This window comes from Cryptomeria japonica, chromosome 1 (assembly GCF_030272615.1).
Source record: "Cryptomeria japonica chromosome 1, Sugi_1.0, whole genome shotgun sequence".
NCBI classification, from domain to species: domain Eukaryota; kingdom Viridiplantae; phylum Streptophyta; class Pinopsida; order Cupressales; family Cupressaceae; genus Cryptomeria; species Cryptomeria japonica.
Window position 1 is genome coordinate 157,342,194 of NC_081405.1, and position 144,179 is coordinate 157,486,372.

Sequence of the window (144,179 nt, forward strand, 5' to 3'; positions counted from 1 at the left end):
TTAGGTATATCTCTAACTACCTTAGTTGAATTGATCTTTACCATGCAACCAAAATTCACATGACATAGCCTTTTATGCCAAAGCCAACTCTCATCAATTTGTGCAATCAAACATGTCTTCTCACTAGAATTCAAATGAAATATATTACCTTTTGTCTGAGTACCGGTTGCAATCTCCAATCTAGATCTATTAATGATTTTGCATTTTTCATCCTTGAATTGTAATTAAAATCCCTTATCCACCAATTGTCCTACACTCAAAAGATTATTCCTTAAACCTTCAACATAATAAACATTACTAGTATTGTGCTTACCATCTAATGATATAGTTCATTTTCCTTTGATCATGCATGCTTTATCATCTCCAAATCTAACCAGACCGCCATCAAATTCTTCCAAAGACAAAAACTTCCTTTTATCTCCAGACATATGACGTGAACATCCACTGTCAATTACCCATTCATCCTTATCTTCAATTTTAGCAGCAAGGGCCTTTTCTTCAAGTACATTCTCTTCCAGTGTTGGATCATCTTCCTTGATAGCCAAGAACACCCATTCTTTTCCATTGTCGAAACCACTAGCAAAGTCTTGTGTCGATTCATCATCAAAATCAGTCACACCTTCCTCATTCGCAAAGTAACATGATTTATCTATGTTTTTCTTGTACTTATGCTTGTTTTGATATCCAAGGTTAGGCTTAAAATGTCTTCTAGCTCTTTCTTCAAAACTTAAATTCCTTTCGAGACATCTAGATGCAAAACAACCTATCTTATTACATGCAAAACATTTAAAAGTTGATTTTCCTTCATACTTACTTCCTACCGGTCCTTTAGGTACTCTTCTAGCAAACAGGGCTTCAAGTTTCTCAAATTATTCATCTTCTCTTTTCATATCATCAAATTCCTTTGCATAAAAAGCTTTCCAATCTTGCTTGTTGGTTGATGATGTAACTGCATGAAAGCAGGTTCAGACTTCACAGCTCTAGAAGGTCCAAATTCTTCAAGCTCAAGAGTAGGTAATTTCCCAACCAAGGTATCCCTATTGACAGAAGTATTCGCCATTGTACTCAATTCATTAATTGCAGTAGCCTTCATCTTATAAGCCAGTGGTAAAGCTCTCGGGACTTTAGAAACTATTTCATCTTCACTAAGAGTTCCACCACAACATTGAATTCCCATCATAATCTCATTTACCCTTTCCATGAATGCAGTAATCCTTTCATCTTCTTTCATCTTCAAGTTTTCATATATCATCCGGTAACCATCAAGTTTAGCAATCTTAACAGTAGGGTCACCTTCATTAAGAGTCTCCAACTTATCCCATATAGCCTTTGCTAATGATTTGTTAGTTAATCCCATTATTTGTTGATCAGAAAGTGCACACAAGAGGGCTTCTCTAGCTCTACAATCATTCTCAAGCTCCTTGCCCAAGTTTGTCGGAGGAGGATTTCCAAATGCCAGATTAAAAGGGGTAACTCCATTCTCTGTGATTTCCCAAATATCCTTACCAAGACATCTCAGATGAGTCTCCATCTAAATCTTCCAAACTCTGTAATTTGTTCCATCAAGCCTAGGAATATCTCTCTGAAAGATAGCTACAGTTGAATTAGATGAACTTGAACTGTTAGTTGCCATAGGATCTTCCTCAAGTGGTTAAGCTTATGCAGAGAGGACCAGAGCTCTGATACCAATTGTTAGATAGTTCAAATAATTGAAAAACAACTTAGAGGGGGGGGGGGGGGGGTGTGAATCAGTTATCACCAGATTACCAGAACCTTAAGCAATTAAAATATTGTTACCGAAACACATAAGATCAATACCAGAATGCATAAACCAATTATCAAAATAGCAGATATATCAATTAAGCACAACCAACAATTAGAGAATAAATACCATCCACATGACACCAATATTTGTACGTGGAAAACCCAATAAAGGGAAAAACCACGGTGGGAAGCCTACCCACAGTCAGATTATACTTCTATAGTAAGTATGTGAATACAAATTGAGGGGCCTGCACTTGCAGGAAGGCCAACAGACTGGAACACACTGCTCATTACAAAAGGAGTCTCACTAACTACATAAAAATCCAGACTACAATCCAGAAGGAAGAATGAATTGCAATGATAACATCTCCTATGCCTGAGTATAGTTTTGGTTAAGCTCAATACCAGAGGACTTAATCCTCTTACATAAACCCAACTCGATCACCAATGATCGACCAAATCCTCTGCATGAATGATTAATACATTATTTGCTCACATACATCCTTTCTATATCCCTTACATATGATCTACAATGAGATCTTACACACACACACACACACACACACACACACACACACACACACACACACACACACACACACACACATATAAACCCTCAACCAAACAATAAGTTTGGCCACCAAACAATAAAACATATTACATAATTACAAAACATGTCAGCCTGAGACCAAACAAATAATATCCAACCCATAAGACATCCCGGAAACACATCGAGAAGACCAATCAACACGTTACATTAAGCCAATCCAAAACCTAGATAGTATCAAACCCAATTTAGGTCCACACACGCTAAAACAATGATCCCAATCAGCCAAGTCTCGAACACAATCACCATCAGCATCCTGAATCTCTACTCGAGTAACATGAATAGTAGATCTAAGCCAATTCTAAATACCAAAGCATATCAGAGAATACTGGATCATCATGATCTAATCCAACCAGAAACCAAACATCCTATCGGGACCAAAAGGATACCGGTAAACAACCAAAACAGCTAGTGTTGACATCAATGACAAAACATCAATGCAACACATAATCAATTCCTTCAAATGGCTAATAAAGATTGTTTCAAAAAGGGGAGGAGAATGAGAAAATGATAGTGATCAAGATTTTGGAACCCGATTTCTGGTCAAATGGGCATGTCCATGATGGGCAAGTGTATGAGAGTCAGTTTGATCCCATAGTTCAAATTTTGGGATATGCTCTATACACTTATGGAATTGTCAACCATATAGTTAGATAGGAAAATTTTGAGGACATCAAGGTGGCCTTGCAAACTTTAGAAACTGTCCCTAAATTGGGTGTAATGGTGGGATATTTTGATCTCAATGCCGAAGGGAAAAAAACAAAAATGTCAAAGGCTTGGAAACTATTAAAAAATGGAGTGGGCAAAAAGTACTGTTTGGATGAGTTTGATGCTTTAATGGATGCAAACAAGGACACACTCCCTGAAGAAATGGCCGATAGGTTGAAAGAAATAGGGGAGGGTATTAAATACCTCTATCACTAAAATCCCCATATGTTCAGGTTAATCGTATGTTATCTATGAATTCTGAACTTTGAAGTGTATGGTTTTGTAAACTATTAGACTATATGATAGTTATATGTTTATGCTTGCAATATTTTAAGTTTATGTAGGCCCTTAAACCCTTACCACATTGCTCAATACATTGTCATTGTAATGTATAATTTGTTGAAGTAATTTTTATGGCTTAATGTTAAAGTAAAATGTTTATGGCTTTATGGCTTAATGTACAATTTGTTCAAGTAAAATGTTTATGGCTTAATGTTAAACTAGGATTATGGTTTACTGTTATAGTAATTTTCATATTAATATGACAGTTAACCATAATAGTTAACTATTATAATTGGGTTCATGTAGTCATTTTCATATAATAGTTTACCGTAACAATTAACTTTTATAATTGGGTTCATATAACAGTTAACCGTAATAGTTAAATTTTATAATAAGGTTCATATAATAGTTAACTGTAACAATTAATTGTTATAATTGAGTTCATATAATAGTTTATCGTAACAATTAATTGTTATAATTGGGTTCATATAGTCATATAGTTCATATTGGGTTCATATAACAATTTACTGTAACAGTCAACTATTATAATTGGGTTAATATAGCCATATGGTTCATATTGGGTTCATATAGTCATATAGTTCATATTGGGTTCACTATAACCGACAAAGTAAATTGTTATAGTATCTTGTCATCCATGATGCCAAAATACTATAATAGTTTAATTTGTTCTAATATGTTATAATGTTTAACAAAAAATTAAATTGTACACATAAATTTCATAATTCTTTGAACATAAATTTCCCACAACCTATAAAATATATGGTTTGTTGTTGTATTCGATCGTTGGAAAATTATGCCAGACACATACAACAAATGTAAAAAATATTTTTTGAAAAGATATTAAAATGAAACCCCTGTGGAGAGTGAAAGGATAATACCAATTTTATACATTTATACATTTATTCACAATTTGATACATTTGCGTAATACCAGTGAAGCTTGAACCAAAGACTACATTTCCCTTATTGAGATATTTGTGTTCATGAACACATATTTTAGTGTTAAAAAACACAAACCCTAAAAAGAAAATCGACCAAGATCGAACCATGACAAAGGAAACAAGAAAACGTTAAAGATTATGCAATATTATTATTTACAAAGGAATAACCCACAAATATAGACGTCATTACAACTCAACCAATTTTTTTAAATATTTTTGGCTACAAATTAAACCTTGTGAATTGAATAACAACTAATGGAAGGTCGTAGTGAGGATTAATCATCACTATGGTTGAATACAACAACAAACCACAGATTGTACAACAAAGAAACACATATTTCACAATAAGAAACCACAAAATTAGCAACATTTCTCGAAATCTAAATAAACTAAAAAATAAAAGCACTAAATGGTTAATGGAAGGTCTTAGTGAGGATTAATCCTCACCTAGGTCGAAGACCAAGACCCTATATCAACCACTATGAGTGCCACAACTACGTTCAAACCCTTATGCAACTACCTACAAGGAGGGAAGCGAAGGAAGCAACCACTCTCAAATAATAGCAATATTTACAAAATAAAACCCTTCAAGAATCATTTAAACAAAATCACTTGTGCTTGGTTACCTTTAAACTTCCAAGCACGAGGAAACAAACGCCAAAGACATGTTCCATTCCCTTTGCCAGACATGCAGGGAGAGCAGTAGCCAATGCCGAGGAAGAGAGAAAAGTCATAGCCCAGGCGAGAATGTTTTGATACACCATGTGAACACGTTTTAGTCTATAATGTCTTAAAGACTCAAGAAGAATCAGGAGAAAACTGAAGGAAAGTTGGCATCGAAAGGCATCAAAATAGGTGCATTCAATGACTTTGTGATCGGGAAAGCCATGGCAGTAAGGAGAAGCGATGCAAAGTTAATGCGAGTGGGAGAAGGAATGTAGGGTGGCGGTGGGTAGTAAATGTAGGCAAGTTGGTGAATAAGGTGGCCATGCAATCGATTGCCACACAACCACCTTGTTAGCTACAAGAGATTTTAGGGGCAAGTTGTCAAGGCGAGGGCCTCCGATGTTTTGGTCAACGCACAATTTTGGAATTTTTTTTACACGTTAGATGAATCAGGTCGAAACATGTGGCAAATGTGTCTGATTTTGGAAAAAAAAATAACACATGGCAGATGCGTTTGATTTCAGAAAAAAAAAACTATGTTTCTAGTTTGTCTAGTCACATGTCGAGGTGGACGGTAAAAAACATAAGGTTTAGGGTCCGCGTGGCAAGCTACATGCACTTACCAAGTTAGGGTGCACACGTATTGGCACCTCTCCCCTAAATTCTTCTAGAAAGACACCAGGGAAAACTTTAAGAACCCCCCACCCCCCCTCAGACAAGGTGTAAAAACCTGGTGAAAGGTGTATAATTGTTGAGGAAAATTTTAATTTTACTGGTGAAATTTTACGGTTTACAGAGAAAAAATAATAATCTCCATTGGCGAATCATTCATGATCGCTCAAAGTCTGTGAAAAATCCTATCAAATTGTAATGTTTTTAAAACCAAAAAATTATTTGCATGGGCGAATTGTAATGTTTTTAAAACCAAAAAAAATATTTGCATTGGCAATTTCAACCTATTGTCAAACCATTTAAACATAATATTGGCGATTTCAACCAATTTTCAAACATAAAAAAATATATTGCGATTTCAACCTATTTCCAAACAATAAAAAAATATATTGGTGATTTCAACCTATTTCCAAACCATAAAAAATATATATTGGCAATTTCAACCTTTTTCCAAAACATAAAAAAAATATATTAGCACCTAAGCAGTCCCCGTCAAGTCATTAAAACACATGGCACACAGTCGTCAACCTTCTGCCTGAAAGACTGGCCATTAGAAAATCTCACAACCTAGCAACAAGCCCTTACGATGCTATCTCTAGCTCACAAACTGAAAATGCTAAGCCTTCATAACCTCGAGATCTAGCGACTGAGGGCAACTGAACCGTCCCTCGCCAATTCTCGACCACAAAATGTTAAGTCCTCGTCACTGCAGCGACTTGGAGATAGTGATAACTTTAACCCTTGTCGCGTACTCGCCAACATAAAATTGTTTATCTCTTAACCACTAGCACTTCACTCGCAAGCTCGCGGCTTGATCAGGTCTTCAGACATTTAACTTCGCGAGCTGGCGATAACCATAAAACTTAACCACAAACTGTCTAGTCGCTAGCTCGCGACCTAAAAATACTAACATTAAACAAACATGAGAGATAGTGACAACTATATGAAATGAGTTACTCACTAACTCTCGCGACTATAATGTATGACATCAGATCAACTCGAGACCTCGCGACCAAAGCAATTTCATTAACAATCTCTAGCTCGCTAACATAAAACGCTAACACCCAAAAAGCTAGAGACCTCGCGATGTAAACCCAAACCAACTTGTCTCCAGCTTGTGGCTTGATCACGTCTTCAGACATTTTAACCTCGCGAGCTGGTGATAACCATAAAACTTAACCACAAACTATCTAGTTGCTAGCTCGTGACCTAAAAATGCTAACATTAAACAAACATGAGAGCTAGTGACAACTGTGGTGGCAGGCTAATATGTACGAGGAATTTTTAAGGCTTGGATGTCGACTCATTCCTAAGGGACTGGTTTGAAGGTTTCTCTTGACTCGAGGTTGATTAGACAAGTGAGGATGACAGTTTCAAAGGCATAAAAGGATTGGATAGCTTCTGAGTTAGAGATGGGAGATCACGAATTTCTCTAAGAAATCAGAGGTTGCTTGTTGTCAAGGATTCTGAAGCAGAATTTGTACAATCAAGGAGGAATAAAATCAGAACAAAATCATTCACATGAGATGAGCCTTAGCAGGATGCAGTAGATTTGATAGGCATGACTTCTAGAGTCTAGAGTCATGAGTCACGTTGAAAAGCTCTAAAATGATGATTTTTCACATGAATGAGCATCACTAGATGAAGTGTTAAAAAGTTATAAATACAATGGAGTGGTGACTTAATTGGTAGAAGAGAAAAGAAATATTTTTCATTTTATGAGAGTGGTTTTTTCCTCAAAAAGGAAGATGATGTTTGAGCAGGATCGTGCATGGAGTTGTTGTGTGCTCTGTGATACCAAATGGGTGTTTTTTTTTCTCTTGTGTGAGTTTGTTTATTGTTGGAGGGGTTGTGAAAGTGAGAAGGATTATCAAAGGGGGTGTGAAAGCATTTTCTTATCAAGAAAGGCCACTCATGGCACATCTTCTGCTTCTACTCTGCCACAGGATGGTAGGGAGTTTGAAGAAGGAGCCCACAAAGGAATGAAAGAAGGATTTGTTTGGGTGGGGAGTGGCAATCAGTCATCTTTGTGATGACATGGAAGCTATGACCCCTCTCTAACATATTATATTTACTTTAAAGCTCCTCTTTCCACTTTCTCTAATCCTAGACATGAAGGCTCGAGCTCCTCTTTCCATTTTCTCTGTTCTTGGGCATGAAGGCTGAATCTCCTCCTCTATTTTAAGGGTGACTTTACTTCTTGCCAGGTCCCAGTATCCCTTCTAAGAAGGGAAACGATTCGTTGGACATAACGTAACATCTCACACTCCATTTGAAGGCATCAGGGTGATAATGGCATGACTCAAGCAGTTTTGCAGGTTCCTTAAAAGGGTTCCTTTTAGGGGGGTCTCTTGAGGGTTCCTAAATTCTAGTGTCGTTCCAGTAGTGAGTCTAGGTAAAGGGAGCAAGTTGTACAATCATTTATAGAGAAAATGAAAAGCATTTAGTGTCAAGCTTTGTGCAGGTTCTTGAAGGAGTTATATGTAAACTTATTTTGTGATAGAAGTAGTAATTTTATTCAATATAAATTAAATTGTGATCTATTTCTCTCCAGTGTATAATTCTATCTTCTTTCAAATGAACATAATCAAGAGTTTTTTAATTTGTTGCATTGTTATGGTGTATGTAATTTTTCATTTAATGCTTCCTATTATGCCCAGGAATGCATAATTTTTGTTAGTCTAGAATCATATTAAGGATGCACCTGATTGTAATTGGTGGGTGGATTACTTAAGGGAAGAGGGTTTTGAGGTCCCAGAAAACTTGTCGAACATACCGATGGATACGATACAGGAAATCTTTAATGTTCACAAAGGAATATATATATATATATATATATATATATATATATATATATATATATATATATATATATATATATATATATATATATATATATATATATATATATATATATATATATATATATATATAATGGTAGGGATACAAAGGTCGAGATACATGTTAATTATAGGTATGAGGAAATGCCAACTTTATGGAGGGAAAACATGTACATGATAGAACACCTCCATATATATTACATTAACATCCATAGCATATAAAATCATAAGAGTGTTAAGAATGAAAAGATCTGGATCAAACACCACAATAGATAGGAATACAACATAATTAGTAAAACATGCATGCAACTCAATTAAAGGGAAAATCTTTTGAGGATCCAATTCCATGATAGATGTTATAGACAAAGAAGTAAGAATACAGTCTAAGGTTGGGTAGGTGAGATCAAATATATACAACAAAATGAAAACTCAAACCCTAAACAAGATGTAATAATGAAACACAAATGAGGGTAGATCCAAAATATAATAAAATCTAATATAAAAAGAATGCAATCATTAAATCAGATCTCCAAACAATCACACTTTCATAATCAAAAGCAAACAAGAAAACATATTCACCCACAATGAATCAACTATTATAATTGGAAGGTCACTTCATCAAGACAACAGACTAGTGCCTTATCCTAGGGCATAGAGTCACTTACAATTCAAAGACAACTTGATAATAAACTTCAATAAGATTCATTTGCAAATAAACATGAATGAATATGCCATTACATACACAACCCAGATTCATACAAATGATATAATCATCATATTTGTATTAAAAAAAATGATTTCACTGAAACTGACCCAAGAACTTTAGTTCTTTCCTTGAAAGAAATCCTAGAACAATTCCATAATCTACCTTGCAGATACGTAAATTGAAAAACCCTTGACCATTCAATTCATAGTGAAAACATAAATTCAACACAAAGACAATTATGTGAAGATCTCAAACTGCAAATAATATTGATATTATATTCATAATGATATCAGAAAGTAAATTCAAAATGTGATTCAACTATACACTTATCAAATTCTTGAACAGTTGAACTATTATAACTGTATCAGTTTTCAACGTCAATAAAAGTGGCCAACTAGCCATCCCTTTCTACTGATAAAAAAAAAAGTGGCCATCCCTCTCCAATTAATCTTGGAACCCTTTTATAAGATGAGGATGCAACAAGCTTAGGATTACTTTGAGGAATCTTGGGTAGTAGTAGCACTAGCAACCTAAGATGTCTTCTTTTGCTTTAGCATGGCTTGCCACCTGTCCACCTCTTTGTCTGTTGGCCAACTGAATGCCTTTACCTCTTCCAGCTTTGCAACTGACTCTGTCCATCTGGCATCTCTAATTTCCCTGGCCTCAACAATAAACTTCGTATGGTCAACCTCAACCTTGAATAGTGAATCAAGCATACCGTTAAGAAAATCAACATCAACCTGCTCATCTATATGCTTGATTATTTCTTCTCCCCCCATAATCAAATCAAATTCACTGGTCCAATCAGAAACTGATTTCAATTCTCCATTACTACCATAAATTGAAGGCACCAATGTACTATAACCTTCCCCAAATGTTTGTAATTTTTCATTTATAAGCACATCCTTCACTATGAAAAATGCATAAGTTGCATTGATTACCTCCACCATATCTTTGGTGTCATTGATCTTGGGAGGGAACTCATCACTATACAACATTGCACTATCCAGCTTATCCATTAATCTGCTTCTTCCTGACCAAACATTGAACAAAGGTCGAAGAAAAGAGATAGTTTCAGAGGATTTATTACTTGCCTCTTTCAAATAAATGTGCACATCATGCACTACCATCAATTTTCCTTTCAATACATTAATCCCGTGTTTCAAAATTTTTGACACAACAGAGATAGCCTTGACATTTTGTTCCTTTTCAAGCTTTTCAATTTTCTCTATGTATTCCTCCATTTTTGTTGTCACATTAGCTGGTATTTCTTGTACTTGTTATATAATCTGTATTGGAGAGGCTCATTTGCAATTTTTTCTTTCAACTCCACTAACTCTTCCTCCAGAGCAACCTTCTTCATCAATATCTCTTCATATTTTTTAGCTAGTGCAATCAATTGGTTATATGTTTCTGTGTATCTTCTTAACGAATCCTCTGTTTTTGATAAATTCATAAAAAAAACTTGAGTAAAAAATGAGGCAATCTCCATGTCACTTGTGTTCTACAAATTCCAGATCAATATGTCAACTTCTTTTCTACTTGGATATTTAGAAGGTGGGGCTTTTGAGTGGAAGGGGCCAAAGACCAAGCAACAACTGTCTTTGACTTAGGATTAAATCCCGACACTCTTATTACATCTCCAATTTCAAATTCAATTTTAAACAATGGGTCATCTTGCTTCCTAATCTGATCAATAATAAAAATAGACTGGATATCCCAGTCAGGAATCACAATCATACCGGTACTCTTAGTCAATTGTCTTGCCTGATCCACAGTTATTTGCTCCTTGTCAGGATCATATTCCTGCAGTGCCTTGACAATCTCCTCATTCTTTTCTACATTTCCTTCCTCTATGATCAAAATTTGTCTTAATTGATTTTGTTTCAACCTTCTTAGAAAACTTTTAAATTCATTTGACTTAATAAAGTCATCATCTTTCATGAACTCATTTGACAACATCACACACTCATCAAAGCCTTGAGCAAGGGCTTCATTTGTTTCTCCATGTTCTTCATGCTGCCCTGTTTCTCTGAGATGTGTCCTTATTTGATGAAAGTAGTGTCCTTGTTCTATAACAATTGCTCTAGCAGAGTCTCTACTCACAATTGCACCCACCTCTTTGGATTTTTGTTTCTTTGCAAGTGGCACTCGGGCAGATTGAACTTCATCCCCACTCTCTACATCATCAACAGACACAATAAGTGGCCTCTTGACATGTGAAGATTGTCCATCTTGGGGGTCTTGCTGTTGAGCAACCACTTCTGGAATTTGAGACATTTGTTTCATCATAGTTTCATATAAACTCAACATTCTGTTAATCCTCTCCAGGTACGGGTTATTAGGGCAAAAACCTAAGAAACTAGGGTCACCATCTTTCAATTCTGCTTCAACTCTCATCAAATTTTTCCATTTTCTTTTCCTTTCTTGTACTTCCTATTTTCTCAGCAAAAACCACATCTTCATCATCCAATAGTTCATGGTCCTTTATTGTGGCCCAAGATGTCATTTTTGGCAATGCACGTTTACTAAATTGTTCAGAATCACAGAATCTAAACACAACATTAACCAACCTATACTGTTTAAGGAAATTGTTTACTTCATCAAAGGAATTCATACCAATAGTAAAATCAAACACAACCCAAAGCCTAGGAAGTAAAGAACCCTTCTTGTGTTTCTCAAGATCTTCTTTTTCAACTAGGGTCAATTGCCAAATAAACTCCATAAAAACAATCCTAATTGGAATAAATTTTGGTAAAATATGGGGAGGCTGAGGACACCCATAGACTCTGGTCACAATAAAGTTATCAAAAAAGAAAAAGTCCCCCCAGTTATGTGAAATAGGCCAGTTTGGAACATACTGGTAAGGTCTCAAAACTCTCCTAACATTAATTGACAATCTTTTCCTATTTATTCCTAGCATTTCCATAATTGGCAAAACAATCCAATTTTCAAAGTAAAGGAAAGAAGAATGGGGAGAACTACTGTCCCAAACCCGGGTCCATCTTTGTATTGGCATTAAGACACCAAATTCTTCTTTGAACAACTCCAATTCTTTATTCATGAACTCAACATTATAGAACAAGATTAAATGCATCAACAATGAATAATGCTTAAATGTAGGGCTGGGTGCACCACTCTGAATTTTAATTAGAACATTATGAATGTGTTCAACCACATAGCCCACATAATCATAATCTTTGTTAACATCTGGGTGTTGAATGTCCATAGCCATCATCAATAATTTAGCTGACACAATTGAATCTCCATCAAAACCCAACACTCTACATAATCCATAGATTATACAATGCATATAATGGTGGAAAGGTGTGATGTCAAATGGTGGCTCTATACTATCTAGAATTCTAACTGGTTTCCCATCCACCCTAAGCATGCATCTAGGCATTGCATGCTTCTTGATAACACCTTTGTATTTGTCATAATCCTCTACAATCCGCTCCAAATCTATATCTGTACATGCAACACCAGTAATCTGGAAAGTTGCAACGAAGCTAGCTCTATTAATTGAAACTAGGGCAGATTGGTTCTTTCTTCTAATTACCCTAGATACTAGGCAACAACGCTTGGCCAACTCTTTGATCAAATCCACATCAACATACACATCTGACATGATTAACTTTGCCATATTTAAATCCCAAGGGTTTGACATCGGCACATCCTTACCCCTATTATTCCAGAACTAATGAAACAGAGCAGTACCAGACATATAAAGCGTGGTCGGGTTTCTGCATTGGCTCCATAAATCTTTCCATGCCATTTCATTTGTATTCAAAGCAATGGAAGTCCCTGGCAACAAATCTACAAATTCTTATTTGCATTTCTTATCCTTTTTTTCCTCAGTGGCCTTGGGCTTGGAACCTCCACTTGTCGTTGCCTTGCTCATAATAGTTGCAGAAGAAAAACTTAACCATTTTTCTGAAATTTTCCCACACCCAACACTCTGAATTCTCCAACATTGCTGCAGAGATCTATTCGCTAGATTACCTCTAAGATAGAATGCAATTATACAAAATCTTGGCTCGATCATGCAATTTATGGTATTTGGGTGCTGTCACTTCTCTCATTAATTGTCACACTTGCATGAACTAGTTACTGTGGCATTAATTCAAAGCTGAAGTACTGGAGCGAAATTTGAATTCATGCCCTTCTATTTGATTGGCGATTGCCATTCAAAACTTTTACAAAACCCAACAAACAAGTCCACGTGTCAATCCCTGATTACTTAGCACCCCTTTTTCTCTTTTCTATCTCAGTTAATTTTCAGAGTGTCACTCATGCACATGGCAACAACTCACAATATCACATGATGAACTGCACTTCCTTCAATCTCCTTCGCGAGCTAGCAAATAAGCCATTCCCCATTTGTAATCACACACTTGCAATCGGTTATAACAATTTGGAAAGTAACCGACGAGTTAGTGACAATGCTATCAAATCCTCTTAATCACAAGCTCACAACCCCTTTTACAAATAGTCGTTGATCTTCATCAAGCCCTTCAATCGCAATCTCGCAACAACATTTGTAATATTCTTTCTTTACCTGCAAGCTGGCGACCACTGCAAATCTTAGAAAACAACTTACTTCATCGCAAGCTCGCAACTCAAAACTTAACTTGACTTAAACCCTTGCGAGCCCACGACGAGAAGACACTTAACCACCATCGCATGCTCGCAACACTTTTTGACTTAAGACTTACAAACCCGTGAGCATGCGATGACCACAAAATCCAACCAAAACTTACCTATCGCCAGGTCACAACATAAAATGCTAAACAACTTCAAAACCTACGAGCAAGCGACCAAAATAACTAAGTTGCGATACCAACCACATCGCATGATCGCAAATTAAAATGACTTAACCACAAACACCTTGTGACCTTGCGATAACATAAAATCACACCCAGTCGCAACCTTGCAACATAAAATGGTCAAGTGCAAAACATCTTGTGAGGTAGCGACAACTAAAATCTCCCAATACTCGCAAGCTCACGACTTAAACTAACTTTATGACAAAGGACCTGCGAACTAGCGATAACCATAAAATCTCAAACTATTTATCTCTTAATCGCAACGACCCAGCAAGTACCAACAAAAATCGATAGTCGCTCACTCTCCAATGTTTTATGTTACCTTCATAAACAGGCGCGAGCAATGGCACAACATGTCCATTAATGACTTAATCACTAACTCTCACGGCTATAATGCATGACATCAGACCAACTCGAGACCTCATGACCAAAGCAATTTCATTAACAATCTCCACATCGCTAACATAAAATTCTAACACCCAAAAAGCTAAAGACCTCGTGATTTAAACCCAAACCAACACTCGCTAGCTCGCCACTTAAATTGTTAAACATGAAATTTATCTACGAGTTAGAGATGAAACATTAAACATGTCTCATTATCTGACCAACTGTTTGACCACACTTGACATTGACATGGAGAAATAAAGAGAGGACAACTCAGATTTTCAACGCACGACAACTTCGGTTTACTAGTCAACTAAGACAAAAAACAAACACAAAATCCTAATCGCCATGAACATGACCAAAAATCATGAAAAGATACTTCCATAAAACCAGAGGATAAACCCACGACATGAATCGAAGCTCGACACGACTTAGCCAAAAATTTTGCAATCCTAAAAGAGTTGGCACTTTGGAAAAATGGAAAAAATGTTGTTCTAACATCATGTTAAGCATTTAATGTAGAACAATAGAAAGGTTCTAACCGTTATGCAATATAAATAATTTTATGGATCTTGTGACACAAATTGTTGCATTTCATGTTCAACATAATGTGGAACCAATTTACTAATAATTCTGAAACTAAATTCTAATTGTTTACTAATAATTCAAATTCACAATTAAAAATATGAAATAAGTATCCATTTTGAATCTCTGATTGACAAATTCAAGGAATACAATATCAAAAATCATCAATGAAAACCATAGTATTACAAATTATAATATGACTCAAGAACTGTAGTATAAATACCTATAAACTTATTGCTAATTCACTTTAGTGACTCAGTCTGAGGCTTCTATATCCCAAATGGACTCAAGATCCGGAAACTGACTAGTACTAACAGGTTCATCTTCATTCTGAGTCGGGTATTAAAAAATTTCTTCATCTTCATGTTGACTCCGAGTTTGTGATCCATCATTTGTCTCAACACTAGTAGTAGCACCACCAACTTTTAAAGTGTTGCACAACCCTCATCTTTCACGCATGGAATTCCAGATTGCCAGTGCCCTATCATATGGAAAATCTCTAACATTATACCGAGTCACAAACAACCTCAAGCAAGTTTCCAAATTTTTGTCTAATTTGTTTTTTATCTGTGTTTTCAAAAGCCCTAATGCACTGAAAACTCTCTCATCTTCCATCGGCCCCAATATCATTATTTGACATAAATCAACAAGTTTGAAATATTCTGGTATTGCAATATGCAATACTTCACTCTACTTTATCCTTTTCCAAAGCCTTGTGATTGATCCAGGTTCAAATGGATTCTCTAAGTTATCCAACTATTGTGTTCATACACAATGCAAAGCGTTTACATTATTTTTTAAGATGATCTGAATTTAAAATTCCTTCTATTGGTTGTCCATTGCAATATGCATCTTTTGAAAATGTCAATATCAATTCCTCTAGTTTTTTATGAAACACCTTTGCGTCATTTGGATTATCTCCAATTGAATGCCAAAATTGAGGATACACACAACCCGTGGCTTCAAGTATTTCTTCTCGAGGGAATCTTTCACGAATCTTAGTTGAAAGTTCGTATGCAATAGACTTCAAATTATCACTAACAAATTTAACAATCCTGTCAAAATCTTCCTTTTTAATTGGTAGTGCTCTGCCTCGCTTGCTCGTCTTAGATTAGTGCATTGGTATCTGAAATCCTTTTACAAAGACACATAACTCATTTTTTGCATTGAAATGTAAAAAAAATTCAGCATGATTCAAATTTGTAATTATCTGCCACCTAAAAAAATTTGGGCTTCGCTATGTTAGATCTGAATATAAACCATCCAGGCCTAAGCATGTCATTTTACGTAGAGTGCTATACTCATTGATATACATAGTTCTGTCTTGGGCTTTCTTAACAAGTTTGTTCATTGAATCTAGCATGGGGAGAAGACTAGCTAAAGTTAACAGAGTCTCTATATCACTTGACTTATGTAAGAGATCAAGAGCTTTGTCTATTGTGAGGCGTTGCTCATACATTAGTCTGATCAAGGATTGATATTTTGTTAGAATTCATTCCGCTGGTCCATGCAAGGAGATCCATCTAGTCTCAACATCCCTGAGAAGCTTGTTTCCTGTTGTTACTCCCTCGACAAAAATCAAAATTCTGCAAAACGTTTAGGACTTTAGCAAAAGTATGAGTGGAGCTCGTGGACCAGCTCTTCAACTTTTGACATTGTAGGGAAATTGCTTACAATTCTATATGCTGAATTCATTCGATGGGCCATGCAGTGAATGCCAAGCATGTATGGTGCAATATTAGTTTGTAATCTTGTGCAAAGACCCATCCTTTGACATTGCATTACTGCAACTCCATCAGCTCCAACACACACCAACTTCTTGGCAATTGTCAAGTCATCCATACCAACAATTTCATTCAAAGCTTTCTTAACTTTCAAATATAAATTTTCTACTGTTGAATTGCCCCTCATTTTACGAACACAGAGTAGATGAGCTCAACAAACGTGTTCTTTTACAATATACACATGCATACAGACCCAAGCAATGTTATCTACTACAGTAACTTCATCTATGGATAATGAAATGAATTTTGACTCTTTTACACTCTCCTATAAATTTTGCTTTTCCACCTTAGCGAGACAGTTTGTTATTTCCCATCCAACGTTTATTGACCAATGTGACATAGGATAGTGAGGAACATTCAAAAAAGATAATAAATTACTATATTTTGGGAAATCTTTCATAGGATGCCCTCTCGACATAATATGAAAAATAACACTCATTTGAACAATCTTTGCCAGGTTTCCATCTTTCGCTGCATGTTCAAGCCCAACCTTGATTGTATTTCCACTATTACCAATCAATGTCATTTTGTGGTTATGCTCTTCATATTCCGTGACATACTTAACATGAAGACATTCTTCCTTTGATTTCCATCTTACTACTGGTGTTTCCTTTTTGTCTGTGATATATTTTTCATAAACCTTACCAATATGCTTTTCTATGGTGTCAAGCTTTAGTTGCATCTTCTTCTCTCTTTTAGTTTTCCAGCTACAAATCTTACACCTGCATTCTATTGGTTGTTCATCATTGTTTGGGACTGGTTCAATGAATGGGTACTTTGCTACCCAATCAATCTTAAAACTCCTTGTCATTTCCCACTCCCGCCTCGGTTTTACTTTCCTTTTTCTTTTCTTCCTACCAACATCATCTTCAGTACTAGCATTTGCATCTGAGTGAATTATCTCATTATGTGTATCCCTTAGAACATCTTCTACTGTGTCGATATTGTCATCCTCATTTGATGCATTTAACTCAATGACAATCCCACCTTGTGGTGGTGGTGAGCTACTATGAATGGCTTCTACAACTGCAGAAGTTGATGGACCCAAAACTTTGCCAATTCCAAAGTAAGACTTTATGGTAGTATCTTTAATTTTTGGGCATTTTGATGGCCTCCCAATCCCTTCAGTTTCTGTTTCACCGCCCTGAGAAGTCTTACCCTTGTCTGTCATCCCAATCCCTTCACCACCCTGAGGAGTCTCAGTCTCACCCTTGTCTGACATCTCAATCCCTTCACCACCCTGAGGAGTCTCACCCATGTCTGACATCTTGAGTCTTGACCTCTCACTACGAATTAAAACTAATACTATCAAGTATGAAGAAATGATTACTCACCTTTATGCCTTCTCAATTATCTGAATCAGGAATCAGGAATGCTTGGGCTTGTGTTGTAGGATTGTAACTCTGGCCCTCCGCCCTATAATCAGCTTCGACGTTCTAATTCAAATTGTAGAATGTGAATCGAAAGCTCCTAAATTTACTAATTAGACACGAACAAATTGTAGGAAAGAGTGTTTCAAACTTTCAATTGTATTTATATCAATCCATGATTGCATTTTTGGTGAATTTCACAGGTGTTTCAAAATGCATCTTGATTTAAGCGGGGCGAAATGGGTCCTTGAATGCTTATAACGTTTTAATTGATATTGGCGAATTGGGCCTCATTATGCTTAACGCGAAATTTAACAATAGGCGAAATGGACCGATGTGTGCAATGGAGATTTAATTTACCGTTGGCGAAATAGGTCCTGGTACAGGGTCATTTTACTATTTCTGACGAATAACGGAGATGATCTAATACCCACATCCGAGTGATTCTAGGCGAATATTACGGGCATCCACGTGGAACGGTATGTGGTCAATTGCGAAGCCAGAATATAGTGAACCATTAACCCTGAAATTTTGAGCGATTTGACCACTGTGTTGCCCCCGACTATTCACCATTTCCTGAAAAATAAAATGGCGGAATTTGCCAATTGGCAAAGATTCGCCACTAAAAAACTCTCTAAAAGACACCATATTAAATTCTAATACCAACATATTTAAAAAAGTACATTTGAATATGTTTAAAAAATTAATGAATAATCCTTCACCATGGTAAATTAACTTTAAATTAATTGCCAACTCACTTAATGTCATTGAAGACATTAACTAATGTAAATTACTACCTCACTTTAAATTCAAGACCATGCTCACTCAATAAATTGTATTCATGGACAAATGCATGTGACATTTATAAGTAAAATTACTTTTCATATTATAGCAATGTTACAATATTTTAAAAATACCGATTGCTTATTTGCAAGTATTAAAAACTTAATCAAACAAATGAAAAATTATTTTCTATAATGAATGTTTGCAAAATTAATCAATATGAAAAGTAGTATTAAACTAAAATACTGAAAAAATCTAATTGACCACAAGCATTGCTATAATCCTTCTTCATGAAAAATTAAGTTTAAATTAATTGCCACCTCAATTAATATCATTAAAGACATTAATTAACTTTAATTGCCACCTCACTTTCAATTCAAGACTACACTCAATAAATTGTATTCATCCACAAATCTATATCATATTAATAATTAAAAATACTTTTCATATTATTATAACAATGTTGTAATATTTTAAAACACTAATTGCTCATTTATAATTGCTCATTTATAAGTACTAACAAGCTAATCAAAACAAATGAAAAAAATAATTTTTACAATGACTCTTTCCAAAATGAGTGAAAAAATTTCTACAATGACTCTCTTTCCAAAATGAGTGAATAAGAAAAGTAATAAATCATAATTAAAATAATATTGAAAAATGAAAATACTTTTTAAACTAAATACTATTACAATATTTTTAAAATAGCGATTGCTCATTGACAAATACTTAAATAATACTAATTGACCACAAGCATTTCTATAATAACATGCCAAACTAAAAATAAATGCCCAGATCTAAATAATCGCAATTATTTTTGTCAATAAAAATTTAAAAACACAAAAATGAACTAACTTTTTTTATTTTATTATTATTATCAAATTAGGTAGTTTTTACGTGGAGCTCAAGGGAAATTTAAAGTTGACAATATTAAAATAGAAATAAAAAAAACTGAAAAAACTTGTAGCCTAGTCATTATCCCATACAAACCCTAACAAGTTCCACGTCACAAATAAACACACAGATCACTTCCGACAAATTTATATTTGACCTCCTTAACGACCGCCATTAAACCTTGGAATCCGGGACATTCTCTTCATTTCTATTACATTGTTCGGCTTTGCACACGTTAAAATCATTTTACATTTTAAAATAAAAAGTAAACCTCTGAATTATGGTTGTCAGCAGCATTATCAGATGATCATTGTTAAGAAAATGACGCAGACTTTAATGTTATTGTATTCTGCCTTCTTCGTTTCATGCTTTTCTGACCATTGCAACGTATTTTATTCGCGTTCCAGTGTTTTTCCTGTAACATATGTGGGCAGACAAGCAGCATAAATTATGTGCTAAAGACATTTCGATCGATTCAGTGGTAAGTTACCAGATGCTATCACAACTTTGTTTACTTTGAATAATTTTTTTTCCTTTTCTCCATTGAACTGCGTGTCTGCATTCTACGACACGAGATATTAGGGCATATCTTTTAGTGTTGTGGATTGGCAGCTAGTTTAAAAGGGAGCAACAGGTTCAATGTTCGATTCTCTTTGTGCGTTGGAATTTGGTAAACTATATAGTAGCATCTAAGCGGTGCATTCGAGAGGTGTTGAGGTAAATGTACAGAAATATTAGCAAGCAATAAATCCTGTAAACGCAGGTTTCTGGTTGGAGTCTGGTCTCAGGCATTGAGAGTGAACTCCGGAGTTGTAAAATAAAGTTACAGATTTGATTCCACGCTGATGGTCAGGAAGAAGGAACACAGGGACTATATTAAAACCCTAGAATAAAAACTCACAACTACGCAGTAAGCCCTAGTTTGAATTTTCCGGCGTATGAATTTGGTATACCTGGAGCATTGAAGGGCTAAATAAAGAACAAAATTTAGGCGGTGGTATTGGGTTGTGCAGGGTTTTGGAGCATTCGATTTTGGTCCTTATACTGCAAATCTGGAGCATCGTAGGGAAACAGTGCAGGGGGGTGAAAAATAATGTGTATTATGTGCGTGGCATCACGGTGGTCACGGCGGATTGTTACCATGTTGCCGTGTGTCGTGATTCCTCTTCTACTTTTATGGGCACTTTCACAGGCGCTTCCTCCGCGTCTTAGGTTTGAGCTCACCTCCCCTCGGTTGGCATGTGTTTTTGTGCTTCTGGTTATCCTTGGATGGTATGAAGTCATAATGCCGCGGCTTTTGTTGTGGAGAGCGAGGAGGAGTGCTCTTTTGAGGGACAGGAGAAGAATTCAGGCCCAAGAAGCTGCCAAATGGCGTAAGGAGGCGACAAGGAGGTGCAGGAACTGTTTGACAGCTTACAGGGATCAGGCACCTGCAGGAGGCAGGTTTATGTGTACATACTGCGGTCATGTCTCACGGAGGCCTGTTTTAGATATACCTGGCATTGCCTCTGGGCTTGTTAGTTCAGGGATTCCATCAAGTGCAGTTCTCTTAAAAGGGGGAATAGCTCAAATTGGCATTCCCGTTCAAAGTCTCTATGGGGGAAAGAATCTCAAGTCATGGAATGGGAAAGGATGGCCTGTAGGGACTGGATGGTCTGGAGGCAAGTCAAAGATGGGCGATAGCCCTTGGGCAAAAGAATGGCCTGGCGGTGACTCATGGTTAAGGGGATCTTGGCCAGGAGGGCCCAATTATTTGGGAGGCAACAATAACATGTTTGGAGATGTGTTTGGGGGAGGGGAAAAATGTTCTGCTTGTGAGTCATATCCGAGAGTTGTTATTTTCTTCTTGAGAATTGTAGGATTTTTTATCTTCTGCATAAGATGGTTTTGGAAAAAGATTTTCAGAAGAGGTTCTCTAGGGGGTGAGCAATCATTAAGTTCTGGATCAAAGGGATGCTTGAGGAAGGGTGAAGAAGGATACAATGGTCAAGGAACTAAAGGAGAAAAAGCCCGGAGAAAGGCAGAAGAGAGAAGACAGGCTAGGTTAGAGAAAGAAATGCGAGAAGAAGAAGAGAGAAAACAGCGAGAAGAGGTGGCTAGATTGGTGGAGGAACAGAGAAGGATAAGAGATGAGAAATCGAAGGCTGAAAGAGAGAGTGAACAGGAACTTACTGCACAGAGGGAGAAGGAAATTAGAAGGGAGAGGGAAGCAGATAGGAAACGTCAAGATAAGGTACATGAAAAGAATAAGAGGGTGCCTAAGGATAAACCACAAGCTGATGGAGAGGAAGTGAGGAAGAAAGAACAAGAAAATGGAAAGAAGGAAGAAATAGCACGGAAGGGAGAAAGCAGAATTAGGGAGGGGGCAAAAACTGCACCTTTCCTTGCTACAATTAAAAAGGGTGGTAAAAACTTTAGAGTGTTTAGTACAGACACTGGAATAAAAAGTAATGAGCAGGGTATGAAGGGAGGAATTAATAGTGTTTTCAAGGCTGGTAGCTCTCGATATTTAGTTCCTGTGAAAGGGACATTTCAATCTCCTCCCAAAACTTCTGCTTGGCAATCAAACAATACTATGTCATTGCCTAGTAAGAGTTTTCTAATGAATTTGAAACTTGGGACACAGCCAACAAAACCAGTTAATTCTGGTGATGTTGCTTTATTTTCAGACAGCAGCAATTCTGTTGGTTGCACCACATGTACAGGGAACATGGATTCTGCTTGGAATAAAACAGACTGGACAAAATCTCGGGGGAAAGGAGGCAACATTATAACTGAAAGTGTTTCTAGACAAGAACTTGGTAATGCTAATGGTAAGGGAGATAAAGATTCTAGCACCGTTGAAGCTCAGAACCCTTCAGGGAATTGTGTCAGCCACAGTCCAGGAATTAAACAGTTGCATCCTCGTGTAAGTTGCAAGATATCTGGCAATTTATTTACCATATTCTGCATTGTTATTGTAGCAAGAATATATTATTGACATGCCTAAATAAACGATATTGAATAATCAAATGAAGCTTGGACCTGGATTTGAAGAACTCTAGGCTCATCTTATCTTTTTAGTGTTCTGTAATTCAACGTAGGTTAAAAATTTTAATACCAGGAAACAATAAAATCAAGTACCGGCAAGAGAAGCTTTCTTCTTAGAGATGGAAGGCAAACTAAACCTCCAAAAATGCCATAAAAATTTATAATTTTATCCATTGAAAAACAAGAACTGCAAAAAGAGATGAGCATTTGTGTATCAGTAAATAATAAGCAATCTACCTTTTCTTCATATTAGTATTTTGAATGAATCAAATTACACTTACTAATGCCCGTTGTTCTTTGAGTTTCTTCTTTCTTCAGGTGATTTGCATATGCAGTTATCTGCATATAGAAAAAAGAGGGCACCTGCAGATAGAAAATGGAGATGCTAACTGAATGTTAATTTTTGTAGGTGGGCTTTCAACTGCAGCCATCATCTCCAATGGCAGAGAACACAAACTCATTGGATTCTCATCTTACATGTCCTTCAGCATCATGCTTAGTAGTTACTCCCCCATACGTGAGAAGTTCATTGGAACATGATACACAGTTTGAGGTTGGCAAAAAGTCTATAAATGAAGCTCCAGTTTCGTTGTCTTCGAGCCATTTTGCCAATGTCTTACTTACTTCAGCAGCCACTACATCAATGCCAGACAGTTCAGTTCCAGAGTATATTTCCCAACCAATGAATTTAGACAACTCTGTTCCATCTCATGTTAATATATCACCAGATAAGTCAGTACCAGCTGAAGGTAATCCTATTGAAGAGTTTTTAAGTCCACGGAATCCTGTCTCTTTGAAAATGCCGGTCTCTGAATCACTTAACAGCTCTTCTTTGAACCTTAAAACCAAAGTTATATCTGACGCACAGACAATCAGGGTCTCGTCTCCCATGGGTGCACCTGTACGTACTCCTATCCAGAGACCTGCACCAATTGAGTTGCCTATCTCCAAATTGTTGCCTTCGGATATTGTTGATGAAGTGCACATCACTGGAGATCAGTTTCCTCCAATTACAGAACCTTGGGGCTTACGATCATTGTCTCTAGATTGTCCACACGATGCATTTAAACAATTCAAATGGCAGATGTGGGAGACACCACAGCTTGGACAGAATAGCCTTCCTAATTTAGTAGGACTTTCTCGCCTACCTGTTGGCAATGGTGTGTTTAAACAGGGAAATGATTTTTTACCCCCATGTTCTGAGGGAACTTTGATGTCACCATTTGAACCTGAATCTCATCTCCCTTCATCCCTTTTCTCTCCACAACAGAAGTCTAGTAACCGAATCCAAAGCAGCAGCAACCCCATAGGTGGGGCATCAATTTCAACTAGTAATAGTTTGTGGCTGAATCAGCCAGCATTTGAATCTGCAGAAGAAATTTGGAATATTCCCAATCATCATCAGGTGACCCCCAGTTTTTCCAATGGAGGTATGAAAGGAGAAGTGGAAGATTCTGTTATCACTACGGATTGCCGCCCATACGAGCAGAATAAAAGCAACTTTTGGCCCAAGTAAGTGTTCAAATCCACTTCAATGACTGCTTTCTGTGTATTGGTCAGTCAGTAGAGGTTGTACTGTCCGAGGAGCTGTGTTAAAATCGTTTAAGTACTTTTTTGGCAATGGTACATAAGATTAATACAGAAAATATTTTTATTTTACATTCAATTTGCATTAGACACGACTTTATTGTTGTATGGTTATTTGCCTCTGTAATTGTAATTTCAATATAATTAGTTGTGTTTATGTTTTGAGAAGATTTCTTAGTTCATTGCAGTGATTTGGTTATATGTACAAAAATTAACAGTTCAGAACCTTCAGTTGATACTTTCTAGTTGACCTTCTATGTTTTGTTTAGATTTTTTTTTTCTTGTTTTTTGCAAATTTGACAAGTTTCCTTATGCTAACAATTTAATATTGCAGTTTTTCTATTTTTGAACATCTTTATTTGCAATTCAATTGACTTATATGTTGTCAAAAGGTCAGCAATTCCTTGTTCTGATTCAGATCCCAAAAATTTTTAGGCGCAAGATTGAAATGTTATTGTGATACAGAAATATAATAATGAACAATAATGCAAAGTCAGTTGGCAAATAGAACCGTAAATGTATATATAGCAGAATATTGTAACCGAGTGCATGAGAATATGGAGTAGATAATATAAATCAAACCATACAATTAGTACTGTAAATGTAACTATGTGCACAAGTAGAATACTGTAAATGTATGGAGAATGTATCCTCTAAAAACCGAGTATTTAGTATGTACATTGTACAGTTGTGCTTCTCAAGGGATCTGTGTAGATTCTATGTGTGAGATTGGATGCAACTATGATTTGGGCTTGCCAAGCTGCATGCTGATACTTTTTCAGGAGAGGTGGGTGATGGTTGGCGCTTGTAACATTGCATGTTGGGCTGGCATACGACATTTGTTGATACTACACACTCTGTGACGAGTCCATTATTTTTAACAATTCCACTTGTGACCAAGGGTTCATCCTGATGGATCTATCAACAAGAACACGTGGCTCATGCCAATAGGGTTGCATTTAAGGCACTTTGTCTGGCATGTTAGGTTGTGTAGCTGGGATCCCTATAGAACTTAAAGTTGCCTTTCTTCCCTAGAAGATGTAACTTTGAGGTGTAAAGGAAACAAAACTGTTGTTTCCTCACCTTGAAGAGCTATAAAGTTTCAAACAACTTCTGATTTTAAGATGACAAGTTGGTAATGTGGTTAAGAGGTGAATGAATAGTCCTCAACCATGGAAAAAAGCTTCTGGAAAACCTGTGATGGAATATTTTTGCATCTGTGGTAGAATAATTATTGTATTATTTAAAGTGTGAATAAGTAACCTAAAAACTAACTTTAGTAACCACTAGTTTACAATGATTAGTTTCCCACAGGCAGCTAATAATAAATTATAATTAAAATACTGACGTTCCCTCTTAGACAGGCCTACATGAAATCTTGTGCATATGTGTGAATTAGTAACTTAAAAAACTAACTCTATTAACCACTAGTTTACAATGATCAGTTTCCCACAGGCAGCTAATAATAATTTAAAATACTAGTGTTCCCTCTTAGACAGGCCCACATAATATCTTGTGTATGTAAGGAGGTCTAATCTGGAACCTAAATACATCTTCATCTTGATCACATTTTTTCTCTTCTTGCAATGGACTTTAGAAGCTTAAAAGTACTAACCATCATCCATTCAAGCTGGGTCAGAGAGCACATGCACTATATGGAAGCAATGCAAATTTTTCCTCTATTAATTTTGCAGAAATGAACACACAAATAGTTGCTTGGAGGAATCACACCTAATATTTAATCAGTAACCTGAAGTTCATTTCGTCAACAACTTGATAATTTTTACCAATATATAACACTTATCAAACCCAAGTTACAGCATGCTCTAAACCTAGCTTTACATACATAGTTTTTGGCTATGTCCCTTCCAATATGCACTCAAACTTCTTTGCAAGCTTCCCTCATATTGCTAATTTTTCTCCTTCGAATTTCCAACATCCAAACAAATTTTCCCAGATATACAAAATTCCCTAACCATTTCTGGGGAAGATACAATGATTCATGAATCATTATCCAGCATGATTATTTCCTCATCTTATGATGTAAATGAAGTTTGACAGGTCTTGAATCTTGACACATGTAATGATTTTCTGTTGATGTTGTTTGAAGTTGAGTCCAATATATGTACCAAAAATGATCTTCAAATTTGGGTCTTATCATAGAAAGATTGAGATGGCAGGAAAAAAGGTTGCTGATCCTTCTCCCTTTCAAATATTAATATGGGAGAAAAGTTGGTTGACTCTCTTCTTTTCCTTGTACTACCTTTACATGTGGAGGGGTGGTTAAATCTTCACGTTTTTTTTTTCATTTTGCCAATCCATCCTGCCCTCTATTTTTCTTTCTGTGCAGGGACCTTGACAAAGATAGTGCAGTTGTACTTTCTACCTCTTGATTTTTTAATTAATGTTTTTTTAAATGAATGAAGAAGGTGTGGCTACATCTTGGTCCCTTATCTTCTTAAATGAAACTTTTCAAGCAAATTTTTTTTCCACAGAAAGAAAAAAAGAAAGAAAGAAATCATATTAATGCTCAAAGATGACTGAAATTAGGTCAATTGGACTAGAGATTACAGCAGTTATTTTAGAAAATTCTAGGAAGAGAAAACCCTAGAACAAAAAAGACAAAATAAAGCACTGTGCCACTAACAAACAGCAGAGAACCAAGCCACTTGAAAAGGATGACTGTCCCTTGTCAGTCAAACTACACCTTTGGAGACAAACACTTTAGTTGTAAACCTGAAATCTTCACTTTCGGAAACATGCAAGAAAAGAGCATTAATCCTTTCTCTGCCAAACTGTCAGTCTTTGACTGATGAGAGAAGGTTGAATGCTCTTTCTTCCACGTGGCAGAATCTAATTTTCTGTTTTAAAATTTTCATCTTCATCTTTTCAGGTTGGAATTGAATGCAATGTTGCCTGACCATTCTGCCTTTTGGGCAAACATGGAGATACCCTACATGTTGCCAATGGTGGGATGGTCCCCAATATGTTGGATTTAGTAAATGGCTATTTATGCCTCACAAATGCCCATGTTGGTATGTCGTGCTGATGATTGATTTTATTGATGTGGTTGTGCATTTTGCATGGATTATCATACCTTGTAATAATTAAAATTATATTGACTATTTGGAAATCCATAAATTGCTTGTGTAAATTATCAATCTATTCAAACCTTGTCCAAAATTGCAAGGTCTTAGAGAGGGCTAAGAAGCATGCCATACAAAAATGAAACTCCTCAATGTTACACAATTGTAAGTGGTGTGGAGTCAAACATACATCAATGTTTCAAGCATTGATAAAAACTGAAAAGAGATATGACGAACTTGTTGGGGCTAGCTGATATTGCAATCCACTAGAACAAATCTAGGAATAATTTTTATTTTTGTAGTCAGTAACAACATGGTAGACTAACCTCCACACAAAATCTTACTGTACGCAAATGCTCAATAGTTGGGAGGCAGCTCGAATAATTCCTTTGCTATCTGGCATGACATGATTGAATAGCCTATTCACAAAGTATGTTATCATTTCTAGCTAAGTCACAACGTTCAAATTCAGCAACCATAAAATTCAGATGAAGTTGGCAAGGGTAAAAATTTGGAAAAAAATTCAACATTAAATTTGCCTTATAAATATATATATTTTAAATATAAGTAATATATCCAATAAACAATCAAAATAGTTTAACATTGCTAAATAGATCATTTTAAAAAGATGATACATTTATAAAATATAAACCATAAGAAACATGTGAAATCACGATTGGGAATTTTTTTTTTGTCAAAAATGGGGCTAGGTGATATTGCAATCCACTAGAACAAATCTAGGAATAATTTTTATTTTTGTAGTCATTAATAACATGGTAGACTAACCTCTAAACAAAATATTTTTGTAGGCAAATGCTGAATAATTGAGAGGCAGCTCAAATAATTCCTTTGCGATGTGGCATGACATGATTGAATTGCATATTCGCAAAGCATATCATCATTTCTAGCCAAGTCACAATGTTCAAATTCAGCAACCACAAAATTCAGATGAAGTTCGGCAAGGGTGAAAATTCAACGTTAACATCAAATGAGCTTGGAATGTCAATCAGATTTCAGTGCAAACTAGGCCCTTGCATGGCAGCCCAACCACATGCATGGATTACAAAGGAACTCTTCCTCAATTGGCTACACCATTTTTCACTCTCTAGTCCAAGGGGTGTTTCGATCACCAACATGCACTTGTTGATTTTTGATGGTCATGCCAGTCACATCGCACTCACAACCATCCATGAGGCAAGATGCTAGCCATTGATCTACTAACATTGTCGGCTCACACATCTCATAGACTTTAGCACTTAGATGTTAGTGTCTTTTCATCTTTAAAAACATACTTAAAATATGAATGAGCGTCGTGGCTGGCAAGATTCCCCAATGTGGAAATCAAGATGACAAAACTTACTGAACTAGGCAACAAATCATTGTCAAAAGCATTGACGGTTTCAAACATAAAAGTGAGATTCAAGAGGACTAGGATATGGCTCCTCAATCCCGATGCACTCATTGAGGACATGCAACCCAACAACATTAAAAATTAATGATGGTGATGAAGCTTTTGTGGTGCAAAACATACTTATCCTATCAGGTGTTGTTGTTTCAATAGAAGAGGTTGTAGAAAACATTGCTCACAACTCTCAAACCGATTCAAATGCATAAACAAACACCAATGAATTACCTCAACAAATGATTGAAAGCCAAGTTTACAATAGTGGGGACAATCTTAGTCTTCCCTCTAAGCCAATACCACCGTCTTGGGTAGTAGAAGGGGCCATGAATCCAGGTAATGACATTGAGGGCCAAGAGTAATAGGGGACTTTTAGTTTCCCATCATCACTACCAACCCTACCATCAGAGCAGGTGCATTACCATGTTGATTGTGCATTTGATGCAAAATGTACACAAGAAACAAAAGTAGATGGTAATGATGTGGAGGCCAACACAGGCTCCCAAGATAATGACACACAACCTTTTCAATCAGATCCATTAATCCATAAACATTCTTTTCGGAAACCCTAAAAGCATTTTTGGAAAGCATTCTTTTAATAAAAACTGTCCACTTTTTTCCATACGAATATGATGCCAAATTTCAATGAATTTCATATTAAACTTTAAAGTTTAAAGTTTGGTATAATTCAAATTCCATGGTTGAAGCTTGCTGAACTATGTGACTTAGTCTATACTCTATATATATTTGTTGACCATGTTTTTAATCTGACCAATTTCAAACTTTTCAATGCATTTCAAACACCATACGACATCAAATGAACTTGGAATGTCAATCAGATTTCAGTCAGCCAGAAGCTGGAATACAGCTACTACATGGTTTAACTCCGGTTCACGAAAATAATTAAATTTGACAATTCATGAAAGCTAAAAGGAAATCCTTTTGCAAAGTTGTTTCTTTTGATACTTCAAGCTATGTGATCAATTCTCGGTTCAAAATTCCTTGCCATTTTGGATATTTTTAAGTTTTGATTTTTCATAGGGCAAGTTGTAAAAAATGCCAAAATTTGTTTTTTTTTTTTTTTTTTCTTTTCTTTCGGTAGGTAATAGGCCGAAGCCACAGTATTATTATTATTATGTTTGATTAGATTGACCCTAGACCTTCCCCACTTTTATGGAAGGCCAAGGGTTACAACTTAGAATTCATTTTAGATGTCCCTATTGGGAATTGAACTTGGGTCTCCACAGTGAGAACCCAATGTTTTAACCAGTTAAGCTCAACCCATTGGATGCCAAAATTTGTATTTTAGGTGTTTGGAGAAAAAACAAATTTTGGGTTGCGTTCTGAGGTGTGCACACATCATCTGGTCAAAATTTCATGGAAAAATGTACCAGTAAAAATATATAAATATGCTCTTGGTAATGCTGATCATGAGCATCGCCAAAGACTAGTGATGCTGGGCCAAATGAATCCTTGAGTTCTGTATGCCAAAAACACTTGAGAATAATTATATACTTAAAAGTCTTGTTTCTTACAGTCCAAATCTGCTTTTGATTCATTTGTTAAATGTATACTTATGTATGTGATCAATATAACTTGTAATTGAATAGTTTGGCGTCTATAAAGTCGATTTAGAAAAGAGTGCATAGAGGAATCTCTTATCTCTTTAAAAAATCTCTGTATTTTATGGTTTTATCAATTTGCCAAGTCTGGGTGTTGAGTTTGAGTCCAAATTCAAAATCAGCCTACCAAGTTTAAGCCTAGTATCTATGCAAAAATATATTGCTTCACAAATAAATGTAAAGGACAAGTGGAATTAACACAATGTGTTTACTTATTTTTTATATTTTTGTTTGTTATATATTGAAGAAAATTTTCTTTTCATTATTTATTTTCCACTTAAAAACATTAAAATGCTTTTTGCTTTTTAATATTTTATGTTTCTAAGTTTTTGGTATTTATGTGCTCGAAAACATTGCTGTTTTCCTTTTGCATTTGAAATCTGATAAAATGTATAAAAAAATTGTTGGTTCTTTTTGCACTTCCAATTCTGTAAAAAGGTAAAAAATGTTGCTGTTATTTTTTGCATTTGCAATGCCTGAAAAAGCTTAAAAATGCTTGCAACATATCAGTTTCAAGATGAGTTATGTGAGTGATGATTAGGGGTTTGAATAGGGTGAGCTAGCTAAGAGGTGTGGCAATTTGCATTAGTTTTCAGTGACACAACATTAACACTGCAAATAATTTCCAGGGAGAGTTGGCATTGAATTGCAACATTTACCCCTTTAATTGGAGGGGCAACATTATGATGGTTAATGCATCTTTTACATATACCTAGTGAATGGGTTGGTCATTGTACCAAGCTAACACTTGGAGAAGCATACAAATGATTAGATTATACAAGAGGGGCGTCATTGTACCATCTCCATCGACTAACTCCTCTAGGAATTCTAACAGGAAGTTACAACTCCTGCAATTTTCACTTCTGACATGAGTGGAGTGGAAGAAGTGAAAAGCCACATGTTCAACATCAACAAACTTGATTACAGATATGTTATATAAGCACACAAGTGTGGAGTCAAATGAGGCTCTTGGCAAATTCTTTGTTTCCAATGGTATTCATTTTCATCTTGATTTATCTCTTTATTACATGAAGAGTAAGGCCAAGGTAGGCAAATGTGGTACATCTTATATACCCTTTGGAAAGACCAAATTAATTATTAAAATCTTGAAAAAAATTAATTCCAAAGTTGACTTATTATTGGGGAAGATGAATACTACATAGATGTCACATGGCTAAATCATAATCATGGATGGATATTAGATGCTTCTCATTTATCAATATTATTGTAACATGTAAAGAAGGGGATTAGTTCACTAAGGCATCTGACAGTTTAGGAAAACTTTAGAGTGCAAAGTTCCAATTTAAAATAGTGAGAGATCCCATTGAGGAGGTTGGTTCCTCCAATGTAATGTAGGTGGTTATTGATGCAATGCATTTGTGTAGGACAATAGGCACATCTATTGGACCTCTTGTTGTTTGCATACCATGAACATTGCCCTCAAGGACATTGGCAACATCAAGTGTGTCAAAAAGGCTGTGGCAGATACAAGGGAGGTGCAAATATTCATTTGCGACCAACACATCTCACTGGTAGACCAAATTCTTCAAATTGGTAGACATCATATTTGCATCCTACTTATTTTTATAATAGATGATACTTGAGTTGTAGGTCCCCTTGTAATTGTGATCATGACATAGAATCAAACTACATGGAGTCATCCAAGAAAGAGTAGGGAAAGAGGGTGAAAGAGGTTGTGGTTAGTGATGGATTTTGATAAGTATGTGAGTAGATCACATTTTTTGTATTCTGTATTTTTTGCATCATTGGTTCATTAGATTTGGGAATTTTGCATCTTAGTTTTGGGGGAGTGCATTGATAACATGCTTGGTCAGATGATGGCTGCTATTTGTGAGAGAGAAAAGACCCTATAGTTCTACAACCAACATATTCGGTCCATAATTCAGTATAGTTGGGAGAAGTTGAGCACCTGTCTACACATGGCTGTATATGCATTGAATCCAAAATGGTCTGTAAATTGGCCTGATAGAGTTGTTCTTCTTGATAAGGAGTTAAAGAACAGCCTCATGAAGGCTCTCAAGAAAATGTATAATGTGGAGAAAGCTTCCTAAATCATAACTAAGTGGATCAATTTTATTGAAATCAATGGCTATAAGAGTTAAGCAAAGATTGATAAGCACACTTTGGCATGTGCCAAGCTAGCTGGTGGTGACTATATGGGCCTCCAGGATTGCTACATATGCTTGCCATTCCTCTACTCTTCCAAGTTTTTAGCTCATTTTTTGTTGAGACGAATAGGTTCACTTAGCATTATATCCATCACGTTAAGAGGAATTGCACTATCTCTAGAATGGCAGAAAAGCTTGTCGTTGTATACGGTGCCTTATATCTCATTTGATCTTAAGACAATTAAATACAAAGAGATCCCACTCAGTAGTTTAAAGAGCCCAAGAAGCTACAGCATGTTGGCAAGGACCAGGATGTGCAGCTAGGATTGGTTGGTGTTCAATTGTAGGAGCCAGTTGAGTCTGGTGGTTCTATTGATAAAGAGTGATTTCAGAGTTTTTTATTAAATGATGATGCAAATTTTAGAGCTTGTTGCTCAATCCAGCAATGCACATCTTATCTTTTCATTTTTTCATTTTTTCATTTTGATGTTTGTCTGATGTGATCTTCAGCTTGTTAGTACATTGTAACTTAAATAATTAAATTGATAGAAATAAAATTTAAAAGTCATTTGATTCTGAGATGGATTTTTGGATCAATGGAATGTTGTTGCAAATTTGGCACATTATTTATTCTTTTTAAAATTTCAGCTACCTTTAGTTTACTCGGAGTTATTCTATTTATTTGTATTTAAAATATTTAAATATAATATATAATTTTTTTTTAATAGCCCTGCTCTCCTGCCATTCCCAATATCTATATGTTTTTTGGCTGTACCTGTGAACCTGTCCACCCATCCCTGAAAATTAGAGAAACACAGATAAAACTGACCCAAAATGTAGAATTTTCTTATTTTTTCTCCTGACAGGTCAATATAGAGCAGACAAAAGAGTTCAAAGCTGAGCAAAGCTGCATTTTCATGAATTTTACTTCTGGGAAAGCATTTTCATCCACAGATTTTATTTTGAATCGAATGCTTCATTCTAGATATTGAGTGGTGGAGATGGTGAAGCTTTACTTTTATATTATCATTCTTGATACTGAGTTAAATTTGAGTTTGAATTTTTTTGTCAAACGGTTTGTACTTATTCTGCTGTACAGATTTCTGAATGCATGTTTGTAAACACTTGGTTTTTGTGAGGTTTTAATGATATGTTTTTTCACATAAACTTTCATAACCAACTTAACATTCAATGCAAAAGAATTGATGCTTAATGACTGCTTGTTAAGAAGAGATTAGAAACAAGAAAAGCACATAGATCTCTGACCTTTGAAACCAACAATGTCTGATTTGTGAAAGTCACAGGAAACCACACTGAACATTGTATTTGGTCAATACATAAACAGCAGACTTTATATAGCCTGCACCTGGGGTAAGTCTGTGTAGATCTAGTTCTCCAAAACTCACACCATACGCCCAGCTTTCACTGTTTTCCATGCCAAATATGGCTGCAATTCACTTGCTTAGCCACTGGGTGTCCTTCCATGCCATAAATAAGGGCTCACGCCAGCAATAAAGGTCTCCACTAGTTCCCACGACCCCTGCTGCAGTCAAGCAACCTCTCTAACATCATGTTCAGGGAGTGCGGCATCCATAATGGCAGCTCTACAAGCCTTTGACCAAAATTTTTCCAATCATGCCCAGCCACAAGGAAGTTGACCAGCCATACAACTCACGCCCAGCCAAGGAAATGTCTCAGACCTGCAGTTAAACTTATGCACCCAACGAAAACCAACATTCTTGCCAGCAAAAGTTGCAGATTCAATGGCGGCCAGGAATAGCTGATAGTGTTGCCCAGAAAACTCAATCACCCAGCACAAGGAAGTTCATGCCCAGCAAGGTGAGATGTCAATCCCATGTCAAACACTCAATTTTAGAACTCTAAAAAAATGCCTTACATAGCTTCACCTGAAAACCTCTGACAATCCCTACACCATTTTTATAATTTGTATTGCTAGCAAGACTTCACAAATTAAATCCCTAATCATTCAGTCTAAGCATGAAACTTGATTATTCTACTTGCAAATCTTTTTCTGTGCAAACTGAAACCCTGAATGGATTTCACAGTAACAGCTAGGGAGGGTCTTTCACCACTAAACCCAATCTTTGTCATAGGTTTCTGTCCTAGGTTGTGCGTGAACAAACTTGTTCAATCACCATAATTGTGGTATTCCAAAAAAAAATCAAATAAACATGATGAATAAAATGAGATGCCTCAATCCCATTTTTTAATCTCCTTGGAACTTTCTGTAATTTAATATTTTAAATCACCTTTAAAAAATAAAAATCCTTGTCGCTCCTCAAAAGTGACTTTATTTAATTATTTAACATTTACAGCACTTAGTCACTTTTACATCCACCTTCAGTCGTCTTTTAATTTATAATTTTTTGACAACTTATAATTAGTTATTTAAATATTAATTATTTCTCGCACAACCAGTAAATGCAAAAATAGTTCGGAAGTGAATTTTGAAGGCACTGATATACTTAGGAGCTCACCAAAGATTTGAGTTACTAAAAATAGACACTTTCCAAAGATAGAATTTTCCTCCAAGATGTTTGGGGAATGCACCTGACATGTCAAAATTGCTCTCAAAAAGCATCAATGGACTCACCAAAATCCCCATAACTCAATGCCAATATTCAAACTCCTAATCGATAAGGATGTTGCTCTCCCAAAAAGTTGGAGTTCCTTGTGAATTCTGGAAAGGCCAAAATAGGGACATAATAATCCTCCCTCCCTAAAAATTGCTTGTCCCCAAACATTACCAACTTATCCCCAAATACACTTCATTGATTTAGAATGAAGTCCACTGTGATCCTTGGATCCCAAGTCAATTTCAGGTTTATCCCACCATGTTGTTGCTGCACCACTTCGATTAATACTAAAATACCGTCGTGCCAAGTATGTCGTCTCCTTGAAAGTTGGAGTTCCTTGGCAATTCTGGAAAGACCAAAAGACGGTCATTATAATCCTCCCTCCTATAGATTTCTTGTCCTCAAGCAATACCAACTCAACCTTAAATACACCTGATTGATTTGGAATGAATCCCAATGTAATCCTAGGATCCTAGTCAATCTTTGGAATATCCCACCATGTTGTCGCTGCATCACTTTGATTAATATTAGAATACCATTATGCCAAGGCTTCACTCTCCTCTCATGTAACCCAATAAAGAATTCATCCTCAAAAACCAAATTGGGATACTTGTAAGGACTAGATTTTGTAATATAGAAGATCTCATGCGAAAGTCTCTTAGTATAGTCATCATTTGCAATCCCATTGTTTAACATGATCCTGGGCAATAGGAAAACTAAGTTGTTAAACAAGAAAGCATGGTTCTCAACTCATTATGCTGTCCTAGAAACGATGCAGATTATTCCCTCTCAAGTGGCTGATACAAATGATCATAGTTGAACTACTTGCCAAAAGAAAAACCTCGCCAAGGCCCCCAAAAAAAACTCGATGAAAACTCGACAACTAAAAAAATTGTTTAAATTTAATAGAAATGCATTTTTTTTGCAAAATTCAATGAGGAGATGCATCCATTGAGTCAATAAATGAGTACTCAAAAGAAACAAGCTGAGTCTAGATATATTTGATTGATTTAAATGTAAATTGGGTACAAAATGGCATCCTCTTGTGGAATGTTGATGGCTGATAGATTGAAACAAAATGAAATAGCAAATTGTTCTTGTAAAACTAAAAGTAAAAACTACATCAAAACATTTTACATCTTCGTCTTCCCAGCTCTAGTGAAAACCAAGGGAGAGATAGAACTAGAGGGCCCAGTCCTAGGAGTCCGATCTGGCTTCTCCACCTCGCCAAAATTAGGTTGAGGGTAACACCCCTCGCAGGGGTCTGAGGGTGAGAGAGGGATAGAGAGATAGGTCTAGATCTTGGAGTAGAGAGGAGAGATTGAGATAGAGAGTGGTAGAGAAAGGGGATAGAGGAAGAGTGATAGGGAGATAGATAGGTCTAAAATTCGGGGAAGATAAAGTGAGTGAGATAGAGAGAGGGAGAGAATGCTGATAGGAGCCTACTGATTTCTGAAATTTGACTATCTGAAAATTTAAAAGATCTTTTAAAACCTAGAATTTGCATTATAACTCCTAGAGATGTGAAACCACTCTTAAACATCCTGCCAATATATACATGAAATATAACTTAAATTATATGTTCTTATACTTAAATGTTATATTTCATGTATATATTTTGACGAAGAAAATGAGACTGACTTGAAAAAAAAAAATTAGATATTTTTTTGATGTGTTTGGGTCTCTTTTTTTAATGCAACTAACTTTTTGCTGAAAACTTGCCGAGTTTTTCCCAAAAACTCTGTGAGTTTCTTCTACGAGTTAATGGCGTAAATACTTGCTGAGGAAAAAAACTCACGAGTTTTCCAAAACTCGCTGAGTACTTGGCGAGTATTTCATCTATGCAAATGATAACAGCAGTGTTAAACTTGAAAATTAAATTCATAGCTATCTTCGAAATGCTTCCACTGTCATAAATTAGTAGTACTTCATTGACACTCAATCTCCAAGTGTTAAACATGTTTGAAAAATCTCTCCCAATTTGTTGCTCTAAAATCTGCAAGTGCTCAAAGTCAATTTCCTCATTGACTGATTCTATCAAAATTAGTATCATAATACTGGGGCAGCAACTGCAATGATGAAATATTCCTGTATGCACAGGATATGTGAGCATGAATTGAAAGGACTTCTCCAATGACTGGATCACCGCTACCATTCAACTCCAACCAAAAAATAGTCCACACCTTGGCTGGAAATACTTGCCAATCCATCTGTATGTAAGTAATCAAAATCATATGTTGGTTGATTGGAAGGTGGACAGCAGCTTCAAATCTGAAATATTGTCCAATGCCCCCCCATAGAATAGTTCCACTGTAAACTACAACCTCGATTCTTCATTTTTTGTTAGACGGTCTATCTAGAGGATCACCAAACAAAATCTTGATCATTTTTTATCACATGACTATGCATGTCACTCAAACTCGATTTCTTATCTTCATGTGAACCAAGGGGCCAATCATGATTTGAATTATTCTTAATCCATTCAGTTCCTAGAAGTCCACTACCCCAATCTGGAGTCATTACATCAAAACTGAAAACTTCATGTGGATCCCATACCTTGTGATGGTCACCAACTATGACACTGAAATCAAGAAGTGTTTCATCCTCCATCACAAAGAGTGGATTATTGGAAGTGGATTTTGCATCCATGTCAAAAAGTGGATTATGGACAAACTGAAAATTATATTTTCTTGATCCAACCATCCTTCCTCTTGTTCCAACTCTGCACCTGAAAACTTTGGAAATTGCTCTAAATCAAAATTCGCATGGAGCCTATCCAGCTCATCAATCACCTGCTTGATTTATTTACCCCTTTCCTCATTTTTCATGCTTCCTAAATTTATTTGCAACAACGAGCTGATTTTTAGTTTCTAGAAGAGCCATTTGTGTACTCTCCAAAGAATCCTTAGTAGAATTAAGCTCAAAGATGAGCTTATCAATTTCTTCCTCTTTTCCCTTTAATGCATCAAGGATATCTTCAGCAAAATTGATGGTATGATCCCTATCTGAAAGTAATTTCATTGTTGCCAAAGCATCTTAGACAGCATGCAAATTTGTAAGAGTGGATCCTCCTTTAGCACCTTTCTATCTCTTCTCAACTTGGGCCTTCCAGAGATTTTCAATAATCTTGTGTGTGTTATCAAAACATGTTAAGGCTGCAACAAAATTATCTTAATGACTATCAATTGATTCTTCAAAATATGTAACTGATTAGGCCTTTGATCAAATCAGCTTCATACAAAATTTTTTTTGTTTGTCTTCAAGAACACGACTCTTAAAACCAGTTTACCTCTGTGTCATCCTCTCTGCATATTTTATGTTCTGAAATTAGGACAGCATTGTGCTCAAAAGGAAAATCATCATAAGCTTGCTCTTCATCATATTTTGGTGTCAAAACACCCAGATCCCATCAACTTATGAGCTGATGGCTTTGATTTGAAACTTATTGTGTTCCCCATGAATGGTTGTTTCCTTAAACAAATCACTTTCCAAATAAAAAATGCTGAAGCTTATCATGAACACTTTTCTCTGTAGGTTCTGTTTGGAAGTCAAACTGATACCTATTTGGTACTGGAGACTTTTCTCAACATCTGATCTATCATAACTGAAGTGATGTAAGAATTCATCACTATAGGCTGATTTCAAATTTGGAAGACGCTCAACTTCATCATGTGCTTTTTCTGAAATTTCATTAGTGATTCCAACAATTTTATAATTTGCCCGTCTCAAAAATTTCATTGGTTTGATCTGAATTTACACCCAAGGTGGCTGTTTTGTCATCTCATTCCCAACATCAATAGATGCATGCACTTCCATGAAGTCATTTTGGAGCTTTGTCATACATACCTCTTGAGATAAGGCACTTTTCCCATCAGAAATTTTTGTAATGAACTCTTCTTCCTCATGCTCATCATTTGTCAGATAAGGTTTCAATTTCTCCTCACATTGTGCAATCACCATTTCAGCTAAGACCTGTTCAACTGATAAGGGTTCTTGATCATCCTTCGACGTGTTAGTCAATAAGATAGATAAAAGTGACTCTGGCACATCATTAACAATCAAAGTCATAATGGACTACATGGCTGTTATAACATTATTTGCATGGTATTTTCTGATGGTAGCAAAGAAATGGTGAAACATTTTGAAAATTAGGTCCTCACAACCCATATCTAACATGATGTTACCAAATCTGATTTTTGCAAATGTTTGAAGTATGGAAATGGAAATGGATCCTTTTATAGTCCACAATACTGGGCGATCTGTTTTTGGGTCTATAGATGGCGTATAGTAATATGGGACTATCCTGTACTATTTGCAAGAGGCACCTAACTGCGCTAAAAATGAAGCATATATGCCTTATCCCCTGTAGGATTTGAACAGGTGTATGTTACCCTCTTAATAAAATAAGGACTTGTGACATCATCCAATTCTTGGAAACTTCCCACCAATAGCTGAAATATCTTTTTTATTATGACATCATTGTAATATTTTTAGGAGCTGTAATTCTCGTGATTTTACTTAATACTCCTACTTCCTCCAAAGTGCTGAGAACATTTTTTGATTGAGATAGGTGTTCAAGTTTAACTCCTGCATTAAAGAACCTTTTTCCCAACTCTTCTTCACTCAGTGATGCCATGATTCACAACCCTAACAGGTTGGCATGATACTCTGCTCTGATACCAGTGTAAAGACCCCTATCAAACTTTCACTAGATTTTTTCACTCTCTTTTCTAGTAAGTATTTTTGTCAAACAGTTTGTACTTATTTTGCTGTATAGCTTTCTTGATGCAGGTTTGTAAACACTTGGTTCTGAGGGGTTTTAATGCTATGTTTTTTCACTTAAACTTTCATAACCAACTTAACATTCAATGCAAAATTTGTGATGATTAGTAGCTGGAAAGTAACATTATTTTCATTCAAAGACTTCTTGTTAAGAACATATTACAAACAAGAAAGGTGTATAAATCTCTAACCTTCGAAACTAGCAATGTCTGATTTGTGAAAGTAACTGGATACCACTAATATTTGGTCAATACGTAAACAACAGACTTTAGATTGCCTGTGCCTGAGGTAAGTCTAGCCCAAAACTACCTACCAAGGATATAAGATAGTTCCCGAACTTTGCAGTTCTAGTTCTCCAAAACACACTATCCACTTGTTCAAATGCCCAGCCTTCACTGATTTCTATGCCAACTATGGTTGCAACTCACTCGCCCAGCCACAGGGTCCTTCCACGCCACAAATAAGGTCTCACACCAACAAGAAGGGTCTCCACTAGTCCACACGACCCTTGCTTCAGTTAAGCAACCTTTCTAATGTCACTTTCAGGGACTGCAGTGTCCACAATGGCAGCTCAACAAGCTTTTGACCAATCTTTTTCCAATCATGCCTAGCCACAAGTAAGTCAACCAACCATACAATTCATGCCCAGCCAAGGAAATATCCCAAAACCTGCAATAAAACTCATGTGTCCAATAAAAACCAACATTCATGCCAGCAATAGTCACAAATTCAATGGCAGCCAGGAATAACTGATAGTGTTGCCCAGAAAACTCAATTGTCCAACACAAGGAAGTTCATGTGCAGCAAGGTGAGATGTAAATTCCAAGCCAAACACTCACTTTCAGTATTCTTCAAAACTGCCTTCCATATCTTCACCTGAAAACCTTTGACAATCCTTACAATATTCTTATAATTTGTCTTGCTTGCAAGACTTCACACATTAAATCCCTAATAGTTTAGTCCTAGTGTGAAACTTAATTGATTCCACCTGCAAATCCTTTTCCATGCAAACTGAAACCTTGAATGGATTTCACAGTATCGGCTAGGGAGGATCTTTCATGGGGTAGAACTCCCCACTGAGAAGTTTGGCTAGCAAATTTATGAGTGAAGCTAGATCCATCAGCAACAACATGGATTGTTTCAAAGCATCTGCACCAACAAAAAGCAATACCCTCATAGTTCAAACGCTGCTTCCATGAGCAGTCTGCCATTTTCAACAACATATGTGCTGGAAGGTCTTTTGAAATATCCAGCACAGCTAGAATATAGGCAAAAGTAGTATTGGAGAAAGCCGAAGTCATTATATTTGTTAACTATAATTTCTTCAAGAAGTTCCCAATCACTGGAAGTAGAAATCAATCCAAAACTGAAAGAAGAGGGAGCAGGATCAGGAAGCTTGACTCATTTCGACATCGCTTCAAAGGATTTTTTTATAGGGTTGAAATCTGGAAACTAAGGCTTGAGGATAAGCGAATGCTCCCCAAAACTCTAAATCCAATCATGAAGAATAAAATCTCTATCTTCAAGGGATCCAAATGCTACAATTAAAAGGCCCTGCACAGATGGGTAAATTTCTAGACAGTTCTCCATGTGTGGTTGCCAGTTGTTGGACAACCATTTGTACATATTTGAAAAACTATGGCACAAGTAATTGAAACAGCATATTAAACTATCTTTAGAAGAATACTCCTCTTTTTCCAATGCTTCATCCCTAAAAACGAAAACAGTGGCTGTATAGAGCATTTAAGAGATTTTTATTCTACCCCAGTATTAACCTTGCATGCTCTTTTTATTCAAAAGTATTTCCTCAGATATGTAAGTAACCACGCCCATACACACGATAGAAGCAAAAGACTTGAATCTGTTTGCATGTGCCACTATGGACTGTCTTATCCACCTGTGCTGCTATAGGAGAACAATTGTGGAGATCAATGCTATCAGCCTGCCCAGAGGAGACATACCCCAAAGAAGATACCACACTAAATGATTCATTGGCACAGCAGAGCTACCAGTTGGAAACCCTATTCCACTAGGGTTCAATAGGCTGCAGTGCAAGAGAGAAGCTGCAGCGATTTTTGAGTTCTTTTTTAACGAATTTACAGCTGCCTAGACATTAAAAATACATGTTTTTTTGTTTTTGTAAGCTCCTGATTTTGTTGCCTTTCAAATATTTCCATGCAAAAAAAAGTTTTGAAAGGGAAAGTGTAATGTAAAAGGTTAATATTGATTGGCTGCTCTTTATTTGTACCTCACAAATATTCAACTCTTGAACTGTGAGTACTGTGAATTATAATTAATCTCACTTTTAGTTGAGTAGTACATGAGAGAGCTTCAAGGTGTCTCATTGTGTTGTTACATTCTATGAAATCAACTAGATTATAGAAGCAAGGTAGCACCTATATATAATCGTAATGGCAGAGGCCATTGCCTTGTTACAATTGTAATGGCTTCAACCTACTTCAAGAATCTCTCCAAACTGTACACAAATGAAATCCCAACGGACAATGGACTGTACTGAGTTAGGGTCTCTAAATCATGTACTTTCTGAACCAGTGAGAGCATACCAAACTGTAATTATTCCCAGATTACTGTTTGCGAGATGCACTACAACTGTTTTATAAATAGAAGTCCATACTTCTATGATGTGCTAGAGTTTTGGAAATTGCAGATCTAGGGCTTCAAGTGGCACCAATTATTCGTTTCCGATTCAAACAGTGTTCCACATTCATCGCTCAATATGAATCAAATTAATAATACAACTTGCAACATGTACTGAAAAGTATATTAGGGAGTATATATACCCTGGCAATGGCAGTCACCAGTTCAGCGAATACACTGCAGAGGTAGGTGCACCAAAAATGTCTGAATATTTAAATAATTGGTGTCAAGGACACCAAGATTGCTCAGCTGCAGGTGATTTCTGTTGGGTGGGAAGGCTATGCAATTGTGTATGGTTGAAGCTAGTGTGATTTGGTCCAGTTTCCTAGGGCAGCAAAATGGTTGTGATCTAGGGTTTATTTCCTTTAGACAAAACTCCTTTATGACATTCCTCAACACAATATTGCCAAAATGGAACAAGTAAACTCAACTCAGCAATACAAAAATTACATCCATCAAACCGTCTACAACTCATATCGTTAAATCTTGTTTATCAATAGGAATTTGCAATATTGATCAATCTAGAAAATACTAGGGTTAACAATCTTATGGATCATGTGCCTCAAAACAAAGTGTAGTACCAAATCTTGGTTACTGATCTTTCAGAAAATGGAATTAAGATGACACATTTTCAGAATTTGCAACTTTCTTACATATTTTCATGAATCCTCAACACTTGAAATGAATACGATTAGAGTAGCTGGAAACTCCTTTGTCCTTCCCTAGGCACGTGTATCCCCATATCCGTTCCTGTATCTGAAACAGATATGTATCCGATACACAGCCCAAATACACGTCGATTACTATACCCATGTGTGCCCAAAAAACCTTGATTTACAACCATGCTAGATGCTATGTGATTTCATTTTTTTAAAATTTGATGGAAATCTTCCTAAATTTAATTTTAAGACTTCATTCATGCTTTTTTAAAAAAAAAAATTGGTATAAACAAAATCTACACCAAATGAGAAAGGCGAATGAAATGTTTTTCTATTTCAGTGACCCATTTTTTGGGTTATCTTCCAATGCAACTCTACTATCTTTGCATATTGTAAAATCTTAAATCAACTTATCATTATTCTTTTTGGGGGGGGCATTTTTTAAAAAGTTTTGTTTAAAATTTTTTTATTGGGAGGGGGGCAGGTTTGTACCTGCGGGTACCGCAGGCCCTGCGGCCCCCAGTGTACCTGCGGGTGACACAGGTTCTGCCGCCCGCAGTGTACCTGTGGGTACCGTAGGCCCTGCGGCCCACAGTGTACCTGCAGGTGACACAGGTTCTGTGGCCCGCAGTGTACCTGTGGGTGACGCAGGTCCTGCGGCCCCCGTAGTGTACCTGCGGAGGGGCCCGCAGGCCCTTTTTATTTTTTTTAAATTAAAAACTTTTTTTAATATGTTTTTAAATTAATTTTTTTAATAAACTTTTTAATTTTAGTTTTTAATAAATAAAAAAAAAAAACCTTTTTAATAAAGTTTTTTTTCTTTAATAATCTTTTATTAAAGTTTTTTTTAATATCAAAAATTAAAAAAAAAAAAAATCACTCGCGCCTTTTTTTTCAATTTTTTCTTTATTATTTTTAAATAAAGTTTTTTTTCATGGGCATTTAATAAATTGTTTTTATTAAGATTTTTAAAATCTTTTAAAAACCAAATTTTCTTTAAATAAGCAAAAATGGGAACAAAATTTTTTCTTGTCACTTCATACCTGTTTGCAACGCTTCCAATCAGCAACCAGGATCGATTTGTTCCTTTATATCTCTTGGCCACATCCCAATCGGAGGCATATTTTTCTGTAGTATTCTACATGGCTTCTTGGTGGCATCATCTTCATGTTTCCAGATTTGCACTCTTCATGTTGTATGCTATTGCATGAGCAATGTTGTACTCGCACTATCATAAAGTGCCACACCTCTTTGTATCTTGTCTTTGATGACATATTTGATGTAATCCTCTTGTACACGTAGATTGGGAATATCTTGTGAGACTTGGTGCATGGCTCCAGTTGAGACATAGATTGTACACATTTGTGCATGGCTCCCATGAGACTTTGATTGTACCGGTATTTCTGCTATTTACGAGTATCCAGATGATGCTCAAAGCAGGTTGTCTCCATGCTTGATCTTCATTTTGTTGCAGCGAGTGATTCATCGTCATCGACATTGGTACCTGGTTTTGTCACACTTTGACATTATTGGTGCAACATTGGCTCTCTTTCTTCCTCATGGGGAGGTATTTTGGTCAACATCATTGGACCATCTTTGCAGGAGATTTTACATTGAGGGGGGGCTTCATGGTCTCTTCTTCTCTCTTATTCATCATGTATATAGTTTTCATCTCTCTTTTTGGGGGAGGGTTTTTTCCCATTGGGTTTTTCTTTCTTTCCCCGCTTTATGAGAGATTTCATTGCATTGGTTTGCATGCATTTGTATTTGTACATGGGTACCTAACATGGCCTTGTAGGCGGAACCCATCTTCCATTGCTTAGCTGCATTGTAGACTTAAGTGCATTCCCCTAAGTTGCACTTAAGGGGGGGTGTTGGTGTAATTAATTATTCATGTTGGATATTATTACACCTTACTTAAGTTTACTTAGGATAATGCATTTCATAGTAGTTTGGGTTTGAGACACTTGGGTGTTTGTGCCACATTGAGATAGTGTGTGTAGGAGAATTTCTACCTTTTGTGGTCTTGTTGTTACATTCCACCTTTGGTGGATGATCCACCTCATGTGGAATATTATAATGTTTCTCCTACCTACCCCTACTTATCCCTACCTACCCTTGTTTCTTATTGAGCCACATATCATGTTTGTGTGCTCACATATCCATATAGCCTTGCCTATATAAGCAGGCTCATTTACATTGTATGTAACAACAACCATTTTTATCTATTGATGAGAATACAGTTTATTCTTGTCCTATATTTTGTCTCTCTTATTTGTGCTTTCCATTGCCTCTAGATCTTGGCAAAATCTCACACCATGCTTGGGCGCTCTTCATATATAAATTAATTTATTTTGTTTTCCCTCTCCAACTTGGGCGCTCTTTTTATATAGTTTAATTTAACTTGTTTTCCCTCTCCAACTTGGGCGCTACTCTAAGGAAGGGTCCTGAAAAGCATTTGTAATAATTATTAATTATTTGGCTCCCCAAAAGGGAGGTGTTTCGCATGAAATAGGCCCCTTTTTACGATGGGGACATGAAATGGACAAATTGAAGTTCAAAACCAAAGAAATGAGATTGAGTCACTCAGCTAGTAACAAACACATTCTATAATTGTAGAATATTCTATATTATTAATTATTGTGTTCAAACATTAAAGTCTGGAAATCAAAGGTTTGGAAGAAAAAGCTCTATGTGAGATTTGCCTTGTACACATTCAATACGCATATTGTGAATATTGTCTCATTTTATTCATTATTAATACCTGAGGAACATTTTTGCTTTGGGGCATCTTCACAGTTTTTTACATTTTTTGACATCAACTAGATTGTAGAAGCACCCTTAAATAATTGTAATGACGAAAGCAGTTGCAATTCATAATCTTGTCCAATACAGCAGGTTTGAGAAAACAAGAAGTTTCAGTATTTTAAACTGTTTGAGCAGAATCATGGAACACAGCCCTTTCCATTGTATTGAATGGCAATCTTTGTTTCTAGTGGTATTCTTTTACAGTAAATGTTATATTGTAAACAATCCTACATAAAATTAGTCAGATTCAACAAAGTTGGCCTTAAAATAAATGTACAACTTCGTTTGTTTATCCTTCAGCCCTGCTAATATATCTACTGTTCTTGTTCCTTGTGAAATTTTGTCAAGAACATGTAATTTATCTTTGTGTGTTATTTTGGTTGTTGTATTGGGCATATCTTCATATATTGATGTATTTAATTCCTTTCAGGTCTGGGAAGGATGCCATGGACAAGAGCAAGTGGTCAGCTGAAGCAGCTTCAGAAAATTCATGTTGGTTAACTACAATAAAGGCCTCAGAGAGGCCACATATTGCAGGGATTTATCCTCCACCTCATGTACAGTCTGTTTGGTCATACAAGTAAATTGACGTTGGTACTTTCTTGATTTAAATTTTCCACTTTGTTCCTCAGATTATTCCATGGCGGTTGTCCTATGAATCTTTGAGTTAACCATGCTTGGTCACAGTGCTTCTTTTGTCATTTGCCAGCTATATAAGGCCACATTACGGGGTGTGAGTTGATTTGAGTTCATTAGAGATTCACACCAATGTGATCTGTATGAGGCTAGAAACTGTGGCCTCAGGATAGCTGTCATGAAAGGAATGAAGAGTACCATATTTTTCTTGTTCAGATTCAGATATTTAGTTTGTATTTGTTCTTGCACTTTTAAAATGTCTTGTCCCGTGCCCATAGGGAGAGTTAAGAATGTTTTGTCACCCATTTCTTGTTTTCCAATACAACAACCTTCTTCATGATTTTTCATCCCTTGCTTCTAATTTCTTAGTAAAAACATGGTCTTTATCATTCTTGATTCTGCAGCATACGGTACAGTTTTTCTGTAAGTTTTCCTCCATTTTTTCTTTTCTTTTTTTTTTTCTATCTGTGAATATTTTCTTTTACACTATCTCCATTGGATGTCTTGCAATTCAAGTTGTATTAAAAAAGAATCTTTTGCCACAAATTTATGTAACTCTAATGTGGAGTCTTTTATGTTGTGTTTAAAATTTTAAATATTTAGAGGTGGAGTTTTAAACTGTCAAACAAGATAAAAGCTTATGTATTTACTGGTTACGTGTTTCTGAAAGTGGTATGTAGAGATGGTTCATATACTAGATAAGAAGGATGCAATTGAGCCTTAAAACATAGATAAGCTGGCTTCTTTGCACAATTTTTCAATCTTTGTTTTATGAAAGAGTTTACAAAAGCAACAGGTGATAAGAACTGAATTGAATTTCTAGAACTAATGAGACCTGTGTTAGAGTGTTATGCCTGGGTATCAATGCACTATTGAAATTATGAAATTGAGAGTGGTAGGCAGAAAGCCCTATATTTGAGTTAAATAATGCTGTCAGCTATTTACCATCTCAATTATTTGTCAACTTTAGGTATTACATTTGAAGACTGCCCTCTTTGTGTTTGTTTTCAAATTGGACATCCTATTTATAAGAATATTCCTAGGATTCTTGTGGAAATCCTATGTCAAATTTTCATCTTCATCCATGTTTAGCCTGTAACACCTTAGCAGTGTTTAGATGTTGCCTTTATTAAGTTAGTTTCACACAGCCGCTTCCAGGTTTATGTTTTCTGCTGTGTGGATTTCTTATAGATTTTTGATCCTTTTTGAGGGATCTCTTAAGTTTGTTGTGGTGAAGATTTCTACAAGAAGTTTGTTAATGTAGTGTAATTTAAATTGTCCTTGCCTGATTCAGATTTTTTGTGTAGATCAGCAATTACAGGAGTCTATGTTACTGATGATTTATTTCCTGAATGATAATTTTTGTTGTGGGCGATCACTGTTCTTGTCTTGAAGCACACTTGATGCTTGAAAGGTAGTTTTGAGACAGCATATGATTGTGTACTAGCACATTCTGTTGGATTAGTTATTACTAATCAGTTCAGATGATTGTGGAATGTGTATTAGCAAACTAAAATTTTACTATGGTTCCTGCCTATTGCCATGTGAGATATCAATTTGGTTTATGGGATCCCCCATTGTGCAATCCTGCAAAGGTATTGTCTTTCCCATTTATCTTGTATATTGATCAATTAAGTGCACATAGCCTACAACACTCTGGTTTCAAACATGTCCCTCTAACACATTCCTTCACCGTCAGCCCTACTCAGGTTGTACATATTTATGTCAAGGATGAAAGATGTGCATGGCATGTGGCAGACGGCAGACAGTCAGTTTGACTGTACACATAAGGAGCAGAGATATCTTTGACTTAACTGGAGTTCTCATTGTAGACAAATGATGAAGATATACACAAGTTAAATTTGTGAAATTTTTTAAGGCCTTTGGAAAGCTTGGGCATTATAAGAAAACAATCAATCTTTCTCTTCATGGCCTTGCTGAAGGCTTTAATCCATATCTTTCTGGCATTATTGACAGGCAACAGCCACTGCTTTTGTTACTACCATTTTTAAAATCACTTGTCTATATTTTCTAGCCAGTTGCCTCGTTGATTTGTTATTTTCAAGATTGTTTTGTTCCCAAGTGACTGTTGTCTGTTTTTGGATGTATTGATGATGATTAAGGTCGATCGCATCCTTACCTTTGGTTGATGTGGGGTCAGACATTGTTCAGTCAGATCATGCTTTTCCCCATTATTGTTTCTTTACACGTACAATTTATAAAGCTGTAATAGTATTTTCTACCACCATCATTTTTCTCTTCTTATCAGAATATATCTCTATTGGTTGAAACACACCCGATAACTGGACTAGATGAAGCACTCAGATTCAAGTGCAGACATTGGCAGCTGGTAAGACAGACAGTAAATTACAGAGACAAAATATTCAGTGGGTTTTGCCCCCTTCCCATATTAAAAAATTGGGTGGCTGATTTGTAATTGTACTCTGCTAATTTATAGCTCTGGACTACCAAAAAAATTGACCCTGTATGATAAAAAACAAGATGTGAATTATTACATTAGCTATTTAAAAACTCTTTACTACAATAGCATTTCCCAAAAATGGGATTTTGTTTCACATTAATACTTGGCTCCCGGCTCAAAGTATTTCTTGATTTAAAACAAAAGCAAACCAGGGGACCTGTTTTAAGGCTCAAGGATGAAGAATGAAATCAAGGATGCACATAAAACTTGCTTGAAGCCCTACTTGAGCAAGATCTCTAATGTTATTGGACGAGAGCAGCTAGCAACCTAATGTAATCTTTTGTCTACTTCTCACATGCGTTATAACTAACATACGGTAAGCAAATGACTAATAGATGCCTACTGTGAATTAAGAACACGTTGTCACTAAACCTGAACATTTAGTTGTATCCAAGCTACAACTTTTTATTTTATCTGTGTATGCATGTGATCAAGTCTTGAAGACATCCATTTTACGTCTTATACGAAACGAGTTTAATGTTTTTGGATGAACTAATTTGCCAATAAATTGAGTATCTGTAAAAAAGATTTTTTTAATTTGTGTAGAGTCGCTTTTCTGTAAACTGACCAACGGTTACAAAATCTTAATCAAAGCATTCATCAATACTTTTCATTTGTAAATATCTGTTGGATTTTTGGTGAGGTTTTCTTTAAGTGTCCCGACTTTGAAGGATTGTTTCTTACCTCAAGAAATAGTGCCCCTATCTTGGTTTAAGTGATAAGAGCAGAACTGACTCTGAGAGAACATAATATTACCACAACTATATTGGTTGTACATTCCATCTTCATTCAATGCCTTCTGCTTTTGATCCAAGAGTGCATTATTCTGCCATAAAGTACAAGGAGCTTGTTTGCATGCGTTTGAAAGGAAGACACATTATAATCCTCTGTAGAGTCCTATTTATATATTGACTTGTATGGTTGCATACACCTTGATGGTCTAGTTGTAATGTATCTCTTTGTTGGAGAATGCTAAAAATCTCAATCAATTTCTTAGGTTTTCTTGAGTTAATCAAATTGTTTTACAGCACTTTATGAAGTCTTTTAAGCCACCTTAGGGCGTTAAGACCCTCCGAAGGCCTCTTAAGACCGATTCAGCATGCAATAGTGATTAATGATGATTGACATGTTGTCTTGTATGTTATTGATCATTTTTACGGTTAGATGTGACATCATTACCTTCCTACCTTCTATTTAGATTGAATGTTTACAGTTGTTTATATTAAATTCATTCTTCTTAGTGGTGCTTCTACAAGGTCATCTTACCATGATCACCTCTTCTAGGAGGGGCATATTCATTTGGTTTCACAGACTACCAATTGGTCTCGTTGTTAGTGGTTTGTGCCCATGGTTAATGCCTACAAAGTCTCACCTTTAAGCAGGGGTGTAGACATCTGCTTTCATGCAATGACAATAAATCATCTTTTAATTGTCGTTAGAGCCACAACCCATGCTTATAAATCTATTTTTTTTGTTATTAAGAGGCCTCAGTTTTATTTCATCTTGGATCATATTAGAGTAGCTTGCAATTTTTCACAGGGTGAAAACTACCCTGGCAATGAATTTTCATAACCATTCTTTCTAGATACTTAAGGTTTGTCAGTGTACACACGTGTAGTTGTGTGTTGTGCAAACATGCGTATGCACAACACACACAAATACTCATTTATATATACCTTGAAATATACGAGGACTTCTTGGGGGGAACTCCATTTTACCTCATAGATGGTTTGTCAATGTATCTTTATAATGTATCTTTATAATGTATCTTTATTATCACTCTTTCTGGGTGTTCTTTGTGAGGATTATGAATCATTCACCTTGCAAATCTCTGAGTCTTTGTGAATTATATTTAGTTGTCTAGATGATAGATAATGTATCGTCTCCAAATACTAAATAGTGAACAAAATAGGAAGCTTATTTAAAGGTGGAAACATTATTTATTTATTGAAATATTTGAGATATGAGTAAGAAAAGATTTAATAGGCATTATTTAAGACAATAGGAAAATAGTAATAATTAGAATTTAAAAAAAATGTATTACAAGATGTATTTTGGTTTAATGTAGTACATATATATTTTTGCACTAATTAAAAAATTGATAATAAATAAAATATTATTTTATATATAAAATTATATGTGCAATAGAAAATAAAAAAATGAAAATATTTATTTTAAAAATTCAAGAAAATAACAAACTAAATCTTTATAGAATTTTTTACAACTTATCACTTCACACTTTTTCAAAATTTTGATTAATTGTTCAATATAATTGACAAATTAAAAAAATAAAGCATTTTTTTCTAAATTTGAAAATTGGGACACACTTATGATCTCATCTCAATAACTAGCTAAACTCTAATTCCAAAGGAAATTTAGCTAAATACGCTATGTCTTACTTGACTTGAGAGTGAAATTGCTAAATAGACAAATTTAACAATTTTATAATGAGAAACAAGTACATAACACATGATGCACAAAGCAAAATAACATAACTCGGAAGATGCCTTAGGAAAAATATTTTGAGAATAACTCAATAATAAAGAAGTATTTAATGTATTATCATGAATACTAAATTACAATACACTATCGGAGTATCCATTCCTTCAATCACAATCTTCAATCGTTTCTAGTGATTTTTTTTTTCATGTAAACTCTATGCAAATAGAAGTACATATATCCTCCATTCAAAGTATAATATAAATAGGCAAACCTGAAATAAAAAAATTATATGCCAAATCCATGAGTCAAAAAATAATGTCCAAATCTAAGGCACAAATTCCAACCTCCAAGTCAAAATGAGTCATCAATCCAAATGTTCAAATGGGGTGCTCTATTTTGAATTTGTTCACCTTTAAATCCTTCTTACACACAATATATGGTTAGAAATTCTTTACTTTTCTAGTCCATATTGTAACTCTATGTTATATGATCTTACACATCTTAGAATGTTATAGTTGGTCTTACACATCTAACATGCCAAATGCTCTTACAAGACATCTTTTTACGTTTTACAAATGGTGAAGAGTACCACTCCAAGTAGGACACTCTATTTCTATGCAAGCATATTAATTTATTAAGTAAAATAAATACAAACATTAGGGATTACAAGCGTAGGACACTAAATCCTAGGATAATTGTCTTGTAGGGTTCAATTTTCAATCCTCATACTATATAAGTATTTTAAAAAATAATCTAGCATTGTTGCTTTCCCTTTCTATTCATCTCTCTTCAAATCCTCTCTTTCTTTATCTTTATAATCTCAATCAAATTGGAACACCTTATATTCCTATATTTGGCAATGAAAATAGTTGAGGGAATTGGCTTCATCCTAGAAAGTTAGATGGTTGACTATAGAAAAATGTTAGAAGTCTATGTGGTGAAATGTTGTGGGAGTTGGACTACACATCATGGCATGGGGGAGTCTTAGACCCCATTCAAGCTATGGTTGCAACTACATGAGGTTTGGTTGTGTCATGGTTACTACATTATGAATAAAGTATATTGTTGGAATATAAATTGTAATGCAAATGCATATGTGATATTATTGGAGTACATGCAACGACAATAGAGGATATATAGATCTTTTGGGAGGTGTTGTGGATTTTGAAAGTCATTAGAAGGTTGTCTTTACTATCGAAATCCATGGTTTAGTCTCGGTGGTATTGTTAGAAGAATGTTTCATTATTCATGGATATTAGTCAACAAATGGTGACTACGTCATTATGGGAGTATAACACTCTTTCTAAAATTCAAATTTTATTAACAACTTAAACTTAAATAACACAAGTACACTATGTGTATGTTAGCACTAAATAAATTGTTTTATATATATATATATTTTTTTTACAAATTGTAGTGGCACCAACCCCTTATTCAAATTATGATCACTAGAGTTACAACTCCCTTATCAATCTGAAATACTTCTCACACAAATTTGCTGCAAAGTCTTCCTCAAATCTATCATAAAATGAACTCAACAATCTCCTTTAAAATTTGCACCAATTCCTTCATCAATTTTGCTTTGAAATGACCATAAATTCTTTACAACTTTTTCTTCACTATTTGTTGTAATTATACCACCTTCAAATCTGATATAAATCAGACCAAAAATTTGTTCGTGGCGAAAGCCTTTTCTTTTCTTCTATACACCCCCAACACTCTTTAGCATTCCATTTCTGATTTCTATACATATGTTTAATTTTAGGAGTCATGCCTTATTGATTGGCATGATGTTTAATAACCAAATTACATCAATCAAGACAAATCACAACCCTTGGAGACAAATATCTTAACAAGTCATATAACTTCCTTTTGAATCGCATCCTTCAAGTGAGTCATCACACTTGTCTTTATTCATTATAATGATTACAAACTAATCATATTGTAGCTTTTTGAGAATAGTCAACAACGACCTTTTACGTGGCAATCAACTTTGTTGACTTGTCTCTCTTTGACTTAATTTGAATTTATAATTAGTATCACTTCTTTTTAGATTAGTCATTACTTCTTTCCAAGTGCAAATATAGAGTAGGCATGCACTCTAGTGCACTGACTTGAATTGGATAAGATGGGAGTTCACCCTGGAAAGCATAAGGGTAGCGAGGAGAAGCATGGTGACAAGAAGAAATATTAAGGAATAAGAAAAACGCTACATCAATGAGAAAGCACAAGGGTAAAGGCAAGAGCAAGTTCCATTGCCCTCACTGTGATAAGGATGGCCACATAGAAGAGAGGTGTTGAACACTTCACCCTAAGTTGGCTCCTTGGGGGAAGAATGGTAAAGGAGTTGCATATCTGGAGAAAGTAGAGGAAATCAATAGGGACTCCTCAAATGAAGAAAAGCACATTGTTTGTGCCATGCACAAGAAAGGCATTTTGAAGAAAAGTTGAGCCTCTCATAGTGAAGAGGAGCTTACCCAATTATTCCAAGTAAGAATGCAAATGTAAGGTAAGGAGATGAATGCTTTATTTGACTCATTTTCTCAGTCCAATATCATTTCTTCCATGCTAGTTAGTGAATTAAATTTGAAGATTGTGCAACACTCACATCCATAATCTTTGGGGTGATCGCAACATGGAGTAGATATGAGGGTTAGTAAGTGATGAAGTTGGCATCTATCCTGCATTTAGAGTATAAAGATGAAGTTATGTTTGATGTTGTACCATTAGAAGTGTCTGATATGATTTTTGTAATCCATACTTCCATACAAGGGATGTTATTTATTTTAGGTGCAGCAATCAACATGGACTCTAGTTGAAGGGTAGGAATTTCTTTGTCAATTCATTTGTTGGTAGGTAAAGAGTTGTCATTGCTAGCACCCCAAATTCAAGAAGGCTGATCAATGCTTTTGGAAGGATTGATTCCCCAACGGATGAGGGACTGAATGTGCGTGAAGTGGCAGTAAATGGTAGTATTGTTAAGCTTTAAAATAATATGGAACACCAGGGCATAGGGCTATCACACAAGTAAAAGCATGTGCAGGTTGATTTGTTGAGTGAATTAGTCAATAGGGCAGGTTGATGCCCGTAATTGTTTTCATTTCCACCATAGATGACACACTCGCAAAGTACTCGACGAGTTTTTGAGCTCTGCGAGTTTTTTTGACTTTAACTCCAGCAAAAACTTGCCTAGTAATCGCAGAGTTTTTTGCAAAAACTCGGCGAGTTTCTTTTAAAAATTCGAGTAGACTAAAAAAAGAGGCTCAAACATGTGAAAAAATTTGGTCTCTCCGTCAGAATTCATATATGGAATATAACATTTAAGTATAAGTGATCACTTATACTTTTAAGTTATATTCCATATATATTGTCAGGATGTTTGAGAGTGGTTTCAGACATCCAAGAGTTATAATGCAAAATCTAGTTTTTGGAGGATTCTTCAATTTTCCAAACTTAGTCAAATTTCAGGATCCTTCAGCGATGCCCCTTGACCCCAACTTGAGGGCGTTGCCCCAAACCCCCGTCGAAAAATATAGGGGGAAACTACGCTGATGGAAGTAGGGAAAATTTAACCTCCGAGTCTGATTAGGCTCCATATAACAACATAATTAGCATTGAAGAAATCCTAGTATTATACATTTTTGAGTTGAAAGTTTGAAACTATGAGTATGAATGATGAAATTTCAAATATGATGAAAGTTTGAAACTAGTTTTAGCTAGAGCTGGGAGGAGAAAGTTGTATTTACTTTTGGTTTTACAAAAACTATTTACTATTTTGCTTCCAACCATCAGCATTTCTCACGAGGATGCGATTTTGTAGACACTTTGCATTTAAATATATCTAGAATCAGCATGTTTCTTTTGTGTTATCATTTATTGACTCATTGGATGCATCTTCTCATTAAATTTTGCAAAAAAAATGCATTTTTTATTAAAATTAAACGTGTTTTTACGTTGCCAAGTTTTTCCCGAGTTTTCGCTGAGTTTTTTTCTCAAGGGCTTGGTGTGTCGAGCCAAGTTGCGAGTAGTTCAACTATCGTTTTGCACATGCTTAAGAGGAGTGAGCTTGAAGGTTTCAAGCCAAGACAAGAGGAATTCTTGAGATTACAAGTGGGTGTTTGGGAGTTCTTTATTTGGTTCTTTGTTTGGAAGCTTATGAGGATATATGATCTGAAAGCTCAAATGAATTAGATAATTGGACCATTAGGGTCATGTCATTCTAGCTCGCAAAGTGCTGTCAAGAAACCTGATGGAGGAGTTCAGCATCAAATTGGTGTAACGGAGATGTTTTTGTACAGTGGCCTACTTCTTTGATGCTTATGAAAATTTAGGGATGGTCTAAGACATCTTGGTATCTTTGTTGGCAAATAAGACATCTTTTGGGTTTGATTCAACTCATCGCGGGCCTCATAAATGTTGTTGTGTTTCAGGGGAAAAATCAAAATGAAGATATAATTAAAAATTGAATATGATTGCATATTCAGATTCCTCTCAAAAAATTTTACAATTTCAAAGAAAATGACACCGTGTTATGAGTCCATATGCAAAAGTTATAGCTTCCTGAAGAACTAGATCAATGTGCGTTGTGAAGAGGTGAGCTTGCGTTCTCCAAAATGGAAAATTCTTCATGCAAGTGGGCATTTCGAGTCCATTTCAAGCTTTCTTTTGTTTACCTCTAGCAGTATCCTGTAATCATTAAAATCTGTTTGTGGTATGTTCTGTATTTAGCAGTTTTTCAGGTTCCTTGGCCTTCCACATGCATTAAATTCATACAAAAATGTCTTTGTCAAAATTTTGTGTTTTTGATTAACATGTATTGATTCATTACAAGCTTCTAGCCAGATCTTCTACTTTCATATTCGTTTCCAAAACCTGAGATACATTGAATTGTTATTTAATTTTGGATGTGTCATCTTCAGAAGGGCCAGAAAGCATTAAATTGAAATTGCTCAAGGCAACTAACTATGGGCAATAAATCATCAAAAAATAATGTGTTAAAAAGTGTCCATCAAGCTTATTCTAGCATCAATGATCACTATGCACACCAGTTAAAAATAGTTGAATAAGAACAACATTCTGATGTCAACATGGAATGCCAAGGAACAAAGACTAGCCCCTCTGCTTCATACTAATTATCTAATTTCCTATGAAGTATAACTTTTGAATAAATATTGATCTCTAATGAAAAAATGTAATTCTTTTGCAGCCTACATCAAAATTTAGAAGGAAAAGGAACTTTTGAACACGAGGGACTTAAGCTGACTATAATCTCCAAACAAAAGCTAATCCCATTTTGTAGATTTCATTATCTTCACGTAGGAATATTTTTACCAATGTTGTGTCATAGAATGGAAGCTGTCATGCTAGAAAGACCATTTAATCTTGTCGTATTTCTTGAAGCCTGCAAATTTGCAAGACATGAATAAAAATCAAAAGTTAGGATTGAATTTTTTTCCTCAGGAATCATATCAAATTTATTTTAATTAACTCCTTGATTACAATGCCCATTGTTTTTTCTAGAGTTTAAGTAACCCACCTTCCGACACTGTTGAGTAGCCAAGTCACATATGGGGTGATCTTGAGGGCAACAATATTGTTGATCTTTGCAGCATATGGCAGATTCAAACTTACAGCAACCCCAAGTTATACAGAATCTAAAAATGTGCTGTGTGCAACAACATGTGGTTCCAGCTGGGCAGTACCGAAGTACATCACACTTAACTGGTGTAGGGATTGGAGGGGGTGGTGGAGGATTTGGGTTTGTTTTAATTGGATAGGATGCTAAAGTGTTGATTCCACATATGCCTTCAGGAACATCTGTGTTTCGGACCATGTAAGAATACCCATTCCTGCCCCAATTTTTTCCCCATGAATTTTTCACAATCCAGTAAGCAAGGCCATTTTGTGAACCATAACCAACTATCAGTGCAGCGTGGTCTAGTGAACTTGTGCATGGACCAGTGAAGATGCCCTGTCAAATGGGAAAATAAACAATTATCCTGCCCTACTACACAGGGAGAAAAGTAATTGTCCTTCAATGAAACACATCAGCTGCATCAGTTTAGTTCTGAATGCAATTAAATTCACTACACTCTCAGACACGTATACAAATTAAAGATATTAGTTTTCCACGATCCATAATAGTTATTGTGATCACTTCTGGTTTCGATTGTGTGTGTTTTTTTACGTCAACATTTGGGATCACACTCTGTGATCCATCATAAGGATGATAAAAAGCTCAAGGAGTAGAAAAATGGACAGTTGCAGATCTATGAAGGTGTAGCTTCTTCTCTCCCCTGCCTATCTTACCTTTTTAAGCTCAGTTATGGCAGGGTCTCTTTCCCTCTTGCTTGTCTTTCTCTTCCTCTTTATTTATTTATATAATTATTTTTGTTTCTTTCTTATTGTGGAGCCTCCTTTTTCATTTTTTGCCTTGCATTTTTGTTATCTTTGTTTTTTTTTTGGCTTATTCTTTTTAACTTATTTATTTATTAAAATTAATAAAATAACTACGTTTATTATAATATAATTAATAAAATTATTTTTTTATAATTTTATTATCTTTGTTTGTTGTTGTTATAATTTCTTCCTACTTGTATCATGTTTATTTAGGTGGTTTTACCTTTTCTTTTCTTTTGTGTGGTCTTCCTCTTTGTTATCTTTTTATCTTCGTATTATTTTCTTGGCTTTGTTGTTTTTTAATTCTCTTTTTTCTTTCCTCCCTTGTTAGCTTTTTGGATTTTTATTCTTTGTATGAGCTCTATTTATTGTTTTGGGTTTTCTTTTGTCTTTTTTACCTTTTTCTTGCTATTAGCATAGGCTTTTTATTTGCTCTCTCCTTATTTTTATTATTATTTTCTTTGAGGTATTTTCCTTATTTTTGTCTTTGTTTATCCCTTCTTTTTAATTTCTTTTTATATTCCTTGGATCCTGCCTTGGTTGGTGTGTAACTTCTTCTCTCTCCTGCCTATCTTACCTTTTTAAAACCTACATAGATCTGCAACTGTCCATTTTTCTACTCCTTGAGCTTTCTATCATCCTAATGATGGATCACAGAATGTGATCCAAAACGTTGATGTAAAAAAAACACACAATCGAAACCAGAAGCGATCACGATAACATATACAAATTTCAAAGAAATACCTAACAATAACTAAATTCAGAATAAAATTGACAGCAGCTAAATTCATTTCCACAATTGCATCAGGACTTACATCAGAATACAACTGGAATGCTCGTCCCCCACCGGAAATGCCCACACTAACAGGTTGTTTTGCAACTGCCTGTAGCAATGCTCTCTCATTGTTTGCTGGTATATCTATGTAATCATCTATAGTCACCACTTGCCTATTAACCTGAAAGAAAACACTTCAAGATATTCAAATTCATTGGGGTCAATGATTTTTAAGAATATTGAACATAAAAAACTGAATCATATGGTGACGGTACAAATGGGTCACACATCACAATTAGAAGCCAATGTGTCTGGCTTTCTTAAATAAAGTACCTTGAACAATATTAGCATTAAATATTGAAGACCAGTTTAGAACCATGCCACAATACATTAAATTGTCTAACCTATCAAAAAACAAACATTAGATTGTCTAATTATTAATGATCTATGAGATCGCAAACTACAAAAAGCTTTGTTTAAAAGCCAGTTACACCTTTTTTCTGTTACAAGTCTTCTCGGCACCTACATAAGGATAGTCCTCCTCTGTATCAATTCCACCATTTCTTATTACCCATTGGAAAGCATAATCCATAAGTCCTCCATCACAACCACTATTATAAGATGTGTCGCAATCACACAACTCTTGTTCAGAGAGGCTAACCAGAGAGCCTGTAAAAATACTGTTTATGCCTTCAATTGCCCCAGTCGCTGAAAAAGCCCAACAGTCACCTGTACAAATAGACAAGTCCTTTACCACTTCCAAATAGAAGATAACAACACACACTACATTTGGAAATAACCAGACAACTGCAATTTCTCCATCAAGTTAAATGACTTTCCATGAAAGAGATGACCAAATTACACAATCCATATGCTACGATAAATAATGTCATGATAAATCTTTGGCATGAACACATTGTCTTTTGGTCAAGATTCAAATGGTAATCAACAGAATTTTTTCAATCCGTGATCTTGAGCTCACAATATTTAAAAAGCAGTCCCTAACACCAAAAAGCTGTCTGTGGATACAAAAGGAAACTGAACCCTTACTGACAAACCATTTGAGACAGACTCCAAATTTAAATATTGTATTAGATAATCAAGCCACAAAAAATCTCCTCATACAAGGCTCGGATTACAGCAATCTCTAGTCCCAATGTTTTCTTTCACTCGTCAAGATCAAATTGAAAACATTAGCAAAGAGAAATTATTGTAACTCTCTTCAAAAAGCTAAGAGTCAAGATTTTTCAACTTGTTGTTTACCGCTACAACTGATAAATTAAATGCAAGAAATAATAATGTACATGACAATGCATACGAGACACAGTAGTAAAATATATCCTTATTTGCACATGCAATTATTACAAAGAAGAAGACAAGAGAGAAGGTACACAATATATTTAAAGAACCCAACGGTTGCCGAGAGGTACACAACCGCCAACCAACCGACACATAACTACCCAAGAGTGACAACCTACTTAATACAATTAATTAATACATTGTTGGGTAATCAAAATTACCAAACATAATAATAAGCATTTTATGCCAACTACATCATTCCCCCCAAAAGAAAAAGTCGTCTTCCAGACGACAAGCAAACATCAAGTAATATTCGAGAAGACTAATGATAGACAATGACTTGGATTGGAGAACCCCAAATTGTAGTGTACCTGCTGAATCAAATGGGAGTTTTGGGGCAATGCCTCCAACGGGGGTTTGGGGGTAGCACCCCTGTCACCAACACCAAATTTAAACCTTCAAAACCACACAGAACTCCATGGCACACATGGTTTTTGTGATTTTTTAAGATGCCAAAAACAATGCTAACGAAGCTAGAAAACAACAATTTCATATCAAAATTATGTTCAAGTTGTACTCTCCACTTCAGAATTGATGGTCATACTTGAAGTTGCTCTATTTTTTCTTGCCTTCCCCTCGTCTCATGTAAGAATTCCCTGACCATACGAATTTCCAAGCTGTCCTTTATGCAAACTTCCTTCACATGTTGCTTGCCCGTATCTACCTCTTGTCTTCTTGCACAATATCCGTACAGCTGAGTATGTGCCTCATACGGATGTCTCCCTTCACTCATCCTTGCCACCCGTACGGATTGCTTTGTTTCTCTTCCCCCATACGGCATCCAATACCACAACACTGTTTTGTATGGCATACCTCTCCACTTGTCTCGCAGTATGATGTTTGTGGGGTGTACAACCTTCCATGCTTCGTTTGTTCTCCAGAAGATGTTTGTATGAATTCCTTGCTCACGTATGGCCACCCACTCAGTCCTTACGAGTTCCTCTACCCTCTTGTCTTCCCGTATGGCATACTTCCCACGTACGGCCTTAACACTTCATACGGTCTTGACAGTTTCTTCTCGTACGATCTTGGCACTTCTTTCCTGTACGATTTCTCACCCACCTCGTACGGCCATTCTTCGTGCAGCCACTTTCTCCCTTCGGACAACTTGTCACGTCTCTACGAACTGCAAGTTACCTTACGAACGTTTGTGGCATACAACTTCAACTCGTACGGTTTCCCCTTGTACGACATCTTATATCCAAGCCTGCATTGTATGGCGTACTGATTTTGTTTGTACGGTATGATCCTTATCTATCCTCCATACAACCTGTTTGGTATCCCATACAGCGCCCTCATGACCTCGTACGGCTGCTCTATTTTTTCGTATGACAATGGTATTGCTACTCTATTTTTCCGTACAACAATGGTATCCCCTCATATGACTCATGATCACCATACAAATTCTTGCATGACTTTCCAACCTTGTACAAGTTCTTGTTGTACGACTCATTCTCTCCTTGCTACGGCTTGTGTTGGCTTAATGATGATGTAATAGGTTGATTGATGACTTTATTCGTGTCGTCATTGATGGAAAACATGTTTTGTTAGTCATCTAAGTCATCTAGACCAACCGGTAGTGGAATCTATCAAACAACAAAACTGTTAAGTTGCAGTTAAACCGGTAAACAAAGAATAGAGCGATGATTAGACAACCGGTATGGACGATCGGTGAAGAGTTAGACGTTGCAGTTTGGTACATATGTTTATGACATTGGCATGAGTCTTTGATTGCAACCGCATCAACAGATTCAGAGTATTGAACAAGTTATGATCGATAGAACAGTCACAGGCAGGAAGAACAAAGAACCGGTAAAGCAGAGTTACTTTGATCGGTTATCGGTAGAATTTATGTTATATTTTTAAGTTATGTTTTGTTTGGCCGACATGAGAAAAGTGTAATGAGTGGGAAATTGTTAAAGGTGACTAGATTCGATGAACCTAGGGAATTGTTCCAAGGTTCTTAGCCGACTTAACAAAGTTGTTATAAGGAGATGTAAATTGAATGATTTTATGAGATCAGAGTGAGAATTTGATCGTGTAGTGGAAGGAGTTAGAGGTTGATGTTTACTCGGTGATAGAAGTTGATCAGAAGCGGATCTAATCAGGCACAAAGATGCTAACAGTAGATCAGTTGAACTTGTTGGTCCCTAACAGTTGCAGCAAGAAAATCCTCTAGCAAGGTCACTCTTAACAGCGTGCGGTGGGATCCTAACAGGTCCAAAGGTTAAAATCCTCTAACAAGGTGACACATTAGCTTGTGTTTTGAAATCCCTTTGTCGGGTAGCTCCTAACAAGCCTTATTGTAATAGCTCTTAACTGGGCTAAAGCACTCTTAACCGGGTGTCACTCCTAACAGGGTGTTGTACGACCTTAACCGATCAGATCTCTATTCTGAAGATAGTTGATCCTTGTGGGTATCAATTCCCACCGTGGTTTTTCCCATTTGGGTTTCCACGTGAAAATCATTGTGTTATGGTTTGCATGCTTTATTGGGTGTTTGCTTATGTGGTTATATTTCTTGCATGCATATTGATTTTCAGATTAGTGAAAAGTGTTATCAGATTTATTAAGTTTTTGCTTGCACTGATTCACCACCCCCCCCCCCCCACTCTCTCAGTGCCTTAAAAGTTATCAATTGGTATCAGAGCCTAATTCCCTTAAGGCTTAACCGCTTGGGAGGATCTCTAAGGCTAACATGGGGGAAGGTTCAATGAGTTACAAAGAGCTTTCACACAGGCTTGCAAAATCTGAAGAAGCCTATAATGAACTAAAGGTCAAGTACAAAGCTTCATTGGCTAAGAGAAAAGAGTTGGCTGAGTAGTTGATGGAACTTACTGAAAATAGTTCATCTGAGGAAGCAAACATTGATGCCTTGGTTAATGAGGTTGAAAAGATGAATGATGATAAGTCAAATCTGAGAAGAGAGTTGGAAGCCCTTACCATCAGGATGAGTCAAGAGTTAGAAGCCAGGAGGACAGCTAAAGACAAAATAAGAGATCAAGAGCATTAGATCGTTAAGCTGAACCGGGAGATTAGTAACTTGCATGTTCATCTTCAAGAGGAAACAGAAGAAAAGGAGGAAATACAAGCTGATCTAGACATGGCTATGTCTCTTAGAGAAAGTCTTACAAAGAAAAATGAGGAGCTTACCAAAGAGTTGGCTGATGCTAATGAGTTATTAGCTAAATTCAACAAGAGCACTGCTATGCTTGATGAGCAGATTCGAACACAAAGGCAAAATGGAGATACACATGGCTTGGGATACACAACCTTTGAACAAGGAGAGCCATCCGGTACCAAGGACACCATGCATGAAGCCAAATCTGCACCAAAGACCAAGAAGATCACCGGTAAGAGAACCTACAAACCAGTATGCTTTAACAGTCATAAGGAAGGTCATACTGCAAATGTTTGTAGAAGTAGATCCAGTACTTTTGATGGATATAGACCTAACGCATATGAAGGTTATAAGCCTAGTACTTTTAATGGACATTGCTTCAATTGCAATAAGTATGGGCATAGAGCTATTGAGTGTAGGTCTAGAGTGAACAATTAGAGATCTTACATGAATCAGAGGTCTAATGGTGAATGGCAGAGATCTTACAATGACCGGAGAAACCCTACTTGGCAGAGAACTTATGTGAACCAGTCTAGTCCATATGAAATGGAGAATAGATGGAATGTGACATGTTCAATCTGTCACAACTATGGTCATGTTGCTATGAATTGCCGAAGAAGAACTGGTAGAGGCAATGCTGGACCCTGGAGAGCATCTGGAATGGCATGTTTTCATTGTCACAAACCAGGACACCTTGCAAAGTTTTGTAGAGCTAGAATGAACCAACTGGTTAATCAGTCTGTTGACCGGAAAGGAAAGAAGGTAGATGTGGAGGAAACCAAAAGAGAGATGAATAAGACATGGAGGAAGAAAAGTGATGAGAAACCATCGAAAGACTCCAATTCTTCACCTAGTGTGGAGAATCCCTCACTGGTAAACTAAGCTATGTATGAGCTTAGGGGGAGCACATTATCAGATCCATTTCCGGACCCCCTACATGGTGTGCGGTAAGTCAAATCTGCATATTGTGATGCATTATGATGTTATGAAGTGATTTTGAACCAGTTTCATCTCAAACCGGTATATTGAATGTGATTTATGAACCGGTAACAAGTTTTAGGGTTGAACGGTGATTAGGGTATGTTCAACCGGTATTGCATTTAATGCAGTTTGTAAAAGCAAATAAAAAGGTGTTTTAGAGTTTCATTTCTAACCTAGCATTTTCAAGAACATAGTTGTGGAGCGACATAAGCACAAAAGAGCACTTGATTGCTACATTGGCGAATTTGATAGCTAATTGTGAAGATTTGAAAAGAAGTGAATCGGTGAAAGTGCATTCGGACTGGAAACCCTAGCTGCAAGAAGTTGAAAGGTATTTATCTGTGAATCTGATTTTGGTGTTTGAATTTTCACAATGGATACATCACACATTGTTGATGTTACCGAAAGGCCTTGATCGGAATTCAAGAGGCATCCTCATAAGTCGACAAAGATAGATCCAGCTGGAGCCCTATCCAGCGTACCCTATGGTGTTTTGCATGTCGAAGACATCCGATCTTACATTCATTGCAAACTAGAGGATTTGGGAGCTTTTGCAATCTTTAATCAATACCGAACGCTGTGATGAACAAGGAGTGAAAAAGGATCAATTCAGAAGGGTTACCGATAAAGGTTTTCACCATGTTGTGAACTTTATAGATGATTTTGAAGAAGAGCATATCAGATATGTTTTGAGTAGGATTCATGATTAGTTCATGTGGTTAGATCGACCACACAAGATCACAAAGGAGGCTATCCATGTTGTAACCGAATTATGGGACCGGTGAAGTTCTTGTGTTAAGAACAATCCCGAAGGATGATGTTACTCGATTAACTAAATCTAAATGGGATGGTTGTGCAATGACTGTGAATGACATTGATGATCTAGCGGTGAAGTTTGCATCTATGGTCATCGGTTACAGGGTATATCATTCGAGCAGAATGAATAGCATTCCTGAAGTTGCTATCCACACAGCTTACCGGATGTTGAAGGTGAATGTTGATTATGATCTTGCTGAAGCATTGAGAGCACAATTGGTGTTGAATCTTGAATCAATCAAGAAGGACAAGCGGCAAAAATTCAAATTTGGTCAGTTGATCATTGATTTGTTTTTCTATTTCCAGTTATTCTTTCCTGGTATAGGAGATATTCAATGGTCTGATGATACAACGACAATGTTGCAAATTAAGAACAATAACAAGATGCTTGGAAATGATTTTACAAAGACAATCTGGGGATACTTCAAGGATTTCCAGAAAAGAATGCATGACAAAGAAAGTATACTGGCGCATGTTATAAAGAGGCATGAAGACTCTATCTGTTTTATGGTTGATACTGATACTTGTCAGATGGAGGTTACAGATCCAAGAACTTCATGGGTCATGCCTATGGGGTATGAGGTAGGAGAAGATATCTTGATTATTTATACTGAAGACCTCCTATCCAAACCGGTAGATCCTAGTGTAACTAGGTTTGGAACTTTTAAAGAGAAATCAATAGAGGTACATTCTGAGTTGGCTAAACCGGTAATAGCCAAAAAGGTTAGAAAAGAGGTTGAACAATTTGTTGTTGAACAAGGCTTTACAAAAGAAATGATTGATGAAGCTAGTACAAGATTTGAAGCAAAGAAGGCCGGAACATCTAGTGCACAAACCGGCAAACAAACCAGAAGTACAACTGTTAAGGAGAAGCCCCCTCCTCCAAAGATACAAATCAGAAGAAAAGCTAAGGAGATTGCACCGGAAGCACCTAAGGCTACTGGTAAGAGGAAGAAAGAACAAGCACACAGAGCTGCTGCAGAGGAAGAGGCAGAGGAAACAAAATCTGAAGGAGGCAAGAAGGAATTGAGAGCAAGTGGTAAGAAATCTAAAGTGGTTGGAGCACCTACTGTTAAAACAGTTAAACCACAGGTAACTAAAGCCACTATACTTGAGAAATTGTTGGAGAACATAAGGAATTATGGTATATTGGTTGGTGTGCATAAGAATTATAATCATTTTAATGAGGAAGAGCAGAAACAGATTGAAGATTCAGTTGTTTGGTACATCAATCATTACAACAAAGCATTGATTGAATTACAAGGACAGATACTTGATTCTTTGTATAATAAACTGGAAGCAAGATGGCAAACTGCTATTAGGCAGGACAAAGAAATAATTGAGTATGTACTGATGCATTTGCAATCGGAGACAACTAAGGAAGAAGTGCAAGAAATTATTTCAAGATCAAAACCATTATTTAGAACAAAGAAGAGGTTAACAAGATTACTTGCTAGAGAATCCTAGTCGGTTCAAGCTGAGACTGAGGAGATTCTAAAGAAATTTTTAGGACTGGAGAAAGAGGAACCAGAGCAGATTGAATCATCTGAGGAAGAAGATATTCCTAAAGCACCAATAATTGAAGGAGAACCACCAAATGTATTTGAGGATGAGATATTTACTTAGATGGAGAAAGAACCGGAAAGTGGTGCTACATCAGTGCCTAATGTTCCTACTGTCATAGTAGAAGAACCAGTGATACCATAAGATATTCCAACCGGTAAAGGTGAAGAGAAGAAAGATACAAAAGTGAATGCACAAATGGATGATGTGCAACTCACTGAGCCATCGAAGAATGAAGAAGATAAGCAGAAAGAAGAAGCACAAGAGCAGAAAGTGACCTCCTGGTCACTTCAAAGAAGATCATTGATGATGATGAAGATGATGACACTATATCTATCCAATGACTGATTAATATGGATATGTTGAGTCCTACAGAACTAATGGAGATTGCATCTGCTATGCAATATAAGGCCAAGAAGAAGATGTTAAGAGCACAAAGGAGAGAAGCACAAACTATACAAAATGTTGTTGAGATATTTTCAAGTCTGTTACCGGAGACAAACACTGACAGTCTTACAACCCCTATTGAGAAACTAGACCACTTGGTCACATCTACAGGGGAGCAAATGAAGATTCTTGGAGTAGCTGCTTTATATAATATTGAGAAAGAATATGAGAAGAGAAGGATTGAAACATTGATCAAAGCTATTGATAGAGACAGAGTAGGTCTTACTGTTAACATGGACCAGATCAAGGAAGCATTACAAACCGGAGGTAAAATTTTGTCTACTATTTGCAACTTCTCATTGTTTGTCGATGATATTGATAAGAAGAGGAAGGAAGAGCAGCAGGAGCTAAAGAATTTGAGTGAATCATTTGATCCTCTAAATGATTCAGTCACAATTTTTGGTCGAGCGATCATGAGTATACAGCAGAAGCTTAAAGCATATGAGGTTGAACAATTCAAGAGGACATCATCATTGCAGGAGTTACAAACTCATCTAGTCCCTAAGTTACAAATTTTGTAGAGAGGTTACAAGGATACAAAGGCAATTTTGGCTACATCGGAGATGAGTACACTTGATGCTATGGAAGAACTTGCATACCAGATCAGAACACATATTGAGATTACATGTACTCTTTTGGAGACATGGGAGAATGATCTGAAAATCTTGAAGACTAATTTTGCTGATGTTTTTCTCAAAATGTAATTGTAACTATTTGAACTCTTGTACATTTGGTAATGCAAATTTTGATGTATTGTATTCATTTGTTTCAAATGTATTTGCTTACCTTTGCCCTTGCTGTCAAAGGGGGAGTAGTATAAGTCAGTCAAAATTTTGTAATAGCATGTAATTGCTAAGGGAGAGTTTTTGTATTTGAGTCAAGTCATGAAATTTTTGTAATGTGATACTTAAGACAAAAATTTTCCTAAGTGTTGCCATCAATGCCAAAGGGGGAGATTGTTGGCTTGATGATGATGTAATAGGTTCATTGATGACTTTATTTGTGTTGTCATTGATGGCAACCATGTTTTGTTAATCATGTAAGTCATTTAGACCAACCGGTAGTGGAATCTGTCAGACAACAAAACTGCTAAGTTGTAGTCGAACCGGTAAACAAAGAACAAAGCGATGATCAGACAACCGGTATGGATGATCGGTGAAGAGTTAGACGTTGCGGTTTGGTACATATGTTTATGACATTGGCACGAGTCTTTGATTGGAACCGCATCATCAGATTCAAAGTATTGAGCAAGTTATGATCGGTAGAATAGTCACAAGCAAGAAGAATAGAGAACCGGTAAAGCAGAGTTACTTTGATCGGTTGTCGATAGAATTTAAGTTATATTTTTGAGTTATGTTTTGTTTGGCCGACATGAGAAAAGTGTAATGAGCGGGAAATTGTTAAAGGTGACCAGATTCAATGAACCAGGGAATTGTTCCAAGGTTCTTAGCCGACTTAACAAAGTTGTTATAAGGAGATGTAAATTGAATGATTTTATGAGATCAGAGGGAGAATTTGATCGTGCGGTGGAAGGAGTTAGAGTTTGATGTTTAGTCGGTGATAGAAGTTGATCAGAAGCGGATCTAATCAGGCACAAAGGTGCTAACAACAGATTAGTTGAACTTGTTGTTCCCTAACAGTTGCAGCAAGAAAATCCTCTAACAAGTTCACTCCTAACAACGCGTGGTAGGATCTTAACAGGTTCGAAGGTTAAAATCCTCTAACAAGGTGACACATTAGCTTGTGTTTTGAAATCCCTTTGTCGGGTAGCTCCTAACAGGCCTTATTGTAATAGCTCTTAACCAAGCTAAAGCACTCTTAACCGGGTGTCACTCCTAACAGGGTGTTGTATGACCTTAACCGGTTAGATCTCTATTCTGCAAATAGTTTATCCTTGTGGGTATCAATTTCCATCGCGGTTTTTCCCATTTGCGTTTCCACATGAAAATCATCGTCTTATGGTTTGCATGCTTTATTGGGTGTTTGCTTATGTGGTTATATTTCTTGCATGCATATTGATTTTTAGATTGGTGAAAAGTGTTATCAGATTTCTTAAGTTTTTGCTTGCACTGATTCACCTCCCCCTCTCAGTGCCTTATAAGTTTATCAGGTTGACCTCATACGGTTTCTCCTACCTACCACTTGACCCGGTATGGAATGCTTCTAATGGTCTTTGGCTTTCCACAAGCGGAAATTATTTTATGATTTTTCTTCCTTTTATTTTCCATCTTTGTGTTGTCCGATATACCATCCATAGCTTTACACGCTTGCATGGATTGCCCTTCACCAAGAGTTGTCGCTTCAAGAAAATTACACGGTGAAAATACCTCGTAGTCGTCCATTTGGCAGTGGAATAGTCCATTCAAGGAACTCATCTCATCTTCGGAGCAATCTTCCAGTTCGAGTACCCCTTCCTCAGTTGGTTCTTGTTGACGTGTATTTTGTACACAGCCAAACACAGAATAAAATACCCAAATGGTACCTTACCCTCTCTTGATTAAAGCCTCTGAATGCTGAAGATATCGCGAAAAAGGATCATTCAGGATGACTTCAAAGTTCTTCGTTGTAGGATCTCTACGTGTGGATAAGCACTAGTGGTCGTTGTATATGCTGTTTCTTCAAGGGGTCTTACGTACTTTCTGAGAAAGCTTGTCCATATTACTCTCTTTTTGACTGCAGAAATAGGATTTTCCTAACACTAACAGATTCTCAAAAAAAATAGCAAAAGATAAGGGTTTCAAGAGATGAATACTAATCTAATCTTAAGAATGACTCAATGTAGGCTAGACTTGGCAAGATTCTACCAATTTCAGTATTGCCAAGCAATTACAACTCTACTGGAATTGATGCGATCTTCTAAGGTGATTCAGTGATTTTCAAATCATCAAGGATATAGATACTATCATAGAGATACATATCAATATTTCAACAATGATTGAATGTTTAAGCAATCTCAATATCTCCAGTTGACCACACAAGGCGTCCTTACAATCAGTAAGAAGCTTGTGGTTTGGAACATGAATCTCACCAAAGATCAGGCACAACACTTAGTCCTTCAAACTTAAACTTTAAATACTACTTTAACTGAGAGTGATTCAAGAAAATAAACAATCATGAAGATAGCCACAAGTATTGCAATAAAACACCATGACTTCAATATTTTATTGATCTCAAAGCCAAATAGACAACAATTGTTCAAAATTCTTTCTTCACTACTCAATCTTGCTACACAATAACTTTCTTCTCTAAGCTCTCTCTCTTCTCTAACTTCTAACTATTGACAAAATGAAAATGAGTGAGGGTATATATAGCATCCTCAAATACAATGAATGGCCCAGATCGAAAGAAGATCAATGGCTGAGATTTTGACACCTAAACCCTAATTAGGGTTTGCTACAAAAAGGTCCCCATTTAGATGAACATTATTCAATGCATAGCCAAATATTTAATTGGCACAAATATCGAGGAAACATAGACCAATAGGAATTAAGCTGCCACATCATCCTATAACAACTTTTCATCTAAAATTTTGTTCCCTTTCCTATGCTCCTTTTTAGCATATCCAACGAATCTGGACACAATTCCCTCAATCTTAGCAATGGGAATCTCAGGAAGATTCTTCATTTGTTCTTCCAAGTTAAGGACTTGGTCAAAAGCAGTGAGAAGAGCTGTCTCCCATCCAGGTTCAAGTTCTTTGATCTTCTCAATCAGGAACATGGTAGTGAACATCAGATCTCGTTGCTCACCTGTGATGACGTTCCCCTCTTTGCAAAAGATGACCTTGATTCTCTCCTCCAACTCTTGGATGTCCACATCTGTCTCAATCTCGATCCGCCTGCCAAGAATGGTACACAATACTTCAAACACCCTATCTTGAATTGGATGGATGACACCTTCAACTTGACTGCATTTGGTGTTGATGTCTTCAAAAAGGACCTCTTTCATTTGAAGCAGAGCTGACCACTGTAGGAGGTTCTGGGTTCCTCTATCCATTATCTTTTCTTGTGCCAGGATCCGTCTTGGTGTTTGCCTTATTACTTGTAGGACAGGAATGATAACATCTCTAGTGTGAGTGAAAGCGGCTACAATTATCATTAGATTATGGATAACCTCAAGGACCTGGATAACTCGATGAACCGTCTTCATCATTCTTGTTGCAAATTCAACGGCTACCGTGTGGGATTTATCAATCCAAGAGCTCATAAGCTGAACCAAGCTCTTGACCCTTTCTGCCTCGCCAACCGATTCAAGAGGGAGTGCTTGTAAAGGAGATACTACTGGATCTTGACGTCTCAAGGGCTGATTGAGATGACTAAAATAGCCTCTCCAAGCACCTCTCTCTCTCTCAAGTTTCTTATTCTTTTCCATTTCTTCCTTAAGTTTGTCTTTAAGTGCTTCAAACGAATCGGTTGCCTCTTCCATTGCTTGTTCGGTGGTAAGTGGACCAAGCTCAAATGTTTCTAAGTCATACTCATCTGCAAGAATCTCACCTTCATACTTGTCCACTACTGGTGTAGCTATTTGCAATTTCCTGGATCCTGTCTCATCCCTTATTACCTTGGACATCTTTGTGGCCTTCTTCTTTTCTATCACCGCTTGAGAACTCCCTATAAGGCTTTCTAAATCAAATACATCCTCTTCCTCTTCAACCACAACTACCCTTGTCAGTCTCTCTTTTAACCAATCCGGAATGGCGGATCTTGTTTCCTTTACTTGTATTTCTTTAAGCAGTGGTCCATCCTCTCGAAAAGAAGATGTCGCTTCATCATCATTCTTCTTTTCATGTAGCTCATTAGCATCAACTTGGGGAGATTGACTCGACGACTGCTGAGGTGTTTGTCCCTTTTCTTGCTTGTCATTTTGTACCATGGATTCCATAGACTCATCAATTTCATATACCATCTTCTCCTGATCTGCCTTCTTTTCATGTCGAGAAGATGTGCTTGATGGGTGACCAAGATTGGCTCCTTGCTTCTTCTTCGAAGTTTCCCTTTTCTCAGGTCTTTCTTTCCTCTTTGCACCTCTGGGATGAGAAGTGTTCTCACTCACGCTAGCTTCGCCTTCTTCTGGTCTTGCCTCCAAAGTGAATGTCATTGATACATTCTGCTCTTTCAACTTCTGATGCTGTACATCCACCCATCTGCGAGTGCATGATAAAATAGGAGCCATCAAAGCTCTCAAGTCTAAAACCTCGGGCTCATTCCAATCTATTTTCACTTCCTTGTCCTCTTTGTCGTAAGATGACTGGAGGTACCTACCATTATCTTGGGCCTGATCAGCTACTCTATAAACTTTGCATTTCTTGATGAGATCTAAGGGTAGCCGGGAATGCATCTTTCTCTTAACCTCTAAATCACTTGGGAGATTCATCCAAAAGTCTTCTACCTGAAACTCATGCCTGTACTTCCTGCCGACTGTCTCCTCCATATAACCATGAGGATCAAAATTCTCCCGCGAGGCAAAGAATGAGAATGAGTATAAAGATAATTCCTTCTCTACATCCTCCAAGGCTTGAGTGTTAGGACACACCTCAACTGAATTCCCTAATATGATGGGCACGGGAATTCCATTTCCATGCTTGTGTCTAGATGCCTTTGCATAAGCTGCCAACTGTCTAGTCACCTCAAGTAGCACTATCCTATCTGTTGGATACCTCGGCAACATGTACGGAGGTGAAGGACACCCCTGAACTCTGATGTATGTAAACTTTTGAAATTGGATGAACCATGCACCATACTTCTTCACAAGCTCTTGTGCATCCAGAGATAGTCAATTATGAATCCCACCTTGCAATATCCTAGTAATGTTCATCGTGAAGGTGTCATTGACTAACTTGTAGTCACTTCTAGGTGGATAATGCAGATGAACATAAGAATCACAAACTCTCATTTCTCCGGGTGCTCTTCCGATCACTCCTCTATGAGGTAGCCCTGCATACTCGAAACTCCTGATTAAGGCATATATAACATATGAGCTCATGTGGAATGATTTGGTGGGTCTTAGCCTTCTCAACTGCATGTCCAAACAATTACTAATAATTCTGGCCCAATGAAGCATTCCTTTTCCTTGAACTATCACTTGAATGAAGAAGAACATCCACTTTTCGAAGAAGAAGGCTTGAGGGGCCCCTGTAACTCGATTGAGCAGAGTTATCAAATCTCTGTATTCTTCCTGGAAGTCGATCCTATGCGGTGTATTGGGAATCTTGTTCAGGCGAGGCCGACTTTTGAGCAACCAATTCTTATTGATGAGATTCAAACAAGTTTCAGGATCATCTTCATAGATCGACCTCGCTCCTTCTAGGCTTTTGTAAATCATATCTTTATGTTCTGGAAGATGAAGAGCTTCGCTTATGGCTTCCTCTGAAAGGTAAGCTAAGATGTTCCCGTCCTTGGATACGATCATTCTTGATTGTGAGTCATAGTGGCGGGCACACTCGATCATCAGCTCATGACATTTGACAGCGGGAGGGAAACCTGCAGCCTTGATGATGCCACTTTCAATTATCTTCTTCGCAACAGGTGATGGCTTGCCAATGTAGGGGACCTCTTGAAATTTCTTCATGTTGAAGTTGCCTAAGTTGGTGTCTCCAATATTACTCCATTTGGACACGATCTTGGTCTCCAATTCGTCATTCTTTTGATCTTCTTTGATGAGAGCCGGGCGACTAGCAAATACTCCGGCCTTTGGAGTCACCATCTTGACACCTACACAACATTTCAAAATTAGTCCTTGAGCATTAAAGGGTAGAAAATAAGACTCAAAAAGAGGATCTAAGATATTAATTAGGAAATTTCATGATAAATCTAGAATTATCATTTCCTAATTAACTAATCAACATCTAGACTTTTCTAAAAAATTGCCAAAAAATCAAGTCTTGAATAAGGATATTAAGATAATTTTGCCATACCTCCTCTTGAGTACTCAAAAAAAACTTGACAATGATGAAAGAAGACTAGACTTTGATGGACAATGCCTAGGTTATAGTCCTCCCTTGGATGGATTGCGCCTCCTCTAGCTTCAAAGGAATAAATTCCACCCTCCTTAGTATCCACACTTAGTAGAAATTCGCCTCAAACATGCTATAGTTCGCTCCTCAAATTCGCACTTCAACTTCGCATTGAAGAAGGGATGAATGAATGATTAAAATTTGAACAAAGCATCCCCATTATATAGAGCGCTTACCTCTTGTTTCCCCAAGGCCGACTTGCCAATAAAGAGGTAAAAAAATAAATAAAACCTTTAAAAAAGGTGGGCCGACTTGCCAAATAAAGGCAAAATAATGCCTTGAGCGCCTTTTAACAAATTTTAATTTAAAAAATTAATTTTAGATGCCTCCAAGATGCTTATTTTAATTATTTCAAGGCCAAAAATTAATTTATTAAATTAAAAATGCCTTTAATTTAATGCGAATTTGATTTAATTTTTTCAAATGCCTCGAATTTAGCAATTTTGGGAGATTTGAGGAATATCAACGCTTGACTAAGGTATCAATGAAGAATATCAATAATTTCGCCCTGGACCCTTAGCAAGGGTCAGGAGCGACTTTTCAAATTAGGCCTTGAATACCTCATTTTTACATGTCCAAACTTCACCTAGGCATGTTAAATGGCATCTTTTACTGGAGTTTGGGTTTGATTTCACTTGAATTTTGGAAGAAAAGTGCATTTAGGGTTTTTTCGCCCTAGACCCTCAGCAAGGGTCAGGAGCGATTTTTCAAATTTGCTCTTACTCCTCCATCATTTAGCTCCAATCTTTTTCACAAGGTTAAGCAAGGATATTCTTCATTCATTCCATGCATGCTTGGTTTGTTGTTGTTAGGCAAAGTAGGTGTTTGAAAGATTTTCGCCCTAGACCCTCAGCAAGGGTTAGGAGCGACTTTTGCAACTTTGACTAAAAATCCTCATTTCCTTATCTAAAAACCTCTTCAACAAGCAAGATCATGTTTATGCCTCCAAACCAAGCAAGAAAATCCTCCTTTCAAGTTTTTCGCCCTGGACCCTCAGCAAGGGTCAGGAGCGAATTTTGCAATCTAGACTTAATCCATCATCATTTTTTTGTTGAAACTTTCACTCATCACTAGGCAATATCCCTCCTTATCGACTCCATCCAAGTTTGCTTTGTTTCTGCAAGGTAGAATAAGAGTTTTTCAAAATTTCGCCCTGGACCCTCAGCAAGGGTTAAGAGCGATTTTTCTTCCCTGGCTTAGAATCATCAAGTTTTGGAAGCAAATCTTCATTCATCATGTTTTTGAAGGCCATTTCTACCTTGGTATAACCTTGCCTTAGCACAAACTTGAAAGGAACATGTTGGTTTTATGATTTTCGCCCTGGACCCTCAGCAAGGGTCAGGAGCGATTTTGAGTTTTTTGAGCAAATTCTTGATCATTCCAACTTCGAATTACTTCCAAGGCGTAGAACATCATGCCTTACCCCCTTTGAGTCTCGAGAACCAAAATATCATCTCGAAATGCAAGGAAAATAGGAATATTTGGAAATTTTGCCCTGGACCTTCAGAGAGGGTCAGGAGCGATTTTCCCAATTGGCATCAAAATTTGCATCCTTAGCATTCCAATTCCACTTCAAGGCAATTCAAACATCGTTTTAAATCCATGCCTAGGCTCAGCTTCGTTCAATTCTGGAGGAAAAAGTCCAATTTTAGGTTTTTCGCCCTGGGCCCTCAGCAAGGGTCAGGAGCGATTTTCTTTATTTAGCTTGATTGCTCCTTTGTTGATCATCCAAATTGTCTTCACAAGATAAAACATACATTTTTACATCCACTCCAACCATAAAACATCATTTTGACTTTGCAAGAAAAGGTGTTTTTGAGAATTTCGCCTTAGACCTCTTGAGAGGGTCAGGAGCGAACTTTGCCATTATGACCAAAATGTTTCACTTTTCACCTTGAAACCTCTTTGCCAAGTAAGATTTCATCCTGTACTGTGCTATGAATAGGTTTTCATGTCCAAGAAAGGTCAAAAAATGTGCTTGAAAGGAATTTCGCCCTGGACCCTCAGCAAGGGTCAGGAGCGAAATTGCCTTTCCTGGGCAAAACTCCTTCATCTTTTGATCTTCAAATGAGTTTGGGGGCTTCATCATGCTCATTTCACCATTCATCATGCTTTTGATACCTCAATTTGACCAAACAAGGCCAAAGATGACCCCAATGGAAATTTTCGCCCTGGACCTTCAGAGAGGGTCAGGAGCAATTCTTAGGTTTTCAACAAAGTTCTTCATCTTTTCAAGTTAAAACTTTCTTAGGCGGGTAAAGGGAGTTGTTCATTTTCCATTCATGTCCAAAACTTGATCTTTTTTCACTGCAAAATGAGGAAAATTCAAAATTTCGCCGTGGGCCTTCTGCACGGGTTAGGAGCGATTTTACCTTTGTTGCCCAAAATTCATCAGTTTTCACACTTTCAAACCTTCAATTGCATCAAGTGACGTCCAATCTTCCCTCCGGGAGACCCTGCACAAAACAAGTTAGCCAAAATTAGTGACAAATAAACTTAAACAACATTTTCGCCCTGGACCCTCAGCAAGGGTCAGGAGCGAAATCCTCATTTTAGGCTAAACTGCTCAATTTTCAAGTCTCAAACCACTTCACAAGGCAAAGTCAGGTCATTTTCAAGGCCAGGAACCAGTTAGCAAATCCATCCAAAAAACAAGAAATTATGTTTAGAATGAAGTTCGCCCTGGACCCTCAGCAAGGGTCAGGAGTGAATATGACATTTTCAGGCTCTTGGTCTATTTCATTCCCCATTTAACTTGGCCGACTATACTCACTTTCCTTACTGACTATGCTTAGCTAATTCAAACTTGGAAACAAACAGGACCTTACCCAAAAAACCCATATTCAATCTAGACCTGACCTGAGACCTATCCTATCCCTGACCTAACCAATTTGACTTTCCTGAAAGGAATACCTCATTCTGACAATCTTGAATCCTCAGGCGAACTAACAATTTTCCAAAATTTAACTGGACTTAGCTTGGATGAAACCCTAAAACTGAGCCTCCAAGGTTCAACCCTAATCCAGCTAGCTCAGACAGACTACTCACTCACTCAAAATCCTAAAGCAGAGAAAAAAACACGCAAAGAGAAGGCAAAACCAAAAACAAAAGAGGAGGTCCCCATTCTAATGGGGCGATGTGTGAAATGGTCACAACAGTTCCATGCCTTTCCTCCCTTCATCTATACGTAAGTCTCCACCCTCAGATGCCAGTTCTTTACTTACCGCTTGATTCTTCAAGTCGATAACGTACTTCTTCCTGTCACTCTCGATCGAGAGTGTGTTCCGCTTCCAACTATGATTCGCCTTGGCAGTAATCAACCATCCCCTCCCAAGGAATGGCATACACCTTCTTCTATAACCAGATGACTAAAAAAGTCCAAGAAAAATTGTTGTGTCCCAATCATTACTTTTTGTGCCATCAATGTTCCCAACGGCTCGATGCCGTGTTGGTCGGCGCCTACCAAGTGGAAGGTCAACGACCAGAGTGTTGGCTTCCCCAGACATTTCCAAGTGTCCTCCGATGACACATTAACTACTAAGCCCCCATCGGCGATAGTGTTTGCCAACTTTTGGCCCATTATTTCCATCTCAACAACAGCTGGCTTCCTCCTAATGCCTACCGTCAGCAACATTGGATCACTAGCCTCAATCCCTTCAGGTGGTGGTTTTCTCGCCAGTTCCTCCTCTTGTGGCTTACATTGTGTTGTGACCTTTCATACATCACCCCATCAAAATGGGGAACCCCTCTTTTTTTGAGTCCTAGTTGCTTAGTCTAGTCTCTCTCTCTCCTTTTGTAGGATGAAATAAGTAAGTTTGTAGGGTTTGGGTCCACCTAGAGGTCTAAAGAAGTTGCTACTAGCGACAATCCAAGAGTTCAAGGTTGTAAGTAGACTCCATTGTTTTAGTTATCTTTAGTCGAAGTTGTTTCCAAGAGTCTTCATCTCACAAGCTTGAAGGGAGAGAATGAATCAAGGTGATATGCAAATGAACAATTTTAAGATGTCAAATCACCTTAGTCTCCAAGCCTCAAAATCACAATTCATGTTGAGTGATATATGAGCGAATTTTTCCCTTGAGTAGATTGTTTGAGAATAGGTGTAAGTATGAGTTTGAGTGTTTGAATGAATTATTCCAAGGATTGAATTCTTGTGCAATGTAATGATTGATAAGCTCATTTGTAAATTCGCCTCATCTCTAAGTCTTCCCTAGTTTTTTTAACTTCATGAATTGACAACTTGAAGCGAACTTCATGAGTGAGAGATTTGGAGCGAATTTCATGTTTGAAAGGTATGGAGCGAACTTCATGAAAGAGGAGATTGGAGCGAATTTCATTCAGGAATGAGGTTGGCGATAAAGGAATGAAGTGAAGGATTTGAGAACACTTGCTTCGTGATCAAACACTCGAGAGCGAATTTCCTACTTCAAGAGTTGCACTTTTGGAGTGAATTTCCTACTTCATGAGTTAAGATTTTAGAGTGAGTTTCACCTTCAAGGCTTCATAAGCGAAATAAAAGATAAAGAGATGAAGGAAATTTGGGACCACTTACTTCATGTTCAAGCATTCACAAGCGAACTTCATGAGTTGCAAGTTTGGAGCGAACTTCATGACTTTGCATTTTGGAGCGAATTTCATACTTCATGACTTCACCTCTTGGAGCAAATTTCTTACTTCATGAGTTAGACTTTTCGAGCGAACTTCAAGACTTCACCTCCTGGAGCGAATTTCTTACTTCATGAGTTAGACTTTTGGAGCGAACTTCATGACTTGCCACCTTGGAGCGAATTTCATCAATGAGCATACATGAGCGAGCCTACATGAGTAAAGTTGAAAAAGAGATGAAGGATTTTTGATAGTAATCGCCTTGAATAAATTCAATTCCAAGTGAGCTTCATGACTTGACATCTTGGAGCGAACTTCATGAGTTGAGCTTTTGGAGCGAATTTTATACTTAATGAGTTCACCTCTTGGAGCGAATTTCTTACTTAATGACTTGACATCTTGGAGCGAACTTCATGAGTTGAGCTTTTGGAGCGAATTTTATACTGCATGAGTTCACATTTTGGAGCGAATTTCATACTTCATGAGTTGACAAGTTGGAGCGAATTTCATGTTGGAGTCATATGAAGCAAACTTCATACTTCATGAATCAAGAAAGTGGAGCGAATTTCATGCAAAGCTAAACTTCATGAGCTAACAATTTGGAGCGAAATTCATGATCAAAGGTAGAGGAGCGAACTCAAGTATGAATGCACTTCATGAATTTGGATATTAAAGCGAACTTCGTGAGTTGGTGATTAGGAGCGAAATGCACTTCATGAGTTGACAAAATGGAGCGAAGTTCATATGATGTTTTAAATATTAACTAGCGCATGACTTTAGCGCCCAAAACAAATTTGAAATCAAACAAAATGTAGGTCGGCCAAAGGTAATTTGTTATTTTGTTTTGATTTAGCAAAGTCGGCCTCCATAGGAAAAGACACAACTTCTCACCTTGATCGCCTATAAGAGAAGGTTTAAAATATTCATTTCAACATCAAATCAAACAATTCATTCCTTCTCCCTTGAGCGAATTTCATCAGCAAGCAATCTGTAGTGAACTTCATCAGCAGTTAGCAAATTTGAAAGTGCAGATCAGTAAAACTCAGTAAGAAAGGGCAAATTCAATCATTGTCAACAGCAAAAGATCAATAACAGCATCTTCACAAGGGTGAATTTAGGCAGGTTGGAAGGCGAATTTCATCCTTCAGCAGTCGAAGATTAAAGAAACAACAAACCATTGACCATTAACAGTCGCTTCATTAATTAGATTTTGAAGTAAAAATCTCTGAAACCAGAAGTAAGTACATTATTTAGACTGATATAAGGTCAGGAGCAGGTCTGATTTAGGATTGATAGTCATTTTGTTGAAACAAATTAGACCTTCCTAATGCATATAACGAGCAAATCAGTCTTATTTAGCAATTGATTTCACATTTAAAGTGCAAAACTCATTTTATAGTTAAATAAATAGGCTACATTGCATCACCACTATTCTAACTTGCACATGTCTCATAGGTGAAGGATGGCAGCTTCGAAACCAAACAGGACCCTCTAATGACAAGCGCTCATCAAGGAAGATTTGAAGGGAAGTGCATTTGAAAGCAGAATCACGTCGAATTGGAGCAAAGTAGGAGACACTAATCTCGGGGAGTTCGACACCAAGAAGTTCTGCCACCCATCATACATCAATGAACCTACAGCTACCGCCAAGAAGATGATCGAAAGTGGGATCATAAATGCAGCTAGCCTTCCTCCCACAGTGCAATGCTACGAGCTCATTGTAGAATGTGCTCAACACTATGATTTTGACTCAAGGAGAATTGTGACGAAGGATGGGACAGTGCATGCATATCTCTCGGAAACAACAATCAGCAAGACATTCCATCTACCTGAGCCCAAAGATATAATCTACATAAGCTTGGAAGGAGCTAAATCAGCTTATGACGATGATCCAGATGCTTGTGCGAAGATCATCGACAAATTTTGGTTGAAGAAGAGTAGAGGTGGAAGAAGCAGATGGCCCGATAGACTGCATAGGATAGATTTCAACGATGAATACAGAGACTTCATCATGTTAATCCATCGATTGGTTGGTGCACCTGAGGTTTCATACTTTGAGGATTGGATGTTCTACTTCATTGAGACTGCAATACTCGTGACAAGAAGGCAATCAATTGGGCAAGACTCATTAGTAACAACATTGATAAATAGTTAAGGAGCCTAATGCGCACCAGAACGTTCTATATGAGCTCCTATGTCATATACTCCATTGCGAGAAATTTTGAGTATCCGGGACTCATGTACACGAGCGTAGTTGGAAGGAGACCAGGAGAGATCAAAGTGTATGATTGTTATCCACAGCTTAAGCATCCACCAAAACAACACTACAGGAGGGTGAATGATGCATTCACTATGCATATCACGAGGCAGCTTCAAGGTGGATCGCAACAGAGACTCTCTCTAGAAGCGCAAGCATTGGTAGAACAACATGGTGCGTGGTTCATCCAGTTCCCGAGGTTCACCTACATCAGAGTTTAGGGATCTCCTGTTCCTCCCTACATGTTACCGCGCTGCCCAACGAATAGAGTGGTGCTACTCGAGGTGGCAAGAGAATTATTGGCATACATCAAGGCATATAGACATAAGCATGGAGCCAATGTTACCTTTCCTATCACACTTGGAGATTCCATTGAATCATGCCCATCCATTCATGCTTCAGAAGATGCCGAGCAAGAATTAACACCGCATTCACTCAAGCCATTCACAACTAGAGATTGCTTTGATCCATATGGTAAAGTGAAAGAAGTCCTGGGAAGAAAGAATGGACACCGCAGGCATCTTGAAGATTATTGGATGAACATTCAAAATGATGTGGAGGTGAAAAAGATGTATTCCAGACTACCTCTCGATTTCATCAAGGAAGGCAGGTTGTTTCATGTAGTTGATCAAGTTCAAGACAGCGGTAGATATCTCCAAGGAGCCTACGCCAAAGAAGATAAAGAGATCAAATTCAAATGGGCAGATATAGAAATTGATGACTTGAAAGAATTAATGAAGCCAGTCTTAGTACACTCGCATATGGATAGATGTACAACACCAGAAGTTGAAAGAGCAGAATATAGCACCGACATTCCACTTAAAAGAAAGAGCAGATGATGAAGTTGAAGCTAGTGCAAGTGGGAGCGCACATCGATCATCTCAGTCAAGAGGATCAAAGAGAAAGGAAGATCGTGGTGAAAAGGAACCCTCAAGAAAGAAGCATAAATCAAGTGCGAGTCATCCTTCTTCCAGACAATAAGAACAAAGGATAGAAAAGGAGTTGAGTCAAGGAGCCAATGAATCAGTTAGTCTACAGTCCACAATGATAAAGGCAAAGAAAAGGCGTCTCAAGAACAAGAAGATCTCACTCATCTCATTCAAGAGATTGAAGAAGGCGGAGAAGATAATGATGAAACTACTTCACCACCTAGAGATGAACAAATGTATGAAGGAGCACAAATTCAAGAAGGAAGATCTTCTATTCCAGAATGATTAAAAGAAAGATAAGCTCAAGAGGTGATAGTAGTTGAGGAAGAGGAAACATATGATATAGCGAGTCTTCTAAGCCAAACTCGAGAGGTCACTAAGAAGAGGAAAGCTACGAAGATGTCAAAGGTAATTAGAGATGATTCGAGATCAAGGAAGTTACAAATAGCTACTCCAAGGGTTGAGAAGTACGAAGGAGAGATCATAGCGGATGAGTATGACATGGAGACTATTGATTTGGGTCCACTCACCTCCGAGCAAGCTATTGGTGATGCGACTAATTCGGTGAAAGAAGTCAATGACATGTTGAGAGCTGAAATAGAAAAGAATAGAAGATTGGAAAAGGAAATATATGCGTGGAGGGATTATGTCTAGCAATTTCAACAACCATTGAGGCATCAGAGTCCAGCAGCCACACCACCTCCCTTGCTTCCTCCAGAATTAGTTGATCATATGGAGAAGATGAGGAACTCCGCACAGTTGATGGATGCATGGATAGAGGATTCGTATACTAGATTTAGCAAATTCATGAAGGACATAATGAAGACACTAGACACGATTGTAAAAGTCCTTGGGAGAACTCATGTTCTCATAGAAGCCTCCGAAGCATTTGCTCATGCTAGAGAAGTCATCATTCCGGTACTTCAAGTAATCAGGAAAACATCGAGAGAAGTCCTATCAAGAGAGAAGATAAGGAGAGAAGGAAAAACACCTAGCCTTTTACAATGGAGTAGCTTACTTCGCATGAAGAAGATCATCATTGAGGAGATTGAAAATGGGTGTAGTCAGGTTCAAGATGATATGCACCGAATCCATGATAAGATAGTAGAAGTAGCATAGATTGTTTTGGAAAGAAATATTGATCCTAGAACGATTATAGAAGCTAAGGAGTTAGAGGAAAGAATAAGAACTATCTTCCATGGGACTGATGGAATGATCACCAAGGAACAATTGAATAATATGCTCGAGTTTGTAGTCTTAGCAAGCAAAACTCAAGAACCCGAACCTGAATGGGAGAATGCCATTGTCAATGCTTTCGATGAGGTCATGCACATGGAGGAGCAGTTGAAGTCTCTACCTGAGATCCCGATGACGAAGATAGATGATATGGTGACCAGATTCATCGAATATGCCAAGAAGGAACGTGAGAAAGGGAACCAGATTCTAGAAGACAGTTTGTTATGATCCCATTTGACATTTCATTTTATTGGAAGATGCTTCCTCGATTTCCATGTCGACGCATGCTATTTTCTCATTGGTTGATTTCGTGGTGATGTTTATCTAGATAGGGTTTCATTTGTATTAAACCCTAATTAGGGTTTAGGTGGCAAGATCTTGGCCCTTGATCCTCATTCGATCTCGGCCCTTCATTGTATTTAGGAGTTCTATATAAACTCTACTCCTTTCATTTGTAAAGGTTAATAGAATAGAATAAGAATAAGAGCAATAGGAGAGAAATAGGCTAAGGTGTTAGAATAGTGACAAGAGAAAGACTTGAAGAATTGTTGTTGTTTGGCTATTGGATCAATAAAACATTGAAGTTATGGTGTTTTTACTCAATCCTTGAAGTCTATTGCATGTTTCTTTATCTTCTCAAGTCAATCTTTGATGATAGTTTAAGCATTAGATTAAATGATGGAATGTTGCACTTGATATATTGTGAAGCTCGTTATCCATACCACTAGCTTTCTTGCTGATTGTAAGTTAGCCTTGTGTGGTCAACTGGAACCTTTGAAATTGCTTAAGTTCGATTATTACTCAATCATTGATATGTATTCAACTAATGGTATCTATGCTTGGTGATGATTTGAAAACCTCTAGAAATCCTTAGAAGATTGCACTAGTTCTAGTGGAGTTGTTCACGTATGGCTATGCTATAACTAGTTGAGTATCACTTGTGTCATTCTTCATCCATTCATTTTTAGGATAACTTAGAATCTCTCTATACCACTATCTTTTGCCATTTTTTGGATAAGTCATTCAGTAGTATTGGGAAGAAACTTCATTGCATATCATTCGCAAAGTCCTTCATGAAATCTTTTGCAACCACAAATGCCCCTTGATGAAACAACAATCACAATGACCAACTGAACTTATCCACACCTAGTGACCCTACATTCATGAACCTTGGAGTTTTCTCAAGTGATCTTCAGCATTTGAGAGATTTTGTTCAAGAGAGGATAAGATACTTTTGGGTATTTTATTCTGTGTTCGCATGTGCGTAAAAAACACATCAACACATTGTTTCTAGATGACTGTGTCGTCACTGACTGTGTTGGCAATTCCCATTCTCAGTTGTGGCATAGTTTGAAGGAGGTTTGCAACCTTGATGGGTATGGTTGTCTATAGTATATGGTCTGTAGAACCTACCGAACTATGTTCTTCTCTAACTCCCACAATGACGTACTTGCAATTCCATTGGGGGTTTCTCATTCCTTCGCCAACACTTGTTCTACTTTAGCTCTAGCTTCTTGGGTTCGTTCCTTCTCCATACAAGCATCCAGGTACATCACCTTCTTCATATGTGCTCTCATGATTGCCAGAACTTCCTCGTCTTGTTCCTCTACATCCAGCATATTAATACCCTTTTCCTTCAAGCAGTCGGTGTCTTCATGATTCCCGGGTCCACACCATTTGCACAATAGTTGTATGTTGTCTTTCTTATTCTAGTAGTCTCTCGCAAAGTGTCCCCATTTAGTACATTGTTGGCATTGTATGATAGGACATCCTTTGGAGTCGTACTGTATTTGGTTTCACCCTCGTTGATTTCCATTGCCACCAAGTGATACATTTTGTGGTTTCAATGGGCTAGACTCTCCCTGTGTGAAGAGTACTTGCGTACTTCTAGTCTTCAAATTATATGGACACTCCTTTATTGAATGACCCATCACCTAGTAAATCTCACAAAACATCTTTTTAGGACAGTTATCTTTCGTGTGCCCCTCAATTTTGCACTTTGTACACCATAGTTCATTACTTTCTTTATTGGTTTCTTTCTTGGCCTACAATTTTTTCATCATTCTCAACATATCCCGTCAAAGGACCTCTACGGTTTTGGATTCCTCATCACTGCTACCTTCGATGCTCTCGTTATCATCGGTCTTCCTCTTCCCTCGAGAGGATGTTTTGTTTTCACTCTCAATGCCCATCGCCCAATTGTAGGCATCAACATACGAGGACGGAGGCACTACTTCCATCTTCTTGCGTAGTGAAGGGATCAATCCCTCAATGAACCACCTCTTCTTCAATCCGTCTGCCAACTAGTTTTCCATTTGTTTAGCAGTTCATTGAGCCTACGATTTTAAGCTCACATGGTTTCGTTCTTCCCTTGTTTGGTATTATATATTTCTACTACGATTTCATTGTCATCCCTCAGGAGTTTGAACTCCTCTTCGAATGCCTTCTTCAGTTCACTCCACACTACCTTGTCCTTAGCATCTAGGTCTATGTACCAATCAATAACAATTCCTTGAAAGATGGCAGGAAATGCTTCAGCCAATAATTGGCCACTCACCTCCCATATCGTTATACATGTCTTACAATGTTGTACAGGATCCTCTGATCCATCTTCTGTTAACTTCGGGAGTTTTTGCCTCTCCTGAGTATTCTGGTTGTGCAACATTGTCCTCGCTTAGAAGGTACCATGTGTCTTCGACCAGAGTGGACTGTCTTGCTCCCCGCATTCCAATGCCTCTCTTGTAGTCTCGACCATGCGCAAGCTTTCTATGCATCTACCTTCTGCGTCTTCCACACCTTGGTCACCTTCATTTCTATTCTCTCTCCTCCCTGGAGTCTTCAGCATAGGCCAACCTATTCTTTGTTCCTCGATGAGGACCAAGTTCATGCGAATTGGTTTCTCACCTATGTTGTGAACTTTTTCACACATCGCCCCATTGCAAATGGGGACCCCCAATTTTCTACTTATTTTAGGGTTTTTAGGTCGCCAATCTTCACAAGTTTAGAGTTAGGGGGTTTTCAAAGAGTTTTCCAATACTCCTTAGGTCAATTGGAACAGCTATGATCAGATGGACATTTTGACGTCATAGAAGTGCAAAAGCAGGCCAAAGGACGAAAAACAAAACTACTTAGGGCCAATTCTGACAACTTCCTATTTTTGTGGAATTATGTTTTTTTGCTTTTTTCATTTTTGGCACTTTGGGACCAATCCAAGAAGCAACTTTTCACCTGCTTTTTTGCTTTTTGCTTTTTTCAGCTTTTTGGAAAGTTGACCTAGGATTGGGTCAGTCATCTCAAGGTAATAAGGTTCATGTCTTTGAAATGAAAAGTTTGTATCTCCAAGTATGAAAAGCAAGGAAAAATCTCTAGGCAGGGCGTTGATCCAGAAGTTTCAGACAAACATGAAGTGTTGAGCAAGAAAATCCATTAAGTGTCTATGGCAAAGAGAAAATTTCTAAATGGAGAAGGCAGTGTCTTGTGCAATGCTCAAGTCCGCCTTGACATTTAACAAGAAATGGCAAGAAATGGCATGACAACACATGAAGTCTGCCATGTCTAAGAAGGAAATGGCTTGAGCCATAGGAAAGTCCGCCCTACACAGCCAAAATGACATGCCAACATGCAAAGTCTGCCCAAGAAAGGTTAGACATGGCTCAACAACATGCAAAGTCCGCCCTACACATGGTAAAAAAATGGCTTGAGAACACGTGAAAGGTCCTAACACATGGTGAAGTTTGCCATAGTTAAAAGTTAGCCAAGTTTAAAAGGTCAAAGAAAATTTCGCCCAACACTTAGAAATATTTTTCAACACATGTCAAATTCACCCAACACTTACAAAATTTTTCTTAAACACAGAGAATCTAAAAGATTCGTTGCCAACACATTCGCCTACATAGACAAGATGAGGATAAATTTGGCTAAGTGTGAAGTGGTGCCAAGGAGCAAGAATAGAAACTTTCTTTTGGAAATCATCTAGAGGGATAAAGTTGCCATTTTGAGGAAGATGAGAAAGGGACTAAGTTCGATGAATCCATAAAAAAAAATAAAGATGCCAAAAGAGTTCGAACTTTTTTAGCCTTATATCAATTTCAAAATGTCATTTCACTTTCATTTCTTCTCAAGTTCGAAAGTTGAAGAGCTCTCTCTCTCCCAAATTCAACAAGGGAGGAAGATTTTTGAAAGACGACAAGTGAATTTTCTGAGCAAAAGAAGAATTAATCAAGAGTTTTCATCTTCTTTCAGAAGTAAAGGAGCAGATTTTTCATCAAATATCAGTCAAAGTATAATTTTGAAGTTCAAAATCTGAGTTATTGACTGATTTCCTTCATCTTTTTTCTGTCTCAAACACTTATTTTACTAAGTGTTGAGCAGATTTCCTCCATTCGGAGTCTGATTTTTCGTAGAATTTTAATATTTATGAAAAGCTGAAGGAGAAATTTTAGGACAAAAGAGTTTGAAATCAGAATTCACATGTGAAAGTGGTATTAATTTAATTTCCTTATCTTTTTCAGGCAATAAATGACCACTCAGGGTGGACTTTCAAGAAAGGTTCAAATGAAGTTTGCCAACAAAGGAATGCAGCCCGAGTCCAAAATCACTTCAAAATGGAGAAAGGTTGGAGACACCAACCTTGGTCACGTTAATTTCAAGGAATTCAGAAGAAGAATGTATGGACATGAAGGGTATTTACCCATGCCAATTGCTTGAAGAATGATGATGAAAGGTATAGTCGAAGCAGCCGGGTTTCCACCAGTAGTGGAGTGCAGTGAGCTAATTGTAGAATGTGCAATGCACTACAATGTCCAGGAAAGGCAGATTATTGCACCTGACGAGAGAGTATTGGCATATCTTGGAGAGCTGGCTAGCCGGGAGACATTCATGATTCCAAACTACAACAAAACCTCATTCAAAACCAAGGAGGAAACCACCAGGATCTATGAAGAACAACTTGAAACTTGTGCGACAAATATCAACAAACTATGGTTGGAGAAGCCCAGGCCTACCTATAAGAGGATGCCAAAGAACCTTCTTCGCACAGATTTCAAAGAAGATTATGGAGATATAATTTTACTACTCAATAGAGTAATGGGCAGCCCTCAGGGTGCGCCATTTGAGGCCTAGATGTATTATTTTATTGATGAAATTACCTCAGGAGTGAAGATGTTCAATTGGGCTAAGATAATTAGTAATAAACTGGATGAACAATTGAGAAACTTAGAGAAAACAAGATCTTTCTACATAAGTTCTTATATTATTTACCTACTAGCCAAAAATTATAGGTACAAAGGATTGATTTGTAAGGGTATAGTGGGTAATCGTGAAAATGAATTCAAGGCATATGATTGTTACCCAAAGTTGCAGCTTCATGAGAAGTCTCATTTCAAATGAGTGAATGATGCATTTTTAATGTATATCAGTAGAATACTACAAGGAGGAACTCATTAGAGACTAACTCAGGAAGCCAAGAACTTGGTAGGCAGATTTGGGTCTTGGTTCATTCAATATCCAAGATTCACATATGTAAGGGTTCAGGGATTCACTGGATGTCCATACAGACTTCCAATTTATCCCACCAACATAATGATATTGCTTGAAGTCCTGAGGCAATTAGAGACATATGAAAGCTTCCAGAAAACTAAGCATAAAACTGGAGTTTCTTTTCCATTTTTTATTGGAAAATTGATTGAATCCTTTTCAACAACACAAGCAGTTGAAAGTGCAAGGCTAGAGATGCAATGGTATCCATTTATCTTCTACTGATCTAGTGCTCTGGATGTCCATATAGACTTCCAATTTATCCCACCAACATAATGATATTGCTTGAAGTCCTGAGGCAATTAGAGACATATGAAAGCTTCCAGAAAACTAAGCATAAAACTGGAGTTTCTTTTCCATTTTTTATTGGAAAATTGATTGAATCCTTTTCAACAACACAAGCAGTTGAAAGTGCAAGGCTAGAGATGCAATGGTATCCATTTATCTTCTACCGATCTAGTGCTAATTTCGATCCCCATAATCATATTGGGTTGGTGAATGGAGAAAAGCACAAGCACAAGATGGATCTTGAAGACTTTTGGTCAAATGTTGCAGATGAATTTGATATTAGGAAAAGGCTATAGTCAAGATTACTTCTAAATTTGATCAGAACAACTAAGCTTTTCCGTGTGCCTAACCAATTAGAGGATGATGGAGAATACACACAGCCACGTTATGATGAGAATAAGCCTCTTTCTCTGGTAAGATGATTGGATCCAGAGCTTGCAAATTTGGCCAGCTTGATGCGGCCAGTTGTCAAATATACACAATTGTGGGTTGATCAACAAGTCCAAGAGCTAAAAACGAAGAAACATGTCTCTTACTTACAATTTGATGGGCGTCATGAAGTCATATTATTCTAATAATGAAGGAGCATCTCAATGTGTTGGGCCGCTTGAAAGTACTAATTCGAGAAAAAGAAAGGAAGCAGCTGAAGTTTCTGTAAAGTCAAAAGGGAAGAAAATTGTAAATGAGAAAGTTGCTGAAAAGAAACATAAATTAGACCCATCTCATTCCGCCACATCCAGAAATTTGAACAATATATTAGTTCTTGAGGATGAACCACTAATTGAGATAAGGATCCCTTCTCCAATTCATGAAAAAAGAAATGTGGAATCAGTTCAGCAGGAGGATCAAGAACCACCATCTCCTTCAAATACAGAAATAATTGAATTAGAAAATGAGGAGATGGATATCTTAGACGGGGAGTTCCAAGAAGGAATGATTTTTGCTCTTCGGGGAGTTGAGGATAATCCAGGTGAAGAAAGTAATCAAGAAGAGGAAGGTATTGAGCAACCCACAATTCCTAATTGGTTAAGGGAGAGGATGAAGGTTAAGACGCCTGTGGAGGTTCAACAAGAAGATGATATAGTGGATTTCCTGGCTAGGTTGTGTTGTGACCTTTTTCACACATCGCCCCATTGCAAATGGGGACCCTCTCTTTTCCTGCTTTCTAGGATTTTGTTAGTGTCCTGTGACCTTTTGCTGCAGTTTCACCAAGCCTTGTCCAGTTCAGAGCATTTCAGGCCTTGACGATTGAAAGTTAGTTTTTTGCAAGTTATGTGATTCTGAAGTGTGAACACCACCAGAATGCTTAGAGAGGCCAAAGGACGAAGATCGCAATTGATTTGGATGAATTTGGACAACTTGCTATTTTTAGAAAGTTTGCTTTTTTGCTTTTTCCAATTTTTTAGGAAGCTTCGTTTTTGGTGTTTTTAGCCCGATCCCCGATATGGCTATTTTTAGAAAGTTTTTCCTATTTTTTAGGGATGTCTGCTTTTTGCTTTTTCGGGATGCAAACCTAGGGTTTACACTTGCACTACTGACTAGCTTCGACCGGAATTCGAAAATTCCAAGTTTTGACCTAAAAAAGTTGAATCCCTAGATTTTAGGCTTTTTGCTTTTTCCGGGATGCAAACCTATGGTTTACACTTGCACCATCGACCAGCTTCGACCGGAATTCGAAAATTCCAAGTTTTGACCTAAAAAGCTAAAATCCCTAGATTTTAGGCTTTTTGCTTTTTCAGATGATCCACCTAAGTACGGATTTCAAATTTCAAGTTAATCTGATTAAATTAGATTCAATTGTGAAATTTTGAAATTTCTTCGAAAATTCTTCTAAGTCTGGCTAACAAGGGTTTTAAAGTGTTTCTGCAGGTTCAAACCCCATCACGAAGGATGAAGAGATCATGTGGGTGCTAAGGTTAAAGTCCGCCATGCTAATGGAGGTCATGTGGGCGCCTTGTCTAAAGTCCACCATGAGTTTGGAGGTCACGTAGGAGGCTACTCCAAAGTCCGCCCCACCTTAGGAGATCACGTGGGTGCAAGTGTCAAAGTCCGCCCAGCCATGAAGAGACAATGAAGAGGCCAAGGTAAAGTCCGCCCAGCCAGAAGGAGACCATGAAGGAGGCAAGTAAAGTCCGCCCAACCAGAAGGAGACCATGTGGGGGCTAAGGTAAAGTCCGCCCAACCATGAAGAGACAATGAAGAGGCTAAGGTAAAGTCCGCCCAAGTTTGAAGGGGCCATGAAGAGTCCAAGCCAAAGTTCGCCAAAGAAGGAGCTTACTCCAAAGTCCGCCCAGCCATGAAGAAGTCATGAAGGAGGTGAGCTTGAAGTCCGCCCAAGGGAGATGGAGGCTATGTGGGGGCTAAGCTTAAAGTCCGCCCAAGTCTATAGAGGTCACATGGGTGCTAAGGTCAGAGTCCACAAGGAAACCTTGCTAGAAGTCCGCCCAAGATGCTAAGTAAAGGAAGAAGAAGACCATGAAGAGGCCAACCTAAAGTCCGCCCAAGGTTGAGAGGCCACGAAGGAGCACTCAACAAAGTCCGCCCAGCCATGAAGAGACCATGAAGGCGCTAAGCCTAAAGTCCGCCCACCTCAGGAGACCATGGAGGTGCAAGACTTAAAGTCCGCCCAAGGCATAAAAGGGGCCATGAAGGAGGTAACTCCAAAGTCCGCCCAGCCATGAAGGAAGCCATGAAGGAGTCAACATCAAAGTCCGCCATACCTGGAGAGGTTGGCTAAATTCGCCAAAATTTCAAAAGGATGGAAATAAAATTCAAAAAAATCAACCTACACATGGAAGGTCAAACAAAGTCAACATGATGTCACAAAATCCACAGAAATTTCAAAATTAAATCCAAAATGAAGAAATATCTAAATAAAAATAAAAAAAATCCTCAAAATAAATCCAAAATGGAATGTTTTTTTTGAGAATATTGAGGGAATATTAAAAATTTATTAAGATATTAATTCAAAATGGAAAGTTTTTTTTTGAAAGGGAATATTGGAGGATTAATGAATATCTTCAAACTTAAATTAAAATGGAAAGTTTTTTTTTTTAGAATTAGAAGTATGAGTTGGATGATTTTAGGGGTTTTTCTTAAAACTTGTCTACAAATACTTCATTATCAAATTCATTATTACACCAAGAAGTTCAAAATTACTAAGGAGAGCTTAGTAAAGTATGTCAGTTTGAAGATAATCTGGAGGAAATTCTAGATATTGCTGGAAGTCGGATAATATTTTGGCAGAAGGCTTACAGATTTCTGGATCAAGGCATCTTTTTTGAATTTTCTCAATATTTTGGAGAAAAGCCTAGCCAAGTCAGAGGTAAAATTAAAATTGTGAATTTTCTGAATATTTTTCTAGAATTTAATAAATGGGTCTGGAGGTGAAAATTCAACTTTTTTGGCTAAGTATAAATTTTTTTCGAAAGTTTTAACACTTGATGGGGACTTTAACCAGCTTCAAGGCTGAGGGTCTGGAGGTGAAAATTCAACTTTGGTGGCTAAGTAATGAGAGTGAAAAAATGAAAATTTTCCAACACTTAGCCATTTCGCGGCCCTGTTATTTTTTTTCAAAATTCTGCAGATTTTTTCTAACTTAAAGTTTTTATCATTCATCTGCAGGTCTTGAGCGCCATGAAGTTCGAGGTAGATAAAGATGCTCCTCCTGAGTCAAGGATGACTTCCAAGTGGAAGAACAAGCGACACCAACCTCGGACACATCAATCTGAGGGAGTTTAAGAAGCGAATGTTTGGTCTAGACAACCTTGTGCCTACCACCATTGCGCGGAAGATGATGAAGAGTGGTATCGTGCACGCTGCCGGTTTCCTCCCCACCATGCAGTGCAATGAACTAGTAGTTGAGTGTGCCAAACACTACAACCCCATCAGTAAGGATATTGTTGCACCTGATGGAAGAGTGTTGGCAAATGTCAGCGATGAGGCCATCAGAGAGGCCTTTAGGATCCCTGAGTACCACAACACAGTATATATGACCAAGGATGAAGCTGATAGTTTGTACCATGATCACCTAGAAGAATATGATGCCATAGTTAATCATTCCTGGTTAGACAAGCCGAGGAAGGGCGCCTCTAAACTCCAGAGAAAGAGCCTAGTACGAGCATACTTCAAGGAGGACATTGGGGACATGATCGTCTTGCTCAATAGAATAATAGGAAATCCTCAGGGAGCTCCATTCGAACCCTGGATGTATTATTTCATTAATGAAATAATCAATGGAGTAAAAATGATAGACTGGGCCCGTACGATCAGCGACAGTTTAGACAGCCAGCCAAGGAATCTGGAGGCAAACAGGACTTTCTTCATGAGTTCTTACTTGTTCTATTCTTTAGCCAGGACCTACAGGTACAAAGGTCTCACTTGCAGAGGAGAAGTTGGGAACAAGGAGAACCAATTCCCAGTATATGATTGCTATCCCCAGCTCCATATGGAGGAAAAGTTCCATTTCAAAAGGGTGAATGATGCCTTCCTAATGCACATTACCCGGACCCTTCAAGGTGGCCTGCACCAGAGGCTCTCTCAAGAGTCTATGGACTTTATTAGTCGGTTCGGGTGTTGGTACATCCAATATCCAAAGTTCACTTACCTCCAAATTCAGGGATTCTCTGGTCCTCCATACAAGCTTCCAGCTTACCCAACCAACCGAGTGGTGTTGCTCAAGGTTCTGAGACAATTGGAGGAGTATATAGTGATTCAAAGGGATAAGCAGAAGAAGGCAGGCACATCCTCACTTACAATTGGTAATGGGCTGGAAACATGTCCATCATCACAAGCTGCAGCTACCGCTGAGAAAGAACTGGCCTGGTATCCCTTTTACCAATACAAGGCAAGAAAAGATTTCGATCCATTCCAGAGGATAAAGAAGATCGAAGGGACAACGTTTGAGCACAGACTAGATCTGGAAGACTACTGGGCTAATGCAACCGATAGTTTCGAGATCCGGAAGAGGTTCTGGTCAAGAATTCCTCTAAGTATGGTGAGAGCAACGGAAGTGTTCAAAGTTGCCGATTAGGTGGAAGAAAGCCTAGAACTTCAGCAGCCGGGTTTTGAGAAGATGAAGAATGAACCTTTGGTCTTGATAGATTGGACAGAGGGAGAAAAATCAGACCTAGCAGACCTCATGAGGTCAGTAGTTGAATACTCAAGGTGGTGGGCATCTAAAAAGACAAAACAGTTAAAGGCCAAAGGTATAGTTCTAACTTATGAATTAATGGGAGTGGATGATACTCTGTCCGTCCACCCTTGTACCTCCGTCGGTGATGCTCGGAATCCGGAAAGTGTTGGATCTCGAAAGAGAAAAGAGTTGGGTGGAAGCTCCACAAAGTGCACAGGGAAAAGGGCTGTAGGTGAGAGAAGAGAATCCAGCGAAAGTCACTCCATCCTAAGTGCTGCTTCCATTGCGCCTGGTCAGAGTACAATTGGGGAACAAGAGAAAAATATCTATGTGAGTGATGATGAAGTAAGAGTTCTTTCTCAGCCAGCTGAGGAGGCGGTGGAGAAGGTCTTCCGAACTCCAGACAAAGGGCAGGATGAAGCCCCTATAATTTTCTTCGACGGCATACCAGCGAACCCAGGAGAAGCAGACGATGAGTTTGATCGGAATACTCTAGAACAATCAACCATTCCTGATTGGCTGAGAGCAAGAATAAAGGCCAAGGTTCCCAAGAAGGTCCACTCAACCGAGGAGGCTATCGCAGCATTCCTGGAGGAGGTGAATGAGCCCACCGCAGCTAAACCGCCCAAGCCAGCCAAGAAGTTCTCCCTGATTCAGAGAGACAGTGCCCGATTTAGGACAGTCCAGATAGCAGTGCCCAAAGAAGGGAAGACTAGGGACAATGTCACCGCAGATGACTACAAGATCACCACCATAGAGATGGGTAAGCCTACCCAGGACCAGGAGGTCCAATATTTTGACGACTCCTGTAATGTTCTAAAGACAAGGCTAGCTCATGAGAAAGAAAAGAGAAAGAAAGTGGAGGAAGAAAACCAGCAGTGGAGGAAGTATGTTCTCCATCTTACCAGCCCACTCAACCATGAAGTCCCAGCTACTCCACCACAGCCTCTTCAGCAGGGATCAATGAAGGACTATGATGAGATGAAGGGATCGTACACTCAAGAAAAGGAGTGGATTTCAGATGCTGTGATACGTGCTGACACCCTGGTAGAAAACTTAGTATCAGTGCATGAGGCAACTTCTTTGTTGATTGATCGTATCCAGGATCTATCATCCAATTGGGAAGAAGTGGATGAAATTCATAATGAAATACTCCCTCACCTAAAGGTTATCCGAGGCATGTCAAAGAAGAGCTTAGTGGATGCAGGCATCATACAGACAGGAGACAGGTACGACTTCGACACGTGGTACTATGCTCTGGTCACTCGGATCGAAGTCCTAAAGAAATCTGAGACCAAGTGTTTTGAGACAGAGGCAAGGGTTAGAGAGATCCTGGGCAAGGTATTCCGGGTGGCATCAAAGATCTGGCAGAAGGAAAGCCTAAGGGAGAAGCATCTACAAGCAGAGAACCTGAGAGCCAAAATTCAGACAAGCTTCTTCCGAGATTCAGGGATGATTGACAAAGGCGATCTTTCTAAGATTGCAAACTTCCTCTCCATCGATGACAACTTCCTCACCCAGGCAGTGGAGTGGGAAGGCATCCTTGCTACGTGCGCTGACAATGTGGATCTCGTCGACTTCCAAATTGGCAGTTTGCCAAGTGTCACCATGGAGGAGGTCAAGCTCGTGGTGTCCAGATACGTTGAATCTCTGAAAGAGGAAAGTGGCCACTCACCTTAGTAAAATTAGCAGCCGTGCCACTTGTCACTCTTTCATTTGCTTGAACTAATAGTATTTCGGGAAACCCTAATTAGGGTTTAGGACTTTCAATCTTGGCCCTTGATCACTGTTTGATCTTGGCCGTTCAGTTATTTTTGAGAAACTATATAAGGTTGCCTCCCCTCATTTGAAAAGGGTGAGGTTTTTGATGTATTGTTGCTTAAGGTCATTTCCAGATAATATATTGCATGTGCGCTGCTTTGTAATCTCTATTATTTGAATGATTTGCATGGTTTCAATTGCCTCAACACTTAGTTAAAATTAATCTAGATTTGCTTTCATTGTTGTTAATTTGAATGAAGGATTTGATAAGTATCAATTGATGGTGTATTTCCGCTCATACTTTTGGTAAATGGATGATTTCCATTCTACCGTGCAAAGTTAGTCTGAGCCCATCCCCTGTGCATCCCAACATCTCGATCATAAGCACAACCCATTGAAGATTGCACCGGCCTTGTGTAGTTGTTCCTAGTGTGGCGAAGCAAGGTTTGGTTTCTCGAGAGCACCTAGTTGATACCGTCTCCAGAATTCGTAGGATTAGATTAGCCTTCCTGAACCCTATCTCTTTTTCCCTTTCTTTTGAAAGTCTAAATCCCAGAAAATCCCAAAAAAAAAGAAGAGCCTAAATTGCTAAATCCATCTGAGTCCAGCAGTTCAAGAATACTTGTCAAATGTAAGTCCCCCTTGAAAATTTCGGCATACACTACCCAAGAAGCTATTCCACTAAAGTTGCTTGTTCGCACATATAGACCTTGGAATCAGTAGTGATTTTTCAGGAGAGGATAGAATACCTTTGGGTATCCTATCCTAATGTTTGGTAGATGATAAAATAGACACCAACAGGTTGGAAAGGGTTGCAGTAAAGAAGACTGCCAAGAGGTTTTCTTTGATTCAAAGGGACAAAGCAGGCTCTCGTTCAATTCAAATAGCTGTGCCAAAAGTTAATAAGGCAAAAGAAGATATTACTCTTGAGGAGTATGAAATAACACCTATCAACTTAGGTCCAACCACCAAGGGGCAGGAAGTTGAGGACTTGGATAAGTCAATCACTTCCATCAAGGCAAGATTGGAGAAGGAAATATGAAAAAAAAGGGAGTACAAGAAGGAAGTTGAGCAGTTGAAGAAGTATATCCAACACTTGACCAAATGATATGTCCCCTCACAATTTTTTCAATTTTTAAACACAATAACTACACCCATTAGCATTAACATGATGAAATATTAAGAGCAATACATATAGATGGTTGGACCAGCCACTTCCACTTTTCAATGGTATAGCTAGCTAATTACAAATCCAAGAAGACTGAGATTAAACAAGACAATCACTCAACCACTTATCAGCGGGAGGACTAGAAATAACAACCATCACTCAACCACTTATTCAACGGGAGGACTGGAAATAACAATCATCACTCAACCACTCATTCAACGGGAGGCCAGGAGTAAAAAATAGAATAGAGATAGGTGGCAAGCCAGCCTCTTCCACTTGTACAGTGGGCGATACAAGAAGTATAGTGCAGAAATAAAATGGATTGTTTCAATACTATTGAATACAGCCTTACAATGGCAACTTTGCAAAATACTTGTCAATACATCAAGCTCCAATCTCTAAGAGATACAAGAAGATACTCCAAGAAGCTACAAAAATGAATACTTGAAAATACAAGCCAAAAAGAACACTTTGCCAAATCTGAAATAACACACCAGCAACACCAAAAACCAAACCAACAACACTGTGAAGTACGTATCTCCTTCAAGACACCTTCGAATAGCTCCAAATCAGTGGCAAATAAGAGCTAGGAAGGGGATGCCCAAGTCTCAAGCAGCAAACTAATCCAAACAGCCTTCAAACATTTAATGCATGCATCCCAAGGTCACTTCCAGCATGGTACGACCTGCCTGGAGAGGGGCAATCTGTCTTAAAAAATCCAGCTCTTCGCTATAATTCATGAAAATTAACAAAAAACGACGCCTAGCAGAGAAAAATCCAATGAGTCAATACCCAGAATGATCAAACAATCAAGCAGGGAGATATGATCGAATAACTGCTTCAGCCATGGACAAATCAGAACATACAAAATCTCACTAACACTCAAAAAACTAAAAATACAATAACAAAATCCATCTCAATGAAGCTCATTCTATTCCGCCTGGACGAAAAATAGGCTCTCCAATAGCTAGGTGCTATCTCTCAAGCACGAAACTAGCACAGGCTAGGAAGCTCTCAACTTCGAAGCACAAGTCTAGCACAAATTCGGCAGCACTTTGTTACAAATATTCATGGATACCAAAACAAGAACCCAACACACTTATTTATAACCTTGGTGTCTCCAAATTCAAATTCAAATTCCCTCCAAATGGACGCCAAACCCAAATGCAAACTAATTTCACCTTAATTTGAATTTGGCATTTCATTTCCCCTCCTTTTCCAAGTCGACCTTCACATATGAGCAAATATATTTTATAAAAATGACAATAAAATCATAATGTGGCGTCCAAGGTAGATAAGTGAAATATATTATTAACTTATTTCTCCATAAGGCGTCCATCTTGCCTTATTAATATTTCACTTTATGAAGTATTTTTTCCTCAACAATAAATCGCCCAAATCTTATGACATAAAATAATACTTTATTACCTCAAGTCGTCCCCTTAAGTCATAATCAGAAATACATAAGTCATACACCTAGACCAAGGGGGGCATTAAAAAATATTAAAAACACTTTTCCCATGTGCTGAACAACTGCCATAGTAAACTAAAGGCCAAAAGTACTGAAAACTGCACTGCCAGAAATAGCCTCTGAACTGGACCACTGAAACCTACCAAAAATAGCACTAACTAAAAATAGCATACTGCTAAAAATAGTAAGTGTGTCCAAATGCATTTTAACCACATTCTAAGCAGCTGTCACTACTTACTAAAAATAGTAAGTCTGGAAAAGTCTTCAGATTCATTTGCATGTCACATCATCGCGAAGCTCTCTGAAAACCCAGAAAAATTAGTTGTCCTCGCCCCCACTTACTAAAAATAGTAAGTTTACCAAACTCCATTGATTGCTACGCATGTACCATCATTGTGAAGCTTTATGAAAACTCGGAAGGAATCCAGAATCAAAACTGTAAAACTCTAACATGCAAGCCACCAAAATTGCCAAAACATCCTCCTAGAAAATAGGAAACCCTAATTATACCTCTGATTGACCAACGGGTCTTGGGATTGGCCAACAATCCCCAAAACAGACTAGTGCGGAAAAGAGGACATTACACCAAACCCATTAATCAAGGAGATGCATCAACTCCTCCACTCTTGACTCTTCCACAGGAAACAATTGGGGACTTCGAAGAAGGGGAAGTGATAGCTGAAGAGACTAAAGAATGGATGGCAGGCAGTGGTAAAGAAGTTGTCACATTTGTAAAAAAATTGATGTTGGCATATGAACAGACTTCTTCATTGCTCTCTAGAATTCAGGACATGTCAGAAGTGTGGGAAGATCTCATGATATTCAACATAGAATAATCCCATGCTTTAAGGTGTTGAAAGAAATTTCCAAGCATAAATTAATAGATGGAATTGTCGTTGGAGCTATATATGATTTCAACACATGGTATTGGGCATTAATTGCAAGAAGTGAAGTTCTAGAAAAGGTAAAAGTTATAGTGTCAAAATTGAGGAGCATATCAAAGAGATTTAGAAAAAGATTTTCCTTGTGGCTGCTGATATACTTGGGAAAGAAACAATTCGGGAAAATGAAATGCACATGGAAAATCTGAGGGTCAAAGCTCAAGAGAATTTCTTCACTGTCACAGGACCAATCCTTAAGCAGAATTTGACTAAGGCATCAACTTTCTTTTCCATCAGGGATGCCTTTCAGAAACAAGAATTGGAAAGGGAGAATGCTTTTGCCACATATGTTGATGACTTGGACGTAATGGAATTCAAGATAAACATGCTGCCACATGTCACGATGAAGAGGTTCATCAAACATGCTGCTGTAGAAAGAGGATAAGGATGCATCCGTCTAGAACAAGGCTCCTCGTGCCACTTGTCTTTACTTTATTTGTTCTTATCGAATAACTATTAAAAACCCTAATTAGGGTATTTATGCTTTAATCTCAACCGTTGATTTTTGTTTAATTTGGGCTATTCATTTGTCTTTGAAACTCTATACAAACCCCTCTTCTCTCATTTGTATGGGAGAGATCTGTGAAATTGTTGCTAACAACTACTTTGATAATAAAAGTTCATTTGCATTGCTTTGAATCCCTATTGTTATCACATGGTTGCATGGTTTCATTTTTTTTTCAACTTAGAGTAGAATTTGCTTTACAAAGATGTTAAATGAATGCAAGATTTGATAGTATTGATTGGTGAAATTGTTGCTCATACTCTTCATGGACAAATGATTTTTGTTCATAGTGTAAAGTTAGCCTGAGCATATTTTGTGGATGTTTAACTTCTACTTTGGATAAATATTGTTCATTTTGATGGTATCATTCTTAGTATGAAAACCTTAAGCACAACCCTTGAAGATTGCACCTACTTTGTGTAGTTGTCCTAGTGTGGCGAAGCAAAGCGTGGTTATTAGTTTCACCCAATCATTGTCGTCTCTTAAATTCCTAGGAGTGGTATAAAATTCCTAAAACCCTTTCCCTTTTTACCTATTTAAAGTCTAAATTGAGAAAATCCCAAAAACAAAGCAGAAAGTTTTCATTACGATTGAAATCCGCAAGTCCCCCTTGGATTACCAGCATACACAACCAAATGGACTATATTCAACATTAAAGTTGCTAGTTCGTCATATAAACATTGGAATTGCCATATGATCTTCTTTGCAATCTTAGCATACGCGGTGATTTTATTCCAAAGAGAATAGAGTGTCTTTTGGGCATCTTCATTCTGTGTTCGGTGTGTCATTAAACACGCGCCAATAGCCTACTTACTCCCTTGTGTGCCGAACCTGGGTGGATTGTTCCGACTGCTATGTTCTGGTGCTTTCCTTGCACTCTTGGCCATGCGCGGGTCCTATACACGTCTACCTCCAGCATCCCCAACACACCAGGTACTTCCAGGTGTGTCGGACTATTGTGACTATTTCACACATCGCCCCATTAGAATGGGGACCCCCTCTTTTTCTTAGGGTTTTGTTTTCCCTTAGTTAGGTTTTCTCTCCGCTTGCTAGGTTTGGAGTGAGTGAGTGGTTGCCTGGGCTGAGTAGATTAGGGTTTCTCTCCGAGAGCTCGTCTTAGGGTTTCTTTCAAGCTGAGTCTAGCCTGGTTTTGGAAGGTCATTAGTTGTCTGCTTGGAACCCTAGGTTTGCCTTAGTGGAGCTTTTCCTTTTAGGGGAATGAAGATGGATAGATTGAGAGAAAGAGATGATACCTCTCAGGTCAGGGTAAGTCTGGAATGATGGTTTTCTTGTCAGAGTCTTGTTTTTCCTCCAGGTCTGGGTCAACTAAGCAAAGTCAATGGTCAGCGAGAGATGGAAGTGGCGATTTCAAAAATGGATGAGCAAATGCACTTGATGATGATTGAGGGAGTTTTGAAAGGATATCCAAGGTTTGAAGTATCAGAATAATGGAAGTTAGCCTGGAAGAAGATTTTCGCTCCTGACCCTTCCAAAGGGTCCAGAGCGAAATCCTCACCTGACCCCCAATTTTGGCCTAAAGCATGCAGAATGAAGTTTTTTGAGTCAAGTGGATGGCAAGTAGACATGATGGTACTATGGAAAGATGAAGTTGATCAAGTCTGGATTGAGAAGGAGTGAAATTGAGTGTGAAATCAACCTAAAATAGAGATTTCGCTCCTGACCCTTCCAAAGGGTCTAGAGCGAAATCTACCCTTTTTCCACTTTGCTCAAGGATTTGATCAGGATTGTAGACTTTTGGGGCATAGATGAGAGAGTTGGATGCACGTTTGCCTTAGGGAGGAGGTTTTAGACCTTGGGAGGATGAAGATTTTAGCCCAAATGAAGATTTTCGCTCCTGACCCTTCCAAAGGGTCCAGAGAAAAATCTTCCATTTTTGCCTTCCTTTGACCTTGAAACCTAGTTTGACCTCGCCTAGACCCACTTGGATGGAGATTTGTCTTGATTGCGATGAAAGGAAGTTGAATTGACCAAGTTTGTATGAGAATGAGTTGAAAGGAAGATGAAAATCAACCTGGGAAGTGATTTTTGCTCTTGACCCTTCTAAAGGGTCTAGAGCGAAAATCCTTGAAGACCTCAATTTCTTCATTGTCCAGGCCAAGCTTTTGGTTTCTAAGGCATGCTTGGAGGTGTTTTTGAATGTTCTAGCCTTGTAAAGATTGAAAGAAGAGGAATTCTAGCCTAAATTTGGAATTTCGCTCCTGACCCTTCCAAAGGGTCCAGAGCGAAATTCTTGAAAGCACTCATTTTCCCTCTAGCCAAAGTCAGGATCTTGGTGGAGATGCAAGAGGAAGGATCTATGTTTGCCTCTCAAAGAGGATTGGAGTTGAAAAAATCAAGAATCAAGGTCAAAACATGATTTTTGCTCCTGGCCCTTCCAAAGGGTCCAGAGCGAAAATCCTTATAGCTCTTGTTTTCTTCCTTGTTTTGGCTAGGTGTTGGCATGATGGAGGATAAATTGGTAGGTTCTTGCCTTGAGAGGGAGTTGGATGCTTTGGAAAATCAAGATTTTAGCCTAAGAGGTGAATTTCGCTCCTGACCCTTCCAAAGGGTCCAGAGCGAAATTCATTATAAACCTCATTTGCTACCTTGTTTGGGCTTGAAACCTTGTTCCTTAGGTGGAAAATGATCTATGTTTGCCTCCAGAGATGATTGAAGTTTGAAAAATGAGCAATCAAAGCCTAAATCAAGATTTTCGCTCCTGACCCTTCCAAAGGGTCCAGAGCGAAAATCTACCTAAGACTCATTTCCTCCCTAATTTGACCAAATTTTGATGCCCAAGGCATGTTGAGAGAGAGAATGGGCATATTGAAATCCTTAGGGATGTTTGAAAGTGTTGGAGAATGAGGGTTTTAGCCAAGAAAGGAAATTTCGCTCCTGACCCTTCCAAAGGATCCAGGGCAAAATTCCTTGCAAACCTATTCTTTTGACCTTGTTTAGGCTTAAGACCTTGTCCCTTGGGTGAAGAATGATGTTTAGTTGCCTTCTAGAGAGGATTGGAGTTGAAGAGATGAAATATAAAGTCAAGAATGAGATTTTCGCTCCTGACCCTTCCAAAGGGTCCAGAGCGAATTTTCTCAAAACCTCTCTTTGCTCTCAACTTTGTGCTAGATCAAGTGTGGGCTAAGGTAAAATCAAGAAGGCGATGTCCCTAAGAGTGACTTCAAGTTGCTAGAAATCATTGAAATTGAAGGAATTGAGCCAAATCAAGAATTTCGCTCCTGACCCTTCCAAAGGGTCCAGAGCGAAAATTCTACAATCACTTGTTTTCCTTGCAAAATCAAGTCAACTTTGAGTTCTTATAGCTTGGATGAGTGTGAGGAGAGGCGTTCTTGCCCTTTTGAAGTTGATTGAGGTTGAAAGATGGAGGAGTAAGCTCAAACCAAGGATTTCGCTCCTGACCCTTCCAAAGGGTCTAGAGCTCAAACATGCAAAGAGAGAAATTCGCTCCTGACCCTTCCAAAGGGTCCAGGGCGAAATTCTCCAAATCAACCATTTTCCCCTTGAGTGAAGCTAAAATGTTGATACCTATGGCATGGTTGAGGGTGGAGTGAGATATTCTTGCCTTGTAGGGTGAATTGAGGTAAAGGAAGTGTAAAATAAAGCCTAAAGAAGGAATATCGCTCCTGACCCTTCCAGAGGGTCCAGAGCGAAATTCCCATTATCACCTAATTTGCCCATGTGAGAAGCTAAAAGGATGGATCCCTAGACTTTGTTGGACTAAAACAAACATATGCTCACCTTCCGGAGCATTTTGGAGTGAAAAAATGGGGTAATTGAGGCCTAATCAAGAAAATCGCTCCTGACCCTTCCAAAGGGTCTAGGGCGAAATCCTTGAGGAAGCCTATTCTTCACCTTGTTTGGGCTAAGACAAAGACAAGTTGCAAAATTATGATGATAAGAGCATGAAGTAATGACAAACCAAGGTTGTGAAGATGTTGATTAAAGGAGTAAATATAACTAAGTGAAAATGATCAAATAAGCCTCCTTGGGATGACCTAAACCATAAACATTCTAGCATCTAAGAGAAACATCTTCTAGATCTACCTTGTCTCTTCAAATAATTCACATGTGAATCTCTTCAAGGCACATTTTTCCTATTCTAAATCATTTACTAAGCCTTGTCCTTGATTAATAATGCAAATATGCCTTGATTAGACAATTGCTAAAATTGACAAACCAACCTTTAGCTTTGAAACTAATTTAAAAAATAAAAAAATTCACATTTTAGCGCTCAAAATTCATTATTTTCACTTTGTTATCAAGTCGGCCATGCTTTAAAGGGTTTTTTATTTTATTTATTTATATATTAACCAAGTTGGCCTAATGGCAAAATGAGGTGAGCGCCCTATATAGGAGAGGTGTTTTTTGAAATTATTTATCATTCATTCACTTTCTCTCATGCGAATTTGAAGAGCAGAGGTAGAAGTGCGAATTCTAGCTGATTGAAGGCAAATTTCTTGATTAAAGAGCTGGTTGAAGGCGAATTTCCAGATTTTGAAGGAAGCTTGAAGGCTGATTGAAGGTTGAAGACATCAAAGGGAAGGACCAGAAATTCAAATTAAGGATCTTGGTCCAACAAATCTCCATTTTCCTTTATCCATTTTTTTCAAGGTTGATAGTTAAAATCAAGGAAAGGGTATGTATGATCAGATTTTTGAAAAGTTAAAATCAAGGAAAGGGTATGTATGATCAGATTTTTGAAAGCTTATTCAAGATTTGATTTAATTTTCCATATCAATCCTTTGTAAGGTTAAGTTTTTGACAATCTGATTTAATTCATAAGTAATATCAATTTGAAAATTCGTAATTCTAAGGATTTATCACATTATTTTCAAATTGATATTTATTTATTTCCTTGAAAAGACTTAAATCCATACCTTAAGGTATTATGCTCAAACCTAACTTTAAGCCTTTAGTGTAGGTATCAAATGACGACCCCCAAGGCCAGTGGATCCACTACCCAGCAGGCTCTCATCAAGGAGGATCGGAAGAACGATGAATTGGAGACCAGGATCGTGTCCAAGTGGAGCAATATCGGAGACACCAATCTAGGAAACTTCAATGTGAAGAAGTTTCGGGAAGCGCCCTACATTGGCAAGCCATCACCTGTTGCGAAGAGGATAATTGAGAGTGGCATCATCAAGGCCGTAGGTTTCCCTCCTGCAATCAAGTGTCACAAGTTGATGATCAAGTGTGCCCGGCACTATGATTCACATTCGAGGACGATCGTAGCTGAGGATGGAACTGTCTTAGCCTACCTTTCAGAGGAAGCTATAAGTGAAGCCTTTCATCTCCCAGAGCAGAGAGACATGATCTACAAAAGTCTGGAAGGAGCTAGGTTTGTTTACGAGGATGATCCTGATTCCTGTCTGAACTTCATCGACAAGAATTGGTTGCTCAAAAGTAGACCTCGCCTAAACAAGATTCCCAATACGCCGCACAGAATTGATTTCCAAGAAGAATTCAAGGACTTGATAACCATGCTCAATCGGGTTGGTGGTGCCTCTCAAGCCTTCTTCTTCGACAAATGGATGTTCTTCTTCATACAAGTGATTGTGCACGGAAAAGGAAAGCTCAATTGGGCTAGAATCATTAGTAATAACCTGGACGTGCAGTTGAGGAGGCTAGCTCCTACCAAGTCATTTCACATGAGTTCATATGTCATATATTCCTTAGTCAGAAGTTTTCAGTACGCAGGGCTACCGCACAGAGGAGTTGTTGGGAGAGGACCCGGAGAAATAAGAGTTTGTGATTCTTATGTTCAACTGCATCATCCACCAAGGAATGATTACAAGCTAATCAATGATACCTTCATGATGTATATCACCAGGACATTGCAAGGAGGGATTCACAATCGATTGTCTCTGGAAGCGCAGGAGCTCGTGAAGAAGCATGGTGCATGGTTCATTCAATTTCCAAAATTCACATACATCAGAGTTCATGGATGTCCTTCACCTCCCTACATGTTGCTGAGATATCCTACAAATAGAGTAATACTACTTGAAGTGACTAGACAACTGGCAGCTTATGATAGAGCATCAAGACATAAGCATGGAAATGGAATTCCCGTGCCCATCCTGCTGGGAAATTCAATTGAAGCGTGTCCTAATTCTCAAGCTGCGGAAGATGCAGATAAAGAATTATCTCTATATTCATTCACATCCTTTGCCTCAAGGGAGAATTTCGATCCTCATGGTCATATAGAAGAGACAGTCGGGAAGAAGTACAAACATAAGTTTCAAGTGGAGGACTTTTGGATGAATGTCCAGGATGATGTAGAGGTCAAAAGAAAGATGCATTCCAGATTACCCTTGGATCTCATCAGGAAATGCAAAATTTACAGAGTAGCCGATCAAGCCCAGGACAGTGGTAGATACCTCCAATCATCCTATGAGAAGGAAGATAAAGAAGTGAAGATAGATTGGAATGAGCCAGACGTTTCGGACCTAAGAGCATTGATGGCTCCTGTGTTAGCTTGTACTCGTAGATGGGTAGATGTACAACATCAAAAGTTGAAGGAGCAGAATGTATCCATGACATTCAACCTGGAAACAAGAACAAAAGAAGGAGAGGCAAGTGTGAGTGAGAATACTTCTCATTCCAAGGGTTCAAAGAGAAAAGAAGGACTTGAGAAGAGAGAGCCTTCCAAAAAGAAACAAAAAGTGAATCCTGATCGTCCACCAAGTACCTCTTCTAGACATGAAAAGGAAGCAAGTCAAGGAGAAGATCAGAGACAGATGGTGTATGAAATTGATGAGTCTATGGAATCTATGGTGCAGAATGATAAACAAGGTAAAGGACAGACACCTCAGCGTTCATCGAGTCAATCTCCCCAGGTTGGTGCTAATGAACAACAAGAAGAAAAGAATGATGATGAAACAACATCTCCTTTCAGAGAAGATAGACCTCTGCCCAAGGAAATACAAGTTAGGGAAAGAAAGTCTTCCATTCCAGATTGGCTAAAAGAGAGGCTGACAAGGGTAGTTGTGGTCGAAGGGAAGAACAAGTATTTGACTTGGAAAGCCTCATAGGAAATTCCCACGAAGAAATAGAAAAGAAGAAGGCCACAAAGATGTCAAAGGTAATTAGAGATGAAGCAGGATCCAGAAAAGTACAGATAGCTACACCAGTGGTGGACAAGTATGAGGATGAGATTCTAGCAGAAGAATACGATCCAGAGACATTTGATCTTGGCCCACTTACCTCCGAGCAGGCTATGGAAGAAGCAACTGATTCAGTGAGAGCACTTAACGACAAACTCAAAGAAGAAATGGAAAAGAATAAGAAGCTAGAAAGAGAGGTCAGTGCTTGGAGGAATTATTTTAGCCATCTTAATCAACCTTTGAGACGACAGGATCCAGCAATATCTCCTTTGCATGCACTTCCTCTTGAGTCAGTAAATGAGGCAGAAAGAATGAAGAACTTAGCTCAAATCATGAGTTCTTGGATTGATGAATTTTACAAGGTTGCCATTGAATTTGCAACAAGGATGATGAAGACAATTCATCGGGCTATCCAGGTTCTTGAGATCATCCATAATCTATTGGTAACTGTGGATGCATTCGCTCACACTAGAGATATTGTCATCCCGGTCTTGCAAGTGATAAGAAGGACACCAAGACAGGTTCTAGCACAAGAGAAGATATGAATGGAGAAGCCCATAGCCTTCTGCAGTGGTCAACTTTGCTCCAGATGAAGGAAGTTCTTTTCGAAGATATCAGTTCCAGATGCAGCCGAGTTGAGGGAACCATCCATCCTATTCAAGACAAGGTGTTTGAGGTATTGTGTACGATCCTTGACAGAAGAATTGAAATCGAGACGGATGTAGACGTCTAGGAATTGGAGGACAAGATCAAGATCATCTTTTGCAAAGAGGAGAACACAGTCACCGAAGAGCAGCGAAATCAGATGTATGCTACTATGTTCCTGATTGAGAAAACAAAAGAGATAGAGCTTGGATGGGAGACGACTCTTCTCACTACTTTTGATCAAGTCCTTCACTTGGAAGAACAGATGAAGAATCTTCCTGAGATTCCTATTGCTAAGATTGAGGCAATTGCGTCTAGATTCATTGAATATGCTAGAAAAGAACATAGAAAGGGGAACAAAGTTCTAGATGAGAAGTTGTTATAAAATGATGTGGCAACTTAATTCCTATTGGTCTATGTCTCCTTGTTATTTGTGCCAATTCCTATTGGCTATGGATTGATAATGTTTATCTAAATGGGGACTTTTTTGTAACAAACCCTAATTAGGGTTTAGGTGTCAAAATCTTAGCCATCGATCTTCTTTTGATCCAGGTCGTTCATTGTATTTGACAGTGCTATATAAGCCCTCACTCATTTCATTTTAAAGAGTTAGAAAAAAGTAAGAGAGAGAGTTAGAATTTAAAAGTTTAATATTGTTAGCAGCAGAGAAATAAGTAGTGAAGAGAGAAAGTTGAACAATTGTTGTTTTATTTGGCTATGAGATCAATGAGATATTGAAGTTATGGTGTTTTATTGCAATCCTTGTGGCTATTTTCATGGTTGTTTATCTTCTTGAATCACTCCTAGTAGAGATAGCATTTAAGTTTTAAGTTTGAAGGACGAATGTTGTGCTTGATCTTTGATAAGACTCATATTCCAAACCACTAGCTCCTTACTGATTGTAAGAATGCCCTGTGTGGTCAACTGGAAATATTGAGATTGTTTAAGAGTTCAATTATTGTTGGAGGCATTGATATGTATCTTACTGATAGTATCTATCCCCTTAGTGATTTGAAAATCATTGAATACCCTTAGAAGATCGCACCAATTCCAGTGGAGTCGTAACCTCTTGGCAATACTGAAATTGGTAGAGTTCTATCAAGACCAATCATCACTGAGTCATTCTTAGGATTAATTTAGTCTCGCCTCCTAAAAACCTTTATCTTTTGATCTTTTTTGAAACATCAGTTAGCATTAGGAGAATCCTGTTTCCTCATTTGAAAAGTAGTCGCACGAACAAGCTTTCCCTGAAAGTACATAAGGCCCCTTGAAAAAAACAGTAAACACAACGACCACTGGTGCTTATCCACGAGTAGAGAACCTACATAACAGAACCTTGAAACTTTTCGGATTGATCCTTCTATGATATCTTCAGCATTCGGGAGTTTTGCTCAAGAGAGGATAAGATACCTTTGGGTATTTTATTCTGTGTTTGGTCATGTACAAAATACACATCAACACGGACCTAGGTGGACTGTTCTAACCGCTACGTTTTGGTGCTTTCCTTGCACTCTCGGTCACGCATGCGTCCTCTATATGTCCACCTCCAATGTCCCAACACTCCGGGTACTTCTAGGCTTTGACTCATCCATGTGCTCCCTTTGGCCGAGGGTTAGCGGATCACCTAATCGCTTGGTCTTGACCACCCTGTGGCCTCTTCTCACCTTTATTGGGGTCTACATGCAAGAATCAGTCAAGGCTGACCCAATTTCTTTTAAGGCAACATTGCCAAAATGTTTACCGCTACAACTGATAAATTAAATACAAGATACAATAATGTACATGACAATGAATACTAGACACAGTAGTAAAATATATCCTTATTCGCACATACAATTATTACAAAGAAGAAGACCAAAGATGGTTGGCCAAGGATTACAATACATCCAACTATACCGTACTACCTTCCTTGGCAGTACACAATATATTTAAAGAACCCAATGGTTGTCTAGAGGTACACAACCGTCAACCAACCGACGCATAACCACCCGAGAGTGACAACCCACTTAATACAATTAATTAATACATTGTCGAGTAACCAAAATTATCAAACATAACAATAAGCATTTTATGCCAGCTACACTTGTCTTTTTCTAAAGTTGCTATAAAATAGTTCACATAGTTGACAAAAGCTTTGGCTTGGATTGGTGGAGCATTAGACTATGCAACTTAAAACTCCAAAATAATCTTAAAAGGCCCCACAGGAGCCAGTATTCAGACCATAATAATACTTGGTTTTGCATGGTCTTGACTCGTAAACCTGATCAATTTTACTCTTGAATCCTCCAATCGGACAGAGAACATGAAAACTCAAGACAATATTCTCAGGCCTCAACATTGTGCAATGGCATGAAATGAACAAAATAGAGAATGGTGGAGAATTTGACTATGCAACTTAAAACTCCAAAATAATCTTAAAAAGGCCCCACAGTCCCTAGTATTCAGACCATAATAATACTTGATTTTGCATGGTTTTAACCTGATCAGTTTTACTCTTGAATCCTCCCATCAGACAGAGAACATGAACACTCAAGACGGTGTTCTCAGGCCTCAACATTGTGCAATGGCATGAAATGAACAAAATAGAAAAATGTTGACCATTAATTCTCTTGTCCAATAAGCTCTAAGCAATGGACACTACAATGTATGAGAGACAAGTGTGGCGCATGCTCTCACCACTAGCCCAATAAGTTGGCAGGTCTTGGAGAGATCTTACTAAGAGAAAGGCAAAGATACAACCTTTTGGTAGACAACAATAACAGGTGCCATTTATCACAAGTCACAACAATATTGGCAACAAATATCGAGGGATGCTCATCTTCCTTATAGACATGCTGGGTTTCAGTTGATAATGAGGTGGAGCTTAAATACAACTACTAGTATAGCCAAAGTAGTAGTTCATATTTTTTAGCTGTTAGTAGATGGGATAGTCCATAACATTAATAGTTGATATTCCTTTGAGGATGTTAAGAACATAATGACGTTTTAGGTGCTTGGATTCAATGAATTTTATCAAAGTAGCTATGGGATTCATTAGATGCACTTATTAATAATTAACTTGTTGTGTTCTGTTGTAACCAACTATATATTAATTATTTGTCAGCTTGTGGGTAGTAGTTGTTAGAAATTGTTAGTGGTTGCTGATAGTTGTGTTTTGCTTGGCAACTATTGAACACTTTAATTGGGCTTCTCACATTCAAGGAAGGCAGTCTGATCCTTAGTCTACTTCTATGTAAGAACTTCGTATAAGTAAAGCTATACATTTGTTACTCAATCTGGTATGCATTGTGTTTTTTGTTCATTCATGTGAGTATTAGTCTTATCAAATAAAGGAGTATACATTGGCCCTTTTGCCTTCAAAAAATTGGGATGGATTTAAGAAATTAATGCTCTTAGACCCCCACAAAGGTGGGAAAAGACCATAACAAGATTAGGATGAAGAGATTAGACTATCTGTGAGACAAGTGGAACAAAGAGAACAAAGAAAAAGATTACATAAAGAAAATCCATCAGCATAATTACATCATCAAAATTGATGCAAAAGTTGGTACCTAGCAAGAAGGATCTGAAGTGCAAGTGGAAGCTATAGTTGGGAATATAGACACAAGAGTTCTCTTCATAAAAAAGGGTACATTATTTTTTCTGATCAATGTCGGTTCAAGGAAGACACGGCTAAATCTCTAGAGTCAACTAAATCCCCTTTGGACACGGGAAGATTTTGTGGTGAAATGAAGTGCAAGAGCTTCTTGGTAGACAACAAGCAAGAAGCAGAGAGCAATCTTTGAGGCATCAAAGGATTGTTCATTGAAGATGAAACCAAGCCTAAGACACCAAGTCAAACCCTTGGAGTGGGAAGAAAAGAAAATGAAGATGGTAGCAATGGTGCTGGATTACCAAGGTCTCCAACGGGTCAAGAGTTTGAATATGTCTGGAAATGACAAAGGAGCAAAGAAACATCTTGACCAGAGCTTCTTGAGGATGAGCTTTCTGACATTACAATAACATCAAGCGATGGTGACCCCTCTAGCAAGTCCAAATGTCAAAAGGTAGAAGCAACTGAAGTTCAATGGAGATGAATTCAAAGACCCTGTAAGGCACTGCAAGACATATATTAGAATATGGATCACAAATGAACAAACAGATCAACAATATTGGTTGAGATGTTTCCCAACCACATTGCAAGGAGTGGTGATAGATTGGTATACAAATATTCTTGATATTGAGAAAGCAATGTGGGAGAGACTAACTCAGTCATTTGAACAAGAGTTCAAACTATTGAGGGATTATAATGAGATTGTTGCTTCAATTTATAATCACTGATAGGGTAAGTATGAAAATGTATGAGCCTATGGTAGGAGGCTCAAGGAATTACTAAGGAATTGAAGAAGGAACTAGTGGATGGGCTAAAGAAGTGATGGTTCATTTAAGGGCTGACACCCTCATAATGAAAGAAGATGAAAATAGTACCTCTTTCGGTGTACAAGGATGGGTACAATTGAGACTTGGACATAGAGAGCAAAAACAAGACATCCTCTTGTTTGAGGAAAAGTGAAGATGATTTTGAAGAAAGTAATAATGAATCAAGATTGGTGCAGGCTCTTCGTAGAGATGTGGAGAATGATGAATGAGCTAAGAAAGATATAATAGAAGGGAACAACTTTGATGTACTGATTATAAAATAGGTCACACCAAAACTAATTGTTCCAAAAAGATGTTTTGTGAAACATGCGAAGTTGCATGCCAGAATTGACTCTAATACCATATTGACAATTTTGAAGTTTGAGACTTTGAGTTTAAAGTTTGAACAATGAAATCAGAAATACAAATTGTTGCTATTAGTGTTAGCTGTTATATATTTTATAACCTATATCATAGCTATGAACTTGAATTATGATATATTAAATGCTGGTATACTACTGTTGCTGCTATCACGATTTATTAATTGCTGCTGTTATGATGCTGGCATGCTATACTTCTGTTATAATGCTGTCATGAAATATTTAACAGTCTTTTTGTAATATCATGAATGAGTTTTGCACAATATAAAAACTTGTCTTGCTGTTGGGGATGTTTGGCCATCCCTGGAATGGGTGACAGACATCCCCAGCCACCTTAGGTATGGCCAAATGTCCCTGTGGTGATTCCTATTTATGCAAAACATTTTGGAAACGTTTCAAAGATTTGAAGATTTTTGGGGACAGCTGCCCGCTGCACCCAAAACACCACTGGGAACACAAACGGGGGTTTGAGGGCTAGAGACGTGTCCCTTTGGAGCACAGGTTTAACATTCTTATGTGTGTAGATAAGGAGCTCAAGGATCCTACATTTATATAACTTGGTTTACAAAATGAAGAGTTAAGGAGGTTGACGATTTATTTTCATTGTGAACGAAATTTTTAAGTGATAATTGAGGTTTTCTTGAAGTGCTAGAAAACTAAAAGAAGGTGAGTTGAGAAGATGGTTTTCGAGAGCAAGTTGAAGAGTGGGATATATATGTGTTACATTAGACCTTAGATTGTTTATGTGATCTCTTATCTTTCAAGTTACTATTAAACAAGAGCTTGGTTTTTGTTTGAAAAGTGGTTCATAGGTGAATTGGCATCTTCGAATTTATAAGTGATTGGTTTGAGGTTCAAGCCTACCAAGGTTAATTTTGAAAATCTAGTTATTTTTTGGATGTGCTTTTTAACATAAGCTTTTAATGGTCATGTATAACAATTGTCACTAATTATGCAACGGACTTGGTTATACAAGAACTCTCAAAGACAATACGTTGGAGGAATTTGAATCACAAGTTCAAAACGCTTTAGATTTATGTCTTTTTTTAAAAGCATTGTACTAGAGAATTGGGAGGTTTGTTGTAAAAGAATCCATTCTCGGTTCAACCCAACATCCTACATTTCCATGGATCTTACACATATATTTGAAAACCTTAATTTTAATGAAGGAATTTTCAGAAATTTTCATATTACATCTAGCTTCTAGAGCTTAAAGGGGGCTCAAAATGAAGTTTGGAGGACTCGCTAAGAGGCTGGAGGAATATTCTCATTTCCATTTAGCTTCTTGCTCAAAAATTGAGCACACTGCTTGAGAAGAAATTTTGGTCAGATTACTTCCATTTACTTGTAGTTTGATAGTTGCAGTTTTTTCAGTTTGGTGTACTGTGTTTTGTTTTGGTTTCGTTTTATTGAGCATTGATGAGTAGGGGTCTACTAGAGTTATGTTGTTTCGTTTCCTGCCTCTTGATTGATAGGAGGGAAAGTAGGTCTTCATAATCAGTTAGTGAGTGATCTTATACCTTTGACAAGGGTTACCTATACCAAAGAATAGAGGCAAAGTGGGGTCACCCGATGTATGTGTGGTTAGGTAGTTGTTGATCGGCTGAAGATGTAGTTGAAGGTTAAGTACAAGTAATCACTAGGACAATGGTCATTGTAGTTGGGCAATGATGAATCTTGCTCATATTGCATGCAGTACAAATGATCAATGGCATTCTAATAGATGATTTTCAGCAGTATTGTGTATAGAAGAGGCAATGGATCTTCAAACTGTGGGAGGCAATGACAGAGTACTAGATGTATAGAATTGATAGATGTTGCTCACACAAGAATGTGAAGCAAAGCATCCAGCATAAGGAGGATGCATACAAGGGTTGACACTAGTTGATTGGTACCAAAAGAAGAAAGTTTAAAAAGTGATAAGATGAGTCAAATTGATGGATGCTCTAGATCATCTTTGTTTTCCCATCTGGATCAAGGTGGGGTTTGTTATATGATTTAAAGTGTCAGCTTGTTGTTGTTTGATACAATGTTGTTAATATTTGTTTCCCTTTCAGATCAAGGGGATGATTGTTAGATGTTATGATACAAAATGTCATATATGTTTTATGCGTAGTAATGTTAAGTGTTGGCTAATTGTTTAATGTTGTTGGATAGTGGTTAGTTAGTTCAAGTTGTTCTATAGATATTCCATAGTTACCTGAGTGGTTGAAAATAGATGTCTTTATCAGCCCATATTTGACATTGTAAAATCAACACCAATAATATATTTTTTTGTATTCGTTTGTAACACTTACAAATGTAATTTCTATTATTATTTTATATAGATTTAATCCTGGTTCCTACAACAGCTAGCAAGGACAAATTTAGTTTCTTTACCTTACGACTAGTCCAGCCTGGATTTACCTTCTTTTGTTTTGCTTTCGTTGGTTTATTGTTTCATTCATATTCTATCTTTCAGCTTCTAGGGTTCTTTTCTACCCTAATACTTTCTATTCTTACCAAATGTACTTACCAGATTCGTTGACCTAAGTAGGTCACCGTTGGACATTAGATCATTTTTTTCCTTTCTTTCTTTCAAACAGCTCTTATAAACCTCAGTAGAGAAATGTTTCTATTCCAAACACCTTATGACCTCTGGAAGTCTTTTCAGCTTTGGATATTTAGTTTTTTCGACCAAACATACGTTTATGTTTATTCCATATAATCACCAGGTACCGCTCCAATGAGCTTACCGTGGATTTCCTAATGTTAAAGAGTCATACCAGCGGACTCATAATCAAGCCAAACTACATACGAAGATAAATCTCGCTCCAGTCCATGCCTCCAAGACTCAAAACGTGACCAATTGGACGCACATCGTAAAGACTAAATTTAGCTCACATTACACTTCAATCAACAGTAGAAATATCTTAATATAGGCATTCACTACAAAAACATAATACATTCCAAACAGCGTTGCCACATGAACCAAATCTCTAAATTATCAATTAACTTATAAACAGCTTATTATATTCTCAACATACCGCAAGATCCCTGGTCCTTGACATTTGTAACGGCACCTTTTTCTCTCCAATCCAAAGAAGACGGAATGTCATATAATTCAATATTTCCAAAGTTGGTTTCCTCTTTCCGTTTCCTCACCAATGGCAGGGGCACTTTTAAACCCATCTGTTGAGCTCTAAACTCCTCATATTTAAGATCGGCAAATACATTAAGCCCTAATTTAAAGGTGGAGTTAGCTCTCTTGTTGTGTTCCTCTATGTAAAGTAAGTTTTCCTTGAACACTTGGAATCTTAAAACCTTCTCTTCATCCCTGTAAGTTTTTGAATGTTGCTTGCACCAATTGTCAAACGGTTTTAGCAGACCATCTTCAGATTGAATTTCTTGAGTGTTGCAAACAACTGAAGAGAACAAGCCTAAGAGAAAGAACAGGCTTAAAGTGATCCTTTGGGACCCCATTAAAAAAAAAATTGTTGTGCATACAGCCAATAATGGCCTTCAGCTCTCTGTGATTTGGATATATTGGCGTTCTCTATTTACAGAAACGAATCAAAGTATCTGTTTCTCGTATAGCCAAATAGTTGACTAAAATCATAAATTGATCTAGAAAGGAGTAAATACTGGATAAATCACATCTAGGCAAGGATTGTAGAGAATGACAGAATACTTCAGCAAGATAAAGAATGTTCCAAGCCACTCTGAGTTTTGTCCGGTACTTCAAGTTCTGCCAATCCCAAGTCTCTCTATTTTTTTTAATCTCTCTATTTTATTTTATTTAAGTGTAGAGATAAAAAAAAAATGTTCTTTCACCTCGACAATGTAATAAGTATGTTGGAGGGTGGAAAACAGGCCATCTATGGGAATATACGATGGAAATAATTATTATAATTAATGTTAAATAAATGTAGAGATTAAATGAATTTATTAAAAATAGAATTTAGTTTTAATTTTATTATTATTGGAAGAGGTTCATAAAAAATTATAGTTACACTATTTGTATTAAAAATATAAAGATTAGTTCTATTTAGTTAGTTTTAGTTACAAAGACCATAAATTATTTATCAAGGTAATGTAAAGATAAGCTATAAGTGTAGTAGATTTGGCTATAAAATAAATAAAAATCAGCAACAATATTGTTGATATAAATATATTTCACAGTTGTGCAAGAAGGTAGTATGATAAGCATGCAATTCTAAAATAGAATAAAATATAACCTTGTAACAACGAACAATTGTTAGAAGTTGAACAAAATTCGAGTTGGACAAATCATGTTATACCAATAATTGAAGAGGCCTAGAGAGTATTTTGAGGTAGATTGTGATCCTAGAGGCAAAACTTTATCCTTGAGAGAGATGACCCTCAGCTTGTAGCTTGATAACATAATTGTAAGTGCCTTGACCAATTAAAGAGACAATGGACTTCATTTGGTTTAGTAAACCAAAAAAATGATTTGAATTTCAATCTCACAAGGAGAAAAGGAGTGAAAAAACAATCAAACATCTAAACCTCCAAATGCATTTGGTGATGGGAAGGCAAAATAAGCTGGAAATTGCATTGTGAGTTGTTGATAAATGAAGAAGAGCATCTTTCCACCTCCAAGGGAAATGAATAAGGGTAGGTATGAAGCAAAAAGAGTCGTCCATTTAACTGTTTAAAATGAGGACTGAACCAAAAGCAGTGTTTGAAGGACTAGTTTCAATTTAGATGTTAGGAATTTATTTATTCAAGTGTCTCAATTTTATAAATTGACTTGTGCATTTGATTTTATATTGTTTAGGTTTTACTTTTGTGAATGTAGAAATGATTTTTACATGTGTAAACTTGAACCTAATGTATGAGAATGAACTTATCACACATAGATTTGAGGGGACAATTTTGTAATTTGAAACTTGTTTGCCTTAATTCCTAATATTTGAAGTTGTGTATGGACAAGCAGTGTGTTAGGATTTAATTCCACCATGTCAATTTTTTTTGAGTCCCTTCACTTTTGTATGTCTAGCCTAATTCGACCCACTAATTATAATCGATTTGAGAAATCTTTATGTGGGTCTTCATTTGTGATTTATGCATTGGTGTGGTTCTCTATTGTCCCCTCGTGCATTGGGAATTGCCAATATCCATAAAAGTCTCTGTATGAGGGTTTTGTATTGGAATTTCTAAGTGTTTTTTTAGTGTTTTGGGGGTTTCCTTTAATGCAATGCCTTTCACCCGTTTCTCGATATCCCCACATATTTACCTTAGGAAATTTTCATTGTTGGGATACTAGACTTCTTCCTCCACAATACTGTTGTCTCCCCATCTCGATCCTTAATCCCCAATCATTTCCACTAAAATGCCTAAGTCCTTTGATTTTGGTAGGGCATTAGGTTTCCACTTCCCAAAGTACCCCTTCTATCTTCACCCCACCATCTCAATATTTTCTATGAAAAGTTTTCCTTAGTATTTCAAACTTAACATTCCCTTCATACCTTCCTTGACCCTCAAAAATCCATTATTCCTTTTTCATTCTCCTTTAGATTCAACCTTTTGAACTTCCCTCTCCCTTCATGTCTCCCACTAGAAGTTTGAATTTCCTTTATATTTATTAACTTGTTGGACTTCCTATTGGGGACTTGTTGAGAGGGTGTTGGAATTATGTGTTGTCATTGATGTCAACATTGATGTTTAACAATATGTGTTGTCACCAATTTGGTTAGATGGAAAATTGGTAGATCAGATGATGTATGTCAGAATATTTGAGAGATGATTGGTTTATGATGTAGAAGGTCATTTGGAGATTCATCATATGGCAGAATATCACTCCAAAATTAATGGTATGTGTTGATATACTTGATTTATATTGGATGCTTGTTGAAGTCATCTTTGGTTGGTGTCTGCATGCTTAAGATTTCATATGGATGATGGTTGAGTTTAGTTTTGTCATTGAATGCTTGAGAAAATTCTATAAGAGTTAGGACAAAGTATTTCTTATATGTTTGTGAAGTGGTCTTTGCCTTCGCATCCTACTGCATTGCATCCCTTGGTTTTGTGGTTCTTGAATTATTCTTAGTGGTGTCTCAGGTATCTACTATCAAGATTTCAGTTGGTTACATCATATATTGAAAAAGTTATATGTGTTTGACTCTCCAATCTCAAAATAATAGTGCAGTATGCCACAGTCCAAGCATTCTTCTACCTTAATAGATATGTCCATGTGTATTTGAGGATATGATAAGAATGGTGTAGTGAATCCATGAAATGAAATTTTGGTCTATTGGTGAGTTGGTGGATGATTTCTTATATACTGTTGTAATACAGTCTATCAGGTCTACATAGCGAATACAAGTTCAGTAAGATATTTCCTTGTAACAATAGTTGGTGATTTGTCACTTTAAGAGATGATTAGAGAATGATTGTCTATGGGTCACATGTCTTGTTTGGTGATTCACAAAATATTTTAGATGTCTGGTTGTGTTAGGATCAATCTTTAATGAGTAGGTTTGATGTTTGAAGCTGACTGAGTTTGTTCCTTTGATTGTGATTGATCTTGACCCATCTTATTTGTGTTGGAGAATATTTTGGAAATCTATTGAGGTTGACTATGACTTAGGTTGATTTGCAATCTATTGTATTGATGATGTATTGTGTTTGGGGGCTAACTCTTCTCTTATCACATGTTTCTCTTATTGGACCTCCCATTGAGTTGGCCTACTTTGTTAGCACACATTAACGTTATGTTCTAGTCATGATTTACGGTGAACAAAAGTTGCATTCGCATTGTGCATGTAATCTAGCTAAAGAGTCTTTAACTTAGAGTCTTCCTCATAATGTTAGTTGAACTCTTACTCATCTTCAGAAATTTCATGCATTCATGCATAATTTCAGCTCCTTGATCACTATATATCATTTTGTAATTCATACAGATTTGGTAATGTAAATGATTTAATTGCATTCATTTTGTTCTTCAGATTTCAATATGCAAGTGTTTCTTTTATTTTCCAGCTAGAGATCCAGACTCTATTTTGCAGGATTAGCTGCAAAACTTTACATTGTATCAGATCGAGGTTGCTAAGAAGAAGAAGCTAAACACAATTGTTTGAAAGTAGATTTTTGAAGATTACCATCTCCGTGGGAGATGATGTAGACCTTTGTTTCTAGATGCATGCATATTCTTCCCCTAATTTTTGCATGCTCCTTGCTTTCTTCATATGTTGATCTGGGAAATTTGGGGCTTTGTAAAACTTGAACTTTTATAAAGTTTATATAGGGGTTTCTGCTTAAAGCATCTAGTATACATTTCTTTTAATAAGTTTCTTGAATAAAAAAAGAAGATTAAAGTTGTTATTAACCACTAAGCTCTGAACTCTTCCTCCACTTGGCAACCAAAAGTATTCTTTTGTTCTAAATTCTTGTCTACATGAGATTCCAATGTTGCAACTTTGTTTGCTCCTAGAGATTCTTTCTAGCAGGGTTCCTGACTACATGATATTCCAAAGTCACATCCTCGAGTGCTTCCAGAATTTCTTTCTAGTGGGACATTACTGAGCATTAGATAAACAATGACATCATCCCAACTGAAGGTCATCTTTGCAATTCTTCAATTTGGAGCACATTTTTTTGCAGATTCATATCTTCTTGTCTTTAGATGATCAGTTTATGTATTCAGAGGTCATGTACCTATTTGTTCATCCATTTGAGCAACATAGAATATGTACAATTGCATATTCAAAGTATCTCGGAGGTACTCATGTAGTGGTTTCTATGACTCTGATACAATCCTGTTGCAGTGTGGATTCATTTGCAATTCTTCATCGGCAGTTGCAACTTTCTTCTTTAGTTTGAATAAATGGTTAGGATATTTTTCAATTGAGTTTTCTCCTTTATTCTTTGTAAATGGGTTCCTATCAGGCTTTGTTGCCAAGACCCATAACTCTCCTTATTTAGACTTTAGGGGGGGCTTAGCACATATTAACGTTATGTTCTAGCTATGATTTATGGAGAACAGACATTGCATTCGCATTGTGCATGAAAGCTAACTTAGAGTCTTCCTCGTAATTTTAGTTGAACTCTTACTCATCTTCAGAAATTGCATGCATTCATGCATAATTTCTGCTCCTTGATCACTATATATCATTTTGTAGTAATTCATACAGATTTGGTAATGTAAATGATTTAATTGCATTCATTATGTTCTTCCAATTTTAATATGCAAGTTTTGCTTTTATTTTCCAACTAGAGATCCAGACTCTATTTTGCAAGATTAGCTACAAAATTTTACATACTTGATGTATTTGGGCATTGCAAAGGGTATATATGAAGGACAAATCATTGTAAGTGCGGTGTATGTGGTTGCTAATGTGAGTACCTATCTTTTAGATGTGAGAGTTGATGAGAAGCTTATGAAGTGTGTGAAGTTAGTGTGACAAATTATTCGTGGGATACATAGAGTAGTGTGTTATCAACATTACAAAGATGTTTCTTCTACTGCAATTGACCATATGATGTTCATTGTAATATTTTATTATATCTTGCATTGAAGTGATCTTTAGTTTGCAAGTTATTGTATTTGCCCTAGGGCAGTGTGCCTTAGTTTGGAAGTCTAGGTGGTAGTGAGCATCCTTGTAAATAAGCCTAAAATAGATATTATAATACTTGTTTCATATATTGTGAGTTGATCCTCACCATGGTTTTTTCCTTATTAGGTTTTCCACGTAAAAATCTTTGTGTTCTTGTGTGATGAATTCTCTATTTTATTCTTCATTTCTATAGATCTAAATTTAATGTTTCAAAAGTAAATGAATGGATAAATTTTAGTTTATGTTGATTCACCCCCCCCTCTCAGCATCCGATGTGTATTCAACAATTGGTATCAAAGAAAGGTTCTTGAAGCAACAGTCTAACAAATGAGGTAGATCATTATTTTCAAAACATGAGATCTAGGACAAGCTTGAATAAAAAATTTGGTTCGAAAATAGATTTAGATGCCATAAAACCTGAAGGACAATATGTTGGTCCTACTAATGCAAAAATGAATCTTGAAGGAGAACTTAAAACTCCCCATAGTGATCTATATGAAGCTAGAGCTCAATGCAGAAAATATCAAGATAAACTTAAGAAAGTAGACAATAACATAGTTTATTTGAAGAGTCAATTTGAAGGAGGAAAGAAGACTGCCAATTATTTACAAACCAAGCTACATAACAAATTTGTTGAATGCACAAAGCTTAAGGAAGAACTTGTCATCTTAAGAAAGGAGTTGAAGGAATGCAAAAGAACAAATTGAAAAGGGGTAGAAACTCAAAGGTGGTAAAGATTGCTTGATGGTATGCTCAATGCTCAAAAATCACCTAAGGATAAGGGTGGTCTTGGTTTTGAAAAGGTAGAGTGTTCTAAGAATGATAAAGGGAAAGAGAAAGTACAAGATAAAGACAAAAGACAAAAGATAACCAAAATAATTTCAATTGAGTCTAGAAAAAAAATAAAAATTCAAGAGGCCAGTCCCTAATCAAACTGCACAAACCAAGTACCCTAATTCCTTCAATGATAATTATTTTTCCTACAATAAGTTTGGACATAGAGCTATTGAATTTAGAAGGAATATGAATCATAATTCATTTAGGTTCTCAATACCTCAACCATTTAATGGTCAATGTTATGCTTGCAACAAATTTGGACATAGAGCTAATGAATGTAGAAGTAGAATGATGAGGAATGGCTTCATGAATACAAACAATGCTAAAAATGCCTAATCTTTCAAAGATTATTGTTATACATGCAACAAATTTGGTCACAAGGCTATCGAGCATGAATATAATGATAGGAGGAGTGGGAATAGTCTGCATCATGTCCTACATGTTATAATTGCAATAACTAGAGACACATAGCTAGATTTTGCAGAGGGAAGAATACAAGGCCTTTTATCCCATTGAAAAAGACTGATGTTGAACAAGAAAAGAAGAAGATGAACAATGGGTAAAGAAATCTAAAGGAAGTAATGTAAATCAAGAGGAAAGTGAAACAAGTGATGGATCTATACCCCAGGATGGTGCAGACACTTCTTCCATAAACTAAATAGAAAGAGTAATATCTAAGGGGGAGATATATTTACAAATTTATCACACCCCCTGTGAAGAACATATGCTAAAATATTTAGCATGTTGATCAATGAAGCTATGAACATGATGATCTAATGAAGTAAAGGTAGTTGATGCAATTTTCGAAGCAGTTGGTTTGCTTGTGGAGGATTGTGAAGGGTTTTACATACTATTGTTTGACAAAAGTGAAAAGTTGTTATTGATGAAGAGCATATTTTAGGGTAGAAGAGAATTGTATGTATGTTATACTTGGTATTTTCTTGACCTCATTCGAAGCATTCGAGTGATTGAGGAGCTCGGGAGCAAGGAATAATTTACAAGCTATCTGGCGTATTAAATGGAGAATGTTAGGGCATAATTGAACAAGTTAAATTCAAAATTTACTTTGTCAAAATCACTCAAGATTGTACATAATTGATCAAGTTAAATTCAAAATTTTACTTTTTCAAAATCACTTAAGATTGTGCATTCATTGAGCTAAGCGGAGATTTGGAAATTTGAAAGCCTGCTGGCGAACAATTTGAAGTTTGTACAAACCCTTGTGTCTGTGTTCTTAAGTATTTAAAATTTATTTCACACCCTCTTTTTTGAGATATATAAGGTGTTCTATCATGGCTACTCCCATTGTTGTCGATGCTTCTATGTGGACAAGGCCAAAATTCAAGACATATCCATTTGTGTCCAAAGAAAAGGATAAAGATGGTGCGTTTTTTAAGGTTCTCATGGATGTCATGCTTACAGAGGACATTAAGGCCTTACTTACATGTTCCATTGACAAAAATAAACCATTGAGGATTTGAAGAGTTGTGACAAGAATTGATTAAGGAAGATCATACCTACAAGCCAAAATGCAAGAACATTGTGGATAAAGATAAGACATATGGAAGGATTTCCTTGATTTCATCAATAACCATGAGTAGATCAAAATAATATTGAGTAGGATTCATGATGACTACATGTATCTAGACAAGTTGTACAAAATTACAAATGATGTTATTAGGGTATTGATTGGTCTACGTGCCACCAGACCAATTTTGATGATGAAGGTAGTGAAAAATACAACTATTATAGAACTAAATGGTTTGAATTTTGACAACATAAGTATGATAGTTGAATATATTATGGACCTTGACATACAATAAGCATCAAAGGGGATCACATATAAAATATACTATTCAAACAGGGAAGGATCCATGATTGGTACTGTCATTCACGTGACGTACCTGATGGTGAAGGAAGGAGCAAATTTTGACTTGTGTGAGTTACTAAGGGTGCAAATATTAGAAAAATTGATGTGGACAAAAGATATAAAATATAACTTTAGGTTTGCTTCATTGATCATTTGCTTAGCCTTTCTATTTTTGAATTAATTGCCTAGTGTTAAGGGAAAGCAGTGAGACAAATTTTTACCAATGGGTGCACATATTAGAAGTCAAATCAAAAGTTTCAAAGATGAAAAAGCCTCCTACAATTCTTCATACTGGGTTTTTCTTTCTACAATTAGAGATGCAAGCAAGAGAAAGTATTCCTAATGATTTGGTTAAGAAGATATAAGAATGAAGTTACTTTTTTGGTTGATAAAGATCATTGTTTTGATGAAGTTGTTGAGAGAAGAATGTGTTGGCTACTAGAGCTTCCTTATGATGTGTCCACAAAATATGTGCAAAGTAATATTGAAGTTTTGTTTAAGATGTCAAAGGTTCCCAAATAGGAAAGGTTTGGGACATCCACAAGAAAATAATCAAGAAGAAGGTGGAAGTAGGGCATGCTAAACAAATGGAAGCATTGTAAAAGAAATATGATCTTCTCAAAGTATCTGAAGCCTTTGGAAAGTCTCCACAGAGTGTTTCCTCTATGGAAGGAAGTTTTGGACAAGCTACAAGAATACCTAGTAGGTTCATAGTTTCTACTCTTGTCGTTTCTTTAAAGATATCACCACCTTACGACACAAGAAGAAGAAGAAGAAGAAGAAGAAGAGGAGCAAAAAAAAAAAGGGGGGAGACAGAGGAAGAAGCAAGTGTGAAAGACAAAAATGAAGGAAAGGATAAGAAATCTAAAAAGGCTACACTGCAAGAGACCAAACATGAGCCTTTGAACCTTGTTGTTGTTGCAAATGCAATTGTACAACATGTCACGCCTAAAGAAAAAGGGGAGACAGAGGAAGAAGCAAGTGTGAAAGACAAAAATGAAGGAAAGGATAAGAAATCTAAAAAGGCTACACTGCAAAAGACCAAACATGAGCCTTTGAACCTTGATGTTGTTGCAAATGCAATTGTACAACATGTCACACCTAAAGAAAACAATAAAATTGTAGGATAAAGTGCATGGTGTAGACAAGAAAACAATTGAAAACGTTATTATCATATAGATGAGGACTTTCAATATGGGTCTCAATGAGATCCTTGATGAAAAACCAAAGAGTCTTGCTAATACTTTGAGTATAGAGAGATATGGAGCATTATTGGAAGAGGTGAAGATAAGACAATGAGCCTTAGAGAAGGCTAGTGGATCTTTGGCACATGAGGAGAGAGGACAAGTGTCATAGGTGCTAACTATAGGACTGAGGACCAAGGAAAGAATCGACATTATTATGGGAAAGGATAGAGAATAAATCAAGAGGTTGATAAAGAAAATTTAGGAGAGGATAATAGACTTCTTAGGTGACATTATAATTGGTGAGAAAACTACTCCTCCAAAGCAAAAAGGAGAAGATATAATGATGAAACCAGTTGGTGTGGAAGAATAAGAACTTGTTGAGATTACAATCACGGTTTCAACTAGTAGTCATTGCATAAGTACTTCAAGTTCTAATTCAACAAGGTCAAGCAAATCAAGTAAGGACTTGTTGAGATTACAATCACAGTTTCAACTAGTAGTCATTGCATAAGTACTTCAAGTTCTAATTCAACAAGGTCAAGCAAATCAAGCAAAAATTTCTCCAATACATAAGTTACATCTTGGTGATGTTCTTCACCACTCTACATGGAAGGAGATATTGCAAACTCGTATGCAAAGCCGAGAGTTGGTTGATGAGGCAGTAAAGGTGTTGCAATAAGGCCTTCTAGCAGCAACCATCCATTCATCATTGTCGAGCATACAATAATTGGAATTGCTAACTAATTCATTCAAGGATTATGTATCTAATTTTAAGGCAAAAATAGAGAAGGATGTTGAGAAAAAACTGAATGACAAAATATTAGTTGATGTCTCAGACAAACATACAATTGCACACAAGTTGCAGATTAACTTAAAAGATTTTAAGGATTGTGTCAATGAATCCCTTGTGTTATATTAGTTTCTGATTGGTGTAATTATTATGTCCTTTGTCCTTTATGTCAAAGAGGAAGAGATATTAGCTAAGGGGGAGATTAGGGAGATTATACAGATATTTGTAGATATTTGTATAGTGTTGCAATAAATGAAAAGGGGGAGTTTGTTGGAGATTTGTTGAGAGGGTGTTTGCAATATGTGTTGTCATTGATGTTAACACTAATATCTGATAATGTGTGTTGTCACCAAGTTGATTAGATGGAACATTTTTAGATCAAATGATGTATGTTGGGATATTTGAGAGATGATTGGTATGTGATGTAGAAGGTCATTCGAAGATTCACCAAATGGTTGAGTATCAATCCGGAATTGATGGTATGTGTCAATATACTTGATTTGCATTGGATACTTATTGAATTCATCTTTGGTTGGTGTCTACATGTTTAGTATTTCATATGGATGATGGTTGAGTTCAATTTTATCATTAAGTGCTTGAGAAAATTGTCTAAGTGGAGACAAAGTATTTTCTCTATGTTTGTGAAGTGGTATATGGCTCTGCATCCTATTGCATTACATCCCTTGGTTATACGGTTCTAGAATTATGCTTAGTGGTGTCTGAGGTATCTACTATAAAGATTTCAGTTGATTACATAGTCTACTAAAAAAGCTATATGTGTTTGACTCTCTAACCTCAGAATAATAGTGTAGTATGTCACAATCCAATTAGAAGAATGCTTCGCTTTCTTCTACCTTGATAGATATGCTCATGTAGATTTGAAGATATGATAAGAAAGGTATGGTGAATCCATGACATGAATTTTAGGTCCGATGGTGAGTTGCTAGATGATTTCTTGTACACTGTTGTTACACAATCTATCAGGTCTACACAACGAATACAAGTTCAATAAGATATTTCCTTGTATCAATAGTTGGTGATTTGTCACTTTAGGAGATGATTAGAGAACAATTGTCTATGGTCACATGTCTTGCTTGGTGGTTAGTATCATGTTTTAGATGTTCAGTTGTGTTAAGATCAATCTTTAATGAGTAGGTTTGATGTTTGAAGTTGACTGAGATTGTTCCTTTGATTGTGGTTGATCCTGACCCATCCTATTTATGTTAGAGAATATTTATCCCGACCCATCCTATTTATGTTAGAGAATACTTTGGAAATATATTAAGACTAACTATGACTTAGGTTTATTCATAACGTATTTTATTGATGACGGGGTTGACTCTTGCGTTGTCACGTGTTTCACTTATTGGGTCTTATTGAGTTGACCTACTTGATGTATTTGGATGTTGCAAAAGGTATATATGAAGGACAAACATTATACAAGTGTGGTGTATGTAGTTGCCAATATGAGTACCTATCTTTTAGATGTGAAAATTGATGAGAAGCTTATGAAGTGTGCAAAGTGAGTGTGATAAATTATTCTTGGGATACATAAAGGATTGCGCTATCAATATTACAGATATGCTTCTTCTACTATGGTTCACCATATTATGTTAATTGTCATGTTTCATTATATATTGTACTAAAGAAGTGATCTTCAGTTTGCAAGTTATTGTATCTTTCCCTAGGGTAATGTGCCTTAGCTTGCAAGTCTAGGTGGCAGTGAGCCTCCTTGGAAACAAGCCTAAAACAAACATTGTAATACTTGTTTCATATATTGTGAGTTGATCATCACCGTGGTTTTCCCCTCATTATGTTTTCCACGTAAAACTCTTGGTGCCATTATGTGATGAATGCTTTGTTTTGTTCTTCATTTCTACATATTTGAATTTAATGTGTTAAAAGTAAATGAATGGATTAATTTTAGTTTACGTTGATTCACGCCCCCTCCCACACACACACACCTCTCAGCATCTTGTGTGTGTTCAACACTTACCTCCATCCATGTTCCTTACTTAGGGATGATTTCCTTTGAGCCCTTATTGCCTAAACCTTGATAAATAAAAAGGTTGTCCAAGTATTTGAATGAAAGAAAAGAAGAAAAGACTAAGTATTTGTCTCAGGCCTTTTGAAGGTTCAAGGACCTTTTACACCTTTGCATGATTCCATAAAGGGAAAACAATCTAACATGAAACATTGTGTGAATAGGTGTCAATGAGTTCACAAGTTCTTGAAGATATCACATGGTTGATGAATTTGAGAACCATGCAAGAATGCAATATAGTTCTTTTTTTTCCCATTTTGTCAATAATGTGACATGTCTTGTGATAGTTCAAAGCTTTGACATAGCAGCCAAAGGACAAATATAATAAATATTTTAATTGCAATAAGGGTACCAATAAATATAAGTACACAAATACCTTAGTAAGCCCTAACTAGCCTCTTGCAATACCTAGAATTTCATTAGTGAATGATACACCCCTAAAACCACTTTATTTGTTTTTTAGGTGCCCAAAAAAAAATCAAAAGGGAACAATTTTAAGTAGTGGATCGAATGAAAAAGGGGGCATGCCCAATGAATGTTGTGGTTAATGTTATCCAAGCTTTCTATTAATTAAATATATTTTTAATTAATTAATTAATTCATTTATCTTTTTCCAACCTTTCCCTATTTAAATAAAAAAAATTTATTTAAATTATCCTTTCCCTAAATCAAATAAATATTATATTTATTTGATTGGCCCCACTTTTTATATTAATTAAATAGATCTTTATTAATTTAATTAATTCATTAGCTTTTTCCCTCCATGGCACTTGCCATTCATCTCTTAATTTACCTTTAACCACCTCTCTAATATTTTCGCATTTTCTATACCTACCCTTTAATCTTAGCTGACCATTTATCCTTTTGCCTCTTAATCATATCCCTCCATTTCTAAGGTGTTCTCTATATAAGAGGATCTCTTTCATCCTTGCCTAACCCTAACTAATGCATCTAATCAATCTTTGTGCGATCAAGAAATCAAGCGTCTACACAAGCACAATACATTCTTTGTTGAGCTCTTGTGCACAATACAAAATTTGAGAGCAACCATATCAAGCAAGATCAATGGAGATAGGAAACAATGGAGATCAAAACCTACTAAGCATGCGAATGGTATAATCTTTCATGGTTTGCATGTTTAAGGTTCTTCATTTGTGTATGGTGGATTTTGATTGTAGAACTAAGGTTTTTATGTGATTGAATCTTATTTGGTTTTACAATAGTTTAACATCCTATTTTCACCATATAAAGTTACTATTGCAGATCTTGAAACATCCAAGCCATGTCCAAATGTCATATGTAGTAAATTTCTTAGGCTTCTCTACACCATTTTAACTATAGATCTAGAGGCATTATCAATAAAGAAAATATTTATAGATCTAAGCAGAATTCCCCATGATTTTTATTTATATTTCAATGCCTTCTATAATTATTCCACCCATTTTAGAATGTGAATGTTAAATGATTAATGTTGCAACTAGAGAATGATGGGTTTTCACATGTCATCATAATTTTTTCATCTCAAGGCTTCCTTGAGTGACAAAAATGATAAATGTAACATATACCAATCTACTATATATGCAAAGGATTGGTTGTTAAACCAATTCACTGGGTCTCCTACAATCTACAAAATATTTTGAGGCACCAAACTTTGAATGTAATGAACTATAAACAAAGAGATGTGTTTTGTAGTAGTATAGGAAAGATTTTTTAACACACTCATGTAGTTGTTGTAGATGTCCAAAATTAATTAAATTAAATATTTAATTAATTTTATCCTCCTATGTAATTAATTGATTTAATTATGTTAACCTTATTCTTCTCAGAATTAATGGAATTAAATTAAATTAATCCTGACACTATAGTCCATATAATTAATTTATTCAATAAATTGATTATTCCTTATTCTTCTAAACTTCTCAAATTAATTAATTCTTCTAAATCCTCTTTTACTTAATTAATGACAATCAATTAACTAAGTCATATGATTCCTACAAATCACTTTCCCTAATTCTTCATTAGCCTAATTAATTCTTCTAGAAGCCCACTTAACATTATTTCTTAATTTTTAATTCCTCCACTCATTCTCTCTCTGTTTGTCAAATCCTCCTACAAATACCACTTGTCTTCTAATCCCTCATTAATCATACCTAATCACCTCCTTAATCATTTGCTAGTGGCTAATCTCCATGATTAGCCACCAAGTCAACCAATAGCCATAAATGACTAAACCCTCTTGTCCCCTCCTCACCTTCCAACCTTAAATGCACCTAATTGGGTCATTTCAAGGAATTCAAAATTTCAAACTCTCCCATGCCTCTCACCTTCCCAAATAATTTTAAATTCCTTTTTCCATTTCCTTTCCCCACGTACTTCATTATTTGAGAATTTTTAATTCTCTTGTTCATCCCCCAAGGAATTTTTAAATCCTTCTTGTCTTCCCAATGTACTTGGGATATCTTCCCCATGTACATTGTGGAGTGTGGAGACAAGAAATGCCTTTATGGAAAATCTCTTGGTCTCCACACCTTGCCCTCTCAATCCATGTGCTCCCTCTCCTTCAATCTCCTCCCTCTTCCAATCTATAAATTGGGGTCTCCTCCCCTTCATTTTTCATCTCATCTTGTGTAATCCCATGTTGTCCATTTGAGCTTAGAATCCATCCTTAGCAACCTCATTATATTCATTTTGCATCCATAATCACTTAGCAATCCAATCCATTAATCCACTTTGGCATTCATCAATCCATCTCCCATTCATTGTTGTGCATCTTGGAGAGCAACCCACATCCAAATCAAGGAGCTAATCCAATCAAGTGGAGCATTGGGCACATTCCACTTGCTCCATAGCTCAATCAAAAGGAGAAGGTAAAGGTAGCAAGGTATAATGGTTTTACTTTGTGTTTTGAATGCTTTATTTTGATTTGCTAGCCATTAGATCCCCTTGTTGTTTTCACCCTCTTCAGTTGTATGTACCCATGGAAATTTGAAAAGATTTAGGGAAGTAATGTAACCATAGTTATGTATTTCCTCTTGCCATGTTTTCTAGTGTAACATCATAAATTGTAACCCTACATAATTTACACCACCTTTTGTGTCCCTACTTTAGTGTGACCCATCTTAGCTCTCACCTAGGTCCATTTTCGACCTTTTTACCTCAAAATTGATGTCATCTTTTTGCACAGTGATCTAAACCTTGGCATCAAGTTGTGTGCTCTCCATTTCCCACTTGTTTGTCCTATTTTTGGTTGATAGGAGCACCTAGGGCATCCCTGTCTGGACAGGGATGCCTAGAGCATCTTTTTCCTCCTTAAATAGGTCCTATTTCAAATAAGTTGATGCACTTCCCCTTCCTAGTGATTTCAAATCTTGGTGTCTCAATTTGACCGTTGGTGGCCCACCTAATTAGTAAATTGCCCTGGGAACTCATAAAGATACTTAAGAGCAAGGGGGCAAGGTAAACATGTTTGTACATCAATCACTCTAGATCCTCATTCTCCTAGAGCTTATCTTAATTATCAACATATTTTGAGGCAAGATTATGTTATGCATTTTATTTATGACAACTCCTAATATAACATTGAGAAAATATGAATCCTTAGATGATATTAACCCTTCTTCTCAACCTAAGAAAGTGGCCATGAATAGTGGTGATCTAAAGGTGAATATTCTTATGTAAATGATATTCCTTCTTCATCCATTCATACCTTTGGCCCCTCAACATGTCCTTAGACAAAAAAATTCAAACAAATCCATAATGAAAGTACTTATCCTTCACAAATGAAAACATCTTATGAGGTTGGCTATTACATTATTTCAAAACAAGGCTATAGTGGACAAGGACTTGGAAAAATGGAACAATAAATTAAGATCCCTATAGATCCTCCCTCACAATGCACTAGAGAAGGTGTAGGATTTCCTCCTCCTTCCTTATCAATCCTTTTACCACAAGAGACAAAACCTATCCATGTTAACAATCAATAAAAACTACCCACAAGAATCTTTTGGAGACTTAAATATGATAAAAATGTTAAATTTCCTTACATAAACTTTAAACATGGTATTAAACAAGGTAATAGTAAAAAAAATTGCCTTTATCATTGCACTCATTCTAATTCTCTTTCTAATTGTAAGTATTTTAAATAATTTATAAATGATTTATGTGATAGAGGTTGTATCCATATCACATTAGATCTCATACTCTTCCTTGATCTAGATTTGCAGATAATGCACTACCACTCCCTTTGCCCTATTATGTTGCTCCTCACTACGTGACATTAGTAGCATACCTTAGTGGGGGATATTTTACATTTGTAGTGGTACACCTTCATGGGAAATCATACTTGGATAGCAACATAATATTCTTTCTTACCTTCTCTCCATGCTCAAGGGGCAAGAATAATATTTAAAATATTCTCTCTTTTTCAAAGATTGTCTTTTTCTTGGTTGAGTTGCACCTTTCATAACTTGAGGTCCTTTCTTGCGTAGAGTGGTCCTCCATGTGAGTACATATATGTCCCTTGGTTGGAACTATTCTTTTTTTGAAGTAGTATGTCTTTTTATGAATAATATCTCCATAGTGAATGTGTGCAATCCTTCACAAATAATCCACTTTTTCCAAACATTAGTAAAGGTGTGTATTCTTGGTCTCCTCTCCCTTTCAAAGATGCCACTTTTATTAAATATCTCCTCTAATTTTTGAGGTAGATATCTTTGGTTAAGTATTCCTTCATGCATCCCTCAAAAGGATCCCTTTACACTCGTTTTAGGATATCTTTTTACAACTATGTTTTCCTTGCTCATATGAGTTATGCCTCTTTGTCTTAGAGATATGTACATATATGTACATTATTTCTTAAAGGATATCTCTTTGATGATGAAGGTGTTTATCCTTGTCTCTCTTTCTACCTTAATAAATCAACATAAGGCCATGTTGACATCTTAGGGGGGGGAATACATCACCACCTCCTTGTAGCTTATGTTCAATTCAAGTTTCAAATTTCCTTGCATACAATGCTTTGCTTGGTTATCCTTTTCAAATTAAATTTGTGTATTTCCTTGCATACAATTCTTTTCTTGGTTAACCTTTCAAATTATAGTTGTGGATTTCCTTTCATGCAATTCTTTTCTTGGTTATCCTTTTCAAGTTCAATTGTGAATTTCTTTGCATACAATGATTTGCTTAGTTATCCTTTTCAAATTCAAGTTGCAGATTTCCTCGCATATAATTCTTTGCTTGGTTGTCCTTTTCAAATTCAAGCCGTGGATTTTCTTGTATACAATGCTTTTCTTTGTTATCCTTTTCAAATCTATGTGGTAGGTTTCCTTATAAACAATGCTTTGTTTGGTTATCCTTTGCACAATTTTGTAGGATGAGTGGAACTAGCATAATGCAACTTGAAACTTTGAATCCTTCTTCCCACAAGGATAATACAACATAATACAAATTTTTGTCCTATGAGAATATGTGCTTCCATGGATCACATAGCATAACACAACTTGCTAGTCTGTGAAATTCATGTTCTGTCTTTCTCTCTCCCATGAATCATCTAGTGTGACACAACTTGCTAGCCTGTGGAATCCATGTTTCCTTTTTTTCTTCCCCGTGAACTCGTAGCATAATATACCTTGCTAGTTGTTGGATAAAATTTCATCACTTGATGCATTCTCTTGCTCTTTCCACGTGACCACTTGTTCTCTTGCAATAACATTCCAAGAATGATATTAGAGGTTGAGACATTTTGACTATCAAGGTCTCTTCAACTAGTTGACTTAGAGCTTTTGTTTTTAGTACTAAGCCCTTTTTGTCTTTTCTTTGACTTATTTGTCTTTTACTTTTTTTTTGTGTGTGTCCTTGCATATGATTGTATGAGTTAAAAATCTTAGCTTGGGGGCTTGTTCCCTTGAACTTCATGATGTCTTATCTCTTTGTGATCTTGCTCTCAAATTTCTCATATTCACCTCTCTCTCTCTCTCTCTCTCTCTCTCTCTCTCTCTCTCTCTCTCTCTCTCTCTCTCTCTCTCTCTCTCTCTCTCTCTCTCTCTCTCTCTCTCTCTCTCTCTCTCTCTCTCTCTCTCTCTCTCTACTAATTTATCATGAGTATGTGCATAGGCTCATACTCTTTCTAAAGTAGGGGCTAGACGTAGCATCATAAATTGTAACCCTTCACAAATTACACTACCTTTTGTGCCCCTACTTTAGTGTGTACCATCTTATCTCTTACCCAAGTCCATTTATGGTCTTTTTACCTCAAAACTAATGTCATCTTTTTGCACAATGATCTTAACCCTAGCATCAAGTTGTGTTATCTCCATTTCCCACTTGTTTGCATTATTTGTGGTGGATAGGAGCACCTAGGGCATCCTTGCCATCCTTAAACAAGACTTATTTCAAATATGTCAATGCACTTCCCCTTTCTGGTGATTTTAGATCTTGGTGTCTCAATTTGATCGTTTGAGGTCAACCTATTTGGTAAATTACCCTAGGATCCCTATATAAGAGCATTATTCTAATTTATTTTTCCATCCACATCACATAATCCACCTATATCCAAAATTAATGAGTCATCAAGCATTTGTTATCAAGCATCTTTGAACATCTTAGCAATATTTCATCCCACCATATTCTTCCAATATTTTAAAGCATCATGGAGCACTAAATATACATCAATATTTATGAAAGCATCTATTTATGATTAGGTCATGTTATTGCATAAAAAATTGTGATTACATTCAAAGAGAATTGCATCATCAACCATTATTAATTGCAACAAATCTGAGGTATATCATTTAACATTTACTTCACTATTTCCATTTACAATTTTAATTCAATTCCAAACCCAGAGTTTGACTTAGGAAAACCACTATCAATAACACCTTTTCCCTCTTTCTGTATGTAGGTGAAAAATTCAAAAGCTACAAATGAAGATTCCAATAGAAGAGACGATGATAATTAGGTCCAACTTTTGCAAGAGCAAAAAGCGGGATAGGGTCACCTTAGCCACCTTGTTCGACATTTTTTTGACCAATTTTTGGGAGAAGATTTTGAGTGACATATTGATTCCAAAAGTTTCATGTTTGTCTTCATCTGACAGGTGGGGGATAGGGTCACTCTAGCCACCTTGTCTTGCATTTTTGGGCTAGATTTTTTGGCAAAAGTTCCTCTTTGTTCCCTTGTTTCAAAACTAGCCTTGTCTGCATACCGCATTTGTAGCTCACTGTTTATGTTATTTTACACCAATTTTGCACCATTTACCCTAGATATAGCATTCAATTTCAATGCGTTTAAACACCCTCAACTCAAACAAAGAGAGTAAAATATAATTAGTATTCTATTCCAAGAGGAATTGAATCTATTTATTTTGCTCCCTCTTTCATGTTTAGTGGTTCTTTTGGAAATAAGTGGATTCATATCTAATTTATTGGATACCTATTTTACCACTAAACAACTAGTATGAATATAAGTAAGGTTTAATGTATGCATGACAACATATAATGCATTGCATAGATTTTATAATGGTCATTCCTTCATTTTATGTGGATCTTCGTAGTTCTATTTATGGATTATTAAGTATGTCTATTGCATTCAATTTGTAAGTTTGTACCTGCATGTGAATGCAATCCAATTTCTATTGATATTGTGTAAATTTGATCTCCTTCCTCTTTATTGATCATGAGATTAAGTTGAGCCCAAAGAGTAAGAGATATTACCCTCTTCCATTCTAGGCTTTCAACCATTCAAGCAATCTATTGATGAACTCCCCTTTTATCTTCTTGAAGGCACCTCCTGACCTTGAAGGTGAGATAAAGTTCTAAGATTGTGGACCTACAATTTTAGGACCTAAGATGGTGTTTATGTAAGGAATCTAATGTAGCAAAACAACTTCCTATAGTAATTTTGAGAGGAGGAATACAATTTTTTTATATCTTTACAATTGTTACATAAATTAAATAATTTGATAAACATAAATATTATGCATACCACAACACAATAATTTATGTGGGAAATCTCATTGGGGAGAAAAACCCCACACTCCAAAAGCCATCAAATATATTATTCTAAAATCAACAAGATTACAATATAATTTTAAGAATGCTTCCCATAGGAGTATCACCAACCAGAGATCTAGAGGTAACTCAATAGCTATAATACTCTTACACATAACCTCCATCCCATGCACCTAATATATAGGAGATATAATACATGAAACTATCAAATGGTATTACAAATCCATGAGTTGAAACCATCCAAAAGTGGTACCCAACTTATCTCCAATCTAAGAATCCTTATGATGTATTAAAACACACACAAAAATATGTAACTCACCCTTATATCTCATTTATGTGTCCAACAAACTTTTACATCTCCCATTTTAAGATGCCCAACTTCTAGAGGCAATAACTTTTAATTTGAGAGTCTAATTGACAAATTGTTTGGATCTTTATGAAGCTCATGAAGTATTCTATCAAGATATACCCTACTACACTATTTATAACCACTTTTAGGCCCAAAACCTAACTCTAATGATAATCTTAGAGGATCCGGTTAATACTGAGAGGGGGGGTGAATCAGTATTAACAATCATTTTCAATCTTAAAAATTGAACTTATAAAACTTCTTCAAATCAAACATAAACCAGTAATAAACTCTTTACCATTATTGGTAATCACTGATAACCAATTGTAAACCAGTTTATCAGAACATCTCATTAAGTGTCCATCAATATGCATAAACTAAAAGTAAAACATAACAGCACATAAAAATATTCACCATATGAACACCATGTTTTTCACGTGGAAACCCAAATAGGGAAGAACCACGGTGGGAATTGGTACCCACAAAAATTGTGCACTCTTTCAGAATGTGTCCTGTTAGGAGCCTAGCCCGATTAGAATCTTACAATGATGCCTTGTTAGGAGAAGACCTTGTTAGGAGTCACATGGTTAAGGGATTTAGAAAATGAGCCCTATTAGGAGCTTTGACATGTTAGGATCAACCTCACAAGAGGATTTAACACTCTGATATAGAGCTACCCGGTTAAGGGATTTACAATGTAAGGCCTGTTAGGACCTACCAGTTAAGGGATTTTGACTGCTGCAATTGTTAGAGAACAACAATGAATGATCTGGGTACAATACTTAATTTGTTGCTTGATCAGATCTAATTAAGCTCCAAATATGCTACTCTCTGGCAGATCTCATACTCTAGTTTGGCTTCACACTTTTCTCAAAACCACCGACACACCAAACATCAACTGTACCAAAATAAATAAGCTTTACAACTTAGTCGGTTACAAAACCCTAAGACTTACAACATATATCATCACAAATATTTTACAGTTCATTACAAATCATCATTTATCATCATATGGATCATTACAATCAATTACAGCTATTGAATGATCATCGCATCTCGATCTGATACAAAGTCAAACCCTTAGAACACTTTGTTAAGCACTTTGCATATTCCCAAGAAATTTGCTCTTCAAACATGCCAAAACATCTTTCAAATACTTCATGTGGTTTGTGCCACACCATCACCAACATTTGAACTTGATGTAGATCACCACCAAACCAAAACTCATTATCCGTTAAGAGAATTCTTTACTGGTCCTTAAACCCTTCTTAAACCCTAGCAAAAATACAACAAAAATCATAAACATGATTTATGATAATCAAAACATGATGCGGTTCTGGTTAGATATATATTACAATGATACAAGCTCACATTCCAAACTACAACACTTCAATCATCACCAATCTCCAGATCAAATCAAAACATTCCTCGTTTACCGGTTAAGGTCCTAATTCCCAGTTCATTGTCTATAATACTGGTAAGGCATTTTTGGTGGACCAAAAAGACTTAGATGACAAAATACAACATAGTAAACATCAGTTGCCATCAATGACAACACAAATAACTGATCAAAGTCATCCGATCATGTAATCTCAATCTCTTCATCGCAATGTCATCACAAACAGTCCTTTACAGGTTCAGTCACCATTCTTGATCTGCATCAGTTATGCCAATAATGTCAACATTCTCCCCCTTTGGCATTAATGGCAACACCAACATAAACTCCAACATATTCAACTAAAAACATGCTGCTCAGTTTTGAAACTTCTATGCGGTACTTCACTCTTCTGTCAGTTCACTCAGCTCATCTTTACTCGGAACTGAATTTTCATTTGTTCTCCCACTTTTGTTACACATCTTCTCCTCCTTAGGCTAATATATTTCTTCTCCCCCTTTGACAACAATTCCAAAGGTGCATATGCATCGCCAGTCATCAAATCTCATCTAAGCTGCTCCCCTTGCGGAGTAGCCACCATTTCATCAATCCTCAGTGAAAAATATTCAGTAAGCTCATTTGATTGATGCATCTCCTGCATCTTAGTTCTTTTTATGTAGGGTTATGACCCCTAATTTACCTCTAAGATACTCAAAGGTATTCTTCAACAATAGTTTTGTGGAAATGTCTGCAAGTTGCTCTTTGCTTGTCACATACTCCATTCTGACTTGTTTCACCTGGACTCTCTCCCTCAAAAAGTGATATTTCAATTATATGTGCTTTGTCCTTGCATGTAACACATGATTTTTTGAAACATTAATAGCACTTGTATTGTCACAATAAATAGTTACCGGTTCAAACATATCAAGTTTAAAACCTTCTAATACATGCCTCATCTAGATTGCCTGTGTGCAATTCATTGATACTGCAACATACTCTGCCTCTATTGTTGACTATGATACACATGTTTACTTCTTACTTGTTCAAAAAACCAATCCACCTCCAAGAAGAAAAGCTCCATCGGTAGTGCTTTTTCCGGTCATCAACATTGTCTGCCCAATCTGCATCAGTAAACACTTTCAAAGAAAAATCATTCTTATAAGGATACCACAAACCATAGTCTATTGTGCCTTTCAAGTACCAAAATATCCTTTTCACCGCTACCAAGTGAGTCTCCTTGGGATCCTTCTGAAATCTAGCAACCAAACCAATAGCATGTGCAATATCAGGCCTACTGTGAACAACACAATGCAACTTACCAATCATGGACCTGTATTCCTTTTCATCAACAGAGGATGAATCATCTTGCTTAGACAGTTTACAACCTATCACCATCGGAGTACCAACCAGTTTACAATCCTCCATGCCAAATATTTTCAAAACTTCCTTTACATACTTACTTTGACAGATAAATATTCCACCATCCAATTGTTGGACCTACAACCAATGAAAAACTTAATTTCATCAATAAGAGACATTTCAAATTCTTTCTTCATCTCCTCAACAAATGCCATACATAAATCATCATCATCACCTCCAAAAATTATATCATCTACAAATACTCCAGCTATCAATACTTTGTCTCCATTAGTCTTAAGATATATGTTATTGTCCTCACTGGTACGCTGGAATCCTATCTTGATCAGATGTGCATGCAATCTTTCAAACCATGTTCTCAGTTCCTGCTTCAATCCATACAGTGCCTTATGCAACTTGAAAACCATATCTTTATTCTCAGTTAAAGCAAATCCATCTGGTTGTTCTATGCACACTTCTTCCTCAAGGATGCCATTAAGAAAAGTAGATTTAACATCCATCTGGTAGACCTTAAATCCTTTAAATGCAGCATAAGCAAGTACCATTCTTACTCCTTCCAATCTCGCCACCGGTGCAAAGGTTTCTCCATAGTTTTTTCCTTCTTCTTGTGCATAGCCTTTGCATACGAACCTTACTTTATTCCTCACAACCTTGCCTTCTTCATTCAACTTGTTTCTAAAGACCCATTTAGTGTTGATCACATTCTTGTCTTCTGGTCTGGGAACAAGTGTCCATGTCTTGTTCTTCTCAATCTGATCCAATCATCATCCTTCAATGCCTCTCTTACTGTTTTAGGCTCTATAGTTGAAATCAAACATGAGTTTTCTCTGATTTTCCTTCTTGTTTGTACACCAGCATTTTTATCTCCTATAATTTGTTCTTCTGAATGATTCAGTCTGACATATCTTGGTATTACTAGTTCTGGTGATGTGCTTTCTGCTTCACGTTCTTCATCTTCATCGGTATCTTCATTTACCAGTTGAGCACCTATTTCCGCATTGTTATGCTCATCACTCTTTTGTACCTCCAGTTCAATAAACACAAGTTTATCTTCATCTTTCTCAGGTTCAGATCTACTGGTCTCATCATATTTCTTTGAGAGTTCATCTACCTTCACATTAGCACTCTCAATGATCTTTTTTGTTCTCTTGTTATAACATTTGAAAGCCTAACTCTTTGTAGAGTAACCAAGAAAAATACCTTCATCACACTTTGCATCAAACTTTCCAGTGTAAACATCATGTTTAATGAAACATCTACTCCCAAAAAATTTAAAGTAACTTGCAGTAGGAGTTGCCATGCCATAATTCATAAGGTGTTTTTTTGTTACCTCTCTTGACAAGTACCTGGTTCAAAGTGTAAACAACAGTGCTAACTGCTTCTCTCCAAAACATTTTCAGCACTTCACCTTGAATCAAACATGGTTCTAGATGCTTCAACAATTTTTCTATTCATCCTCTTTGCTATCCCATTCCATTGTGGAGTTCTAGGAGCTGACATCTGCCTCTTGATTCCCTGTTCATCACAAAACTTCACAAATTCATCAAAAGTAAATTCTCCGCCCTGGTCAGATCTTAAACATTTCAAATTCTTCCCGGTTTCTTTCTCAACTAAAGATTTGAATGCTCTGAATTTACTGAATGCCTCTGAATTTTCTCTCAGAAAAGTTACCCACATCATCTTGGAAAAATCATCAGTGAAAATCATGAAATATTTATCACCAAAATAACTCTTAGTCCTCATAGGACCACAAAGATTAGTATGAACCAAATCAAGGATATTTTCTGAAGAGAAAGACTTACTCTTGAAAGATACAGAAGTCATCTAACGGTCTTTACATAACACATTATCTAGTTTAACAAGCAGGGGAAAACCTCTCACAATGCTAGACTTACTAACCTTTATGAAATTGTCAAAATTCACATGACAAAATCTCTTGTGCTATAACCAGCTGTCTTCAATCTTTGCCACCAAACAACTATTCACATTAGTATTCAGATGAAAAATATTACCTCTTATCTGCTTTCTAGTAGCAATCAATTCTCCATTATTTCCAAGAATCCTGCACACTCCACTTTTAAATTCTAGAAAATAACCCTTATCGTTTAATTTACCAACACTCAAAAGATTATGCTTTAATCCATCAACCCAAAAGACATCATCTGCATTGCTCATTTAATGAAATAGTTCCTTTACCTTTAACCATGCAGGGTGATTTGTTACCAAATCTTACTATACCTCCATCAAATTCTTCAAGGAATAAGAACTTGTTTCTATCACCGGTCATGTGGTGTGAGCAACCACTATCTATTATCCATTCATCACTGCTATCCATGTGAGACACCAATGCCTTTTCATCAGTCGTATATTCCTTCACAACAACAAACACTATCTCCTCATTGTCATCTTCTTTTGATTCTTCATCAGTTACTCCTTCATCAACTGCAACATAACAATGTTTCTATCCTTTTCCTTTGAACTTTCTGAATTTCTATTTCTTATCAGTGTTAGGATAGTTAGCAGCTATGTGTTCAGTTTTATTGCAAGAGAAACACTTCAAGGGTAATTTACCTTTATACTTACCGATGCCTCTAGGAAATCTTTTAGTCAATAGTGCCTCAAGTTCCATAAGATGATCTTCATTATCATCCTCACCTCTGCTACCACCATGACTAGACCTATAGTCATGATTATGACAAAAATCCTTTCCTTCCTAATAGATGTACCGGTAACAGAATCTTTAAAAGTAGATTTAGATGGTTTTGAAACACTATTATCAAATTTGTTTAACTCAAATATAGTCAACTTTCCAATAAGAGAATCAACAGTGACTTTATCTTTAGAGATAGATCTCAGTTCTTGAATTGCAGAAACTCTTGTAGACGTATAAAAATGACCATATTCCTAAATGAATATTTTATGTTCATTTCTCTATTTAATTAAATCCAATTTAATTAAATTATCCACATTCCTCTATTTAATTAAGTAAATTACTCAATTTATTTAAATTAAATTCACTATACCCATTTAATGAATAAACTATTTTATTCAATTAAATCCCCCCTATCCACTTTTAATTAAATTCAAATTTAATTAAATAGTTATCCCAAATTGAATAAATCAAATTTATTTAATTACAACCAAATTGAATGAAATACTTTATTTCAATTAAATCCTATTATCCCTCCATCCACTTGCAAAATCTCTAACCCCTTTCTAATCCCTTCTAGAATCTTCTAATCGCTTCTAATTAACCTAACCCTTCCTCTAAACTTTGTCACATCCCTAAGCAAAGAGAAGTCACTTCTCAAACCCTCAAAGTCTTTGATAACCATTAAAGGTTTTCAACCTTCAACCACTAAATGGCTCAAAGTCTTTGATAACCATTGAAGGCTTTCAACCTTCAACCATTTAGTCCCCAAAGTCTCCAATAACCATTAATGGTTAACTCAAACCCTCTTACATGGTTAAAACATTTGTTTTGACTCAACCTTCATCCAACCCAAGGGTCTCATCAAGCCTTTAATGCTTTGACCATGATTATCTCTTAATCATTTGCACAAAGGTTTATCCTTGGATTAACTCTTAATCCAGTGGGTAATCTTAATTTAGACTTGACCCTTAGCCTCTAGATAACCATGAGGTCTTCTCAGGCATTCAATGTCTCCAACCCCTTCTCTCAATCCAACCCTATGTTGACACTTGTCACCATTTCATTGGTGCCAATTACAAACATGGATCCCCAACTTTCAAACTCAACCCTTGATTAAACCTTTCAATCTTGACCATCCATTGCCCTGTTTTTGCTATAAATAGAGCTCTCATTCCTCCATTTGAGATCATCCTTCAAATTTGTAGCATCACACTTATGCTCAAATACATTCAAACTTTCTCATTTCATATATGCTCATCATTTAGCCTCTTTTAGATCAGGAATTAGACTAATATGCATGTTTAGAATAATTTCTTTATCATTTTAGCTCAATCATAGACTAAATATAGTATGCTAGGATAGTATTCATACTAATCTTGTCATCTTATCATTTAGTTTATTGCATTTCTAAGATCATACATAGCTTAACATACCTTTTACACTAAAAGCTATCAGTGCATCCCTCGTTCTTGCATTTGCCATCCCTAAACCATTTTGCTCAGTGATCTGAGAGCAAAAACGTTGGTTTGAGGGACATTGTGAGATAGAGAACCATGGGACCCACCTTGGGAAGCTGAGTAATACGTTATTACTCCATAGCTTACACCAAGAAGTCCTCTGTGTGTGTGTGGACTAGTATTTAACCAAATTTTCACATATTGAGTTTTATCAGCCCACTTTTCCCGCATACATTTCTGGCGCCCACCGTGGGGCCCGACCCCAAATAACAAATCGATTTTTCAAACTAATCACTTTTGCAGGTCCGCGGGAAACAAGAATCAGCGTGTGAGAAACATTCCCTAGCGCATCTGATTAACAGTCTAGCGCATCCTGCTCACTGTTTAGCGCGTGGGGTCTATACTCTAGCGCTTAGAGTCCTTTCTTTAGCGCGTGACTCCCCCTAATATTTTCTTGTAGGTCTCGACGCGGGCGAAACATAGAGTAGCGCATGCAGTTAATAGAATAGTGCATCCATCCCACAGTTCAACGCTTGTAGGTCATCATCCAGTGCGTGCGATTCAAACGTTAGCGCATCATATTTCTAATTTTCCTGCAGGACTCAGCGCGGGAAAGAGAAAAAGACAGAACAACGCTTCCAACACACAAAGTAGTGCATTCGAAAAATAGAGTAGCGCGTTGATCCTTAAGTTTAGCGCATCAAAAATATATTGTAGCGCATACAGTTTATTAGCTAGCGTATCGAAGACAGAAACAAACGTTCTAACCGGAAATAAAATTTTAGACTTGTTGAAGTCCACAAAATCCTTCGTTTTTCCTAACTATTGTGGTGGTATTTTGCAGGATTTCTGACATTTTATTACAGGGGTAGGAGCTTAGTGACTTTTTTTTTTTTTTTTTAGAATTATAAATTGTTTAAATTTTACTAGCTTGTTCAAGTTAGTTAAAATTTAAAATCCTTTTAATTCTAGTTAAAGAAAATTGAACTTACCTTACTTTGGGCTGTAAAACGAACCACAACAAAAATCTTTATTTTTACAACAAAGGGATTTAAAACGAACTTCACCATCCTTTGG

The 144,179-nt window shown here is 36.9% G+C and overlaps 2 protein-coding genes across 2 annotated transcripts; one reads left to right on the top strand and one right to left on the bottom strand.

The window, feature by feature from the left end:
• The first annotated feature begins 19,987 nt into the window (after positions 1-19,987).
• LOC131048239 (uncharacterized) lies at positions 19,988-47,178 on the top strand. Its single transcript, XM_057982129.2, has 3 exons — positions 19,988-22,743; positions 23,275-24,377; positions 46,626-47,178. Exons 1-3 carry the CDS (start codon positions 20,929-20,931, stop codon positions 46,777-46,779), a joined length of 3,072 nt encoding a protein of 1,023 aa, XP_057838112.2. The 5' UTR covers positions 19,988-20,928; the 3' UTR covers positions 46,780-47,178.
• A 9,569-nt stretch (positions 47,179-56,747) lies between these two features.
• LOC131048257 (zingipain-2) lies at positions 56,748-116,349 on the bottom strand. The gene is made up of 5 exons (XM_057982148.2): positions 115,626-116,349; positions 59,423-59,658; positions 58,970-59,110; positions 57,292-57,726; positions 56,748-57,156 (listed from the first exon to the last, which is right to left on the bottom strand). Exons 1-5 carry the CDS (start codon positions 116,059-116,061, stop codon positions 57,097-57,099), a joined length of 1,308 nt encoding a protein of 435 aa, XP_057838131.2. The 5' UTR covers positions 116,062-116,349; the 3' UTR covers positions 56,748-57,096.
• Between the last annotated feature and the right edge of the window lie 27,830 nt (positions 116,350-144,179).

Bases quoted from the DNA above. Each gene is read 5' to 3' on its own strand.
- LOC131048257 (XM_057982148.2), bottom strand. From the start codon at position 116,061: ATGGGGTCCCAAAGGATCACTTTAAGCCTGTTCTTTCTCTTAGGCTTG. The intron at 59,111-59,422 runs GTGTAACTGGCT...GTTTTCTTTCAG, and splicing joins AGACTTGTAACAGAAAAAAG to GTTAATAGGCAAGTGGTGAC. The intron at 57,157-57,291 runs GTGGGTTACTTA...GCAAATTTGCAG, and splicing joins CTACTCAACAGTGTCGGAAG to GCTTCAAGAAATACGACAAG.
- LOC131048239 (XM_057982129.2), top strand. From the start codon at position 20,929: ATGTGTATTATGTGCGTGGCATCACGGTGGTCACGGCGGATTGTTACC. The intron at 22,744-23,274 runs GTAAGTTGCAAG...TAATTTTTGTAG, and splicing joins TTAAACAGTTGCATCCTCGT to GTGGGCTTTCAACTGCAGCC. The intron at 24,378-46,625 runs GTAAGTGTTCAA...AATTCCTTTCAG, and splicing joins AAAAGCAACTTTTGGCCCAA to GTCTGGGAAGGATGCCATGG.